At 45.9% G+C, this 118,161-nt stretch overlaps 3 protein-coding genes across 13 annotated transcripts; all 3 read right to left on the bottom strand.

Annotated features, from left to right (window-relative positions):
* Positions 1 to 2,141: 2,141 nt before the first annotated feature.
* TARS2 (threonyl-tRNA synthetase 2, mitochondrial) lies at positions 2,142 to 35,243 on the bottom strand. 3 transcript variants are annotated; one of them, XM_030542449.1, is made up of 20 exons: positions 35,076 to 35,242; positions 34,774 to 34,882; positions 33,826 to 33,912; positions 32,537 to 32,727; positions 31,604 to 31,727; positions 28,402 to 28,523; positions 25,895 to 26,012; positions 24,712 to 24,776; positions 23,430 to 23,508; positions 22,679 to 22,825; positions 22,041 to 22,139; positions 16,520 to 16,686; positions 15,335 to 15,497; positions 15,027 to 15,164; positions 13,924 to 14,001; positions 12,645 to 12,745; positions 9,414 to 9,518; positions 8,832 to 8,904; positions 8,642 to 8,756; positions 2,142 to 2,846 (listed from the first exon to the last, which is right to left on the bottom strand). In XM_030542449.1, the coding sequence occupies exons 2-20, from the start codon at positions 34,780 to 34,782 to the stop codon at positions 2,698 to 2,700; spliced, it is 2,130 nt and encodes a 709-aa protein (XP_030398309.1). In that variant the 5' UTR covers positions 34,783 to 34,882; positions 35,076 to 35,242; the 3' UTR covers positions 2,142 to 2,697. The 3 variants fall into 3 exon arrangements, with proteins under 3 accessions (XP_030398309.1, XP_030398310.1, XP_030398311.1); XM_030542450.1 differs by lacking the exons at positions 33,826 to 33,912; positions 34,774 to 34,882; positions 35,076 to 35,242 and adding an exon at positions 33,451 to 33,597; XM_030542451.1 differs by lacking the exons at positions 2,142 to 2,846; positions 8,642 to 8,756; positions 8,832 to 8,904 and adding an exon at positions 8,994 to 9,085 and having other exon boundaries at positions 35,076 to 35,243.
* Positions 35,244 to 46,731: 11,488 nt separating this feature from the next.
* Positions 46,732 to 87,476, bottom strand: RPRD2 (regulation of nuclear pre-mRNA domain containing 2). 2 transcript variants are annotated; one of them, XM_030541953.1, is made up of 11 exons: positions 86,571 to 87,476; positions 69,931 to 70,060; positions 62,501 to 62,601; positions 60,976 to 61,053; positions 59,562 to 59,614; positions 58,532 to 58,658; positions 56,665 to 56,840; positions 55,529 to 55,814; positions 54,854 to 55,114; positions 54,006 to 54,209; positions 46,732 to 53,061 (listed from the first exon to the last, which is right to left on the bottom strand). In XM_030541953.1, the coding sequence occupies exons 1-11, from the start codon at positions 86,770 to 86,772 to the stop codon at positions 50,339 to 50,341; spliced, it is 4,341 nt and encodes a 1,446-aa protein (XP_030397813.1). In that variant the 5' UTR covers positions 86,773 to 87,476; the 3' UTR covers positions 46,732 to 50,338. The 2 variants fall into 2 exon arrangements, with proteins under 2 accessions (XP_030397813.1, XP_030397814.1); XM_030541954.1 differs by lacking the exon at positions 60,976 to 61,053.
* Positions 87,477 to 91,712: 4,236 nt separating this feature from the next.
* PRPF3 (pre-mRNA processing factor 3) lies at positions 91,713 to 116,759 on the bottom strand. 8 transcript variants are annotated; one of them, XM_030541811.1, is made up of 19 exons: positions 116,618 to 116,759; positions 115,157 to 115,237; positions 113,596 to 113,725; positions 113,283 to 113,354; positions 111,111 to 111,293; positions 109,956 to 110,086; positions 105,887 to 106,033; positions 103,773 to 103,856; positions 103,424 to 103,644; positions 102,110 to 102,416; positions 101,085 to 101,251; positions 100,259 to 100,341; positions 99,122 to 99,265; positions 98,186 to 98,285; positions 96,886 to 96,999; positions 96,003 to 96,121; positions 95,190 to 95,273; positions 93,566 to 93,627; positions 91,713 to 92,388 (listed from the first exon to the last, which is right to left on the bottom strand). In XM_030541811.1, exons 4-19 carry the CDS (start codon positions 113,299 to 113,301, stop codon positions 92,242 to 92,244), a joined length of 2,112 nt encoding a protein of 703 aa, XP_030397671.1. In that variant the 5' UTR covers positions 113,302 to 113,354; positions 113,596 to 113,725; positions 115,157 to 115,237; positions 116,618 to 116,759; the 3' UTR covers positions 91,713 to 92,241. The 8 variants fall into 8 exon arrangements, with proteins under 8 accessions (XP_030397671.1, XP_030397673.1, XP_030397670.1 ...); XM_030541813.1 differs by having other exon boundaries at positions 113,596 to 113,708; XM_030541810.1 differs by lacking the exon at positions 115,157 to 115,237.
* Positions 116,760 to 118,161: the final 1,402 nt, after the last annotated feature.

Below are 118,161 nucleotides of genomic sequence, written 5' to 3'. Positions count from 1 at the left end.
GTGCTAGAACAGATGCAAAATCTGCAGACATCTCCATGGCTACCGTGATCAATCAATACCCCCACAACACACCTGTCAAGAGCCGTGGGTCCCACACGTGCCTATCACAACATGTAGTGGTCCTCACCCAGTGCACTAAATGCCCCAATAACAGTTATCGGGGTGTAACCAGTCACATGGCTCTCGAATGAACTCCCCTGGGAAAATGATAAAAGACAAAAAACACCCGTGAGTGAACAGCTGTCACAAAATGATCATTCTAAATCCGACCGCTCAGTCTCCATCCTCAAAGGAAACCTGCACAACTAGTTCAAAAGATGAGCCCAGGAGCTTAAATTCATTACTCTGCTAGTCACTACAAATCATGGACTGGACAGACACTGAATTTATGGCTTATTATAACAGTCTGTAACCCACTAACCCCTCTCTTTGTCCTATGACTACAGAGGTGTTAACTGGCCACTCTACCTTGGATGATCCTTTAGGATATGTGCTAACTACCTATGCTAAACTATCCCTTCCATCTTGCATTTAGCTATGACACTAAGTACCTTCCCCAGACCGGAAGAAGAGAACTGTGTCACTCTTAAGTGTCTCTCCCCCACCAACAGGAGTTGGTCCAGTAAAGGACATTCCCCTCCTCCACCTTGTCTCCCCTTGGGCGGCAGGTTGGATATAGCATCCCACGTTCCACCCCAGAACTGGCTGCATCGGTGGTTTGTGAAGTGACTTAAAGCTCCTGTTGGGATGGACGATGTGTTAGGATGATGATTTATTTGTATTATTGTAGAGTCTCCATGCCCCTGGTGCCAGGTGCTGTACAAACACAATGAAGGGACTGTACCTGCCCCATGATTTCCTGAGAGGTCTCCCCTCCAAGTCCCACCCTAACTCTGCTTAGTTCAAGAGACCCATACACCAATCAATCAGCCTGGAGAACTAAAGCTGTCGCTCCCCCCACTTCCAGCTCCATTACACATTCGGCCACCCTGGCTCTGCTGGCGTTTGGGAAGGCCCCATTGTTTGCTAGCTCCCAGACCACACGTTATTTGGGGCTCAATGGAACCGTGCACGTTCGCAAACATTGAAGTGCACCATCAGCAGCCACAGATGGGGGAAGGCATCACCCTACCACGGGCAGCGTTGTGCAACCGTTACTCACGTCAGTGTGCAGCTACTGAGAACAGTCGGGCGAGGAAGTATTCACCATGACCCAGGGTTGCACAATCCAGCCTTCGATGGGTGGCATGTGCAGGAGAGCTCGTTTCTCTCCCCACCCAGTAAATCCAAAGGTCCCGCTCTGCAGGACCCCACGTTCGAAACGAGAGGGCAAGGTAGGGGGCACTGCCCACTGGTTAGCAGAGGAGCAAGGGGTTATCGCGGAGCCTGGGATTCTGTTCCCGACTTGGCACAGGCTCCCGTGCTCTCATCAAATGGGCGTTGTGGGGGCAAAAAGCTGTTGTTTAACTCTGTGCCTCGGTTTCCCCATCTATTATTGCTCAGGCCCCCGCTGCACCAGGTGTTGCTAACGTACCTCGTAAGAAAGCCCCAGCTCTGAAGGGCTCATGCATGGCAGGGAAAGGCAGGAAGAGAGAGAAGAGAAGCAACTCATCCAGTCACCCAGCAACAAAGCTGGGAAGAGAACCCAGGTGTCCTGCCTCCCAGTTCATTGGAGCACACGAATCGCCAGGCTGGAAGAGAACTGAGGCCCCTCTACCAAGCATTCTGCCTTGGGACAGTGGCCAGCGCCAGATGCTGCAGAAGGAGGGGCAGAACCTCCCCCCAGTAGCAGATGTGGGGGACTCCGCTCCCCACAGCGATTTCATCCTGAGCCCTAATAGTTCTAGCACCTCCCACTAGACAGCACAGCCTCCCGGGGGAACAGGGATGCTGCTACGGACCTACCGCAGGGGGGCAACTGACTGTGCGTGAGGTGTGTGGAGATCCTCCAATGAAAAGTTGCTAGCTGCTCCCACCCTCACATAACAGGGACCTCAGAGCTTCAGCTGCAGGGAGAGCCAGCCACCAGCTGCTGCACTCGCCCCCGGGGGGGGGCACCGTTCACCAGCGGCTCAGCACCGTGCCCAGGGCTAGAGCCCAGGGTATGATTGGTGCCGGTATGCACCACTAGTGATGCTGCCTTGACTTGAAAACACATTTTAATCAGGCCCAGGGACCCATCTGCGAGAGTGAGGCTGAGTGAGCGAGGCCAGGCCTGCAGGTTCCAGGGACCATCTTACTCCGGACAGGGGAGTCCAGCCCCTGCCATGCTACAGAATCAGCGTGCATTTCTTCTCCCCCTCTCGCCTGGGGGTGGGTGGGGGGCCTCTCAATAGCCACCAGCCCCTAAAGTGGCTCCTGCCCTTGGTCTGTGGGTGCGGATGCAGCTCCAGTACATGTCAGGAGTGTCTAGGGTCTGCACCGACCCTGCTGGGAAGCCGCACACTTGGGGACGTCATAGGGTGACGAACATCTGGAAAGCAGCTGGTGTAGCCTCCCTGTGCCAGGAGTGGCACCGAACCAGTGCAAAGGGCAAGTCACAGAGTGCTGATGCCCGTTGGCAACCCCAGCCCAATCCTACGCACCAGGCCACCGGCGCCTGGCTTGCCTGCTCCATCACAGACTCGGACAGGTGGCCGCTCATCACCGCCTGCTTCCCCTGGAGAAGCAAGCCCACGACATGCTGTGGGGACCGGCTCAGAACAGCTCCTCGGCGTTCCTGAGCCGGGCATCCCGCAGCTCCCGCAGCTTGAGCAGCACCTCCTGCAGGCCGTGTTCCCCATGCTGCTTGGCGTCGCGGGTGCGGACGTTCACCGTGCGGCTGGACAGCTCCTTCCTGCCAACCACTGCAAGACAGAGATGGCGCGGCTGAAGTGGGGCAGACTACGAAGGGGAAGAACCGGAGCCAGCAGCAGGGGACAGCACTTCCTCCCCAGCCCAGCGCACCCCTTGGAAAACTTCCCTGCATGCAGAGCCCCACACAAGACCCTACAGTGGGTGGCAGGGGCATGAAGGCACCCAGCGAGATCCAGCAGCAGAGATCAGGGGAGGGCAGGGACCCAGCCCCCTGTGCATTGGGTCTGCTCCAGCTCTGCTCCAGCGTCCGCCAGGAAGGAGGGCTCTGGCCATCAGCGCAGGCTACGTGGCGGAACGGCGCCCAAGAGCCATGCTACAGCCTGCCCATGAGCACAAGGAATGGGGGCGGGTGCATTCAAAGGCCATCAATTACATGGCCTCTCGCCCCCACCTTAGCTCAGCAGCTCCAGCAGAGAGTCCAAGACGGATCCCCACCCTCCCCTTTGCCCTAGGGGGGTCCCTGCAGGGCAGGGCTGAGGCATGTGGACAGGAGAGCATGTGTGGGTAGGGGGGACAATTGCTGCACCCCATTGGTGGCCAGTGGATCCCAAGCACCAGGGCTGTCGTGGGAGCACTTTCGGGACCTGGAAGCCCTGCGGGAAGCAGCTCCAGGGCAATGGGAGGCGTCCCACGCTCCCCAGGGCTGCAGCCAGGTCCTTGTTGCCTTGGCCGTTGCTAATCAGCCCATGACAGATGGAGGAAGCAGTGAGCTGAGCCAGCGTTACCTGGAGCTCACCCCCGGACACAGAGCAGCCGAAGCAGCAAGGGAGCCCAGCGCGTTATCTCTTCCCGCCAGGCTCTGCGGAAGGCTGCAGCTGCCGAGTGCGGTGTGACCAGGAGAAGCCTGGGTTTCCTGGACTCGAGTGCAACCCGAGCCCAGCCCCAGCAGCATCAGCTGGGACATGGAGCAGTTTGGGTTAGTTTAGACAGTGAGAGGGATGCTGAGCTCCGAGGAAGAAAGAACTGCTGTCACAGACTACAGCCATGAGTCATCCCAACCCCCCCCACAAATCCAGGGCTGGGAAAAGTCACCCCCAACACACCGCACAAAGGGTTTGCAAATCCTAACCAAGCCCAGACACTGAGCTCAGCCTAACTTCCCCAAAACACCAGGCTAACAGACGGGCTGAATCACAAGCTTTTGGGACAGGAAGCCTGGCTGATCCCAGTCCACCACCAAGCCAGCACTGGACCCTTTCCCACACAGCGTTTGCGTGGGCTTTTGTCACACGGCCCAGACCTCGCTGCTTCCATCCCTGCCCTCGGAACTCTGTTCCACCGGCAATTAGCAGCACCCAAGAGCTTGCTTGGCCCTTTACAAACCGGGGAGAGAAAGTTCTGCCCTGGACACTTCCAGGCCAAGCCATTTTCCATCTCCTTCAGCCTCTTCTGAGGTCCCTCTCCTCGACCACAGAGGCAGACCCTTGATGCTAGGACAGTGTGCACTGTCCAAAGGCAGAATTAAGATCCCCTTTCGACAGAAGATCCCCTTAGGTGGATAGAAAGGTGGCCAGATCATTGGGCTCAACGGGTAATGATCAATGGCTCCATGTCTAGTTGGCAGCCAGTTTCAAGAGGAGACCGAGCGGCTAGGCAGCAGTTCTGCAGAAAAGGACCTAGTGGTTACAGGGGACAAGAAGCTGGATATGAGTCAACAGTGTACTCTTGTTGCCAAGAAGGCTAACAGCATTTTGGGCTGTATAAATAGGGGCATTGCCAGCAGATCAAGGGATGTGATCATTCCCCTCTATTAGACATCGGTGAGGCCTCATCTGGAGTACTGTGTCCAGTTTTGGGCCCCACACTACAAGAAGGATGTGGAAAAATTGGAAAGAGTCCAGCAGAGGGCAACAAAAATGATCAGGGGGCTGGAGCACATGACTTATGAGGAGAGGCTGAGGGAACTGGGATTGTTTAGTCTGCAGAAGAGAAGAACGAGGGGGGATTTGACAGCTGCTTTCAACTACCTGAAAGGGGGTTCCAAAGAGGATGGAGCTAGACTGTTCTCAGTGGTACCTGATGACAGAACAAGGAGTAATGGTCTCAAGTTGCAGTGGGGGAGGTTTAGGTTGGATATTAGGAAAAACTCTTTCACTCAGAGGGTGGTGAAGCACTGGAATGGGTTACCTAGGGAGGTGGTGGAATCTCCTTCCTTAGAGGTTTTTAAGGTCAGGCTTGACAAAGCCCTGGCTGGGATGATTTAGTTGGGGATTGGTCCTGCTTTGAGCAGGGGGTTGGACTAGATACATCCTGAGGTCCCTTCCAACCCTGATATTCTATGATTCCCCTGACTGAGGCTGGTTGCAGGGCTGCTCGGTCTCCCTCCAGTTGCTAACACCCTTAGGGGCGGAGGTGGACGAGACCCCAGCCAGAGATCCACACGGTGCATCCTAGCCATTCTCCCACTCTTCTTGCTGCCTGATGAATCCTCCTATCTGAGGGCGATTGTCCACAGGCTGCACCCCCTGGCTGTGCCGTGGCAAAGATGCCCCAACCAGACAGCCTGGGCCTCAGGAGTTTCTACCTTTCAAGCATTAGCTGAGCTGGACAGAGTTCGCTGAGTCACTAACATGGGGCAGGGAAAAGCAGAGCTGTCTACTTTTAATGGGATCGCGACCAGTCACAAGCAGCTCAACCGGCTCTGACTAAGCAAAAGGTTCCCCATTTTTTTTTGTCCTTCAGGGCCGGGATGGTGCATTTGGATCCATTCAGAGCAAAGGGCTGAATCTGAAACATTCCCCTTCCCCGCAACCCAAGCACTGCAGCCCTGACGGAGTGAAACTGATTAGAAACCAAAGAGAAACTGCCCTGTCAGCCTGTCTCACCCCAGCTGAGTGAAGGGCAATGGGGAAACCAGCAGTATCAGGAGTGAACTAGACAGAGATGAAGATTTAAAAAGCCACCAGAGGGCTTTGCACACTCAGCTCCCATTGGCTGGGTGTTCAAATCCCTTAGACAGCTCAGACAGTACCAATCTAAAGGTCCTGGGGGTTGGAGTCTAAGCGGTGTAGTGGAGAGAGCACAGGGCTCGAGATAGGTCTACACGTCACACACTGCACAAGTGTAGCTGTGGCACTTTAATGAAGATGCTCTAAACAGACGGGACAGAGCTCTCCCATCGGTGTACTTAACCCACCTCCCCGAGAAGCAGTAGCTGTGTTAACGGGAGAAGCTTCCCACCAACAGAGGGCTGTCTACACGGGGGGCAAGATGGGATACCGACGTCGCTATTGGGTGTGGACCCTGAGTGAGTACTTATACTGATATAGGCCTGTAGTGTGACCAGACCTCAGGAGAGCTGGGTTCCAGCCCAGCTCTGCCACTGGCCTGTTGAGTGACCTTAAGCAAGTCACTCCCCCCTCCCGGCCCCAGTTTCCCCATCTGTAAAACAGGCTAATGATACGACCTCCTTTGTAAAGCATGTTGCACACTCTCCAGATGATAAGAGCTAGGGATTATCATAAACCAGACACCAACCTCAATCCCTCCAGCCTCTCACTATCTGAATTCCCCTACTATTCGGAGTCACAGACCGGGACGGGACAAGTCAGGACTCCTGGGATCTATTCTCATCTCTGCCAAACTCATTACAGGAGACAAATACGTTACATGGGCAGGGTGCGGAGAGCTGGAACGGGGCTTCCTGCAAGCATTTTGGCCAGCTCCCAGCCACCCCAGCCTGTGCCAAGCAAAGCATGCCAGCATCCCACATCTCGCCACAAGCACTTCTACACACGCTAGGAGAGAGCTCTGTGTGCCAGCAGAGAACTGGCTGAGTTAACAGCCGGGGCTCTGACAGCTGGCCACTCACGGCTGAGCAAGGGAGCAGACCCTGAGAAACTTTACAGTCACTGACCGCTGAGGTCACGGTGGGTTTAGGGTTCCACCAGAGCTGTGTGAGGGGGCCTTAATGGGGGTGGAAATACCCCCAGAATCCTCCCTGGTGTGGACCTGGTGTAAGGGCTTGGCATCCATCCTGCTTCCATATAGGGGCCAGATCAGAAACATGGCTGGAGCACGCTAGACTACAACCAGGGCCCTGCTTCCCAAGGGTGATGGGCAGCAGCGCATGAGTTAGAGCAGCCTCAGGGTCACGGCTTGTAGGCCCTACCATAATACACCTAGCTCAAGATCACTATTAGTCCCTTTACCTGCACCTGTTGGAGCCAGAGTAACAGACTGGGACTGAAAGAGCGTAAAGGGGTTGGATGAGCAGGGAAGGGCTGGAGAGTCCAGCCAGCGCAGAGGAAGGGCATAGATGTGTATTATATACGTGAAGCACTCGTTTAGGGATGGAAGAGACTGCACAGACATAACGAGGCGCCATTCCTGACACCCATGGGATGAGTACTTCCAAAACCCGTCACGACACAGACTGGCCAAGAGGGTCCCAACATCTCTTCCGCATCCGGGTTCATTTTAACCCCAGCTTTCTAGGCTCCACACAGTGGCAGCGAACAAAAAGCCTTCGAGCGATTTACATGGGAGGAAGGGAGGGAATTGGGGTGGCAGTTGCCCCGGTGACAGATTTGGGAGGCTAGGGGGCTGGCAGAGGAAAGGCCCGTAACCAGGTGACACCAGAGAGCCAGGCTCAATAACTGAACCTGAACTAAGCACTGTCCCCACTGGCTGAAGGCAGAGCCAGCCTGGGCAGCCTCCCTAAGTATCCTGTGCCATTCCACACACTGCAAGCCCCGGTACAGCAGATGCAGCTGGAATGCAAGTGTGGCCTGCTGGCTAAAACACTGGTTTGAGAGTCAGGAGTTCAAATCCCAGCTCTGCCACAGATGCCCCTAATCTCTCCAGGCCTCATTTCCCTCCTTTCTAAAACAGGGAGAATCATCCTTCCTTTATCTAGTAAGGCTATGAGCTCTTTGGGGCAGGGACTATGTCTGTCCTTATGAGCTGCGCCCAACATGGTGGAACCTTGATCTGAGTTTGAGCAGCCGAGGGGTTGCTCTGAGTTGCGGCCTCTAGGCGCTACCGTAATATACCTAGCCCAAGGTCTGTGGGAAATCCTATAACTCACCCCACCTGTGCTAGTCGCTGCCTCTGTGGAACTAGGGGGAGGTTGGTTTAGGAGCCTTTGCCGCTCTCCCCATTCCCCAAGGGATGTTGGGAAGGCAAGGAAGGGACCCTCGGGGCAGAGTACAGAGCACGGCCCTGCCCCTTTCCTCACAGCTCCTTCTGAGGGCAGGGCTGTGCACCTGCAGCCTGTGTGCCGGGCATTCCCACGAAGTCGACATATCCAGCCCAGGGAGACGCTACGGATGAGAGAACCCAGCCCAGAGCTGTTACTCCTCTGGCGGATTCGCCATGGGGCTGAGAGGAGGGGGAAGGTCGAGAGCTCCCTGCCCCGCAGCCCCCGTCTCCACTTCCTCCAGCCCGGATCCTGGAAGCACGGGAGTGCATTCTGGGGGAGCACGAGTGACAGATGTTGCCATGGAAATGGCTGCATCCCCCTCCACCGCCCCATGAGGGAAGGATCTGGGGCACAAGAGCCCCTCTACCCCAGCTCAAACAGGCAACAGCGGGAGGAGCACCCCGTGGCCCAGTGTTCCCAGTCCTGCCGTTAGCAGCAGTGCATTAGCGAGAGGGCTGATGAGGGACGGAAATCATCTCCTGTGACAAGCACCTGTTGCACCAGGGAGCGGGTGTTCAGGGGAAGTGCAATCCAGCCTTCCTACGCCCCGAGCGCGGCTGTCTGGCTGTGGCCGGGCGCGCCTCCTGGGACAGGTGGGACGTGATTGCTTTAGGAAGCCATGCCTCACACCCTCGCTCTTACCCAGCTGGAAGTTGTATTGAGCCAGCTGAGCCTTCCGGATTTTCCGGTTCAGCGTGGCACTCCAGTCAGCATCGATGTCCGCCATGAACCCCGCCTGGTGGAACGTCTCGCGGACCTGAGACACAGAGAGAAACACATCAGAGATCCCAGCCATGGACGGCGCAGGTCGGGCCTGTATTTCGCCACTCACCTCGTGGGCATAAGCCTCCACGTCGGGTCCGACTGGGATCACCATGACTTGGAATGGGGACAGCCACAGAGGCCTGCAAAGCAAGGGAGAGGCTGAGTTCCCTTTGCTTAGTTACACCAGAGCCCTCTTCTCCTCTTCCCCCGGCAGGGCGTTCCCACTCACCCGAGCTTTGTCCATGTTCCGAGGCCAACGCAGGATGGATCTGGCAGCCCTGGCCAGCTTGTCTGCAGAGACTGCGCCCAACACCAGTGCATCTAAAAGCACAGGCCTCTAATGCTTAAGCGACTTGCCCAAAGTCACATTGGGAGCAGAACCACATTGGGAGCAGCCCGCTGCTCTGTGCACAAGGTCATGCTGCAGCCCTGAGGGCGAGCCCTGGGCATCTGGCTACCTGGCTTCTCTTTCTGACTCTGACTCTTTCTGACTGCAGTTTCTTAACAGTAAACGCCCACCCAGAACCACGCATCCGCCCCCCAGGGCAGAGCTTCACTGGATAGTCACAGCGGAAGGGGACACCAGGGAAGGAACCGTAGGGCGAGAGATCCCCAATGCAGGGTTAGGAGCCAGTGCATCTGTCCTCACCACTTCCGGCCGTAGTTTTCAGCCAGGACGGCCAGTATCCTCTCCATGGAGCCCAGCACCGCCCGGTGGATCATCACCGGCCTCTCGGACGTGCTGCCATCTTTGCTGTGGGTGAAAAGGATCATGGGAAGCAGTCAATGGGCACTGAAGGTATAGAGAGACAAGCAGACCCCTTCCCCGTGCTCCTGTCCCGGGGTCTGACGTGACTGAAAAGGAGGAGAAGGAAGTAAGAGTTTGGGGGCTGATTCTGGCTGCAATGTGTTTACATTTGATGGAGATGCCACTCAAAGTTGCTATAGCAATGAAGTGGCTCCAGACACGGATGAGGTTCCTGTTACCCCTCAGGTTTTCGCAGGCGCAGTTCCCTTTGACGTGAGCAGGAGCTGTGCCTCTAAACACTCTAAAGGCCATGGAAACGTGAGATCACCCACTTGCCCACCGCGGAAATGCAGCCACCTCTAGGGCGAGACAGTTACACCACAATTTGCCAAATATCGTTTTGTTCCTCGTTCGAAAGAGGAAGTGAATTTATTTCCAGCAAATGTGAAACATGAAGTTCTGAGGCAGGTCTAATGTGTCAGCTATTCTGGCACGTGGCCAGGAGACCAGGGTCAACACTTCAGCTCTTGCAAAATGTCCCAGGTGCAGTCAGATCTTCAGTTAAGGGCTCAAGGTGTCTGGAGTGGGATTCTCCTAAATTCCCAGTGCTGGCTGAGCTCTGCTCCTGGAGGCGTCAGCAGGAATTTTCTCACTAACGTCAATAGGAGCAGGGTGAGGCCAATACTGAGTCTTTATGAAAACCGCATGGCCTAATTTCCCCTCTCTGCTAACTACCCCGGACACGTTCCCTGGAATTACAGGAAGAGAAAACCGATATTTATAGGGTGCTTTTCACCCCAAGGACCCCACAGCACCGTATCCACTTGCCTTTATATATCCACGGTACGCCATACAGGGCTACTGAAATGCGGCCATCTCTGGGGCGGAACATGTCAGCTGTTGCACAGCACATGGCAACAGAGTGTTAGATGGGAAGTGAAGAAAGAATGGGGACAAAACTAGCCAGGAATAAAGTGAAGCTGGAAATGAGGGGAAGGTTTCTAGCCTTGAGAGAGAGGGAGGGACTGGACCAGTCTCCCACAAGAGGCAGGGGTGCGGGGGGGACAAAGAGCCAGCTAGTTGGAAGCTAGAGCTTGACCTGTTTGTGAATAGGGTGATAGGAGGGGGTTGCCTGCGACAGCAGAGGACTGGACTCGATGACCCAGAAGGTGCCTTCCAGTCCTATGTTTCTAACAACAACAGAACCAGAGGAAAACGCAAGGGGGATTCAGAATGTACCTTCTATTGGCAAGATTTGGCCAGGACTAAGGTTCTATCATCCACTGGTGGTTATTAAAACTCTCAGGCTGGACTCATTGATGGGTGCTCAGGGAGACTGGGAGCCCAACAAATATCTTCCCATCTCCTTTAGGCCCCTGGGAAATCCAGAGTTCATTGCTTGTTTTGCTAAGGTGATGGCCAGGGCTGACACACCAGGGATTGAACTGGGACCTCCGGATGTTCAGAAAGACTTTGACAAAGTCCTTTACCAAGGGCTCTGATGCAAAGCAAACTGTCATGGGATAAGGGGGCAAGGTCCTCTCGTGGATCAGTAACTGGTTAAAAATTAGGAAACAGAGGGTAGGAATAAAGGGCCAGTTTTTACCGTGGAGAGAAGTAAATAGCAGGGTCCCCCAGGGACCTGTACTGGACCAGTTCTGTTCAACATATTCATAAATGACGTGGAAAAAGGGCTAAACAGTGAGGTGGCAAAATTTGCAGACTAGACAAAACAACTTAAGATAGTTACGTCCAAAGCAGACTGAAGAGTTACAAAGGGATCTCACAAAACCGAGTGACAAAACAGCAGATGAAATTCAATGTTGATAAATGCAAAGCTAACGCACATTAGAAAAACATAATCCCAACTCTACCTACAAAATGATGGTGTCTAAATTAGCTGTTACCACTCAAGAAAGAGATCTTGGAGCTTAGTTTTCTGAAAACATCCACTCCATGTGCACCGGCAGTCAAGAAAGACTGGGACTGTTCATCTTAGAAAAGAGATGACTGAGGGGGGATATGACAGAGGTCTATACAATCATGACTGGTGTGGAGAAAGTGAATAAGGAAATGTTATTTACTCCTCCTCCTAACATAAGAGCCAGGGGTCATCAAATGAAATTGATAGGCAGTAGGTTTAAAAACAAACAAAAGAAAGTACATCTCTACCTCGATATAACATGACCCACTACAACATGAATTTGGATATAACGCAGTAAAGCAGTGCTCCGGAGGGGGCGAGGCTGCACGCTCCAGTGGATCAAAGCAAGTTCGATATAACGCGGTTTCACCTATAAGGCAGTACGATTTTCTGGCTCCCGAGGACAGCGTTCTATCGAGGCAGAGGTGTATTTCTTCACACAACACACTGTCAACCTGGGGAAGTCATTGCCAGAGGATGCTGTGAAGGCCAAAAGTATATAAGAACTAGGTAAGTTCCTGGAGACTAGGTCCATCAATGGCTATTAGCCAAGATGGTCACAGATGCAACCCCACGATCTGGGTGTCCCTAAACCTCTGACTGCAGGAAGCTAGGACAGGATAACAGGGGATGGCTCACTAGATAACTGCCCTATTCTTTTCATTCCCTCTGAAGCACCTGGCATTGGCCACTGTTGAAAAACAGGATACCGGGCTAGATAGACCATTGGTCTGAGCCAGTACGGCCGTTCTTACGTTCTTAAAAGCATGAGCTGCTACAGCTCGATCTGATGAGCCAAGGCACCCCTGACTCTCATCCTCTAGGGATCAGGCACTGAGGGGGAGCCATAACACACGTTCATCATGGGGCTACATCAAGACCCCAACCCTTTCAAAAGCTACCCCCAACCATATGATCCTTACTGGCCAAGATGCTGGGTTTAAGGGCTTGTCTACACAACACTTAGCTTGCGGCAAACTGGGAGAGTAAATCTACCTTGGGCCAGTCTGTCCATGCAGCCACTGCTACCGTCCACTACAAGTTTCCTACTGTGCTTTGACATACCTGGTTTTGAAAGTTTTGAGTGCACGGCAGCACCATCTACACGGACGGCTAGCGAGCAGCAGGCTAGCCTGGGATAGGTTTACCCCCAGCTCACTACAAACACACCGTTTGTACAGACAAGCAGCACCCAGATCTTGCTATACCTGATGTATGTCAGGTCGAACCTCACGGGCATTTGGAAGTCCAGCTGAATGGTAGCACATTGATGGTATCGGCCCAGGGCGTCCTTGAGCTGAATGTCGATCTGAAACAGCAGGTGGAGACGGGTGAGTCACTCATTTCCCAACAGACCCTGGAGGGGCCAGCACTGTAAACAGAACCCTGTCTCCGTGGTGATACAACTTAGCTTATCAAGGCAGGAAAAAAGTCATTACGCATTATCCCCTCCACGCTATGTATGGCTACAGCAGCAGCAATGATCTCTGGGGGGAGCAAGGGATAAGCCCAGACAAAAACTCCAGGCTACAGTCTCGGCTCCAGCTGCCGATTAAGTCCCAGGAAACACCTAGCACATGGCTGTTTGTTAGGACACCTGTACCCTGCAACACTGCACATCGGAGAGCCATGTCTGCAGAGACTCATGGAGGAGTCTTGCCCAGCAATGAGCTGATCCTGGGGGGGGACAGAGATCAAGGTCTCTTTCAAGGGTGGAAAGTCCAAAAGTCACGGTGTTTGCATGCTGGAAATCATGGCTGAGGCAGAAGTCACCCGAGGGCCCAATCCTGCAGCTCCTTGCACATTCCATAGATAACTACTCCCGTGAGTAAATCCAGTCCCAGGGGCCAATAGATTCCTGCACAGGTGAGTTACCCGGACAGCTGACATGAGCAGTAAAGTCAGTCACACCAATCACATGAGTAAAGTTACTCACGTGTGTCTGCGTTTGCAGGACCAAGGTCTTAGTCATCCTTGATTAAAACCCGCAGTTTGCTGATCCCAGAACTCGGAGTGGGGGGAATGGGTATAAACAAGATGGGTTCAATTCCGGGCCCTGCATTAGCTTCTACTAATTGAGCTGTTTTGTAAATTAATCAAAATTAGAGCCCATATGTTTTAAGACACTCGTGTAGCCTCCTAAAACAACTGTGCCGAGCTAGTCCCAGTGCTTTCCATCCCTAGCTCGCTGTGCCTCACGAGGGAGGGCAAGGATCACCGATGCGCTATGCTCGGCCGCAAGTGTTGGGGCTGACACAAGAATCACTGGGTGAGTTCTCTGGCCTGTGCGAGGCAGCAAGTCAGACTAGAGAATCAAAATGGCCCCTCCTGCTCTTCACAGCCGAGTCACTACTCTCACGCCATAAGTGAGGAAACTGAGGCAGAAAGCAGGGACACGACTGGCCCAAGAAGGCAAAGCAAGTGTGGCAGGCTCGGGACCCAGGAGTTCTGGCTCCAACAACTGATGGTCATCGAGCGGTCACTAACCTTTGGCCCATAAAATGCCCCGTCGCCTGGGCTGAGCTCCCAAGGCTGCCCAAAATCATTGAGGCTTTTCTCCAGTTGCTGGAAGACAAAGGGGTTAAGTGAGTAGATGCCTTTTGCCCCAGGTCGCTCCTTTTGCCCCATGGCCGCTGTCAGCTAGTCACAGGGTTGATTCAATATTGAAAGTCACTGCAGGAGACAAGAAGCCGACCAGCATCTACCCTGCCAACCAGCTGCGACGGCCGCGTGAGCAGCATCTTCTGTACGGTAAGTGGACCCTGCCTCGGGGGATGATGCTATAGCAGACGGGTCTATTCAGTGTCACTGTACTGCGAGAGGTGGCATGGGGATCCAATCACGAGGGTCTGTACCAGGCAACTCCCCCAAGTGCTGCTCTGTGCCACAGAAAACAGAGCTGTCAAATCACTCAGACCCAACCACATCAGCCTCTCGCCCCCTGCCAGGGTAAGTAAGCAACAGTCACGGGGCACCAGCACCAGCAACCTGACTGGAGGGCGGGGGAGCAAACACCACACCCAAATGAACAGGCAGAGGGATTTATTACAGCAGTGCCTAGAGATCTGAAACTGAAATCAGGGCCCTTGCTGCATTGGGCGGGTACAGGCCCTGGCTGACATATGGGCCCCATCATGCCAGATGCCTAGCCAAGCCCAGCCCAGGGCCCCCACCGTGCCAGGCGCCACGCCAACACAGAATGAGAGAGTCTCTAAATAGCTCAGGCAGACAAAGGAAGTGTTGTTATCCCCATCTTACAGACAGGGAGAACTGAGGCACACAGAGATGAAGTGACTTGACCAAAGTCACAAGGAAAGGTCAGTGGCAGAGCTGGGAACTGAGCCCAGGTCTCCTGAACCCCAGTCCAGGACCTTAGCCACAAGGCCGCCCTTCTGCTCAGCGCTTAGCTCAGAGTGCCAGAATGCAGGCTGGAGTTTTGCCAGGACACTCGGGTTCTAAAACCCCTACCAAGGGGTGGACGGCGATTGACCCTGCTCAGCGTGGGACACCCACATCTCAGGGTGCGGGAGGTGCATGGGGCACTGCTAGACACATGCTGCATTTGCTGGAAAGGGGGGAGTGTTCCCCACCTGCTCGGCCTGCTCCCACACATGAGCGTCGCCCAGGAATCCTGCCGGGCGTGTGGAGAGGTAGAAGCGGAAGGAGAAGCCGAAGACTGAGTACACGGCCTGCAGGAATTCCAGGCATCCGCCGATCTCGCCTTCCAGCTGCGAAAGGAACACACCACACAAGGAGTTTTGGGGGATGGGACGAGACGGAAGGCAGCGCCCATCCCCAAAGAGACGGTGATCCCAAGGAGGGAGGGCATTTAGGAAGGGATGGTTTGTTAATTACTCCCTACCCCACCCCCTCGGGGTACCCAGCTCTGCACGCTCACCTGGCCCAGGGTGCAGAAGATGTGAGCGTCGTCCTGCTGGAAACGCCGCACCCGGGTCAGGCCGGTCAGGGTCCCCGAGGACTCGTTCCGGTGCAGCACCCCGAAGTCGGCCAGGCGGAGGGGCAGCTCCCGCCAGGAGCGGGGCCGGTAAGCAAACATCAGGCTGATGGGGCAGAATGGAGGAAGAAGGGAAATCAGAGCCTGCCCAAGCCCTGCTGAGAAGCACACCGAGGACCCTTTGAGACAGCAGCAGGCCCTAACAGGGAAGGGAGCTGCTGGGCTGCCCTTGATCCAGCCCCTGCTGCTGCTTCTCTGGCAGGAAAGCCAGGACCCCGGTGGGAAGAGGGTCACTCCCACCCAGCAGCAAGTCAGGGGCCACAGAGCAGAGTGAGTGGCTGGGGTACAACGAGACACCTCCATGGCAGCCTGGACGAAGAAGCCAAGGCCTAAACGTGCCATGGATACAAAGCTGCAAGAGGGGTCCCTCCGGGTACTGTCCACGCTGAACATGGGCTGTTGGGTATCAATGCGACACCAAACTGGACCTCTGGTCCAGACCCCAGGGCTAGCAGGCTGTTGATTTATCTGAAATACATAGTTTTAAGAAGTATCACCTCCCCCTCCCACCTGAATGGCGTTACGAGAGTTTAACGATAGGTAACTATTATACAGCGCTAAGCAAAAACCAAGGGCAATCCCCAGTCAGCCCCACTCTACCCACTAGATCCCACTCCCCTCCCAGGGCTGGGAATAGAACCCAGGGGTCCTGATTCCCAGCACCCCTCACTCTACCCACTAGACCCCACTCCTCTCCCAGAGCTGGGAATAGAACCCAGGGGTCCTGATTCCCAGCACCCCTCACTCTACTCACTAGACCCCCCTCCCAGAGCTGGGAATAGAACCCAGGAGTCCTGACTCCCAGCCCGACCCCACCCCTCTACCCACTAGACGGCCCCCTCCCCAGCCTCTATCACAGATCCCCCTAGTCCAGTGGTTCTCAAGCTATTTACCGCTGTGGGCTGCATACGTGGCCCATAATGAGTTATGTGGGCAGCATCCAATGCTGCCTGTATGGCTCTGAGGAGGTCACATGGGCCGCAGCTCTCTGCTGACTGGGCCGCAGGTTGAGAACCACTGCCCTAGCCGAACAGCCAGCCTGCAGCAGACCTCGGGTGCCTCACTCACCAGTGACCAGGGCAGTTCATTGGCTTGAGGGCAAAGGTCTCGTTCTCGACTGGGAAGCAGAACATGTGGTCGCTGTAGTGCTGCCAGTGGCCAGACAGCTCCCACAGCTTGGCGTTATAGATGTTAGGGGTGACCACCTCCGAGAACCCACGTTTCCGATACTCGCTCTGCAGTGGGGGCAGAAAACACAAGATGTGACCTCTTCACGGGAGCACAGACCTGAGAGACACTGGGCCCTTTGCAATGAGAATGCTACTTAGTAACGACACAGAGTGTCACATCTGCAGAGCACCACCCACACTCACAGCTCATCCTCCTTTCCCATGGGAAACCAAGGCAAAGAGGCAGAAATGATGTGCCTAAGGGTCACAGAGAATGATGGTGTGAGAAGTGGGATTAAAGGAAATTACTTGCCTTACGACTCAGTGTGTGTGCGCGCGCGCACACACACATTCCACTCTTGGTGTACCTATACCAAGTGCACTCCAGTTTAGATTTGTCCAGCGAGCAGTGTCTGTTGGGGGCTGTGCCTCTACCTCAAATGTCCTCATGCTTCCAACTGAGGACATGGGGGGCGGCCCCAACCACCCCTTAGTTCCTTCGCTAATATGGAATCCATCTGAAAGCAAACTCTGTGGTAGCGAGGAAGGATCACGGACTATATATGGACAACACATCTGCAAGTACCACAGTTACCAGAAGGTAGAACTACTGCAGATTCAATGTCTTGTGTACACACACACACACAGTTTTGCTGACTCACAACCAGCACCTTAGATCACAGTAGTCTACCTACACAGTGGCTGCACAATAGCCCGAGCAAAGTTAGCATCATATCGAGTCTTCCCCTACGTTGTAACACCAGATCAGCACACCCACCGAAGCCCAGGCAGCTGTCCTACATATCTCCAGTACAGGAACATTTCCCAAAGAAGCACCAGACCCTTTTTGTGCTCCCGGAGAGCGAGCTGGTGCACTCACTGGAGGGTCTACACTGGACAATTCAGAGCACAGCTTGATACAAGGAAAGATCAAGATAGAAAGTCTCCATGCAGAAACGGCCTGACCTGCCACTCGTCCCCATAAACTATGAACAGCCTAGAGGACACCCTCAATGACTTGGTTCTATGTATGTAGGAGGAGAGTGTCCTGAGAACATCAAGGGCGTGGGAGCTTAGCCTTCCCTTGGCTACAGTGTGGTTTTGGGGAAAAAAACCCCACAGGTAGGTGGATAACCCGATTTAAAGGAATGTCAGATATCACTGTCAGTCAGATTTCAAAGACACTCAGTCTATGAAAAATTGTGTGCAGGGGCCCTGCCATCTGCCGTTGTATCTTGCCTCCCCTTCCAGCCACAGTTATTGCCACCAGAAAGGCGGGTTTGATGTAATGATGAAACGTGGAGCTGATGGCTTGAAAGGGGGACACATCAACCTTGCAATGTATGGTGCATCACGATTTGACGAGTCAGACCTTTTAGGAGCAGGAGACAAGCTGCGCCTGCGAGACGCATGGTTCTTAGCTCCAGGATTTGCGTGAAGTCTTCCACACCCCTCACATCTGGAGGTCGTCCAACCCATTGTGGAGGCATCTGTCACCAAGGGTGGGAGGAGGGTCTTTCAGAGGGTCTTTCTACCGGTTTAATTACAGGACTTCTGGGGGGGGAATATGCACTGACAGAACCTGGGGGTGCCTGCTTGGCTGACACAGACTTAAGCTGTCCCTGCACACAATGAGGATGAAGTTTAGCATGCTGAGCTACGTATGTGCAGGAGGCCGGGGGACCCAGCATCCTAAGCCGAGTTCCCAGGGACGCCTTGGGACGACAGGCCTAGCATGGCTTGAAATCTCTCCTGCAGTAGATAAGCCACTGCTGTTGTGAAGTAGCTCCTATAAACTGTCCTTTGGGTCAGAGGCAACAGTGACTTTTCTTTGTTGAGCTACGGAGAGGAAAAGCTGAATGGAGACGGTCACTTGTCTGTCCATGAATGAGCCGGTCGTCTAAATATGGGAAAAACTGGTCTGTCCTTGTTTCTTGAAATAAGCTGCATTTTGAGAATCTTCTTGGGGCTGCAGAAGGGCCGAATAGCAGCTCCCTGTGCTGGTAATGGGACTCGTCCACTTGAAATCTCAGATACCTTCTGTGGGCAGCACCAATCGCTATCTAGAAAAAGGCATCTTCGAGGTGCCAGTCATATGGATCTAGGGTTGGGGTGGCAGAGGCCAGACGCACCATCCTGAATTTGAGCTTTTGAACTAAAGACGTTCAACTGCCTCTGGCCCAGCCTCCTTTCTTTCTGGCAATCAGAAAATAATGAGAGTAAAATGTCGTCACTTGTGCTGCTGGGGGACCTCAGGCAAGTCATGTCCCACCCCCGTGCCTCAGTTTCCCCACCTGTAAAATGGTGATAATGATACTGCCCTCTTTTGTAAAGTACTTTGAGAAGTACTGATGAAGAGAGCTAGATAGGAACTAGGGAAGATTATTAAAGCCCCTTGAGGTACTTCTCCCACTAGACAAGAGGTTCACAGGTGCTTGCAGCTCCCAGCGTTACTCTTCTTTCTTCTCGCAGGAGTGTTGTGGCACCTCCAAGACTAACCAATTTATTTGGGCATAAGCTTTCATGGGCTAAAACCCACTTCATCAGATGCATGCAGTGGAAAATACAGTAGGGAGATAGATATATATATAGAGAGAGAGAGAACATGAAAAACTGGGTGTTGCCAGACCAACTCTAACGACAGTAATTAAGATGAGCTATTATCATTAGGAGAAGAAAACTTTTGTAGTGATAATCAGGATGGCCCATTCCCAACAGTTGACAAAGTGTGAGTAACAGGAGGGAAAAAATTAGCATGGGGAAACAGTTTTTACTTTGTGTGATGACCCATCCATGTCTAGGCTTGAATAAAGACTGGGAGTGGATGGGTCATTATACAAAGTAAAAACTGTTTCCTCATGATAACTTTTCCCCTCCTGTTACTCAGACTTTCTTGTCAACTGTTGGAAATGGGCCATCCTGATTATCACTACAAAAAAGTTTTTTTCCTCCTAATGATAATAGCTCACCTTAATCAATTACTCTCCTTAGAGTTGGTATGGCAACACCCAGTTTTTCATGTTCTCTCTCTCTCTATATATATATCTATATCTATCTTCCTATTGTATTTTCCACTGCATGCATCTGATGAAGTGGGTTTTAGCCCACGAAAGCTTATGCCCAAATACATTTGTTAGTCTCTAAGGTGCCACAAGTACTTCTCATTCTTTTTGCTGACACAGACTAACACGGTTACCACTCTGATTCCTGCGAGAGGGGCTGAGAAAACGGTCAGGGAAAGCAAAGGGGAGGGAGAGAGAGTCTGGAACTGGATGGAACAACCCCTTCTATGACCTCCAGCGGTCCCTTCAGTTCCCAGATGGAGGGGATCTATGGTGAGAGACGATTTGGGAATCTGTCTACTTACAATTTAGGAATTCTGGTTGATCTTATGCGATTACTGTCTGCTGGACTGCCGCGCAGTAGGCGTAGTCAGCTCACGTGTCACCCACACCAGGAACAACGGAGGGCTGGTTAACCTGGAAGGCTCCCATTCATAGGGGGGACACCTTAGGACAATGGGACAGCTGAAGCTTGGGAAAAATCAGTCTGCCTGCGTTTATGGGCCAGGCTGGGGTTTGGAGCAGTTGAATTTGTCCACAAACAGGACAAAGAGCCAAGGTGTTGAGTGAGGTTAAGTCTTTAAAACCACAGAGACTGGGTGAGGCAAGGAGGGAGCAAACGGGAGATTGGGCAAGAAAGAGGAAGACAAGAAACCAGCTGCATAGGAGAGAGAAAGTCTCCATGAGCCATAGGAGAATCCACGTGTAGGAGAGGGATTCTGCACTCCTTAAAGAACAGTGAGAAAACCGAGGCAGGGAAACGCGTACAGGGGTGTTCCCAGATTGGTCTGAGCTGTACAGTTCCCGTGGGCGCTAGAGGGTGATCAGGCTCTGGATCCTTTATGGAGAACTGTGCGCCCGTTTGCTTTGTTATCCCGTGTCCCAGCAGAGGCCAAGTGTACATGTGGGAGGGGCCGTGCTTAAGCTACAGAGGAGGTTAAGGGGTCAGCATTGGTCCTGGGAGAGTAGGGAAGCCCCATTTCCACGATGGGGTAACAGATAGCGAGCCTGTGCCCAGGATATGAGCGCTGCAGCATGCACAGCCCAAACACAGTAGCCAAAATGGGCTTTGGCAAGACCCAACAAATCTGCAAACTGCTCCTGACCAAGGAGCCACATCTGCTGCCATGAGGACGAGGAGGTCGGACGAGGGGCAGATGCAGAGGGCTTCCTTCTGGGGCGACTTTGGCCGTTTCTAGGTTGTCCAGGTTGCTGATATCACGTGTTAGAAGATTCTGTCTCCTGGACAGCAGAGACAAAGTGCTTACAAAGCACGACCCCCAACAGATTCTCCCGGCCAAAGGAATCTGGACTCGAGTCGCTGGGCAGGTGCCGCCGAGAGTGGCTTGTACGCAGACAAGCACTGAAAGGAAGAGTCCTCCATGAATTCGAGGCTTCTGCTCACAGCCCCAGTCCAACGGGCCAGATTGCACAGTCTCTTGGGAACAGCCATGGGAGGGGATGTCTATGCACCTGTCTGTATCCCACGGGTTCCCCACTGAGGAGCAGGGTTTGCTCATAGCTTTCAGGGGAGTTATGTCCCCCCCTTTTTCTTTTTGGCTAGGTAGGGGAGGAGAGGAAGGGTGGCCCAGAGGTTAGGGCACCAGCCTAGGAAATGGGATACCTGGGGTTCAATTCCTGCTCTGCCACCAACTCCCCATGGGCAAGGCACTTAGCTGCTCTGTGCCTCAGTTTCTCCATCTGTACAATGGGACAATAGCACTACCCTGCCTCACAGGGATGGGTGAGGATAAATACATTCACTGGTCTGCAGTGCTCAGACACTACAGTGCTGGCACTAGATAAGGACCTACAATAGACAGGCCCAATGTTTTTTTCCAGCATGTTTTTTCCAGATGGGAGCAGGGTGTGGATGCCCCCTGGGAAGCCTGTGCAACTGGGACCCAGAGACAGACACCTCCAAGATAACCTACCTCACTGGGAATTGGGGACCCAACCTCACCCGGCTAGCTAGATGCAGCCATGCTCCTGGCCGGCCTCTAGCACAGCTCCCTGACCCAGGTAGCTAGGAACCTGTACTCCGCCCTCTCCCCAAGGAAATCTATAGCAGACCCAGGTTAAAACACCTCTGGCCACGCTGACCAGGGAGCCAGTGCTGGAGCTCTGCACACAATGACTGTGCTGAGGGGGCTGGCGTGAGTCTGCTCCCAGGATGCACAGAGCCTGGGCTGACAGTCACAGCTGCACAGAGGTATTTGGGACAGGAAGATCTACAGGATATCACATGGAGAAGAAGCCACAGCAACACAGAAATGCAGCAGCTGGATGGGACCTCGAAGTCACCGAGTCCAGCCCCCTACGCAACCAAGCGAACCCCGAAACAATGGCTGCCCGTACCTTGATGAAGTCGATCAGGGTGTTGTAGATGTGAGCTCCTCTGGGCAGGAAAAAGCAGCTCCCAGGACTCAGCTCATGGAAGAAAAACAATTCCTGCTCCTGGGGAGGGAATAAGAGAAGGTCCCCTGAGCGCCGCACCGAGGGGGAGGCAGGATACGGGATGACTACACGCAATGAACCCCTACATGGGGGACTGGATCCAGGGCCGGCGCCAGGATTTGGGAGGGCGGCAGGTGGCTCCGGTGGACCTCCCGCAGGCGTGCTGGTTAGAGCCGGCCCTGCGCCTAGGGTGCCAAAAACCGTGGCGCTGCTCCTGACTGGATCCATGCTCTAAGGACTAAGCCCGGCAGCTGGAAACAGCAGCAGGTGCAGAAGCCTCTTATGGGATCCATAAGGTGGAGACAGAGACTCGGGCTTCACTGAGGCGGGAGACATGGCATGGTAACGGAAGACAATGGCTTGCCTGAGCGGGGTCTTGCAGGGCACCTCTCCAACCCAAGAGGTCTCCAATCAGCAGGGCAGGTACTGATCACTCCAGGCCTGTTCAGAACTGGGGACAGTTTAGCCAGCGGGTTGGATTGTACAAACACAGATGTAGCTGCAGCGACTCAGCCGGGGGTGATCACACTGACTCCTACCTTGCCAATCCTCCGGTGGTCCCGGCTAGCTGCCGCCTCCTGAAGCTGCTCCCACTCCTCCAGCTGTACGGGGCTGGGGAAGGAGATCCCGTACACCCGCTGCAGAGACTCCAGAGAGGGGTCTCCTTTCCAGAAGGCGGAGGAGCTCTGTCGAGAAGTGGGAAAGAGAGCTATCACCAGAGGAAAGGGCTGAGCTCCATACTGGCTGGGACAGGGTAATCTGGGATCAACACGCAGCTCTACTGCCTACTCCTCCAACTGCTCCAGAAAGCCAAAAGCTTCTGCATCTCTTGGAACAGCACGGTCTAGCACTTAGGGCTGGGGGTCAGGACTCCTGGGTTAGGTGCTATGGTGATGGGCTTCATATAAAACACAAGGAGCCAGAGTCAAGAACAGAATCTGAAACGGACTCACTGGGTGACCTTGGGTAGCCACGCACCTGCTCTGTGCCTCGATTTCCCCACCTGTAAAACAGGGATGGTACCTACTCCTTTTCCAAAGCACTTAGAGATCCTCTGACAAAGCACAGCCCATGTTCTGTGCAGAGCATGACCATATCAGGCATTTAATATCGAAGTGTGCCACCCTCCTGCTGGAATTTTTACAGCTGGGGGGAAACTGAGGCACTGGCTCCCCTAAATTCAAGCAGCTTGCCCAGTGGCAGAGCGATACCCCCAGCACACCACGCTCATTAGACCAGGCTCCCTCCCACCGATGCCAGCAGCTGAGCTTGGTTGGGGTTAGCACTGACCTTCAGGATCTTCAGCGCTTGGATCTTCCCTGTGTGCCTGACGTGGGGACCTCGGCAAAGGTCGATTAAACCCCCGCACCTGGGGAAAGGAGAGGACAAGGTTCAGAGCACAGACAGAGAGCCAGGAGCAGACAACAGGTGGGTCACAGACAGGTTGGCAGCTTCGGGTCTAGGGGCGAGGTGAGAAATGCCAGGCTGGAATGAGAGAGCAGAGGGGAAAGTCAGAAGATGCCCCAGGTGGTCCGAAGGGGCCGATGACTTAGCATGCAAGCTCCACTTGTACAGCACCTAACACGACGGGGTCACGGTCTGTGACTCAGGCTCTTAGGCACGACCACAATGCAACTGGCTCACGTGAAGGGAACTTGGACGTCACTTCCACGGGTGCAGGATCAGAACCTGGGACAACGCCTGCAAGTGGATTCACGCCTCCCGCTCCCACCCAGCTGTGCAATCAGCCATGAGGGCAGGATCAGGCCCTTAGCACTTTGTGCCAGTTCTGTCGCACTCCCTCCCATCATGGTACCCGGATCCGCAGCCCAGCCCAGGGAGGTAGGGCCCAAGCCCTTGCAACATTCTAGCTTTCCAGCAGTTATTGTCGCCCCCGCCCCTGAATATGCCTTTCACAGGGAACGCCTGTACCAGCCGGCGCTGTGTTAGTTGCTGGGATTTTCCCAGCCACGCAGTGGGCACCAAGAAGTCATGGTGCCACCTAGATCTGGGTCTGAGCGCAACTCAACTGCAGCGAAGTGTCCGGACGTGGCCGTGTTTAACGAGCGGAGCTGCAAAGGGTCACAGCCACGGCATGGGGAAAAAAAGTGCTCCATGGAGCTGGGGCACTGAGGGGCACCCTACAAGCACCATCTTGCCTTTCTGGGGGGGTTGGAAGTTGGTGTGCTAAGTTACGTTGGACAATCGCTACTGGTGGCAAAGGACGGTACGTGATGTTACAAACCAATCTACTCTGGTGGAAGTGCTGCTGCAGAACGGCTCGTTCGAAAACCACCACCGGAAATCAGTACAAATAGTTCCATGCACTAAAGGCTGACGGCAACGGTCATGCAATCAATATACACACAGCATGGCCAGTTGTCTGTATGAAGTGGGATTCAGATGGACACACACGTTTTCCTGACCATGTGAAGCACTGGGACACGGCTGGGGAACAGGGCACTTTCACCTCAGGGCCACAAGTCTGGAGGAACAGGGGTCACAGACCTCTCCCTGCTCAGCACCCTGGGTGCGCCAGGACCGTCCCACAAACTGCAGGGCCTTTGCTCACCTGTACACCGTGGCAGTCGGTGACTTCACTTTCTCCTCGATCACCTGCAGCTTAAACTTGTTGTACTAGGGAAAGGAAAAGAGAAGCGCACAGGGCCAGTGATAATGATACAGCCCACAGACAACTAGCAGCTAATCTGCTCTGAGCTGTTGCTATTCATGGTTGTTATGTCAGTGCCCAAGAATGCGGCCCTCTTGTGCCAGGTGCTGTACAGAGAGAGTACCGGACAGCCCCTGTCCCAAAGAGCTTCCAATCTAAATGCCACTTACAGGAGCCCACAATTCTAGCACGTACATGCCCCCTGCCCTCTCCCTACAGCAAGCTGCCTGGCCCGTCAATGCAGCCAGTACGCCCCTTAGGTCAGAGACTGGCTCTTCACTTCCTATGCAGTGTGCCAGGCAGGCATGTGGGCGAGGCTAGACACAGGAGCTGGAGGCAAGAGGGCCCAGTGGTTAGTGCTAGCCTGGAACTCAGGAGTACCTGCTCTGCCACAGACTCCCTGGGTGACCTTGGGCAAGACACTTGTGGCCAGATTTTAAAAGGTCTTTTTGGCTCCTAAGCGCAGCTGAAATCAATCAGAGTTAAGTGCCCAAATACTGTTAAAAATCTAGGCCTCAGTCTCCGTGCCTCAGTTTCCCCATCAATAAAATGGGGATAGCACTGTCCTGCCTCAGAGGGGTGAGGATAAGCGTAGCGAAGATGGCGAGGTGCTCAGGCACTGCAATCCCAGACAGGTTAGACATACAGCTAACACCAGCTCTCACAAGAGGGCAGGGCTGGCTGGACTGAGAAGAGCTGGAAAGGATGACAGACATACCCTGAACTGAGCGGGGGCAGGCAGCAGGAAGGCAGGTTATTAGCCCCTGGGTGGCTCTGGAAACCATGCAAGCCCCCCTGTGTGCTCCAGAGGGGACAGACCTACCCCAGGGGAATGAAGGACGGCTGCTTCCTGGCCATGCATTCGCCAGGGCCATGTCTAGTCCCAAGGGATGTGGGCTCCCATCGCTTCTCACAGGAGCTGATGGGACTCCTGCAGGAGCTAGTAAGCGAAGCTATTTGCACGACTGTTTACTTGGCCCTGGGGTTCTCTGTGACTCCCACTTCTGCCCCAAAGCTGATTCTGGGGCCCTGGAGGGAGTGGGGACTGCTGAGAGCAATGACATAGACAAACACGTCCGTCCACCTTAAACAGCTCCAGCAGGTCCTCTCGGGACACTTCCAGCCTCTCGAAGGGATGCTTCTCCCGGACAATGGACTTGCACGCCTCCTCCAAGGCTGGGAGCTCGCTGCCCAGCACGGTTCTGCAGAGAGACCGAGACATTTTTAAAAGCCCCAGTTACAGAACTGAGCCCTGACTGCAGATTCTGGCAGGTGGCCAGAGCGAGTGGCTTTAGCAATGGGTCTTCACCCCCCCGTTTGCACCCGTTCCCCATGCACTGCCAACTCAACACTAACTGCTGGAGGAAAGGGACAGACATTGGTGTAACGGCCAGGGGGTTCCAGGGAAGCAGAGGCAGGTACGGTGCTGCCGACACAGCCTAGCGGCGTGGAGCACTTCATGCTAGTTTATCCCAGGATGCCACCTAGCGGAAGGGAAAACAAACAAGCCCACGTGACAACTGCAACTCGGCTTCATAGTTTAAGGCCAGATGGGACCATCAGACCTAGGGATGTAAATATTGTTTAAAAAAGTACCCGTTTCAACTATTCAAATGATATTGGTTCACCGCTGAATCGGTAACCAGTTCAGCCAGCAGAAGGGGGCACAGCGCCGTTCGTAACCGGAGAAGACTGGCTGCACGCGAGTGGGGCGTGCGTGAGGTCCTGGGAGCCACAGGAGGGGGGGGGGAGAGGAGGGCAGAACTCACCCAGGCTCTTCTGCCCAGTCTCATGCTCCCCACCCTCCCTTCGGTCTGCAGCGCCCTGCGCAATGAGCCCACTGCGGGCAGAAGCCACCACCAAGTGGGGAGAAGGCAGCAAGGATTTGGGGGCCCAGCAGCAACTGGAGCAGACTCGACGAGAGCAGGAACCTCCCAGCTGTGGCTCCCCCCTACCTGGCTGGGCATGTGCTGGCCGGCATGCGTCCCAGCAGTGACCACCACCACCTCCACCAGGTACCTGCTGTCCGGAGCAGCAGCAGCAGCCGCTGGCGGCGGGGGCTGCCAGGCAGCACCTGATTTACCAGTCTGTTGTAAACGTTAACTGCATTATATTGATGGTAAGACTAACACCCGTCGGTTACCAGTTTCATGTTTTACATCTCTAATCAGATCACCTAGTCTCATCTGCACAGCACCAGCCAGGGCCTTCACCCACAGGCCCTGCACCAAGCCCGGTTAAAGCGTTTCAGGCCACAGGAGCCTCAGCGGAGCCACCGGGAGAGAACAGAAGGGGCAGATGCACCAGAGGCCCCTGCTATGGCAGGGAATGGATAAGGTGAGATCATAAGCGCTGACTTTTGGTTTTGCCGGCAGGGGCCCCCCACGGCTCTGCCCCTCCCCCGAGGGCCTATCCCCACTCCGCCTCTCTCTGCTCCCCCTTCCTGGTGACTCTGTCTAGCCTCCGCCCCCACCCATTCACTCAAAGCAGCAGAGGAGGTTCCCCCTCCTCAGCAGGGCTTTGGAGCAGAGCCCGGAGCTGAAGCAGCTCCGAAGCAGTGGAGCTGCAGGTTTTTGCCTGGAGCTTGCCCCGGAGCCAGAGCACAGCTCCAAAGCCCTGCTCCTCATGGTAGGAAGGGTTGCCTAGTGGTTAAGGCACAGGCCTGGGGCTCAGCTGTTCTAGGTTTGATTCCCTGATCTGCCACAGATTCCCTGCTTAGCCTCGGGAAAGTCACTTCACCTCTGGGTGCCCTAGATCCCACCTTCCAAATAGGGCTAATATTTCCCTGTCTCTTAGGCTAAATCTATTCATGACTGTGTGGTGATGGGGGCAAGGAGGTATTAAAGTTCTGACATTCGCAGCATCCCCTGGCAATGAGTTCCACAGATTGACTGCGCTGCGTGAAGAAATACTTCCTTTTGTTTGTTTCCTATCAGCTCTAAGCTTATTACGGTCTATTTCCAGTAGATAGAATGTGATCACCTTTTTCCAGTGGCAGTGTGCTTTCCGTTCCCATTAAGTTACTCAGTAATTAGAAATAAAGTCTTAAATATTGTTATCTATTTATATAATGCATTTGATACGTCTCCAGCACAAATGAAAACACACTCCAGTTCAAGTATCAGAGGGGTAGCCGTGTTAGTCTGGATCTGTAAAAGCAGCAAAGAATCCTGTGGCACCTTATAGACTAACAGACGTTTTGGAGCATGAGTTTTCGTGGGTGAATACCCACTTCCTCAGGTGCATCTGAGGAAGTGGGTATTCACCCACGACAGCTCATGCTCCAAAACGTCTGTTAGTCTATAAGGTGCCACAGGATTCTTTACTCCAGTTCAAGGTATTAAAGATGTAAAGATTCAAAACATAAAAACAAATTTAAAAATTGAACTTGCATTTACAAATGACTGATTTAAAAGCCTGTTTTAGTTCTGGAAACAGTTCAGTTTTATAATGTAATACAGAAATCCCGAGTGTGTATCTACAGTCACCCAGCTGGAAGATTCTTAACTGTGATTAATGAAAATATGATATGATGCTATCCAGACGCCACCAGGCCTTCCACTGGGATGCCCAGCTAGGTTCCCCTCTTACCGGCCCGCCAGGTACATGTCATAGAAGAAGCCACTCTCTGTGCTGGGCCCGTGACACAGCAGGGCTCCGTAGAATCGCTCCGCTGCCACTCCAAGGATGTGGGCACTGGAGTGCCAGAAAACCTGGGGAGGGAAGAGACCTGGGGTCACGTGATGGCCCGCTGTGTCCCACATGGCTCTGGCCCATTGGGATCCCAGCTCCAATGAAGACTCAGAGCACTGGCTTAACCCAGACATCCTGCAGCCTCTCACATATGGAGTGCCTGCTTGTTCAGAGAGGGAGGCCAAAGTCCCTTGTTAGCTGTCTTTAGGGGGCCCGCCTGTTCCGAGAAGATAGTGTTATCTAATGGATAGAGCACTGGACTGGGGACTGGACTCGTGTGTTCTATTCCCGCTCTGTGCCTCAGTTTCCCCATCTGTAAAATGAGGACAATGATACTGATGGCTTTTGTAAACTGTTTTGAGATTAAGGATGAAAAATGCTACAGATGAGCTAGGGACTATTATATTCATTATACACGCTGTACCTTCCCTTTTGGTTAGCTTAGCCACTCTTTGCATTTCTCCTCTGCCCAAATCCTTGCCCTTATCCCTGGCCTGCTTGACTCCTGTCAACCAAAACTGATTTTTCAGCCTTTTTCATCTGTGCTTTTGCCAGTGCAGTTTATGCTAGTCAGATACCAAAGTGCAGGAGACATTGGCTAGTCCGGCATCTCAGCGACAATCCTCTGCAATTGCAATGCATAAGATGGGCCAGCCGGGCCACCGCTTCCCGCAGCTCCCATTGGCCGGGAACGGCGAACCGCGGCCGCTGCGAGCAGCCGTACCCGCGGACACTCAGATAAATAAAGCATCTCGCGGCTCACCAGGGGCTTACCAAGTCTGGGAACCACTGTTTTAGAGTATGGTTGGGAGAGATGGTATTGCAAAGGACAGTTAAGATCATCTATCAAAGCCCGCTTCCTTGGTGACCCCCACACTCCAGCAGGCACATTAATGCAGTGGTTCTCAACCAGGGGTACATGTATCCCTTGGGGTACGCAGAGGGGGGTACATCAGCTCATCTTGATATTTGCCTAGTTTTACAAACAGGCCACATAAAAACCACTAGCGAAGTCATTAGAAACTAAAATTTCATACAATGACTTTATATATTATGCACTGAAATGGAAGTAAAATATTTATATTCCAATTGATTTATTTTATAATTACATGGCAACAATGATGAAAGTCAGCAATTTGTCAGTAATAGTGTGATGTGACACTTTTATATTTTTCTGTCTGACTGGGAAGCAAGTAGTTTTTAAGTGAGGTGAAACGTGGGGGTCTGCAAGACAAAGGAGACTCTTGAAAGGGGTACAGTAGGCTGGAAAGGTTGAGAACCATGGCATTAAAGAGACAGAAACTAGAAGCCACAGAAACAGCCCAGATTAGCCACTGTCCAGGCTCCCTTTTCCTACCACCAGGGGGCTCCTTCCCCACAACTGAACACCAATTTAGCCACTTTGTCACTAGATTTAGGAGGTTTTGGTTTCCCTAGCCAGAAAATAAGTGTCAAAGTGACCAGTGACAAACCTAGCAACTTTTACTGCCAATGACAGTGACATTCAGAGAAAGAAACCACCACTATGAACAGTCACAAAATCATTCACAAACAGCTCAATAATGTCAATAAAATCCATGCCGGGCTCTTCTTGGTACATTCTGTTGGACACCAAGTCAATGTCACGATGTCTCAACTGATCATGTCCTTGGAAGGAATCGCATTCCAGGGCTGCTTGGGCTGAGATCCCTGCAACCTGCAGGCGAGGAAAAGAAGTTTGTGGAGGCTAATTAAATGCTTTGCTAAAGCCAGGTGCACTTTGGAGACAGCAGCACGTTAGCCAAGGTGTGTTTCTACCCAAATGTGTTTTTTCTCACCACTCCGTAGTAGGTAGCACAGCCTGTGCTGCAGGGTATGGTAGCTAATGAAGTGGACAGAGCAGGGGAGGTAGGTTAGCCAGCGAGGAGAGCCGCACGGATGGAAGGTGGGGTGGGATGAGACAGGGCCATGTGCCCCATTGGGGCAGGGGGAGGAAGGGCACCGTGCCTCCAGCGAGGAAGCCCTCACTACAGGATCAAGGGTGGCGCTAGCTTGATTTTGGCTCCCCTGTATTCCTTCCCCTGGCGTGGCCTGGGGTTAGCTGCCCAGCTCTTCTCAAAAATCAAACTCTGGGAGCGGGGGAGGGGGGGAAGGGATCTGGCTAGCAGATTTTTGTTTTTAAATCTACTTTCTTGGCTCCCTGCAGAGCCGAGCTCAGGTCAGGCGAATGCCCTCTTCCCCCTGGCTCTGGGTCCTCCCTTTCACTAACCTGTCGGCTCAAATCCAGGCTGGCAAGGCCGAGGCTGGGCTGAAATTCACCGACCTGGGCTGCAGTGTACAGAGCACCCTTCCCAATGAGCAGAGGGCACTGGCTCACATATAAACCTTAAGCCCTCTGCTGAATAGGCTTGGAGAAGAGGAGAGCATTTAATCAGGGCCACGGGAAGTTCTGCCATCACAGGCCAAGCCCCCTTAAACGGGCGGAGATTGGACTCTCAATGACACAAACAGCAAAGTCCATATGGCTGCGGTTTGTAAATAAATCCTCCTCTGCTTCCCCTCGGGATCAAACTGTTGTAATTAAAAGCCCAGCAAAACAACCCCCTGCTCCCCAATTGCACTAACGTGGTGTTGCTTTATAAATGAAACTCACAGGATTAAAGGGGAAATATTCATGAGCCCCAAAGCAGAGGGTCCTTCCTACCAATCGGACACATTTGGCAGATCATAACCCCAGCACCTCTGGGAAGTGCTTAATTTGTGCTGGGGCTTGCCAGGACTGAGGGCAGCTGAGCCCTGGCCCCCCTTTCATCACAAAATAAGGACATGCTCAGCTGAGATGCAATATTGACTTGGTGTCCAACAGAACGTAGTAAGAAGAGCCCAGAATGGATTTTATTAACACTGTTGAGCTCCTTGTGAAGGATTTTGTGACTATACTCGCCTGGGCACGCGCACTTGTGTGTGTATATCATTCTCTGTCGACTTCCCTGGAAATTTTGTTTAGTGACAATTTTGACTCCTTCTGAGTGCTTAAACACTGCACTGAGTGACTTTTCAAGGTCTGGCTGGTGACTTCCTGCTATGGGGAGTTGGCAACACTGTGCCAGGTATCACTCACCGCCTGCCCCTCTGGAGAATCAAAGCCCAAGAATTCCAAGGTGGCGCTGCTTTCCAGAGGGCGATCCAGGTCGTACAGAGCCCCGTTCACCCTGGCGGCCACTGCCCCCTCAGGCAGGCCCTGGCTGGGAAGGAGGGAGGTGACAGAACACACTTCAGGACAGGACATGTGACTGGCCAGTCAGACGGGGGATCTAGCATCGGGGAAGGGGCCCTGGAGCCAGGCCTCTGGCCCAATTACAGCCCAGGGCGAATAAGGGTAACTGCGCAGTGAGTTCTCCCCCTGCACTCCCCTCACCCAGAGCTAGAGGGATCATGTCTCCCAGACCCACTCACACCTGGACCCTCTCTGCTGAGGCTACCAGCAAGGAGCCGGTTAGCACCAGCCTGGACACCCGCCAGCTACAGCTGGCAAACCCATTTCTCATCGAGCCGCTACTCCTCAATGAGGTGCTCTGCCTGCCCACGCCTAGTGGGGGCTGCTGGGGCCAAAGCAGAGGCTGCACACTCACCCCAGCAGGGAGAAGTCCCCCCAGCTTATGGGCCATCACTCGCACAGTTCCCCAGGCGAGTCACGAGCAGTAGCGGATTGCACCTGGGCCCTCTGGTTTTAGAAGCACGAGCTGCCTCTACCCAGGAGCCAGGAGACCCAGCTCCATTAGCCACGGTGTTGGGGGCTCCATGTGGGCCAGCCATCACTGGAGGGGGACAGAGGGCCACACTGAGCAGGTGTGAGTTACAGTAACAACGTTCTGGGTGTGGGAGGTGGGTTCGAAGGAGGAAGTCAGGTGCCTAAATCCCAATGAACAGAGTCCAACTGAGCGTAGCCAAACCAGACCCCTAGGGACAATGGACTCAACACGAACTCAGAGGTTTAAAAGGTTTTGAAAGCAGACAACTTCATAGGAAGAAAACGTGCAATGGCACCCAGTACCCGATTTGTGACGCCACATGATACGGTGTGGTTCTTAGGGACTCTCCTTCCACCTGTTGGCCATCGGGTAGGGAGATTCGGATTGGCCCACCTGCCTTCTGCGCCCGGTCCACACATTGCTCATCGTAGGCAGCCTTTAGCTTCTCGTACAAACAGAGCCGCTCAGCGAGGTGGGGTAAGAGAGCGCCTGCCTGGAAAAGAGGGACTGGAGGAAGTTAATGATGAGAGTGGGGTCTAGCGGGTAGAGGATGGGCGTGGGAGTCAGAACTCCTGGGTTCTCTTTTCCCAGCTCCAGCAAGGAAACAAGACAGAGTGGGTTGAGCTGGAGGGGGCTGGGAGTCAGGACTCCCAGGGTTCCTCTCCCAGCTCTTGTTGGAGGAGCGCTGTTTAGTGGTTAGAGCAGGGTGTGCACAGAATCATAGGATTGAAAGGGATCTCGAGAGTCTTCTGGTCCAGTTCCCTAAACTCATGGCAGAACTAAATATTGTGCATTGGGAGGGGGGTGAGAGGGATGTAGGGGCTGGGGCATTGTGTACAGCTCCGAGCACAATGTGCCCCCAGTGCCGCTGGAGCCTCTTGGTGCCCCTAAGATACCCACAGCCCCATAGGGGACACTTGTGGGGACAACACGCTCACGGTTCACTGGCCCAGGCCACCCCCTGCCAGCCACGTCTGCGGGGGCTCACCACAGCAAAAAGCTAAACGACACCCAGCCGGCTTGGCCTAGCCCCATGGAGCTCCCTGGGGAGGGGGCACTTCCCCTGCCTGCCCCAGAGCCCAGTCCCTCGCCCGACCCGGATCCCCTGCTAGCCCCCACCGCTGGCGCAGGGCCAACCCCAGGCGCAGCAGGGAGAAGTGGGCCAGGGCGGGGGGCAGCAGGGAGGCTGCACGCTGCAATGCAAAGCCGGACGGACCTGGTACCACCTGCGGCTCCAGGCAGGGCCCCTCCCGGCCAGGACCTTCCCCCAGGGCGCGAGGAGCCGCATGGCCCCCCCGGCGCACAGCCCGGCTTCCTGCAGCAAGCGGGGGATTCACCCCGCCTCCCTCGCCCGCTGGCTGGGCAGGGCCCCCCCCGGCCGAGCTGCTCCTTGCGGCCAATGACCGCGCCCCGGGGCTTCCCGAGCGGCCGGTCCTGCAACAGGCGCGCGGCGAGGGCCCTCCCCGGGGGCGGAGATGCGCCCGCGCGCTGCGCCGGCCGCTTGCGTCTGCGCCACGGCGCGGCCCCGCGCTGCAAGTTGCGCCCGCCTCCCGTGGCGCGCGCCCGCGGAGAGCCGGCCACGGTCACTCACCAGCTGCAAGGCTCCAAGGCCCCGCGTGGCTCCAGTCGCTGTCTCGCACCCACTGGCCCAGGGTGCCGGGCGAAGGAGCTTTGCAATCTGGAAAGAAATCAACAGGCATGTTCAAAGCCACACACTGTACTTGGACAACCCAAGCGGTGGCTTAATTTTTAAAAGGTTCATCGCTCCCTCCGGCATCATCAACGTGTAATCAGCACTAATAAATCCCCCTACTTCCTCGCATTTGCGCTCTGTAAAAAATGGTTAAAATAATCTACATAAAACATTCTACATACAAATAATCACCTTGGAACATACATTTTGCCTACTGTTGTTCGAACAACAAAGATCAACCTGTGGAACTCCTTGCCAGAGGGTGTTGTGAAGGCCACGACACTAAGTATTTGGTCCTGCCATGAGGGCGGGGGACTGGACTCGATGACCTCTCGAGGTCCCTTCCGCTCCCAGAGTCTATGAATCTATGAAACAGGGTTTAGAAAAGAACTAGATAAATTGATGGGGGATAAGGTCCATCAATGGCTATTAGGGATGGGGTCCCTAGCCTCTGTTTGCCAGAAGCTGGGAATGGGCGACGGGGGATGGATCACTTGATGATCACCTGTTCTGTTCATTCCTCCTGAAGCACCTGGCATTGACCACTTTCAGAAGACAGGATACTGGGCTAGATGGACCTTTGGTCTCATCCAGTGTGGCTGTTCTTATATTCATAAGAGATTAATTCAATAAAGGGAAAGATTAGAGGGAGACCCTCCCCCAGCAGTTTCCTTTGTGTATTTATTCTTTGGAAGGATAAACCAGGATTAAAAAAACACCTGTATGGAACACATTACAGTCTGTTCTGCTATGCTCTACTCTGACACATACTTCAAAATACAGCAAAGCACAGAAAGGTACCAAGCCCTACACCATACTGAATAATCAAACACAGAAATAAACCACCTTTCCCATTTTTCTTTAAGTATCCCTTTGCAGCAATTCTTGCATCTTCAGCAGCTCTCTTGAGAAGACATGACAGCACTTGTCTAGTCAGTTCCCTTGGTTTGTGGGTCTTCCACAGCAATGTAAGAGAAAGAAAACATAAAAGGGAAATGTGGTTATTATATCACAAAAATGGGCAGGGAATATGGGGTGGGGGTTCCCTACCAGTACTGTCTACCCTAAGAATTCAAAAATTGTGACTCAGTTCCCCCTTTCCCCAAATAACACATTATTGTCTTGTAAAAGTTATGCTTTTTATTCACCTTTGGGTTTTTGAATCTTTACGAGCCATGTTTTCAAGTTTTTCTCCACGACCTTGGAGGCTAGATTCCATTTTTTTTAAATTCTTCTTCAAACCAAAGCTGAGATTCTGACACAATCACATGAATCCAGGAGCTGTGGCATTAAGAAAAGACACCAAATATCATTAAAAATGACAAAAATTGTCAATTGGCAACACTGTAAGCTACTGGAAATTACTCATACTATTACTTGTAGATTGGCTAGATTTCAAATGAACAGCGTTCCTTTAAGCTTCAAGCCTGAAATTTCAATACTGCCATTTCATCCAACTGGGCACCCAAATCTTTCAGTTTTGTCCAAATTTCTCATATAAGATTACATATAGAGTAACCTCAGAAACTAACCAGGGATCTACATGGCTCTGTGGCCTATTACAGTGACTGGCAATTTCCCACTGAAACTTTTTGCAACAGAAAATGGCCTTTTTTGTGCAAAGTTTTCATTTAGTTCAAAGTTCTATGGGTTTTTCAAGGGAAAATCAAGTCTCAAAGCACTTTTTGATTTTGAAAAATGGCAGTATTTTGGTTTACTATTAAAAAAGTTCTACCCATAAAATATGAACATCAACAACAACCAAAAAAACCCCCAAACATGCACACAAAGCCCAAACCGTATGCACAATTGTGTTTGTTTGTTTCACTGGCTCTATGGCATTACTAATAAAAAGGATGAGTGAGACTGAAGAAATTCCAGTAGCCAGTGAAAGCAAGCGGGGTTCGGAGGAGTTTTTAGCAGAAGCAGGTTCTAAGAATAAATAAGATCTTTCAGTTCATCAACACTAGATCACCTCTGCTAGCCTGATCCTGCCATGAGCAACACATAGGTCTGCTCATTGTGAGCCCATGGCGCAATCAGGGCCTACTTCTTATTATCTATAATTCAAGCCTCTTTCTACTTTGTGCAAATCTAATCAAGGCTCCGGCTGCCTGTGTTATAAAGTACAAAAACAAACTCAAGTTAGACAGGCAGCAGAACACAAAAACTCTCTTCCCTCTGCAGACCTAACCTTCAGACTCCACTCTGTGCAGCAGCATGTGCAAATAGTTGCCATCCAGCATGGCCTGAAGATCAACAGACCAGGGCTATTTGGGGGTCATAGATTGGGGGTAGCATGTTCCATATCCCCTTAGACAGAACACTCTATTGCTAGCCCCTCCTCTTTTAAAGTATGGCCCTTTACTTTGGTCCCCTGATTGCAACTGTGGCAACAGGTCATCAGGAGCAGGCCCTGATTCAGCAAGACACTTAAATGTGCTCACAGTTAAGCAAGTGCTTGAGTCCCATTGACTACAGTGTTTTCCTGCATTAGGGCCTCCAGGAGAAAGGTCCAAACCCCTGTTGGGCTTTTCAGGTTAAAACCCACCCAGATTAGCAATATTTATTTCTAAAGATAATTTTGACGCGTCAAGCTCAAGTTTCTACCTAAACTTCTTTGTCGCCCTTTAGTTAAAAGGTTCCATTTACAAGAGGTGTCGTAGACCTCTTACAGATGTTAGCTGAACGCTTTATGGATGGTTTTAGGTACATGGGCAGAGGGGGTCAGCAATGGTTATAACCAAGCTACTGACCTGTTGGACTCAATAACAAACTATAAGAATTAACTATTTATTAAAATATCAGTAATGGATTAACCTTTTATACACTATTCAGCAATTATAACATGTGACCAGCTATCCCTTGTCCTTATCTGGCTCCCCTTCACCATAGCCTCTGAGCACTTCACAATCCTTACAACACACCTGGAAAATGCTATGACCCCATTGCACAGATGGGGAACTGAGGCCAAGATCTGCGAAGGTATTTAGGCTCCTAATTTCCAGGATACTAAATACACTTGTGGGTCTGGGTCAGAAAGACTCACAGGTAGGTTTACACAGCAAAAAACAAGTGAGTTATTAATTCTGGTTAAAGTAGCTGTGAAGATACAGCAACTCTGCCTTTAATTCAGGTTAACCACTCAAGTTAAAGCCTAGAGAGCAGATGGGGTTGAACTCAAGTTGCTGTGTCTTCAGTGCTATTTTAACCCAAGCTGGCTAATCTGAGTTAAGGCCACACCTTGCTTTGCAGAGCAGACACACCTAGAGTGACTTGGCCACAGTCACACAGGACGTCTATGATAGACCGAAGAATCAAACCCTAGTCTCCCAAATCCTAAGCTAGTCCCCAACCCCACTGGACCATCATTTCTCTCTGAGCAGATGCAGCTCAAATGCTACCTTTGCTTCCCCTCCTTCTCCTCCCCCTTTGCACCTTCTCACTACAGCTAGTGCAAGAGTCTTCTTCCCTGCAGCTCCTCTATCTCATCAACTCTCTATCGCACTTCAGCTATCAGCTGAAAACATCTCGACCTTCCTCTCGTCTTTGTTATACATTTTCAAATGCCGACTTGCTGCACTGGAGGATCCAAAATTGTATTCAACATAAGGGCCCAGGACACCCCAGCGCCCCCAGGTCAGCCCAAACATCAGCCACCCTCTAACTGTTTTGAGCAAATGGAAATACACATAGGTGTTGTCAATGATTAACCAGATCTTCTAAAAGCTCTATCGTTCAGACTCTCTGCTTTAGGCAGGTTACGACGTGAGTGGTAAAGATTTCATACAAAAGCACAAACCAGCCTGTACATGGAAAAATAAAAACTTTCGGCCAACTTTTACAAGTGGGAAGCTGAAGGAACATAACCCAAAATACCCAACATGTTCTTTTGTGTACGGACTTCCGAGGGAGAGAGATTGCACTTCGAAGTGGATGACACACATTCTTCATGCAGCTGTAGTAACACTAAAGCACAACCTGGGTTATCCTAGCATCATTGAATGTTGAATACATTTGGATAACAAGGAGATTTGGGATGCATTCACCAAATGTCAAGGGATATGACCCCTCTTGTGTTAGGAGGGTCCTGGATAAAGGAGGGGTGGAGAACTGAAGTTGTATTTGACGTATAGGACTTTAAAACAATCCTGTGCTGCCCCTCTCCCCCCTTGTCTGTCACATTTAGGTCCCCAAGCCTGCAACAATCAGAGCCACTAAAACGAATCCCCATGCTCATGTGGGGGCACACTGAAGTCAATAGGGCTCTGTATCGGTGTGGAGTTCTCGTAAACGGACATGATTGCAGGATTAGGGCCTATCAAACCAACCCTACACACATTTATGGGACTACTCACACAAGTCAATTTACACACTTAAAAGTGTTTGCAGGACCAAGACAAGCCTAAAAGGCCAAGAGACTCAAGCAAGAGCCCAACTTTATTCATTCATCCGTAGGACCCTACCAAATTGAGTCCGTTTTGGTCGATTTCACGACCGTAGGATAAATTTCATGATTTCAGCTATCTAAATCTGAAATTTCATGGTGCTGTACTTGTAGGGGTCCTGACTCAAAAAGGACTTGTGGGGGAGGGGGTGTCTCAAGGTTATTGTAGAGGGGGTTATGGTACTGCTACCCTTCTGTGCTGCTGCTGGCAGCGGCTGCAGGCCTGGAGTCCATCTCTGAGTGCTGAGCTGCCGCCCGCAGCAGAGCAGAAGTAAGGAGGGCCTGGTATGGTATTGCCACCCTTACTCCTGCGCTGCTGGCCACAGAGCTGAGCCCTCAGTCAATAGTTGCCAAGCTCTGAAGGCAGCAGTGCAGAAGTAAGGGTGGCAATGCCATACCATGCCAGGCCATCCCTACTTCTGCACTGCTGCTGGGCTCCTGGCCTGCAGCCGCTGCTCTCCGGCCGCTCAGCTCTGAAGTCAGCACAGATGTGAGGGTGGCGATACCGCAACCCCACTAAAATAACCTTGTGACCCCCTCTGCAACTCTCTTTTGGGTCAGGATCCCCAATTTGAGAAATGCTGGTCTCCCCCAATGAAATCTTTATAGTATGGGGAAAAGTACACAAAAGACCAGAGTTCACGGTCCGTGATGTGTTTTTCATGGCTGTGAATTTGGTAGGTCTCTACTCATCCAGATTTAAACATGCATTCAGAAAGAAGCACAGCTACCCTTTGCTCCAGGCACTCTTTGATATATTTTAAAAATACAATGATACAAAACAGACTCTTCCAGCCCCCACATCCTACCTCTTTGACCAATAATTAACATATAAGCATTGGCACCTCACAGCTCCCATTAACCTTAATGCTCACCACATCCTGTGCTTATAGACCTAGGAGCCTAATATTTTTTAATTCCTTATTCCATGGAGCTGTTACCGTCTCTCCTGCTGAATACAGTATATTTTTGTTCTAAAAAGTGTATTTGGAATTAAGGGCTAAAGCCCTGATTGAGCAAAACATTTCAGTTGCGTGCGCATCCCATTGATTCAAGGCCTATCTTAAGTGCTTTAACAGAACTTTGGCCCTGACTCAACAATGTTACACTGGAGTAAATCCAGCCATGCCATGGCAATTAGTGGAGTGACTCCATTACTCTTGGGAGCAGAATCCAGCCCTAAGTTTGAACATACATTCTGCAAATGATTTTATTATTTAGTATTTCACTGCGATAGCACCTAAGACCTAGGATGCTAGATACCACACAAAAAAACAGAACAAAAGAGGGGGTTTCATTGTTTGGGTCAGTTCACTCTGTTTTGATTCACCTGTTTTAATACCATGCAACTTTAAAAAAAAATTAATTTAGGCCCAGCGCCTCAAAGGTATTTAGGCATCTAACTTCCATTGATTTCAGTGGGATTCAGGTGCTTAGGAAGTGAATTTTTGGAAAAGGACAGATATTGACAGTGTTAGACTTAAATTCTAGTAGTTGTCTTGCCTCCAGCGTGATCAACACAAAAAGTTGACCTGGGTGTTACAGTAGATAAGTCAATGTGCAGCTACAGTCAAAAGAGCTAACAAGATGGTAGGATGTATAAGAAATGGGATGAATAATAGAGTTATGTTTTATACAAATCGTGTGCTCTCATCCACATCTGTGGCCACCTCATCTCACGAGGATATTGCAGAACTAGAGAGGGTTCAGAGAAGAGTAATGAGAATGACCCAAGGGTACAGAAGAGACTGAAAAGAGACTGAAAAGACTGGCATTGTAACCTTGGAAAAGGGGATGGATGAGAAGCGACAGATTAAAAGTATATAAATACTGAATGGTCTAGAGGAGATCGACTGTTTTCCCTGTCTTGTAACACAAGAGCAAGCAGACAGCCACAGAAAAATAAAAATGAGAAATTCAAAGATGATACAATTATTTTTCCCCACAGAATGTGTAACTGAACTGCAGAATTCACTGCCACAGCATGGCAGCGAGGCCAAGAACTTAAGGTTCAAGCAGGGACTGGACATTTATACAGCTAGCAAGAAATTCCAGAATTATCATTGATGACAAGAGTTTTTGTAAGAGATATTAAAACTCATGTCTCAGGGTTTAAACCAATCTAAGTCTTAGAGATCAGGCTGAGACCTTCATGGGGCAGGGAGGAGAGATGATCCTAGATAGGATACTGGACAAAACAGGCCTCAGGTCTGGCACTTCTTAGGGGAGTGTATGCTCCCACTGTGAATGCCTGTCAGCCCTGTCCCAGATGACTCTTCTTGAGGGTAGAGAGCAGAGTTAAGTCTCCACAGCCTATTCTATCCTTAGTGGCTCTGCTAAGGCTGCCAATTAAGTGTTGTCAATGAAGGATTGAGGTGTTTTTGGAGATGGACACATTCTTTGGGGACCAAACACACCGATTCTTGTCACACAGGCAAACAAAACAGCCCACCATCAGACCATTCCGTTTCCCAGTGGCTAGTGACTGGGATTGGTATTACTGGGATCGGATGGTAGCTTGTGTTTCAACTAGACATCGTAATTCAGTGACTTCCCGTTTCCACACACCCACTTTGTCACCCACAGAAAATGTTACTTGTTTGTTTCTTCTCTTATACAACAAAACTTCACAAATGAGACGGACAGACATTAAGCATTTCTTGTATTTTGTTCACTCGTAATTGGCAGAAGTATTCCTTTAAAAAGAAAAAAAAAGGTCTGCACCCCTCCTCCAAGAATAACATTTTCTAGATTACCAAATCCCATGTAAATTTCACCTATTGCCTTGACAAGAGAGGTAGATTGGTCCAGTGGTTAGGGTATTCCACAGGAATTGAACAGATGTGTGCATCTCTGGCCTACTGCATGATTTTAGGCACATCACTTCCCCCCCTATGCCTGTTTCTCCTCCCATTCATTGCCTGGTCTTATTTACTTTGTATAACACCTAGCACACTGAGGCCTTGACCTAGCTTAGGATCTCTATGCATTATGGTAACACCACCACCAATACACTTCAACTAAAGATACAGCCAGGGTCCTACACTTAATGCACCATCGCTGGTCAATCTGCTCCTCTAGTGAGAACAAACCTCAAGAACTACAAGCAGGAGCTTTAGAAGAATTCAGCAGCGGCCTAACTCTGCTCCCATTGACTTCAATGTGTCAGAGCCAGGTCAGGGGTGGGTGCTTTGGAGAAATCTCACCTTCAGTATTTTCCATTAAAAAACAACTCTCCTTGCTTATTCGTATTGGTGCTTTGGTGCCTGTTGCCTGTTAATTCAGCAGCAGAAAGAGAGCTGCCATTTAATTACCATGAGGCTGAAGATATAAATTGTGGTGGAAAAGCAAGCTTTGGGGCTAGACCAAGACGGGAATGAAAGACAACTACAACTAAAAGCTGTTTTATTCAGCTATGGGTGTTACAACTGCTACTTGTGCTCTGGAGAAACAAAAGCAGTTGCTTATTCTCCTCGCTTTGATGGGAATAAGACAGGAGGCAAACAGCGGCACTATTGTTCCATACGTCAAGTCCTACTAGCGAGATACCCTAAAACTCCCATTAAAGGCAGGAGGGCCTCAACCTCTTACAGGATCTTCTAACCTCATGCCCACAAGCAAAAGATTGTGAAAAGTTGTTGGTTTATTATAGAAGTTATACATCGTCTCTTTCAATCAAGATTGGACGCTTTTCCAAACCATCAGCTGTAGCTTAACCATAAGAGCACTTGGCCTGGGTGACACAGGAGTTCCAACTGGATGATCCTAGTGACCCTAGTTTCTGGCCTTACAAAAAACCCAACAACCCTATGATTCCATGAAGGGTACAAACCTTTGCAACTCCCCAGCAAGAGACCATGAAGGCATGATCAGAACTGGCCACCTGCTGCATGTGCTATTAGCTGCCAGATTGGAGGGCCAGGGTTGTCCCAGTTCTTGACCAGAGAGCTTAATATATAAAGTATTTGAATAGCTGATATCAGATAAACTTGGACCAAGAAACAAATCCAGTACAGCATAGCAGGGATGGGGAGGAGAGAGTAGAAGTGGAGGAGAAAGGCCTCAAAGCGACAATTAGGCCCCATCAGTGCTACAGAATGCAATTATTTTGGGACGCGCTACTCCAGCAGGGTTGTTTGAAACACAGTCTTTTTACACCTAGGCCAGTCTTAAAAAAAATGGGACTTTCGACACTTCTGAAAAATTTATCCAAGATCTAAAGCTTCTATAACGTAAGATGCTGCTCCCCAAGCCAACCATTTGTTACCTGTGCAAACTTGAGGGGAAAGAGGATAAATGAACAATGTAAGGCTAGGAGTCTAAGAGAATTAGGTGCCAAACTCATTAATTTCAAATGGGATTTGGGCATCTAACTCCCTTGGGCTCCTTTGCAAATCCCAGCCTTAAACCCGCACTGTCAGTCTGGGAGCCCAGACACCAAAGTCCTGTCCCTGATAGCACTTTTAAAACACTTTAGACGTTTATCACAGTTCAAGTGGTAGGTGTGATATTAAGTCATATAGAAACCCTAGCCAAGGCCTGTGGGGGAAGGAAAAGGGAGAGGTGGTAGCTAGTCAAACCACAGGTCAACACGACTGGCTTGTTAACTAGTAGTACAATGAAAACTAAACCAATGTAGAGCTTTAGCGTGTACAGGCCTTGGTACCTAAATGCAAAGCAGTCAGGTCTGCAAAGGTAAGACCCTGCTGAATGACAGATTTTGCAAATGTTTGAATTATTTACTTTTAAAAAAAACACCCAAATAAGCTATTAATTCCTGCCAGCCTCTGTGGAACAGAAACCAAGATTTTCATTAGAGACACTGCCCATGTGGGAAGCACAGCCCAGGCTGTTAACAATGGCTGACAGGGGAAAAGAGGGTTGAGCCAAAGAATTGGCATTCTCCACACACTATGGCGGCACAGTGCCATTTCTCAAGGGCATGGCTTTGGATCAACGGCTGTGCTTGGCACTGCTACCCAGGACAAGGGCATGACTACCAGGTCTAGTTTCTTGTCCTATGGCCTCTGAATTGTAGGAGCAAATTACATATTGCTGTACAGCAGCCATTGTCAGCTGATTTCAAAGTGGCACCATCAGCGTCCAAACTAAGCGCTGCACAACTCCACCAGAGCGAGGGGCCCCTTTGCTTTGCAAGGTCCAAAGTGGGCAACGGAATGATGGGCATTAGAGTTGCTAGATGAGTGGCTGTTCTCCTGACCGCCACTAATTTAGCAGGAGGGATACACCACACCTGTGCCATGTTCCATGCCCAAAGCTCAGCTAGCTACACCACTAATTTTCAGCACATTCTAACAAGGGTGAGACAGGGCAGTCACTGCCCTACCACATCATATCTTGGGACATGCCACGGTCACCTCAAAATGGCAAGCTCCCGCCATTTATTGTGGCTCAGCAGCCGACGCAGGAAGGGTGAGGTTTTTCAAATCACTTAAATTCTTTATAGTCCCATTTGAACACAGTAAAGATAAGTGCCAAGCCCATGGGACAAATGCATTCTCGACATTCTACAGTGCAGTCTTCAGTATGGCGGCTCAGCACATGGTCTTGGCACACACAAATGAAGGTAGAGAATTGCACATAACCAGCAATCCCCAGGGTTTGCACTGATGTAAAGAGGGAGGAGGCGGGAAGTACCTGCATCATTTTCAGCAAGTTAAGAGTGCAGTTCTCAAGCTCCTGCCAAGTTGCTAAAACAGCCCTTTGGCTGGCATAGGTTTGGATGCCCTGGCATAGGCTAAGCAGCACCTCACTGCACGAGCAGACTGAAATAGAGCTGGAAATAAAATCTCTATTTTGCAAGTTTGCAACAGGGGGTGGCCATGTTGGTGGAAAATGGTATTACTTCTGATGCTAACTTGCCAAGCTATGCGTAAATAAGGTGAATGGAAGCTCACAGAAGAAAATCTTTCAGGTTTAAAAATTTAATCACAATTGGTTGATCCAAATGGGATTAAAGAGGATGGAGAATTTTGTGGCACTTCTGGGCTGAGCTGAAGGGATCATATCCCCTTGGAAGACTCTGATGCTGCATTCTCCAAAATAGTGCCTAATGTTAAAGCAATCTGCATCAGACACACTCAACACATGGGCCTCCAGTTATAGATTCTACAGGTCTGCCTGCATCAGGGATAAGTAACAGTACAGAAGAGGAATGCAGTGTCGGTGATACTTCAAACTGCAGCTAAGTGGGCATATTTATGGAACAGGTCTGCCCACCCCCCATATTCAGCACTAGGCATCATCTTAGTGACCTTGCAGAGCACAAACGGCTATAGGAGTGAGCTACTGGACTTTATTCTTATTTATAAACTCATGCAGCAACTGTGAGAAGATAACAATTCAGGACAAGACTTTTACACTTGTGCCTCCTATAGAATTTGGCCATCCATGGTTCTGATGCAGCAGTCCAGCAGAAACCAGCCTTTCAGATCCAAGATGATGTTCTCGGGGCTGCCCACCTTCACTTGAAAATAAGACAGACCTTGAAGTCACTGAAGTGCAGATATGGAACCCTACTAAAGTCAGTCTGAGGAAGGTCAGATTAGAGGGAAGAGAAATAGAAAATATGGCAGGACTCCTCTCAAGAGCAGGGAGAGAGATTCAGAACACCCACTGAGCAGGGGAGGAACCAAAACCCCTCATGCTAGAGGAGGGTAGCAGGTGACCTGCTCTATATTAGTACATCCATAGCGTGACCTCTCTTGAAAACCTTGGAAAAGACTTTGTGAAATCCTCTCCTGATGAGAAATAGTATCAAAAGCAATGAGATGAAGAGGGAGGGGAAATGGGTAATTTGAGACTGACAAGGAGAGTAATTGCCCTTGGTTGCATGCTAAAGGGTGAGTGGAAGAAACATCACAATAAAATGACAAATTATACTCCCACTAAGCCTGGCGGGTACAGAGTGTTGTGCAGGATATGACATTTTTAATCTGACCAAGTTTTGCATGACACCTGAGCTAATGAGAAGAATTTTTACATTTCAGACACATGGGGGGATTTAAGTTAAGAGTTTGTCTACTACGTTAGAGCTATATTGAAAAAGCTATAGGCTTACTGAATTCGGCAGTATTCTCCCTCAGTCACAAAAAGCTTGAAAGGCTTGGAGTTCCACAGGAATGACAGAACTAAACAGTTACCAGCATGTTCCCCAAAACAGGGCTGAGTATTCATTAGATTCAGAGATGCTGGATTAGAAGGGGCATCTTGGCTTATTTTTGTATTGATTCCTAGAGGCCCATGAGTTCCTCGTTTAATAGTGCCTTGCTCTTGAGATATTTCATAATGTTCTCTGAATAGTTATTCTACTATCTAAATGATCTTTAACAAAATGACATGTGGACATAAGTTTAGATACAAAAATTGTAGCTTGGAAAATGAAATAGGTTTCCTATTCTAGAAACAATTTTGAGTAAGAATTCTTTGTTTATGTATGACTTTGAAGCACCTGGAAGCCAAATTACTACTACATTCTATTACTGTACCAGAATGCAGAACTTAGTAGGCTATTCTCATTGTCCACGTTAAGTGAAATGCAAAAAGTAGCCAATCAGCATAAATGGCACAAAGTAAATTCATTGTTTAAAATTATTTCCATTTTGATAAGCTAAGTTAGCCCAGTTAAAGAAATTCATTAAAAATTAATGACCATGCACCTCTGAAGTTATTAAAAGGACAGGAAGCCAAGACAACCCTGAAAATTAACATCATCACCCTTCAAAATTACATGACAGAACAGAAGAGTATGTACAAGAGGCCAGAAGCCAGTAAACTGGTGCAAAGATCTTAGTCTTTTGAAAGGAAACCACACCAAGTAAAGTACACTTTATTAATATGCAATACAAAAATAAATGGGGGCAGGGGGAAGTAACTGTTTCAGCCCACAAGTATAGGTAAAATATTCCATTTTCTGTGTTTTGCTCTGCAAGTTAACAGTAATTTCAGATTTGCCTCCAAACACCACTTCTATGTAAAATTAAAAGAAACAGAGCCATCTTCTAACAATAGTTTTAAATTTCTTTCAGTCTTCTTCAAAATGGTCACGGAGTCTGAGCTGCAGGCAGATTCTTCCTTGTGTGTGTGTGGGGGGGTGTTTTTGGTTTTTTTTTTTAAAGAAGAGTAAAAAAAAAAAGAAGAAAAAAAAGGGTTAGGCCACACTAACCCTAAACTTGTAATTCAGCAAAAATGAAATGAAGCCTGGCTGTTGTTCTAGACTGCAAATGTTGAGCAGAAAACGGATGTTCTCTCTTCAGCCCAATATTCTGGTCATTTTCATGGATCAGGCAATCTTACACCCCCTGTACACTTAAATAGAGGTTCCAGTTAAAAAAGAATATCAAAACATTAGAACTAGTTATTTTATTAAATGTATTAATACACATTTCAAAATGATCTGCAGTTTTATTGTCGCTTCCTCTAATGCATGTTGCTTTCTCCACACGGAACACTCGAGAATATAAATTCAACATATCCAATTAATCTTAACAGGCACACAAAAAAAGAAGCCAATATTTACAGCAGTTTTGAAATAACAGCACTGCAGCTTATTTTTGAATAATTAATTCCAGGATATGATCATTTATTCTGCACGGTTTTTTAAAAAATTACCATTATTCACATTATCTAAACAGATTTCTCACACCTGAACAAATGTTTTACAGGTAAAGAGTCTCTAAAATTTAGATCACAAAGTCAGCCACAGCTGTAGACCCTCCTCCTCTGATATACAGCGCACACCATAGCATATGTTGAATTCTTCCAAAGAGGCAGGTATGCGTACTGTGTATCTGAGGGGACAGTAGAAATGGAAATGGTGCGTACTCCTAAGTCTGGTGACAAGAATAGCCGTACTATACTAGCAGAGGTCTAGAACAGGAATACATTTTAAGTGTTTATAACCTCTAGTAAATGTTAATTCTATTGACAGTCGTTAAGCTGCACCAGTGTTAATGTTTGGTTTGTCCTCTCTGTTTCTAGAACAGCTGGAGTGAACACTGAAGGCTGTCTGCAATTTGATTTTCTTCTTTATGAAGTTATGTCCTTCATGAGACACACTGTTACATGCTTTATTTAAAAAATACATGTTTATTTCTTTCTCTTATAAGGTGAAATACAAAAGTTCAAGAACGGTTAGGGAGTTTAAATCACAGACACAGGAAAAAAATGCCTTCATGTCCAGAAATAAGTTGTGTGGTTTCTACATATGTACACGTGTCTTCAGTTACTGTAGACATTTTGTTTAAAGTAACAAGCACAGAATAAAATGAAAAACCTCAAACAAAAAACATGGAGCTTTCATCATTAAAAGTCTTTTTTTTTTTTTTTTTTTACAATAAGTTTTTGTGTGTGTGTGTTTTTTTTTAATCAGTCATTTTACTTTTCAAGTTACCCCAAAAAACACTTCCAAGAGCAATGAAGCCACTCGCCAGGCATGTCAGATGGCATGGAGAGCAGTTCTTAGATGGTCACCATCTGATTTTAATAATTCTTTACCTCAAAATAACTAAGTAAGAGCAGCAGAAATAATTCACATTCTTTTAGTCTAGAGGGAAATTTTTTTCTAGTCAATATTGGTTCCATTCTGACATCAGAACATCCTGCATTTTTTCACCCCCTTGGTTTCCTCCAACAAAGTATCTTTAAGCTATGACTTCTCTGAAACTGTCCCTTCAAGCCAGGATAGATATTAAAGCAATGGGATTGTGTAGTTTAGGTTTCAGGTAAATGGAATGCCACGCTGTTACTGAAAGCTTCATTTCAAATGTTCCAGTAGAGCAAAGAAGTTGGGCTAAGCTATGCATCATTTCCAATATATATCAAAAGCTGTGAAATGTTTTCAGTTTTCGTGCTGGACATTAACATTAGATATTAAGATATAACCATGTCCTACAAGTCCTAAACTTTAAGAGCTGTATGGCTAGACTAAAGAAATATGAGCAGACATTCTGACTGCTGGTGTACAGGGAACTGAGTTATATCATATTACTTCATATAATAGGATAAGTGAATTCTCACATCTTCTTACGTAGTTTTCTTGCTTTATATCTATACTGCTTTGTTTTCACCTTCTGAACATTTTGCTTAACTTACATGAGCTACCCTCACAGTAGTACTTTGGTGTGTTACCCACTCAATAATCATATTGGAGGTTCACTGAAAGGAGCTGCGGTGTCCAAAGAGAACAGAACTCGGAAGAAACAGAAAAGGAATAAATACTGTTTAAATTTAACCCAAAAGTTTAAACACTCAATGTTTGCATGAATTACACATGCAGTTACTTTTTCAGGAATTCTGTTTAACTGAAACAGTGCACACAACAAGGTGCACCATTCCATGATTCTGCCTAAATACAGCTCCCGTATAGACCAGCGACATCTGCTGCTGACTGCAAAATGAAGTGGAACACACATTTTTATCCTACGATTAGAAAACAGAGAAGGTTTTTATGCACTGGCACTATAACATCAGTCTTTCTGTAAACCCAGGGCAGTTCAATAAAATACACCCATACAACCTTCTGATCACTTACTTCTGTATGCAAATATTATACATATTATATATATTAAATAAAACACATAGCCCAAGCACAAACAAATGCTCTGCCATTTTCTCATTTTGTAGTTATTTTTATAGATATTTTCCCATACCTTTATCAAACACTAGTATGTTGTATTCTACTCACTTTAAAAAAAAAAAATCAAATAAAGTAATTCCAACTCCACACAAAGTCCTCTATGCACATGGCAGCAGAAATGAGTTTATGAAAACATGTGGGAAGAGAGTTTAGGTATTGTTTTCACATTGCTGATGCAGTTTCTCTCTCATCTTACATGGGACTATGTACTTTAAACAAAGCACATGGAAAGGTGTGATTACAAAAAGTGAAGAATACATGTATGTCAACAATGCTCCCAGGAAAAAATAAAGATAGTTTACTAGATCTGGCCTAGTTCTGTGATACAAGACAAGAAAGAAAAAAAAAATGATGCCGCTTGTACATGTGTATGCAGGCACATGTTTCAGATATACACTGTGTACATTAAATGTGTGCGTAAGCACAGATTTGAGTTTTACCACTAGCTACCTCCCTGCATTCACTTATTTTAAATGCATTACTTGATTTATATTCAGCAAAATATAACCCTCTTAGCATGTTGAGGAAGGAAGCTAAGTTGGAGATAGGAAGTGCACATACTTAAGAGGCTGTTTTCTGAAACCCAACTTAGGAGAAAAGTTCAAGATCCTCAGCGGCAAAGCGGTCAACTGTGAAAAGCGGGGGGAGGAGGAGGTGTTTGGGTTCCCTCTGCATTTTGAAAAAGGCAGAAAAAGCAAACAGAAGGGGTGAAAAACTGACCATGTTAATTGCCTACCCTCTCCCTTTTCCTATCAGCAAGATGGAAAACAGCAAGCAGCAAGACGTTCCAAGGCTTCATAGCAAGGGACCAACTAAGCAGACACCAGTGAAAAAAGTGACTGATTAACCTAAAGAAAAAAGGCACAAGGAAGGGTTACTATTTCTATTGCCACAGGGAAGGATTTGAAAGCTTGGACCCTTTATCTTCCTTAATCAATAGTAGCAACAGAGTTCCTTCCCCCACCTCTATTTTTTGACATGGGTTCGGAGGACTCATGAAGCAAAACAATTTGGTAATCAGCTAAAAATAACATCCCAACATCGCACATTCAATCATTTTTTACGACTAGAAGTTTTATTTCAACGGCAATATTCTTCGGAAAATTCTTATTTTTTGTTAAAACATTTTGCTAGATTTACGCCAACTGGTTGGCTTAAAAAAATAAACCACCAAAAAAAGTACCAGAACATATTTAATTTAGAAAAATGTTATGGGGCTCTTTAAGGAAAAACAAAAGTGAAAGCGCTATTTCCACTGCTCTCTAGAATATTCAAAATACCTTCACTTACAGAGACGCACGTCTGTTTCAGTACCTGGGAGGAAAGAATGGGCGTTTTGGTGCAAAGAATGGAGGGCCCCTTCCAAAAGGTGGCCGAGGCCTTTTTAAGCTGTGAAATGGATCTCTGTTTATGAAAGATTCCCTAGGCCTAAAGTCTGGTCGTGGGTTCCTAATCATCATTCCACTCCGGTTTACATTGTCTCTATGAGATGGGCCAATGGGAGGAACGCTATGAGATGGCCCAAGCTGATCTCTCGAAAGGGAAGTTAGGCCTATGTTTTCTCGAACCCGACCAAGGGGTGGACCACTGTGGTCTCGCTGAGGTGGGGCCACATGGTCCCTTGGTCCTGAATGCACAGTAAAATGCTCTTTTATAGTTCCTTGATGAATAGTACCGTGATCCTTGGAAAACGTGGCACCACCATGTTCCACGGTCAGGGGAGGGGCAGGAAATGGAATGCCACCGTGTTCCCCAGAAGGTGGCGGCGGGGTAGGGAATGGAACGCCACCATGTTCCACGGAGTGAGGTGGAGGGGGAGGAGTAGGAAATGGAACCCCGCTATGTTCCACAGAAGGAGGAGGAGGGGCAGTATGAGGCAATGAGAGTGGAGAGGATTTTTCTTTTGAAAAAGGATTAGTGTGATCCACTGACGACATGTGTGAAGGAACTGAGTGATCCCTAGGAAACAGGCTTCCATGATCCTTGGGCGGAGCAGATGGGGGGCCAGCAGGTGCACCAACTTGTTCCCTCTGAAAAGGAGTTCCATGCTCTATGGAAGGAGGTGGTATGTGACGCTCAAAGGCAGTGCTGAAATTATTTGTTCTGAAACTGTTTACACTCTCCTGAAATTGTGGCACATGTTCTTTGTACTGTGTTTGAAAGCTGGCAATGCCACTGCCAGTACCCATGGTGGGCAGGTCAGTAGCACTTGAGGGCCCATTATCAAAAGCACTACCTGTATTACTTAGCTCAAACCAGCCTACTCTAGTTGCCTCTCGCCCGCGTCCTCTATTTCCTTTCCCAAGAACTCTTACAGATTCTACTGTCTGAATTGGTTCTCCTGACATTCCCCTATTGGATGCATTATGGTAACCCAGAGTTTCTATGGGGGCTCCTTTTTCTTCAGTGCTATCAGGCAAGTCTAAACAAGATGACGACACCCTAGTTTCTATACGATAGTGCTCCTCTTGCTGCTGCTGCTCTCCTGTAGAAGTTCCAGCTTGGCTGACACTAGACAGGCTAACCCCTTCATGGGAGCTACCTTTAGGAACCTGGCTAAAATGCTTTTCCTCGGAAGGCTTGCGAGATGCATTTTTAAGCATGTTCTTAAACTCAATTGTTGAAGTGGCAGAAATGGAAGAACCTAACGATTTCTCCACACTGGATGTGGGTGGTCTACCAGCAGGATTTGAAAGAGTGTTTTGAGGAGAGAAGAGGGATCTGTGAGGAAGTGAATGGGGAGAGTCTGGATACTGTTTCTGTGACAGGCCAGAATGTATCACAGATTTTGATAAATTATTATGATTGGAGTCTGGTGTGAAAAACACATCGTTCTTACTGGGTGAAGGGGAACCATCGGATCCAGAGTCATTTGCTCGTAGGCTGTAACCTCCATACATTCCAGAAGATGACGACAGAGGATCACAGCTCTCATTCTGATCAAGAATAGACCTCATAGACTGAGGAAAAGATGACTTCACACTAAACTCTTGTGCTCTTTGACTGTAACTAGAGAGAACTGGCTGGTACTCTGCAGCATCGGCAAGCTTACTTGCTTTCAAAATGGATTTTGAAGGCTTCTTCTCCAGGTTCATGATGGCAGATGGTGGTGGCCCAGAATATTCAAAGTCACGATAATCTTCATCTTCTTGAAAAGATGTGTCTGGGTAAAACTTCTCCTGAGGGGAATCCATTAAAGAAGAAGGTATTTCCATATTATCAGACGACTGCTTGTACATGCTGGCTGGAGAATCCCTGCCGAGACCGAAAGGCCTATAGGCAGGCACAGAATTAGACAGTTCTTGGGGATATCCATCATCTCTGCTCTGAGGAGGGGACCGTGTGCTACTGGGAGTAGACGATCCAGGGCTTATAATCTTTGATAATAAAGACATAGTGTCAACATTGCTTGATGTTGGTTTATCCATCATCTCATCTTGGGTTGGCGTTCCACTTCGTTCATCACGGACTGGCGTCCCATCCACATTGTCCATAGAAGTGCTAGTAGGACCACGCTGAAAGTCAGATGAATGGCTCTCTGATGTGATGTTGGATCCTAAACTGCTTAAAATTGGAATATTCAAGTTTAGACCACTGAAACCAGGGTTTCCCTTTAAAAAATTGTGTATCTTCATTTCCAGGCTTGGAGAGGTCGGTTCTGACTCCAGCTTTGTTTTTGAAATCTCAGAGGACTGACTCAATGAGGTTTCTGTTTGTAAAAGGGAAGGACTAGTAGGATGGGTACTGGCAAATCCAAGGGTATTTGCTGGTGGTTTAAAACTAGAACTTGAAAGCCCTGGGCTATGTCCAACGGGAGCCTTGTTAACCGAAGTTGAAGAAACCTCAGCAGTAGAAGAATTTGGAGAATAACCAACATTTTTGGACATAAAAGACTGAGTATTGGAAGGAACATTCCTCCCTTTCATGCAAGAAACAGTTGTATTGGCTGGTGATGCTGAAGTGCTCTGAGATGCCGTTTCACTCGATTGGGCTGTATTTCCAGCAACACTTTGAAGTAAGGATGATAAACCTGGACAAAAAACAAAACAAAACATTTTAATTACATATTTTAAGAGGCAGAGTAACCTACAACCATTTCAACAGAAAACTCATGCTAAGCCATCATCGCGATTGGTTTTGTAGGCAGAGAAGCTACAAACTTACATTTTTTAAACTAGCTGACATCTGAGCCAACAAAATGGTTAGACTTTGCCATCTCTACGTACTATTAAATACTAAATACTTTGCATTTCCATAGTGCATTTGATCTCAAATTGTTTTAGCAATATAAATTATAACACATCTAAAATCACATCAGTATTATGTCCATGTTACAGCTAGTTAAGCAGAGGCATGGAAGTGATGTTATTAACCAACATCATACGAGCAAGTAGTAGAGGGAACCTCCCCCCAGAATCCTAGAGTCCTTCGCTCCTAACCCCCTGCTCAAAGCACTAGAACAAACCCCATCCCAGAGCTAGGAACAGAATCCAAGAGGTACTCACTTATGGGTCCTCTGCTCTGCAACATAAGGTTTTAGTAAACACATACAGTATAATGACTTGGCTAACTGGAAAGCCAGGGTGAAGTCCAGCAATTAAACATATTAACACTAATTCCTTACTGTGCAACAACAACAAGATTTAGCCATAAAAGTTACAACTAATAAAGCAAATATAAAATGTTCTGGGATGGTATCCAACACCATCAGATTTTAAAAGGATTTTTAAAAGATTAACCATAGAGGGAAACACTCCCTGAATCTGTTGCAAAATTGACTTGCCCACGCCGAATATGCTACCTTGCAAAATGTAACTTACATTTGGAAAAAAAGTGTCACATACTACAAGCTAATTTCCTCCCAGATAAAGTCTTGTTTCAGGAGCAAACAATAGGATGCTTTAGTATTGATGCTGCCATCCAAATATAGATGCTATTTATATTGTGCAAAAGGAGTGGATTTTAAATACTTACCTTGCAATGCTGGTGCAGTCTGGGTCTGGGTTTTGGAGAGAACTGACAAAATGCTTTCAGGAGTTATTTCAACTTTGGAAAGAATATTTGCTAATGGATTTGGAGGACCAGATGGAGTCCCCACAATAGGAGTCTTCAGGCCACTAGTAAGAGTCGTGGGGCTCGTTGGGGTTCCTGGGGAAGGTCTTGATGCAGGACTGACCCCTGAGGTGAAAACATTTGCTGCTCAGAAACACAAAATGCTACTTTCCAAGAGCAATGAAAACAGTCAATAAATACACTGCTCATACATACTGCTTTGTTAAGTTAGGGTTTTCCGGCTGCTTTCTCACTAATTTCAATTATTACTAATACCAGTAGAGTTGCAGTAAGGAGCTAGTGTAGACAAGGCTCCTGAGGCAACCAGCATTCAACAGCATTGCACAGACCTACGTGACACTGTTAAAAATGTCAGCAGCTGTGGAAGCCTTGTCTACAACTAGCATGGCCACCTTCACTACTGCAGTGTGGAGTCAACAACAGTAGGAACCCTAACGACAGACACACCCTAAGATCACTATGGTGCACAGACTTAGGTAGCACCGTGTCCTACTTTGAAACTCTATACTACGGATGCTCTTAAATCATTTAAAAGGAAGCATGTTTAAAACTGATATTGAGAGGGTGTTTAGTACCAATATGTCACAGCTCTCCTGAAGTACAGAGTGAATTACAAATCAATGTTTTAGTTCTAAAATGTTACAGAAGCAAAAAAAGATCTGATCAACAAAGTTATTGCTTGTACAGTGCAGAATTCTGTCTCTGCTGAGCAGCACCACTCAGTCACAACCGGCAATTTAGACACTCACCTGTATTCTTCATAACGGAAGTTAAGCTGCTAAGAATGGAGCTGATCTTTGCTAGGTCAACATTGGCAAGGTTTGGCAGACCAAGTGCCGGCGATGGAGGGACAGGCACTGTGCTCACTGTCTTGGGAGTTGGAGGAGTCAGAGCAGGAGTTGTTACTGCTGGTGTAGCAGCAACCACTGTGGAGGGTGTTGCTTTTGGGACACTTTCAGTCTTTGCAGGTGCTGAAGACGGAACAACCTGTTTCTCCTTTCTCTCCTCCACTAATTTAAATAAAGAGAGAAAACATGGAATGTTCAATCTGCCTCACAGAATTTTTTTGGCCTAAGAGCTGCAGGCTTCTCAATGTGTCCTAGGTTTAAAACAAACTATTGTAACGGCTCAGAGGAAAAGCAATTGTTCATGCCCTTTACTGAACTGTTAGGGTGTGTAAGGACAGCCTCATGAAGAGAGGTTTTTTTATGCTTGTTTTTGAAGTTAGAAATATCTGGATCTAACTCCCCTGTTTTTCGCTGGAGGACTGGCATAGCACCTGAGCTGCAGTATTCCCAGAACAAGGAAAGTTTCTCAACACCCTCTTGATTCTGAATGAGGTCTGGAAAAACTGTTTGCCTAGATGGTTTTGTGGAGAGTATAAAACTATTAGCCCATTTTACTGCTACTTCAACAGAACGTACCAATAATTTTAGATGTGTCATCTTCCACATCAGACAGTTCCATGTCCTCCACATCCCGATTATCTGCCACAGGTTCAGGAGATACAGACTTCTCGCTTTCCACTGCTGGAGACTGGATGTCGTCCTCTTCCCCCATTCCCTGGAAAGGGGACTCAGAACCAGTCGGAGATGGAGCATCCATACTTGGAGAAGGGACAGGAGACTCTTCTGGATCAGGAAGAGTTGCTTTCAATTGATCTAATTTTTTCTTTAGATTGCTCACTCTATTGGCAAATGTTTTATAAGCCTAAAACACAAAAAAAGGATATTCAGCTTAGTGTCCTTTATAAAGAAGGAAAAATAACGTACCTTTGAACCATTTCTATAGTATTAATAGCAGCATATTCAACTTCCCAATCATCTCTGCCCCTGCATTAAGTATTTTGCTTTTCAATATGGCTTACAGAGCAAGAACCTCAGAAGGGATATTCACATGACTACTTTTTCCATTTAGTAAATGCTTTTTTTGGAAGAATCTTTTCAAATCCATAAACTATCATGTTTGATACAATGTATCAAGAAATGAGGAAAAACTTCAGTACCCAAAGGTCACTTTCAGATCTAGATTACACATAAAGGTGTTCAGCGTCTCGAAGTTAACTTTACACTCAGCATAACAAATGAATCTTTTCTTTTTTCACATGCAGAGAATTTGCAAAACATATGAGAAAAATAGTAGGTCAAATTATCATCTCCTACCACCTTAACACCATCTAATTATCTCATTAGTTGACCTTCTCCTCATCTCTGCTCTCATTTTAAACCATTTGCGTTATAATCGCTCACAATTTCTACTTCATTCATTAGTACATACTGAGATTTTATCACTCATTTTACTAGTAAAGAGTTTAACAAATGCAGATAAACCTTGATAATCTGCATGACTCAGACATTTTGGAAATCTGGACTACATAATCTGAGAGTTTATCTTCATTAATATAAATCCCCAAATATTAGCTGAATTACAACATTAAAATGGCTCAATGATTTAATAGACTTCTATACAACCGTATCAGTTTGTATTCTGCATGATGTCCTCTGATTAGTAATGCTGTATCAATAATGATATTTGCTATCGGGGAAAACTTTGCACTTACATTTGCTACCACTTTGACTTCCTTATATTGTGCTTCATAAAAGATACCAGCATTCTCAAGCACTTCAATTAGTGATGGGCCATTTTTCACCTGCTTGTCTAAACCATTTACAAATTCTTCTAACTTTGAACTTGCTTCTTCAAATTCCTTGGAGAACTTTTTTCCTCCTGTTTTGTCTGAAGGAGATAATATTAAAGACAAATTACATTAGGCACATTACCTCCCCTGGAATAACCTGAGCGCTCTCTCTCTCTCTCTCTCTCTCTCACACACACACACACACACACACACACACACACACACACACACACACACACACACACACACACTCTAATTGGTAAGTTGGTATGTGCACTTCATGGTTTTTAGCAGATAATTAGTTTAATAACTGGTAATTAAGTCATTGTAAAGGCAAGGCAACTAGCCATCTGTATTCTGTGTTTTCAAACCAGTGATTAGTAATAACATCTAATGTGTTTTTTGTTGTGTGTTTTGTTTTTTTTGTTTAGAACAAAACCACATTCTATATGCACGTGGGGCCATGAGAGTTAGCTTTTTGAAATTCTGCTCTTCCAATCACCTGGGGTCAGTAGTTTTGATCTGTTTAGGGGGCAAGAAAACACTATTCAGTTTTCTTTCACCATTACACTGGTAGCACTATGTTTTCGGGCAGCTACATTTTTATGACAAATGATGGTATACAGCTGCAGTAACTGGATATCAGGTACTTTTAAAGCAATTCAATTTTACAGTGAAACTTCCTATTCATTTGGGCAATGAAACTAAATTTGTTTACTCCCTTGTAACATTATTTCCAATCAAGTTTATATAGCTTCCTAAATCTTAAAATTATTATAGCTTTATTGAAGAACTAAGCAGCTAATTATTAAATCCGTAATGTTATGTTACGGACTACTGAACACATTAAGAAATCCATGCATTCTGAAACACATACAAGGCTATCCTCAGAACAGAGTAACAACCAAATCCTGGTCATTTATGGTTTGTACTTTGTACTTGCCAGCAGCTGTTGTACACATAGGGACAGATTTACATAGGTATTAGGTATCTAGAGGTGCAGATGGGCACTTTTGAAAATCTCGCTAAGCACCTGTCTGCAACTTTGGACACTTAAATAAATACCTTTGTAAATCTGGCTCATGGCTCTTATCTCCATGCAAGCTATGTACTAAACTCCCATTCTCCTAGCCAGACTACAAAGATTGGCAGCCTACTTCGGGGATCTGCCGTTACTTCTTTAGCTCAATCAGCAGAGATGTGCTTTTGGTACTCAAGCTCCCAGGTTCAATCTCACAGCTGAAGTTGTTACTACATCTTGAGGACAAGTGCTCTGAAGTTCTGTACTTCAGACTGAAAGGGCACAATGTGCATTTTTAAGTTATTTGAAAAATAAAAACATTCAATACAAGCATTGGGAGAACTACATTTTTAATTAAAAAACTGTAGAAGGATCACAAGATCTACTAGATAACAAAACAAGATATTGAGAGACTATGTACATTAGGAGGCAGCTGATGTGCTCATGACTGAAATCAGAAACATTTCTGTCTTGTGATTTATGAAATATTACAGTGAGCTAAACATGTTGCAGTATCAATATTGCTGTAATGTACTGGATCACTAAAGTAGAATACTGCAGTACCATATTTTTTAAATAAACGGAGCTGATACCTATGAAAATGTGTTAATTGTGCTTTGACATCATTTAGCATTCTACAATCTGAAATTAATTAGAGAATAAGGCAGAAATCTAACGTATGATGTAAAAGAACCCACGAATTACTAAAACTACTGATATATTATCAAAGGAAACAAAAATGTGCCTGCCAGAATACACAACTTGTACCTTTTAAGCATTTAAGTGTTTCAGTGCTGCATACATCCACCCTCATGGTGGAAAGCTGCTTCTCTTTCAGTTCGATCTGGTCCTCTGAACGCTTATATAACAACAATTCATCAACAAGGGATTGTGGCTGAAAAACAAGAACAGCATCCTCATCACATTCTGCAGAAGAGAAGCCCTAACTTTGCAATGATAACATCATGGACCTGTTTGTAAGTAACAGAAATAAACATTCCATTGAAAAACTGTCTCTGTATCAAAGCAGATGCTCTTTCACTGATGCTGGAATAAATTAATTCAGAGAAACATATGGCTTAAATTAACAACAAATGGAAGAGAAATGAACAAGGTGATGATCAGAACTCTATGTCTGGTAAACAGGGGAAAGATTTGCCAGCAGAGGTATGTCAGTTAGGAGTGTGGGGAAAAAAATTATACCCTCAACTGACAGAGCTTAGTGCAAATCCAGTTATACTGGCAAAAAATCCATTTGTCGGTGTAGCTCATTTCATTCATGGAACTGTTTTAAGCAATAGCAGCAAAATAAATTTTGCTGGTATAAGCTGCATCTCCCCTACGGGAGCTGCAAATATAACTCTACCAATAAACGCTTAAGTGTACAAGGCCCTAGTAAGTGTTCCCATATTTAAACACACATTAAAACAATGGGAAACCACATAATCACACTCATTGGCTACAAAAGCTACAGCAGTTCACTCTTAGCAAGAAGGCAAACTGCTTTCTTGCAGCAGATAATTCTAAATGGCGTGAAAGAATTAATTGCCTTTACTAACTACCTCCAGTCTCCAGCTCTATTTCCATGCCCTATTTTTAAACAGAACCAGCCTACATGATGCTTTACAGTGCAGCCTCAGGGCACTGTGGGAACTATACAATAATGAACAAATCAACACTGAGGGCCACAGCTTCAACACAAGCCCCAATGATTCTTGGATATGAACAAACTAGCCAACATAACTACAGTCCAAGGACAGAGGTTAATGCAAAAGATGTTTTCACTTGCTAAACTTACTCTGAATTCAGCAACAATCTTCGACTTCAGAGCAACTTTTGGATTTGTGGATGCTGTTGGTATAAAAATGTGTAAAGAAATTAAGATATCAATTACAAAGATTAAGTACAAAAAACACTTAGTACTGACTGCAATCAAAATTCAGAAGAGACTGTTCTATTTCAAAAACCTTTAAACACGTTTCTATGCAAAACACACAGGATGCCATTTTATTATATTTCTCCCTCCACACAGATGTCACTCAATGTTCTATCTGACTTTCAGACACGTTAGAAAGCAGAGAGCTATGATTCAGAAGCCAACAAGTTAGACTATAGAGTTCCTGTATTACATATGCACTACATAAACAGTTACTGTGAAAACCTTTTCCAGATCTATTGTATATAAATGTTCTTGTAATGGTTCATCCACTAACCTTGAGTGCTAGTTCATAATTCTCTGAAAAGTTCTTGAACTCTAGACACAGAGAACTGACCCTCTGAGTTTAGTATTTCCTTGGGATGATAGATCACCTACTCCTTTACTTGGACTAACCCATCTCCCTCCTAAAGATTTCCCTGCCCTTATAATTATGTTCTAATATCTCATTTAGATTGAGAAACTGAGGAGAAAAAAATATGGAATCATACTTCATGAGATCTAAATCAATCTGTTGCTAAAAAATAGCAAAGAAATGTACAATAAGATGATCACATAAAAAATGCTAACTCCCTTGTCCAATTTTGTTCTAGAAAATGGTTTTCCATACATATCTTGTGGGCGAATTCTTTCTGGTAATCTAAGATTCCAACCCTCCTGCCCCCTTTTATTGTCCTAGTCCCAGTAGTCACACAGAGTGGCATTGCCAAGTTTTACATCTAATGTTCCATCATCTTGTTTTCTTGCCACCTCAAAGATTTTCCATATTACAGTTATTGCAAGGTTAGAGACTGACACGTTATAAATATGGTTCCAGCTAGCAAGCTGTACTCCTGATAGCTTTGAATGATGATTCATTAACTGCACTGTCTCACTAAGTATTCCATTTCTCCTATAATCTAGTTTGCTGTCGAAGATGTATTCCTGAACTTGAAGGGAATGTCCATGTTTCACTGTTGCCAATGTACATGGTTATCATGTCTGTCTTCTCTTCATCTCTAATGCCAGTTTCCAAGAAGTTCCACCAGATCTTTTCTTTACTGTTCATAACTTTTGCTCTTAAAATTTTATTCAAATTTCATTCCTTAAAAAGTGATTTTCTAGCAGCAACTCCTTGGGGTTTTACAAATGTCAGTAATGAACTTCACAAGTCTGGAAGACACACGCTTGTTCATACTTTAGGACAGGTACTTTGCCAGTTTTGCACTAGTCTTTCTTCTGTTCCTCAAGAAGGCATTTTTAATATTAGTTCAGATAGTTCATATTGTTTCCTTACTTTGAGATTTCTTCCACTGCTTATTCGGTTGTTTGTTCAGAGTTTCTTTCAGCTGCTTCTGAGTTTTGAAAGTGGTACCTGGAAAACATTTCATTTTTTGCAGTCTGGCATTATGGGATTCCTTTAAAGTTCTCTGGTTTTGGAGTCATATGGTTGCATGGTAAAAGTTTAACAGAAATTTGTTTTAAAATCCACAAACCAGCTTTCTTAGATGAGCTGTTGAATGCCCAAGACAAACTAAGTTTACTCAGGAATACAGCAACTTCTATGGCGGTCATTCTATTTTTAAAGCAAGTTTCTGTTCGCCTTTAAAAGAACAGAGGATTCAACAATCACAGAGATTGACATAATTTGCTCTTTAAACTCTTAGACAATGACTTATTTATGACTCCCCCTCCCAAAAACAAAACAAAACAAAACACACAACACATTTCAGGAGAAATAGTAAGGTATGTTGTTTGGTAGTTTAAATGAGCATTTACTTACCTAAAGTCTAAATTAAAAAGATATGCATCCAACTAAAAAGTTTCTTGCGAAACAGTGTAATAAAAAACATTTACTAAATCAAATTTAGAAGCTGAATTTTTTTTTAATTACAAAACCTGTATGAGATTCCAAATAATTAACAGAACACATATATAGATTTCACTTTTATAGATTTGTAATGTTTAACTGAAAGTCTTTTCATTCGCCAAGCAGCACGCACAGTGTTTTATATTTCTCAAGTAACAATTACTGACCCAGAATCACATAAAGCCATCTCTAAACCAGCAACGGAAAAGCACTTTTAAATGTCAATAATGCAATCAGGGAAAATAGAATCATGCACTCATCTCCTTCACAATCAGAAAGAATAGATTTTCCATTATTGAGTTTTAAGGTGCATGCTGCTTTCAGTTAATATTTGGAATCTCGGGATTCTTTAAAAATATATTTACATGGAGTGTCTGAGGACTTTTAAACTATTCCACATTCTAATTGGTGTGCCCATATGTTTTTTTCAAAATATGGTAGATATTTTACCAATAACACTCAACCTTATTACTATAATCCACAGAGAGAAAATGGGAGAGATTATTTTTACTCTGCCCTGTTTTTCCCAGATGGACTCTTAGGATCAACCGAAGTTGTAGATGTAAAGTCGGAATGCCCCAAAACCTCAAGATAAAGGGAAAAGGTTTAGGCATGATGCTCAGAACTCCTTTAAGATGAAGAGTCACCTTAAACATAATATATATTTTCTACCAACTAGTACAATTGCAATTTACACTATAGCTAAAAATTAAATGATTTAATACTGGCTTTATTTAAATGGAAGAATTGTCCAACAAATAATTATTGCAAAGCTCAATCATATTAATCTACTAGCTTTCCTTTTTATTAATTTCTGCAAATGCAGGAAGAGCAATGAATGCATTTAAACAGTGATTAATGAATGTTTTATTTTATTGACTTCAGACTAACTACTATAAGCACATACTAAATTAGCTTATATGTTAAGAAAGGCAAAAGATAAAGGACTTACTTAAAGCTTCTTTTAGTGCCACAATGGTTTCTTCAGGGTATACATTTCTGTCTTCCCAAATTTTAAAGATTCTTTCTATAGATTTAGAGACTGATGGATCCCTGAAAAGAAGGGCATAAAATATTACTGTGTTTTAAATACCAAATACTCAAATACCAAAATAAAAATCAATAAATGTTCTGTGGGAGCTTGAAGCCATGTGAAAGGTATAAAATTGCTCTCACAAACAATACTGAGATTATTTTCTGCAAATTCTCTACAGCAGAGAGAAAAATAGGAATTTCCTTTAAATGGCTTTTCAAGATCCATCCTGAAGCTGTGGTGTGGGCTGGGACTAGACAGCACTCTCTAGGGCTATATACAGACAAACTTGAAACAACACAGCCAGAAATAAAAATCCCTCTCCACATCCCACGATTCCTTGAATCAATACAAAAATGCAGGATAAACAAAGAGTTCCAGAAACAATATGGGGAAAAGAAAAACAAGTAGTAGCACCTAGTCATCAGTAATTAGCCACTATAGGGAGTACTATTCCTTTCAAAGTAATCTTAATTAAGATCACGTACACAGGCTCCAATGACAAAACAGTAAGAAACCTCAAGTGGAGGCATACAAACCTAGGGCCTGCTCAGCACCTACGTAAAAGCAATTACCCTAGAGAATTTGAGAGATGAGAATAATAAACTATCTAATTGGAAGTACAAACTAATATCAAAGGAACCTTAGAGACACTTTGCACCACAGCATCTCTCAAAGCTCACTGTAAGCGGCTTAAATCCTACATTAATAACAGAAGTCAACGCACCTCATATTTTAAGATATTCTGCCAGGAGCACAGGACACAGTCTATTCAGCTCAACAGGAGTAAAAGTTAATTTACCGCCCTTGGCCATTGTAACTTAGTGATAGTGGGAAGTTCCTCAGGTAATGCGATGATGCATTTTCAGTATCTTTTGATGGGTATTAAACTGACAGAGAGAAGCTGGTTGGAAACAGGCTCAGTTTGAGAAAGGTAGTGCTGGTTTACAGTTTGAGAGGTTATGATGGGATTGTGCTTGGGGGCTTGGAAGTCTAAAGAAACCTTTGTAGAGTGATATGTTGAATCTCATCACTCATCAAACCTAGAAAGACAGAATTGCATTCTTCCAAATACAAGAGATGGAGGAAAGGTCTCCAAGGGTATGTCAACACAGCAAAGATAAACCTGTGGCTGGCCTGTGCCAACAAACTAGCGGGGTTGTTTCACTGCTGTGTAGTCTTCCAAGCTCAGGCTTCCATGGTCCCAGAGCTTTGTCTCCAGTCCGAACCCAGAAGTCTGCACACCAGTAAAAGAGCCACACAGCTCAAATCAGCTGGCACAGGCCAGCCACAGGTTTTTCTTTGCTGTGTAGACATCCCCAAGTATACATCTACACTGCAATAAAAAAACGCAGCATGAAGTCTCAGAGCACACTTCAACAGACTACAGCAGTGCAGACTTTCAGGCTCGGGCTGAATCCTGGACTGAGACTCTCCCCCCTTATGGGGTCTCATAGCCCAGGCTCCAGCCCAGGAATCTGCACAGTAATTTTTAGATCTGCAACCTGAGGCCCACAAGTTTGAGTCAGCTGACTCAGGTCTTTTACTGCAGTATAGACATACTCCAAGATAGGTAAATTAAGGAGTGGACAAACCAGGTTATCCTGACATATGGCACTGGAAGAGGATGGAAGCAGTGAGGGGTGAATTCATTTCCCTAATTTAGATACTGCCTTTGTAGATGGTTTTATGGGTCTTTTCCCCCATCATCGTTTATTAATTTCCATATACGTTTTTCCTCATTTTCTTATGTAATTAATGTTCCTGGAAGTTCAATATTTTCCTTAGCGTTGATGTATATGAATATTTTTGTTAGTTTCAGCTTTCCCTTGTGGCCAGCTACATTCAGCTATAAGAGAATGAGTAGCCTAACTATGATCTGTCCCCAAACTCATGTTGTGCTTAATGATTAGCCATTTGGTAGTTTCCATTCTGCCCTGAAGACCTACATAATAGCTTATGGTGCTACTATTTTTATAACCAACCTCCTTAAGAACTACTTTGTTACATGTAGATTCTTCAGCTGACATGTCTAAAAGGTGCTACACCTAACTGAGTACAAGATTATTTGAAGGGTAAATAGGGTGGGGTTAAGCTTGCACCATCAGGTGAAGTGCCAATTTTTAATGTCTGAGAGTTTCACGCTATCAACAAACACAACCTATATTACTAAAAGTGTTTAATACAGATACATTTTATGATGTAGAAGTTAAATAGCATCTATTTTATTGCATTTTCATTTCTCTTTGGGGCTCTTCTGCTATACAACATACATTAAAGCTGTAAAATCGGACTTTTTAGAGTTAAACACGGCATTATTGAAATATGAAATTAGTTTACTATTTTTGATCACAGGAAACTAACATTCAGAGCCAACAGAATTGTAGGAACAGCATAAATGAAAGGGACACAGACATACTATGCCACTGCTACAATGATCAGAACCCCCTACAGGACACCTTTGAAGATCCATGGATCCTACACATGTCCATCACAGGCCCCAGTAAAAATTATGTGGGTGTGACCAGACATTCATTATGCTCTTGAATGAATTCACATAGGAAGATGATAAAAGACAAAAACACTATCACCTGTGGGTGAACACTTGTTCAGGGGTGTGAAAAATTCACACACCCCAAGATACACAGTTAAGATAACCTAAGCTCTGATACAGACACTGCTAGATTTAAGGAAGAATTCTTCCATCAATTTAGCTGCCACCTCGAGGGGGTGGATTAACTAGAATGATGGAAAAACCCCTTCTGTACCAAGTGTCTCCACTACAGCGCAGCATCTGTACTGTAGACATACCCAAAACTAGGCTGCATTATAGTGGATGGAGAATACCCTAACTTTATACTTCCTGATTTTCAGAGGTTTAAATTTAGCCACTTTCCACATAAGGCATCTTTTATATTTCCTTGGGTTTTGTTTTTCAACAGCATCTCTGTCGTGTGTCCCCCCTCCCCATGTACAAGAGCTCACCTCTCTCCATCCACTGCCTCTGGCTCCTTGGTAATGATTACTCCATTGACAAAATGGTGAATATATGGAGATGAATACATCTTGAAACAATAGCTCAGAGAAGTGGGAGTTACCCCATTCATCTCAGTGGATGTTCTTATCCCCTCTCCTTTGGGCATGTAGTATCCAGGTTCACAACATAGGGGGCAGGAAGAGGGGTTAAGACCTTGCCAGGAGAGGAAGGACTCCGGATAAACTGACTCTCATAGTGGGCATGGTCCCCCGATACCAGATCCACACACAGGGAGGCAAGGACCCCGCTCCCCAGATCCCAGCTTATCTTCAGACCCGGAGGAGGGCTCAGACCTCCCCAGGAAACAGGACCCTTCTGAGATCATTGCTCACACAAAGGGGGGAGGGGGGCTATCCGCCTGAGGGTTGGGGGTCCCTGCTACCCCATCCCTCACTTTTGTTTGAGGCACATCTCCCTCCAGCCCCCAACCACAGAGAGATGGGGCTATGAATCTCCCACCACCACTCAACCCAGCCTGGGGGGGGGGAGGGGGCAGGGTAGCTTCAAATGGAATGGGGAAAATGTGGGGCTGACAGTCCCGACTTCTACAGTGATCCACCCCCATGTTTCCCCCCCTCAGCCTCCCACCTCTCCCCTCCCACATCCCAAGCATCCCCCAACTCCCATTTATCCTCCTCCCCTTGCCACAGCTCCAAATGTCCCATCTTCATCCCCTAGTTCCCCTTATCCTCTCCGTGCACACACAATCCACACACCCCTTGCACTGCTCTAACCCCCCACCCGCCCGGAAACATTAATCTGACCACCCTCCCATATTCCCCAGCAGCCCATGCTGGAGGCGCTGTGTTCAGAAACTCCTTAACCAAATGATGCAGCAACTAGCTTTCCTCTGATCTCACGCAGGCCTATTGTTCAGGAAACAAGATCACATTATCCTAAATGCTTTCCAGAGTCTAGCTTCCCTCTATTTGATGCTAATTTCCTTGCCAACACTTATAAATTAATATCCTCTTGCAAGCAGAGATATTAGAGCATTTTAAAATATCACTCAAACCAGAATCTTTGATCTCAAGACAAAAATGTACAAAAAGTTGCCCCTGCAGAATGCAGGCAGAGAGCAAAGAATGTGTACAAGACACTCTCTGAAAACTGCCCACGGTAGAATTTATGCTCCTAACGCAGTGGTACAGCTCAGGTTTGGTAACCACAGCATGTCACTTTTACAACAGGCGGCCCGGAAATCCTTTTTCTTCAACAGACCCCTAATCTTGCTAAACATACTAATTTCACTCTTTTAGGCATGTGCTGACCTGGCGTACCTAACTTAACCCTGAATAACCGCTTCAATATTTCTAAGGGATAGTGAGAGCCATGCACTAGCTGATATAAATCCTGAGCAACTCAGATCAGTTTGAAGATTAGAGCCACACACACGTTTGAACAAGATGATTTTGTAAAATGCTATATTGGGGAGGGCGGGGGGGGGAAGCGCTGTATCTTGAAAACCTTGCTTGGATGACTTCAAATTTGGATCACTAACACTACCAAACTCTTCTGACGCATTACAAATTTCAAGATAATTCAAGTCAGCATATGGATTTTAGAACATTTAGGATAGTCATTCTAAGTAGAAAGCTAGTGCTCTGCTATAATAGAAAAAAATACATTCCCCAAAGTGAACGCACTGCAAGTATATCCTCAAAAGCTTGGTCATGTTTTTTAAATCATAAAATCGTAGCATCTGAGTTTATAACATAACTGAAAGGCACTCTGGAGAAAGTATAGTCTTGTGGTTAAGGCACAGGATTGGCAGCACAGAGGTCAAGTTTTATTCTTGCCTCTACAACAGACATCTGGTATGATCTTGGCATTCAAGTCACTTAAGCTCACTTTACTTCTTTTCACATCTGTAAAAATGAGGACAGCTCTTCTTTGCTTCTTCACAGAGAGAGTACCATTACATAAAACACTAAATGAAAAGATGCAATTAAAAGCAAGATGGAAACTCCCCAATAAAAGTTAAAACAACTCTAAAACAAGGAGGAGTCCAATGGCACCTTAAAGACTAACAGTTTTATTTGGACATACGTTTTCATAGGTAAAAAACCCACCTCTTCGTGGTTTTTTACACCCACGAAAGCTCATGCCCAAATAAATCTGCTAGTCTTTAAAGTGCCACCAGACTCCTCATTGTTTTTGGGGATACAGACTAACACAGTTAGCCCTCTGATAGATACAAAACAACTCTAAAGGCTCTATCTTTCTGTGAAAATTATTAAGCTGCCACAAAACGGTTAGAACTTCACTTGGGGAATGAGCAGCAGGAGTACATCCACTCTCAAGAAACAAAAGATCCTTTCACATTAGTATTTATGAATGAATAGGCATTGCCTGCTTCACAGACCTTCTGCATGATCATAAAGTAAAATTACAGTCCAGCCCAGCAATTAGGGTGTCAAGTAACAAATAAAAATATGATCAGAAGCTTTAGAAAGTTTTCATCTTGTACAGATGAAGTAGGTGCACAACTGGTTGAAAAAAACATACTCAAAGAGTAACTCTCAATGATTTACTGTCAAACTGGGACAACATATCTAGTGGGGTCTGTCTTGGGGTCGGTACTATTATATATTTTCATTAAAGACATGGATTGGACAGTATGCTTATAAAACATGTGGACAACACCAAGATGGGAGGGATTGCAAACACTTTGGAGAAGAGGATTAGAATTCAAAAAACGACCTTGACAAATTGGTCAGAAGTCAACAAGATGAAATTCTAAAAAGACAAATGCAAAGAATTATACTTAGGAAGGAAAAAAAAATCAAATGTGCAAATATAACATGAGGAATAACTGGCTAGGCAGCAATACTACGGAAAAATCTGGGGTTATAGTGGATCAAAAACTGAATATGAATCAATAATACGATGCAGTTGTGAAAAAGACTTACATTCTGAGGTGCATTAACAGCAATGGGTAAGATACAGGAGATAATTGTTCTACTCAGCACTGGTGAAACCTTAGCTGGAGTACTGTGTCCTGCTTTGGGCACCCCACTTTAAGAAAGATGTGAACATGCTGGAGAGAGTCCAGAGGAGAGCAACAAAATGATGGAAAGTTTAGAAAACCTGATTTTTTGAGGAAAGGTTAAAAAACCTGGGCATATTTAGTCCTGAGGAAAGAAGACTGGGGGAGGAGGAGGGGGGCTGTTACGAAGAGGATAGTGATTAATTGTTCCCCATGTCCACTGAAGGTAAAACAGGAAGTCATGTACTTAATCTCCAGCAAGGAAGATTTAGAAAAATCTTTCTAACTGTAAGGATAGTTCAATACTGGAACAGGTTACCAAGGGAGGTTATGGATAGAGCCCTGCACAGAAACAAAATTTGAATCTGCATCGAATGTGCAAAAATGGTCCATGGATTTAAAGCGGATAACCAGAGACTTGCAGGATTCTAGTTTTGGAATCGCTCACACTGGAAGTTTATCAGAACAGACTAAGCAAACATCTGTCACTGATGGTCTAGGTATCCATGATCCTGCCTCAACATGAGGGGGTAAACTAAACTGACCTCTTGAGGTCCCTTCCAGGCCTACATTTCTAAGATTCTATGAGAGACTTTTAAACCCTTCAGAACACTTTAAGTACCACAGCATATACAGATTAAGATAAATGTGAAAATAAGGAGGTGAAGAGCAGGATGAAAGCACAGAAATCAAGGAGATAGAAGGCAAATTAAGAGAAAGTGTTGTAATGAATATGACTCTAGTAAAAAAAAAACCCATCAGTCTTCCTTCACACATTGTTGGTTTTTTTAGAAAGCATGTTCTTTGAAACAGGGAAGGGAGCATAAAAAAGTAACCTGAATGGAGAAATCAAAGCCCTCCAATTATACCTTATTTACATAGCACGTACAGAATATTAGGTACTTTACAGATAATTTCTTCATGTTTCACTTCATCATGTCTCCAGTCAGACACTTCATAAATTAAAAAATATTTCACACAGTTTAAGAACTTCCATAAAGCCAAATATACACTCCCTTCTATTCCTGTCCCACATCAAGATCCTCAATTGGCATAGTTTTGTTTACATCCCCTCCAGCAGAAGATTTTTTTTTTAATCAATAAAAACAATGTTCTAAATCAAGAGTTTGGTGATTTCACATTTGCAAAAAACAGAATGTGTGCATTAATAATCTTAAAAAGTGGGACAATTTATTGAGTAAATAAGAAAACACTTTTGAAATATTTCTAACAGTTTTATATAGCTAGATCTGTTAGGGCTATCACAAGTTAATTCACATTTTTAAGCTATTAGCCCACAAATAAACAAAACATATCACTTACTTAACCAAAGCAGCTGCTTCAGGAAGCACTTCTGCAAATGTATCCCGAAATACAATTGCGTTTTTCCTTTTACAGTTCTGTATGACATCATTGGCCAGGTAAAACAGATTCAATCGATGAGGAAAAGCAGCTAAAGACAAAATGAAAAGAAATTCAGTTTTACTGCAAAGCAAAGAGTACTATTAGCATTTCTGATGAAATTTTATAAATATGTGATTTTTTTCAGCAATATTTCTATTAATAGCGCAACGGTAACAAGACAGGACTAGGAGTTAACACACGAGACTGGAAGTCAGGACACCCAAATTCTGTGCATCGCTCTGACAAAGATTTGCTGTGTGACTTTGGGCAATCACTTCACTGCCTCCATTTCCTCATCTGAAAATTACGTACAATACTAATTTAGCACAGGTATGTTGTGAAACTTCATTTTGGGAACTGGTTCAAAATCCTTGAATGAAAGGTGCAACTAAGCCCTGGTCTACACTGGAGGTGTGGGGGTGGGCGAGGCCATCTAAGTTATGTAACTTCAGCTACATCAATAACGTAGCGGAAGTTGACGTACTAAGATTGACTTACCGTAGTCTCTTCACTGCGATGAGTCGACTGCTGCCGCTTCCCCGTCGACTCTGCCTGCACCTCTCGCAGAGCTGGAGTACAGGAGTCGACAGGAGAGCGCTCAGGGGGGCGATTTATCGTGCCTAGACTAGACGCAATAAATCGATTCCCGCTGGATCGATCACTGCCCACCGATCCAGTAGTGAAGACATACCCTAAGCGAAAGCATTCTTCCTACAAGTACTAAGTCTCTAGTCTAAAGTTGGCCATATAAGGAAACTAAATTAATAGCAAAGGGTCACTGACTTCTTGTAAATTTTGTAATCTTTACTCAGCTCATGGGATCATATGACTAGAAAGACTACTGACATCAAGAGGTGGTAAAAGGTCAAAATAAATACTATATGGCGATCTTAGAAGGAGAAAAGGTCAGTTTGGTCCAAAAAATCTGCATGGTATGCGGCCATTACAACTTTTGAAGAAGCACCGTAGTTGCAGTTTTTGGCTGCACTGTTACGAAAAATATTTTTACAGAAATTTAATAATTAAGAAGCCTGCTATATCTAAAAAATAATCACTCGTGTAGGGTCTCTTTGGCTGGGCAGCTAGCCTACAGCCACATGGAGTGCAGTGACTGGAATAACATTACCAAGGAAAGTAACAAATAATTGACAGATTTTAACCTGAAGAGCAATTGGATTACACTAGCAAATGGGAAGCAGTTACAATACAGGATCAATGACAATTTGGAAAGCTTGTTTATCTGAAAGTTTTGCACCCAAAATAGCTACAAACACCACCTACAATTATTTAAATTGTTGAGATTTATTCTTCCTCATTTTTCAGTTTGCTCACTTTGTGGTTGAGAGTGCTTTGTGTATAATCACTTTACTTGCTTTCCCCTGTATAGCATTCTCCCTTGAAGAAAAGATCCTTATAACCAACAGAAAGCAGTGAAAAGTCAAAAAAATGTTATTAAAAGATTTTTTTCAGTCTTCAGTAAATATTTGAAGAGGGCTTTAACAGATATGGGATTTAAAAATGGAATTTTTAATTGAATCAAGCTGACACACTACAGTACCCATTTTAGTACAGAGTAGTATAAACTAATCTAATTTCGAACTTTATACTTCAGCCCATCACCACAGAATGAGAGCACTTTCCACATATTCAATACCAGAGTTATTGCATAAGATCCAAATTTACCATTGTCTATTGCTCTAGCCCCACTCTCCGTTTCACACCGTTTCTTTCCCGGGGGCTTCCAGAAACTCCCCATCTTCCTTTCCCATTCACTCCCTCCACAAAAGGTCACACAACAAAGCACTTCTCTGGTTGTGGAGGGATGGACAGGGCACCCTCTGGAAACTATTACCTTCATTCAACTCAGAGTGGTTATGGCAAAGAAAAGCTCAGCCTTACCAAAGCAGTAAAGTGTACTGCTTCCCAGCTCCTCCTCACAAAGAACAAGCTGACAGACCCAAGCAGGCCAGTCCTCTGATGCTTTGCTTCTGTGTGCCTAGTCCATTTACTACTGCCTCACTTCTCTCCCTCTTCCCCAAGGAATATACATGCATTGCTGCTTGTGCACAAAGCACTTTCCCAGCAACAGAACTGCAGTGATACACTGGCCTAGATCCTGCTGCTCCTGTTGGGCCATGGGAAAAGCAAGGTGTTGAAACAGAACAGGTGTAAATCCTCTGCTACTTCTGAAAAGCAAAATGATTATGCCTTTGGTGCACCTATATAAAGCTCCTTTCCCTACAGTGCGGCCAAAGCAATACAATTCCAACTAGGTCTTCCCTAATTTTACTATGCTCCTACCAGCACCACTGAGGGAAGGAACATGCATCAGAGCAGTAGCACAGGTGCTACCCTCTCCTGCAGGAAAAGCAAACATCTTCCAGAGGGAAGCAGGATATACCCCATTAAAAGTCACTGGACCACCACTACAGCAGCCTCAAGGAACCTTTCCTTCAGTTGTTGATGCTCTTTCAACAAGGTATCGTACATGGTCATATACAATGGTACTCTAACATGCACACAAAATGTTGGTTCTTTAAAATTCCCCATTTGTAAACTTCTTTCAGACTATTGTTCTGAGCATGATTTTTCATATAACCATAACTCCACTAAACCTGTTTTAGCAAAATTACTGCTACTCCAAACATGAACTCAATTCAGGAAGCATATTAAAAGAACTGCATAATGACACTTCTACAATGCATTTCTTTAGCAGAGGCAGAATGGTTCATATAGTGTTCAGTTAAAACATTTCTATCATCATAATGGGAAAAGCTATGAGAAGGAAAAATGTTGCCCATAATTTTCTAGCTTCAATTATAAAGCATATGCAAAGAGGCCTATCCTGTATTGTGTTCTAATCAGAGCAGAGCCCTAGCTATCACATATCAACATTTAGATATTATGGTTATTAGCAATACAGAAAATACTAAGATAAATCTCCTGATACATTAAATTCTCTTCCGCCCCTCACTCCGCAGCTGTTGTGTTGTTCCCTGCTGTGTCACTATTTTTGGCTATACAGGAAGTGCTAGATGCAGCTTATTTTATTTTGCTGCCCTGCAACTGGCCTGTACAAGTCATGACCCAGTAGCTAAATATTTTAACTTTCAAAAGTAAGAGTGTTAGGAGAAATGTACAGATTTTCATTTGATGGCATTGCTCACTGAGATGAGAGGAGATATAACTCAACATTTACTGCATTGCTCTCATTCCATACCATGTAAACAGTCAAATAATAGTAACAAAAAAAGTTTATGGGAAGTAAGTCAGGACACTTCCTGCTTGAACAGATGACAAATGAGATTCCCTTGGAGCCATGTCATCTATGTTCTGATTTTTCTAGCTGTTACAGTAGAACCTCAGAATTACAAATACCTCAGCAATGGAGGCTGTTCATAACTCTGAAATGTTCGTAATTCTGAACAAAACATTATAGATTCATAGACTTTAAGGTCAGAAGGGACCATTATGATTATCTAGTCTGATCTCCTGCACAATGCAGGCCACAGAAGCTCACCCACCCACTCCTGTTCTTTCAAAAGTTTACAACTGAACATTGACTTAATACAGCTTTGGAACTTTACAGAAGAAAAATACTGCTTTCCCTTTATATTTTTAGTAGACCGTTTAACACAGTACTGTACTCGCTTCTGTGTTTGCTGCTGCCTGATTGCGCATTTCTGGTTCCAAATGAGGCACGTGGTTGACTGATCAGTTCATAACTCTGATGTTCATAACTCGGAGGTTCTATTGTACCTCTAATCTACCTATTGTGAATTCAGAGGTATTCACTTACAGTGTCTCTTTGACATGTTGGATAACATGATCTAGACCAGGCAATAGGTCTCTATGGATATGGATATAAAACACTCATCGCTGGCCCATGTCAGCTGGCTTGGGCTCCGGGACTTTAAAACTGCTGTGTAGATGCTTGGGCTGGAGCCTGAGCTCTTGGACTCCATGAGGTGGAGGGTCCCTGAGACTGAACATCTCCACCTCAATTTTACAATCCCGCAGCCCAAGTAAGCAGACACGAACCAGTTGTGGGTGTTATATTGCAGTGTAGATATTTCCTACAGAACCCAGGACCTTGTCTACATGGGGAAGTTTTATCAATTAACTCTATACTGGTATAATCACCCCCCCCCCATACACACACTTTTATTCAGGCAAAAGACTGAATTTTAGATTTCATTTAAGATTACACTCCTTCCCAAACAACAAGCTAAATGAAAAATGGCACTCCTGTACTAGAAAAAATGACCACACAGGCGTTATACCAGTATAACCATATTGGTTTAAATCCACGCCTTGGATTATACCGAAAAATCATTCCCATGTATACTAGACTTATAGTTCAGGCAGGAAACATACACTAGAGAGACTATGTTGCAGACATGTGAGAAATGTGATCACTCACATGCTGCAAATTTAAACACTTAGTGGCCAAGTTTCTTATATATTTGCTGCTCCTCATTTATTGAGCCACCATTGGCCACACCCTATATTTCTTCCAAGGAATGAAGTTAAGGATGCTTAATGCAAACACTTGTGGGCTGTTACTGAACCTCTGGAAAAGAGATGTAGCTAAATGAATCAAGCACCTCTCTGTTTGCCTGCATGGAAACATCTAGAGAGGGGAATCTACTTATGGGTCTCAAAGGATATGCTGTTTGGTGACAAGAGGATGGCCTCAGTGAAGTGAAAATACAGTGAGAAGTTTTATTTGTCAAAATGAGCTCGCCCTCAACCCCCGCTAAAATAAGTTTGTACAAAGCTGGAAAAAATTTCAATTAATTTCACAAGTCTGTGTTTGATGACTGGCAAGCTGTAGCACATGGCAACATCACAGTTGCTCTACTAGAATCAGAGTGTAAGGCGAGAAGGGACCACCAGATCATCCAGGCTTCCTGAATATCACTTGCCACTGAATACCACCCGACCACCCCCACACATCAAGCCAAGAACAAGGATTAGACCAAAACAGAACTGCCTTCAGGAGACTAAGCTACTGTATGCCACAGGCTCAGAGCAAAAGGGACTGAGGCGAACTGAGCAATGGCAGGAGTTGATTAATCGAGATATAGACAGATGATCTTAGAGAATGATGTGAACCCCATGGTGCACAGGAAGATGAAAAAACCCAAGGTCACTGCCACTCTGAGTTGAGGGAAAATTCCTTTCCAAACTTGGTTTAGAAGAGTAAGTTCTAGGTGTGCAAAATGTTAGCTATAATCTCTACCATCCTATTATGGCATGAGCCCTGACTAACTAGCAGCCTAGGTCTCTTTCTATGAGCCACAATGTGATAGACTGGGGTATGTCTGTGTCAAATTATGAACTCAATCATGTTTAGTAACCACCATTTCTTTTCAGGGGCTACATTGTATTGCAACCTCCATTATGGATTAGAGCATCCATTCTGTAGTAGGGGGTTTATATTTAGTTGAATTACTAAGTGAGAGAAGCTGGCACAGATCAAACTAGGGTCAATAGCTCTCACCCCTCCACTACCAGCCTGTCCACAAAAACAATGAAGTCTTTACACCGAAGTCTAGTCTGGGGAGGAGGCTGGAGTTCCTGAGCCTGGATACATTCCCTAGAGGAGTCAGAAACTACATTTAAGGGATAATGGTCTGTGAGGAGAGGCCATCCAAGACCTCATGCCAGAAGGCCAGAGTAAGGAGAGGGAAGTCAGGAAGCCCTCTAGCCCAGCAGTTCTCAAACTGTGGGACATGACCCCATAGTGGATTGAAAGCCCATTTTAATGGGGTTGCCAGGGCTGGTGTTAAACTTGCTGGGGCCTGTTGCCGAAGCCTGAGCCCCACTGCCTGGGACTGGAGCCTCAGGCTTTGGCCCCGGGCGGCAGGGCTCAGGCTTCGGCTTCAGCCCCAGGAAGTGGGTCTGAAGCCCTTGGGCTTTAGTTTGAGTCAGGTGGTCTCAGGCTCCGCCCCCTCTCCTGGGGTCATGTAGTAATTTTTGCTGTCAGGAGGAGGTCACCATGCAATGAAGTTTGAGAACCCCTGAGCTTATGGACACGGACCAAACCCAGAACTCGCAGGAGGGTGAAATGAGACACAAGAGGGAGCATTCAGGACTGTGATATTTTCCAAAGATCTGCATCTCTCCAGCACCGTTTAACAGTAAAGTACCTGTGATTAAAAAATTCCTTTGCTAAGCCTGTATTCCTTGCTTGCCTGCCACATGGCTGTTGAAGGGATTCATTTAGAAGATCAGAGCACCCACAATGAGGGAAACTCTAAGGGATCATGTACAAGAGCTCCAAGAAGAATGGAGGGCTGAGGCCAGATGGTACAGTCCCACTGCCCAAGATGTCAGACATGGAGACTGCATCTGGAAGTATGCCTAAGACACCCACAGCTAGGAGGGACAGTGACCAGTTACCACTCAGAGCCAGGAGGCTTAAAAGTACATGGGATCCAGCAACTGAGTCCAAGCAGAACAAACTGATGTCCATCCACAGAGGGGGAACTGAGCCAGGCTGCGACATACCAACAGCTGAGGAGCTTGATGTGCCTAGATTTGAATTTTGGAGGACTAAAGGCAGGTGTTTTCCTGAGGAGGACGGTCTTGGACTCTGGAACTTTTGACCCTTACCAGTCTACCAAAACTCAAAGCCAAGGTTCTCCTTGAGGAGAGGTAAACGGGTAGTGTTTTCTTTACAATCAGTTCTGGTAGTGACGTATTCCTATTATATCAGCTGTTGTAAGCAGTAGTTGCACCTGTGCTTTTAATCCACTCTGTAAATGTGCCCATGCCATACAGTGGTTAATTCTCACAGTGGTAAAGTCTACAATTTCATCTCTACATCTTTTATCTTCAGAAAGCAAAAATTAAAAATAAAGCTGTTACGACAACATCTTTTCAGCACTTAGCCATAAAATTATCAAATGAAAAAAGCTACAGGACGAGTTAGTCAAAGCTAGTTTAGCGCTGTTGGCACGACCTGTGGCAAGTGCCCATGGTGAACTTATTTTAAAGGCGTGTGTGTGAGATCATGAGATGCAAAGAATTTGCATCTAGTGTGCGAATGTATGCAATGATTACTTATTAATGTGTTTTCCGAAGCATTAAGTCACATCTGCTTCAAGACACTGACTATACATAGTCATTTAGGAAGATATCCACCGGAGAGCTAACTTTATGACCTGAACATTTTACTGGACTCTAACAGGCCAGTGCCCAGTTTAATTAAAAAAAAAAAAAAGATTACACCTCCCAGCTCAAGTTGTGTCCAAGAAGTCCCAAGGCAGTGATCTAAGCTGCTATTGCCCATCCACCTCTAGTCTTTTGTATTAGCTTTGGCTAGCAGATGATGGGGAAGTGCTATGTTCAGTACACAATCAGGAGGAAGTCTCTTCTCCCCATCCCTGTCATTTCTGGTGCTGAGGATGAGGGAGAGAAAAGACAAGAGTAGATAGGTGTGTTGGGGGAGAATATAAATGTGCACAAATGTCGCTTCTTTGCCCTTCCTTTCTCAATCCTGTTCTACTTAGATTTTCTGATGCTTTTCCTCTCCATTTGTGAGAGCATGCCCACCTACACGCCTCCTTTTGGGAAAGGCGGGTGAGGTTTCCCTGCAGGATGAGGCCCTCCAGCTGCTGTGTCAGTGAAGTGAAACTGATTATAATCTTGTAAATTTCCCTCTGCTGCTTCTCTTGCAGACCCGCAACATGCAGAAGCCACAGACACAGGCCTGCTGCTTCTGCAATCTCTTAGGAGAAGGAAGAAGCTCTTTATTCTTCATTCCCAGCCCATCCCAAATAGCAGTAGAAGTTCATATGAGATTCTTTTCTACTGCTACACATTGCACATCCCCAAGTATAAGACCAGAAGCAGCAAAGGCTACTAATGGGATGGTGGGGCTAGACACATTTATCTTCCTCCTTCTCCAAGAGCAATCCAGCAGCAACAGAATACAGTCCACTGTCTCTACTACTCCTGCCCACAGGAGGGCCCCAGCAGAAGTAGCCAAGTGAAATTTACAAGGCTCACTTTTCAGTTCCCAGATGGAAGTCTTTTCACTCATTACTGACTAGCAGAAAAGTACATTTTTCAGATATTTAGGGACAATTATTGTTGCTATTATTTAACACAGATTTCTTGCCGTTTTCATTATGCTGTGTTAACTATGCTAACAGTTATGAAATAGGACACTCAAGTAGTTTAGGCCCCAAATTTATGTTTAATAGAAAACCCGATATGAAAAAAGTTAAGATTTGTTATCTAATAAGAAAAATAATTCTCAGCTCTTTAGTGCTTTTCATCCATAGATCTTAACATGTTTTTACAATGATCAGTATCTTTCTCTTCATTTTACAGATGAGGAACCTGAGACAGAGAGGAAATGACTTCTCCAAGGTCATCCAACAGGCCGGTGGCAGAGCTGGGATATAGTGCTCCATCCACCAGGCCACTGACTCCCCCAAAACATATTTTGAATTTAAACCTTCCTCTACAGTGCCGTGGAACACAAACAGCAGAACTGTGCTAATACATGACTGATATCTAAGATGAGTCAATTACAAAAAAAAATTAAATCAAGCAGCCAAAATGGTGAAGAGCAGGTCAAACTTTAAAATACAGTTGTATTAATCTAGACAACTATTCTGCCAAATTAAGAAGGTTTACCATAATGTTATTAAAAATTCTGTACAACTTTGTTAAATCCATCCGTTGGTCACTCCATGCATTTTTGTCATAGTTGTATTGTCTACACAGACTGACAGAAATCTTCTATACAATGCCAAAAAGTTAGACCTCAAGAAAATTATAATAATTTAAGGATTTATTTTAAATCAATTTGTTTTGGTTTTGCCAGGGCCCCTTTAAATCAAGTTTTAGGCTTCTTTAAATCAACCATCCTATAGATTTCTTCAAGTGGCAAGTCAGTCAGTTAGTTTTAACAGCTAAATTAAATTAATTATGCCACAATCCAGCACTTGAAACCTCACAGTAGTTTTCATGATGTTGAACTTTAACATATGCACCAAGGCAGAAAGATTTTTTTTTTCCCCAATTAGGCTCAATTGGTTCTTCTAACCCTTTCAAATTACAAACTACAAAAAAGTAATTCTCAAATAAATCAGAACTGATAAGGCTATATCTATAGTTATACACAAGTCTTAATATGCAGTGTTTTAGTGATTAAAAACAATATTAAAATAAGAACACACTAACTGCATACTGCTTTTATGAAACAGAATCATATGCAAAGAAGAATCAAATTTCAATCATATCATTGCATTATGCAACTGGAAAGCTGGGAATGCATGCAGTTAACATACTTGGAGGTACCTGAATAAATCCTTATTATACATCAATGAATGAAGAGACCTTTTATTCGATCATGATGTCTCAATAAACTGTAAAGGAGACATCAGTTCTTCTCATGAAATAGTAAACTGCATTATTGATCTCACACTGCCAACAGCCAAATGTTTTTCAAATTCTTCAAGTGCACTTCCTGTACTTTTAAAAAAGTGATGTGATATTTAATTTGTGGCTAAATACTATTTATGCAAACGAACTGAATAAATTAGATAGCCCTGTAGAAAGTCTTTTATAATATAGATTTACAGTAGTGAGTTTTGGAGAAAAAGTGATTCACAGCATGAAATACTTTATACTTCTATAGAGCAAATATTGTCTATTTTAGTGAAACTTTCAGTTTTCACATAAGCAAGTGGTCATTGTCTTTATGATTATACTACTAGAACAAAAAACTGGTGAAGAGGTAATTCAATCATGTGCTGATAGAGATATCTAAATGTCAGTGCTAATTCTGCATTAAAAAAGGAATGGTTCCATTCTAATAGCATCACATCTTTTGTATAAGAATTAGACAGTACCTTATCTGTTAAGAGACAAAGTAGAAAAACGCAGAGGGAAAAAAATCTAACAGGATTTGACAACACATACATACTATATGATATAAACAGAGGAAAAAACTTTGGAATTAAAGAAAACAACTCAAATACCAAAATAAAAATCAATAAATGTTCTGTCTCAAGCAGTATCCAGAGGATGGTAGAAACCATTAGATGAGAACCTAGCTAAGTGTGCAAGGCTGACTATATGATGGTGGGTGTAAGTGGGGAGATTTCTTCCTGACCACAGTTTGCATGAAAATCAATGATCTTTTTAACAGTGCTGCTAATGTCACTACAGATGATAGAATTAGAAATTTTTCTATGAATTAGACTCTTATTCACATGTTTAATGAATTTATAAACCAGAAGAAAATACTGTGTAAGGCAAGACTCATTTCAGAAATACCACCTATAACTGCTCAATTTAATTTTTGTACAATGCTTTCTTTAACAGTGTCACCCTACTAAGAGATGTAAACACCAAGCTATTTTTTTCAGTTCAATATAAGTACAAGCAGTAGAGGTCTGCAGTGGGACTGGGATCCTGCAGGTCCCACAGGATTTGCTGTCTTAATAGCAGGATAACAATTCAACAAAAAATGCAGGAGCGAATGGGAATTGTGAGGTGGGATTAAAAAATTGTCCTACACAGGGATCTAACAAGGAGAACCCCATTTATCCAATCTAACTGGGACTCGGGCTGGCAGATAGCTCCCTCCCACACACCCGACAGTGGCCCCCACCGATTAACTCCTCCCCCTCCCTCCCAGAGCCTCCTGCACACTGCGGAACAGCTGTTTCACAGTGTGCAGGAGGCGCTGGGAGGGTGGAAGGGGACAGGGCACGCTTAGAGTAGGAGGTGGAAAGAGGCGGGGTGGGGGTGGACCGGGGAGGAAAAGCGGTGGGGCAGGAGTGAGGTGTTAGGGGAAGGGGTGAGGTGGGTGTGGGAAGAAGCGGAGTGAGGGCTTAGGGGAAGAGGTGGAGTGGAGGTAGGGCCTGGGACTGAGGAGAGGCTGAGCACCCCCAGGGAAAATCAGAAACCGGCATCTGTGACTCAGGCCAGATCGGATAACCAAAAATTCGGATAACCTAGAGAATGGGAAAGTGCAAGGCTGCAGTGCCATCTAGAGGTCATAGGAGAGATTGCCCTCTTTTGGACCTGTGTGCGCTGGTTGTTTGGTTAATAAGGAGAACCAGTTAATGGAGGGTCAGACAACTGGATTCTACTGTACCTTCATCTTATAAAAACTCTTAAGAATTCTGGGACAAAAAGCCACTCATCTTATTAATTCTACCCTTTGCAATTGGCTCTCAGGAAATAACAGCTATTAGAAATAAAAGCAAGTCATATTTTCTTAATTATTACCAGCTATTATTTGTATTATCATGGACCATTACTATTCATGGATCAGGACTCCTCTGTGCTAGATGCTGTACAAATGGAACAAAAAGACAGTCCATGCCCCAAACTGCTCACAACCTAAAGGCAGGGTTTAAACTAAGGAGTTAAGTCGACTTAAGTTATGCAACTCCAGCTACGTGAATAACGTAGCTTAGTTCGATTTACTGAGGTGTCTACAATGCATCGGGTTGACAGGAGAAACTCTCCTGTCGACTTAGCTTATGCTTCTCATTCTGGTGGAGAACCCCAGAGTTGACAGGAGCACAATCTGTGGTCGATTTAGTGGGTCTTCACTAGACCCGCTAAATCGATCCCCAATGGATAGATCGCTGCATCAATCCCTGGTAAGTGTAGACATACCCTAAGTATAAAGCAATGAACAACAGGTGGATACAAAGACAGGTAAGAGTATGAGGAAATTATGAAATAAATTGGCTCAGCATGATAGGTGGTGGACTCAGTATAACGGTCACCTAACTATTGTCAAGTTTTTGTAGGGATGATAGAAAAGGAGAGTTTTAAAGTGGAATCTGAAGGAGAATAATTAGTTTTGTGCTCTTTATAGGGAATTCCTCTCAAGCATAAGGGGCAGCACAGAAGAAAGCATGAAGGTGTTGGAAAACATATCAAGTGGGTGATGGAAGCTGTATCATTACGGCCTTACAAATTCATGGATCATTTTGGTCAATTTCATGGACATAAGATTTTAAAAATAATAAATTTCAGTTTCAGATATTTAAATCTGAAATTTAATGGTATTGTAACTGTGGGTTCCCAACCCACAACAGGGTAAGTGTGGGGTCACAAGGCTATTGTGGGGGTGGCAGTGATACTGCCAACCTTACATCTGTGCTGCTGCTTTCAGAGCTGGGCAGCCGGTAGGCAGCTGCTGGTTGGGTGCCCAGCTCTGAAGGCAGCACCACCGCCAACAGCAGCACAGAAGTAAGGGTGGCAGTAACATAAGACTGGCTATACTAGGTCAGACCAAAGGTCTATATTTAGCCCTGTATCCTGTCTTCTGACAATGACCAGTGCCAGGTGCTTCAAAGGGAATGAACAGAACAGGTAATCATCAATACCATGGCATGCCACCCTCATGTCTATGCTGCTGCTGGCGATGGCACTGCCTTCAGAGCTGGGCTCCTAGCCAGCAGCTACCACACTCTGGCTGCCCAATTCAGTGAAATCTGGTCTCCCCTACACGTCCCATGACGTGTTTTTCATGTCTGTGAATTTGGTAGGGCCCTATGCATTCTGGGCTGATGGGAAGGCAGGAAGTCAGTGTCTCAATGGTGCATAAGTAAGAATATGATTTAGTCGCAGAGGTCATGGAAGTCACAGATTCTGTGACTTTACTGCATTTTTGTGACTTCTTCGGCTTCAGCTATTAGTGGCAGATGTGTGCCCCTCTGCCCTCCCGTAGCTGTGCGCCCCAACCCCTGCAGTGGGGCTCAGGCTGCCAGTCCCCACACAGTGGGGCTTGGGCTGTGATTTCCTTCTCTCCCCCCACACCCCCTGTTATTTTTTGTACAAGTCACACGCAGGTCACAGGCTCCCATTAATTTTTGTTTACTGCCTGCGACCTGTTCATGACTTACTAAAAATAAAAGACAAAATCTTAACCTTAAGAGATAATAGGTAGGGAGCAGACAGGCCATGAGGCTCCTTCAAACTGAAAGTAAACAGCCTGTTTGATGTGATAGAGAAGGGGGAGCCAAAGGAGGGATGCAAAGAGAGGGATGACATGGTCTAAGAAAATGATCTTTGTGACATTCTGAATGGATGTGAGTGGGGTAAAACTGCATTTGTCAAGGATTTGTTGCAGTAATCAAGATGTGAGAGGGCAGCCAGGACAAGTTTTAGAAGTGGATGAACAAGAAAGGCCCGATGTGGAAAATTAAATATAGCCTAAATGTGAGGATTTAGAGAGAGATCTGAGTCAAAGATGATGCTTGATTAGAGGCCTGAATGACAAGCAAGATGGTGGTGTTGTCCACAGTGAACGGGAATGGAGGTAACAGGGAAGTTTGTGGGGGACGGGGATTAAGAGCTCTCTTTTATCCATGTTGAGACGGAGCTGATGGCTAGGCATTCACAAGAAGATATCAGAAAGAACGAGATTTTAGTTTCGATAGAAGATAGGTCTGGAGTAGAGAGATCGATCTGTGAGTCCTTAGCAGAGAGAAACGCTAGCTAAATTTTCTTTGCAGGTGAGATTACCCAGAGGTAAGATATAGAGAAAGAAGGGGCCCAAGGACAGAGATCTGTGGAAACTGCACAGAAATGTGAGGATGATGAAGAGGATGATCCAAAGACACATTGAAGGAGCAATTAAGAGAGGTGAGAGGAGAAACAGGAGAGGACACAATCATGGAAGCCGTGACAGGATAGGATATAAAGAAGAGCATGATCAATGGTGTCAAAGGCAGATGCCAGATTGAGGATGAGAATAGAGTACCAGTTCTGAGCTTTATAAAAGAGGTCATTAGAGGTTTTGACAAAAGCAGTTTCTTAAGAGTTAATATTCTGATTCTTACATAATATCATTAAAAAAACCAACTCAACTACTTGTCACGCTAGCAAAACAAAAGAAAATTATGAACTACTCTATTTTGCTCTGCCCAGCAATCTCAGCCCTAGAAGTAAGATTCACTTCTCACTAAGATATTAATTTGAGTTCACATATCTGAAAATAAAGTTTAAATTACAACCTTTGATATTAACAGTTTAAAATTTTAGTAAGTCAGACAACTGTACTGTTGAAAATTTCAACAATGAAGTGTTTTTTATGCTAATTAAAAGGCAAGGAAAATAGCTTAATTTTATATTTGAACCCGCATACTAGCTGAGTTGCAAATGTCTCACTCTCACAAAATGTCCCCTTTACTTTCAGACTGCTCCAAAACCTTAATTTTCATTGACATTTGTTGCAAAAAACATCTCTGTTTATTCCAAATGACAAGCAAGTCTTGTTTTTGAGACTTTCAGACTGCTAGGAAGAATTGATATGTGCAAACAAAGTATGCTAACTGAAGCAGTGTATAATAGTTACCCACCACCATCTCTGCATCTAGATAAATACCTGCAATTCAAGCCTTAATAACTGTACTTCACAAGTATCAAGATTCATAACAATTTACAATCTATTCTGCCAATTAATTTACAGCATTTATCAGCCTGCACACATTAGAATAAGCTATGTAAGTGCAGGACACAAATCCTGAATGAGGACTCAATTGTGCTTTCCTCCTGTGGAGAGCCCTCAAATACAACCAAAGTAAACCGGCACTCAACAACTTAGAGAATCATCTCTTAATATGGAAAATGAACTATTTCAAACATTTTTAAGCATAACAAAGACTTATAATGCCACTTTAATGTTACCTTCTTGCTCCTGCAAAACTTACTTTAGCTCATACAGAGACATACAAGATTTGAATGTTTTAAGGACATATGAAAGAGCAATTCCAGGAATGACGATCAAACCATGCTTAGACTAGTGAAAAAGATTAATCTCTCCACTGTTAAATCCGCAATACAACTACGGCCAATGTTCTCTAGATTTGATTTTAATATCCAATACTCTTCCTCCTATTCACATCTAAAAAGACTACTATTTTGGGAGTGGGGAAAGATGACTGTGGCTAGCACCCAAAAATGAGAGCTGATGTTTCAAGTGGTTAATTTACATCCTTATTTTTTTCTTGGATACAAAAATCTTTCAGATGCAAGTAGAAATAAGTGCAGACCTGAGACTCCGGAGAGGATTCCTCAACTACTGGTTAACACTGTACAGCAATGATAACGCCATATGATAAAACTGTGAAGATTAGAATGGCTTGACCAGAAGTTATGTGCTCCAAAACTTTCTTCTCTGGATAATTATGCCCAGAGAGCCTTAACTTCAATAAGTTAACTAAAGCTGGAAGGCGACTAGCTATCAATTACTAAATATATGTTTGAAACCTGTGGTACAAAAAGGTAGTTATCTCCCCTTCATCCTCTCAAGACACTCCCTCTCTCCCAACCACAAATGTTCTGTTGATTCCCACTACAGTTTTCGGACTTTTGTGAAGTTGTGTTAGAATGTCTATTACCGTAAATGATATACACTCACATGCACTTCAAAATGAACACTTTCAATTGTGAATTAAATACCACACATACAAAAATTCTAAGCAATGCAACAGATTTCCCAGACTTGTCCTGAACTATAAAGAAAGATCTCAAACAATTTATAAATTCACATCACTGAGTCCCCAAATTCTTAAGATTCTTTAAATTCTGAAACAGATCTATTTTAAAGAGGTACAATGCAACAGGTAATAGGCATTCCTATTATTTTGTATTAACACCACAAATAATCTATCAATAAATGAAAGAAATGGCATATTTCAAGCTAAGAAAACCAATGATTTTGAAACATCTCTGACTGTACCAGCTATATACAGACTGAGTTTTGTTTATAGACTCCAAAGTATTTAAAACACAATAAAGGAACCATTTGGGTGGGAATGGAGATGGTTTAAATAACGAGAGGAACCCACTGAGAACCTGATGCACAGTGAGGGAAAATAAATGAGATGCAGATCAAAGAGCCTGTAGGGTGGGAATCATAGGATAAGTGACATGGCAACATGGATATCTCAGTAGGGTTTGGATAACTGCGGGGGAGAAAGGGATTCATATCAGGGGATATGTCTGGATTAACAGGGTTTGGAAAATGGGAAGAAGGGACTAGACAGGGAAGGCAAGTGAAAGGAAGAAAGGGGTTATTTCCCCAGAGTCCCTCACAGCCCCTAATGCCTCCATCCTAACCTCACTCTCCCAATTCATAGAGTCCAAGTCAAGACGGGACCACTGTGATCATCTAGCTTGACCTCTTGCATAATGCTGGCCAGAGAACTTCCCCCAAAATAATTCCCAGAGCATACCTTTTAGGAAAATACCCAATCTTGACTTAAAAATGGCTAGCAACCGAGAATCCACCATGACCCTGGGTAACCTATTTCAGTGGTTGAATAGGGAGTTATTACATTTGCCTCCCTCTCTCTCTCTCTTCCTCCAATGAAAAATTATGGGGTTGTGGTGCTGCTTTCCTAGGTGCCCCGCCCCCCACATCTCCCTCCTGGTGCCCCCTTCGCTCATCGAGGAACAAATGAGGCGGTTTTTTTCTCAAGAGCCCCCCAGCCCCCCGATCTCCGCCTCCCGCCATGGTGCACCTCCCCCCCCCGCGTCCTGCTCCCATCCCCCCTACTCACATCTCCTCAGCCACTTCATCCAGTGATACACGATAGTGTTGTGGTGCCTCTTGTTCTCCAGGCACCAGGACGACAGGCCCTGGATGGATTCCATGGTGTTGGTGACCGACTGGAACTTCCTGTCCAGCGACGCCTCCAGGGCCCCCGCCGAGGAGGAGGACGACGAGGAGGCCTTGCTGCTGCCTCCGCCGCCGGCCGCCATCTTCCTCCCCTGGTCGCACAAGCAGCAGCGCCGCTACCCTCCGCCGCGGCCGGGAGCGCGTGCCCCGCTCAGCCGTCCTCCCCTCCCCCTTCGCCCGGGGGGGGAGCGTGCCTCCTGTGCGCGCGCCCGGGCGGAGATGGGCGGGGCTTGCTGCCGCAGGGGTATGCTATATTTGACCAGGGCAGCTTCCAGAGACGGATGCATGTAACAATGCACCCGCTGCAACCCTTTGCTCCTTGTGCTAGGGCTTCGCGGGCCGGCTAAGGGGGTGCAATGCGGCAATGCAACCCCCGTGTGCTGGGGGTTCCCTGTCTCCCTAAGGTACACACCGCAATGAACAGCAATGCACCTGTGCTCTAGGCTCCCTCCGCTGCCTCCATCCCGTGACGTACAGTCCGACGAAACACTCGTTCAACTCTAGCCCCCCCCGGCCTGCACGCGGTCCACGCGCGCAACCCTCCCTACGGCGCGCGCGAGGGTCTCATCCCCCCCCCCGCAACCGCATGCAATGCAACAGCAAGCAATGCAAAGACGCAAGCCGCCCCCCTGCAATGGAGCGGCTCTATCCCCGCCCCCGAGAGCGGGCGCAAGGCACAGAGCTGAAACCCCGTCACGCTGAACGGGGCCGGAGCGCGGGAGGCCGCTACACCCTCCTCTATGGCACCCAGGGGTCGCGCTGCCACAGCCCACAGCCCGGCCTCTCTCACGGGCACGCGCCCCCTAGTCCCGAGATACACTGGCCGGGCAGTGCGCGCACTCGCGCGAACCGGTGGGCGCGTCGCGCGGCCGCCAATGGTCGCGGGAGCGCGCGCCTCACTCTCCCTCCCTGGGTACGCGCCGCAGCCCCGCCCCCTCGCTTTCTACGGGGCTTTTAACGGCCCCCTTCCCCTGAAGGGCCCCTCCTGCGCTCGCTGAGCCGCTAACCCAGTTAGGCGGCTGCTAGGGGCTGGTTACGCTCCATCCCCAAAACAGCTCGGAGCCCGCCCATCTGCCGCCATTTTGTACTAGGTTTCTCAAGTTACCCTCAGAACCACAGCCCTCTAGTACGCATGCGCCAACCCCTCTCGGGAAGCTACCACCTACGCACGCGCCGAGCTCCTCCAGGCGCGAGGTGTTCACGACGCACGCGCCACAGAGTGGTTGCGCATGTGCCAAACTTCTCGTCAACGTCGAGGAGCATACTGGGCGTGCGCGAACGTGACCGCGCAAACGCTGCCTCTTTCCCAATGGATTGTGCGCAAGCCTGAGGAAATCACGTTCCTGCGCATGCGGGCTGCTCTGGGCGTGCGCCGTGAACTGAGGCGCTCTTTCCAGTCCCTGCGCATGTGCGAAGTGGAGGGGCCAGACCTGAGGCGGAAGGGAGGGCGAACAAATGACCCGAGGCCTTTCCCCGCTCTGGGGTGAAAGGTCAAAGGTGTCAGTCCAAGCTGGGCGCCCCAGCGCGAACTGGGGAGAGAGGGCGCTGCCTTGGGGCTGTACAATGAAGGGCAGGGTCATGCTCCCTCCCAGCAGCCTTTGCGCTTCTCCCCCAGCTCACCTTGACCATGCTCCCAGCATCCTTTGTGCTCCTCTCCCACACACACTCCTCGCTGATGCTGCCAGCATTCATTGTGGTTCTTCCTTCCCCGCTGCCCCATTAGTCACACTCCTAGTATCCTTTGTGCTTCCCCTACACTATTGCTGTGGTCCCAGCCTCCTTTGGGCTTGCCTCCCAGCCTCATGTTTTTTCTCCCAGCAGCCTTTGCACTCCCTCCACTGCACTGACTAGAGTTGTATGAGCAGCAAAGAATCTTGTGGCACCTTATAGACTAACAGACGTTTTGGAGCATGAGCTTCCACTTTGTCAGATGCATGTAGTGGAAATTTCCAGCAGGAGAGGGATGGGTGGGTGTGTATTTTTATATATGCAAGCAAGAAGCAAGCTAGAGATAACGAGGTTAGTTCAGTCAGGGATGCTGAGGCCCTGTCCTAGCAGTTGTGTGAAAACCAAGGAAGGAGAAACTGGTTTTGTAGTTGGCAACCTAAAGTCTTTGTTTAATCCTGAGCTGATGGTGTCAAATTTGCAGATGAATTGAAGCTCAGCAGTTTCTCTTTGAAGTCTGGTCCTGAAGGTTTTTTTGCTGCAGGATGGCCACCCTAAGATCTGCTATTGTGTGGCCAGGGAGGTTGAAGTGTTCTCCTACAGGTTTTTGTATATTGCCATACCTAATATTCCTAATATAGAGTTGTACTGTGCACATAGCCACTGGCCCTGCCAGTCCAAGTCATGGAAGAATGCTTACATTTTTATTCTCCCCACCACCTTTTTAACCTGCAAACCTGGCACCCTCCCTTCTTCTGTCCAAAAGAGCAGCATCACAAACAGAACTGGCCCAGCCCATTCAGCACCAGTGCCATTTTGCAAAGGCACCCCACACCAATGGTAGAACCTGTACCAGGTGGTTTGTGGAAGAGAGCAACAGGCTATTTTACTCAGCAGAGCCTGCCATAAAAGAGATTGAAGAAAAAAAAAAAAAAAAAAAAAAAAAAAAAAAAAAAAAAAAAAAAAAAAAAAAAAAAAAAAAAGAGGATGGACATAGAGAAACAATTACCACCTGATGAAGTGGATATTCACCCACGAAAGCTCATGCTCCAACACATCTGTTAGTCTATAAGGTGCCACAGGATTCTTTGCTGCTTTTACAGATCCAGACTAACACAGCTATCCCTCTGATACTACACACTTTTAAAGGAGCAGTAGTGAGTAACTACCTAAACTTGAAGGGAAAATAAAAGCAAGCTCTTACAAGAGATAAGCCCTCTCAATTGCTTCATTACAGTACATTTTAAAAAAACCCCAACAATTAACAGACAATATTAAGTGATTTACAACCAAACTAGTAGAGCCTTAGCCAAAGCAGAAAAGGATCCTAATACTGTATTGTCCTCTACCAAAATAAAAAAACAAGCAGCACAATTAAATGTTAACATTTTGTTATTAAGATGGCTCAAGAAACAATATTTGGTTTTTTAAAAATGTGAATAAGATTGTCTTTTTACAATGAAGAGGCATATTTTAAAGCTAACAAGATAAACGTGGAAGTGGTATTTCACACCAGCTTCTGCAGAAGGCAGGCAGATGGAAGAGAGGTTGGTTCCTGGGCTTTAGCTCACGGGGGGTAAGATGATTTTTGGGAAGTTACAGGAAGCTGTCTCTTTACTACCAGCCATCCCCTAGTTCCCATCATACAATATTTTGCTCCTGTGGTAGACATTCTAAGATCATGCCTTGGATCCTGTTCCTCTATAATTGAGCAAATGGGCTTATTCTGAGAATTGACAGTGCACAATTAAAGAAAATCTAGAATTAGATGTTAATACAATTGAGTCTTTCCTACATTCAGGACCCAATATACAAAGTCCCTTTCATTGTTTAGAATGAGCTACAGCAGGAAGTAGCGTCGACATCAGAGTATAAATAGTAGAGTTAATAAACAGAAGCACTGTTGTGCCAAAGACAGCCAAAAAATGACTAATCCTACTAGAAACCTGGAGCCATACTGATTAGCAACAAACATTTATTATGGCATTTTCTACCTATCTCCAACTTTCTACCCCAGCCTCCAGCCACTAGGTGAGCTGCTTATTCCTCCCTTAAAGTCCTGACTCTTGAGTTCATTCTCAGAAGTAGTTTGACTCCAGCTATGGAATGAAGCAATGGGACCAGATTAAAACAGATCCTGCATTCATAAACACTGTTTAATTCTCCATTGTCCAGCACAGTCATTTCTACCACTATAAAATGAGTGTAAAAGGCTACCATGCTGGTCTGACAGCATTTGACATCCACTTTGCACTGATGTAGTTGTCTGCACAAGATGAAAGGACAGGATTAGACCTAGTGTTCCAACTTTGAAAAATATTCTATATTTCCCGTGATGCGTCGACCTGTTTAAAAGCTGTTAACCTAATTAGGGATGAGTGAAAAACAACAAAATGTGCTTATAGGAATCCTTTCCCACTTCATTTAAAAAAAAAAAAGACACTGGACAGCTGCTATTTATTTTTCATCTCTGCAGGAGCTGGGATAAGCATCCAACTGAAATAAGTGGGATGACACCGAAACATTTCCATGAATTTAAAAGCAGATTCAAAGCTTGTCACATAGTGAGGGAAGTTACTTGCCTGAAATACAAGACAAACCAGCTCTGGCTGTAGAAGCTCATGCTAATGTTAATTGAAGAAACCTACTCAACATATTTTCCTTCTAATAACCAATTTAACTGAGACAATAACTGCTTCAGTAACCATAATACAATGTGCAGTACAGTTCCAAGTGCTGATCATACTGCTGCAATTTATAATGCTGCACAGAATATTACAGAGTTCCACGTTTTCCTAACTATTAAAGTTCAAGCTTCACAACTCTACCTCTTCATTCTTGTCTGCTCGTCTCTCCAAACATCAGCCCTCAACTGCTGCTACTCATATCAGCTTCACAACAAAACAATTTTGACACTTCCTCCACTTTGTTTCTTAGGCATGGAATATCCTCCCTTGACTCATCAGTAGGGCCAGTCCATTTTTCTCATTAAGTACATCTTCAAGATCCACCCTGTGTTATGCGTTTAAGAGATCAGCCAATTAATGATGGCTAGCTGAGCTGGCATCTTTTGTTTACCATTAGAGAACTGCCTGGGTCTATAAAAACATGTATTTGGTTGTATCCTTCTCCCCATTAACTTTGTTACTTCTCTTAGATTTTAAAACTGAGAGCAAGGCCCGTCTTCCCTCCATGTTTGTAGCAGAGTGGGCCCCTGACTGAGGCTACTGTCAAACAATCCTTCCAAACATACCCAAGCTATCAAGACTGATGCAAGAGCCAAGTACAGAAGAATGTGGTTTGCAGTGAGTAACAGCAGGCTAATTGAAACTCCCATGTAAAGAAACACATCTTTGACTTTCTTTTAAAAAAGTTTATTATGTAAATATAGGATGTGGGCTAAGTCCCCATCTCCTACTCTGCTTTACAAATTCAAATACTCCATACTGCATCCTCAGACCATTCGGGGCTGCTCCAAAACTGCCTCCCTGCCCACCAAAGGAACAATCTCAGATTGTATGCACCATATAGTTTGTCCAATGTCAGATCTCATCTACGGAACAGCTGACAAAGCAAGGAAATGTTTGCACCTCCATTTGGGACAGCTGTATGCGAAGGACTAAAGAGACTACTGAAAATTTTCTCCATCCCTCCCATCTCAAAACTGAATTCTCTGGCAGATACCACTTTACAGTGGTTTTGCACCACAATTTCCAAGAGTTGGGTTTAATCTAGAAAACAGTGTAGCTGTGATTGTTGTTTTAAAAATATTTCTTTAATCATATGCAACGTACTGTGGGGATTTGAGGGGAGGAAGGGAATTCTGTCCAAGTTTTCAGCCAGGTATTGTTCTCAAATTAACAATGGGAACACTGGGGGCAGCACCCTCAGTCTGTGGATTCCAACACAGACTCGCTCAGAGCCAGGTCCCAGTAGTGCTCAGCTCCGTGTTTTTTAAAGTGCTCCCGTGCCATGTTTTCAGTGGGGCACTGCTTAAATTTCATTTCACCAAAGCTGCGATCCTTCGCTGTACCCTGGAATAGACAGAAAGAGTAAGTTTTCTGGTGCATCTTGCTGGCAGGAAAAACTACCAAGCAAATGCATCAACAAGCAAATGCAACCACAATTACAAGAGGAATCAAGAATAAACCTCTTTAGAATTGAAAAAGTAATTTCTCAGGTTTCTAAACAAGTGTTCAGAGAGGAACTATGATTTGCATAATTAAATTACTGCTATTTTTATTTGTGCAGAGGTGAAAAGTTGTGTAGAAACATGCTTAAATAAGGGCAATTTCCACTGTCACTTAGTAATGTTTTCTTTTAAACGAACTGCCAGGAAAAGAGACTTTCCTTTGATACGTCTGCAACAAACTGAAGTGTTTAAGAGCACTTCAGTGGCTTTAACTGAAGTTACATGTTTTATTCCAGTCTGTGTCCATCTTTGTTTGGCATACCCAGTGTCCTTTATTATGCCATGCAAGATTATCTCCAAAGACTGTGGAGATGCCAATATTTTTATATAGCATCTCAAAGGATGTGATCATGAAAACTGAAGGGTGCGGGCCCCAACCTCAAGACACTTGGAACACAAGGGAGCCATATAGCCACAATACTTCTGGCCAGGACACCTCTTGAAAGCCACCAGCCACCAACTTGCTTCCTGTCACTAGTTAGCCATAGAAAGCATTGACTGCTTTCTCCACCGCAAGGACTGAGTATATTGCCTCCCTCCACCAGAGCAAGAGAGTCTGAAACCCAGCTCTCCTGCATTGCAAAAAGCAGCCAATAAGTTAGCTCTGGGAAGCTTCCTTTGAATAGCAATTAGATATTTGAATAGGATCATGCATCCTCTGCATTTCTCAGCATTATACCTTTCCAAATGCAAAAATATTCCTGTGTGCACTAGACAGAGAAAGTCACCACATTGTTTTCTCCATCTGAATGAGGTTTAAAAAGATAAACCCGAACATTTCATATTGAAACCCCATGGCCAACCTAATTTAATCAAAACAAAAATCAAGTGCCATCAAGTTGGTAGTAAAATACTTTGTGCCTAGTGATTTGCAAACAGAAGGGTGCAGCAAGTAACAAGGCTTCATAGCTTGCATGCATGTTTTAATACTGGCAGTACTGAAAAGCCAAGTGACCCAGAAATTAAGCACTTGAGCCTAAGGCCTCCAAATGCTCCTTTAATTCAAGATCATAACTTACCTCCCAAACCAGAGAGCACTTGTTTGTCTTTTTAACAGATTCCTCATCAGATTCATCATCATCTGAAAAAAAAAAATAAAGCAGATTTTAGATCTACAGCCAATAAGGAATTCCAGGCAGTCACTAAGAAAGCACCAGCATTAAAAACACAAGTCTTTCCTACCCTAGAGCTCTAAGCAGGGGCAGTCCTGACCATATTTCTATTCTCATTTCACTCAGAGAACTTCTCCCCTCTAAATCCAAATTACATATCTGCTATTTAGACTAAGACTTTTACATTTCCCTCATTCTGGGCATGCACACGCCTTCACCTTGCTCTACTTGTGTTTGGGGGGAAAGAGAGTCCTACATAGCTATTAGTAGTTATGTTATACCTAACTTCATAATCTGACATTTCAAGCACAAAATCGAATTCAAATACTGTGGAAGATCTAACTTACTTGCACAGAAGATTCAGCAGTGAGTAGATCTCTCTGTCACATTTTTATTCCCATTTCAGGCTCAGTCATGTGCCTAGAGCAGTGATACTCAGATCTCTGGTTCAGGAGCCAAATTAGCAACCAATATTACCCAAAAGAGCCACAGTAGTAGCTGGCTACAGTACCATGTATTCATATTTAAACAGTATGACGGGGAAATAATAAGTTTTTATATATATTATTCGCACAGCAAATAAAACAACTTAGTGAAAGTTGATAACTTAATTGGTTAATAACACAGCAAAAGCATCCTGATTGGGTAATTAAATCAGTGCTTTAATATCATGTGCTGCAAAGAGCCACAGGGTACAGATTAAAGAGCCACTTGTGGCTCCTGACCATCAGTCTGAGTATCACTGCCCCAGGGCAACAGTTACAGCCATGGACTGGTCTCTCACATTACACGTTACACAATTACAAAATATCTATTACAGGAGTACCCAGGGGTCATCCAGTCAGGATCAGCTCCCCGATTGGGCTGAGCATGCACAGAGCATGTACGAAAGCACAGGCCTTGCCTGGAAAGCTGACCCATATAGGAAAACTGTTGGCCAATGGCATTTACACAGGCACTACATTTATAAAGCAGTGGTTCCCAGCACTGTCTGTGTACCAGCATTAGCCAAGGGCTATGTGATTTGGACTCTGGGCTCCCACTTCCTGTCTCACGGACACATACCTGTATTGGGTTCTAGATGACCACCCTGAGTGCCTCACAGAATTAAGACCCTGAGAGTATTTGCCTCTCCAGTCTGCAAGGACTGGGCTTCATTCAGCAGTACACACACATTCCCATACTCGAGTTTGTGTTTTTTCAAACCTTGAGTCTTGCAAATGCAAAGCCAGCTCAAGCACTACTGTATGTTAGAAAACATACAGCTGAATAGGAGAGGCTGACACAGTAGAAGGCAGTCTGGAAAACTGATGTAAACAATAGTAAGGCGCATAAGCCAGCACTGAAGTTCTTGGCTTTGTATCATCTATATCACAGTCCCAGTGTTGGTTTGATCAGATCGATTATGTTCTGCAGAAGGATTTGCATAGTAATGGCTTCTCTGCCAGGCTGCAACAAAATGATCCTATTGCCACTTCTGTACAGTCACACTAGCCATGTTTCATATACATCCACATGTGTCTATGCTTACCATCTCCCTTTGTGCTCGATGTCTGCTCATCCCACTTTATTCGATGGAGCATAAGACGTTTGAATTTCTTCTGTGCTTTTGGGCCTGGAGAGAGAGACGATGATAGTCATTTTCTCTCAGTTCTTGCTCAATGACAACTTCAATTTAAAAGTCCTTATAGGGCTGCATTCTGCCTCCAAAAAGCAGTGAAAGCTAATGACACCTGAAACCATGGAGGAAAAACTAAACACTCAAACACACACTCAATTCCAGCTAAAAGCCCTTGGCAAAGAGAATACTGTAGATCAATGACAAAGAAGTATAGTCTCTAACCTAAGCACAGGGCTTGGGGACAGGAACTCTCCTGTGGCCTTTGGCAAGTCACTTCACCTCTGTGCCATCTCAGCTTCCCTTGCTGTAAAATGGGGATAGTATCTCACAAAACGTGCTCTGAGACTGTTTATAAAGCACCGTGCAAATTGGAGGCATCGTAGCAGACGCAACCAGGGCTGGCAGAGTTTTTCCTGAGAAGCTATCACCGTCAAAGCACTGTGACTTCAAATCTAGCAAATTTAACAATGCTGTTTCTTAAACATATAGGCTACAGTTTTAATATTTAGAGGATTATTTGAAATACTTAAGTAGCTAACATACTTGACTACCCAAGGGCTGGTGCGGAGTAAATCTAAGAAGCATCCTGAGTAGAACAGCTTAGTATCTCCCTTTACTTCCATAAATCCCAGCAATTGGCAATTTAAATATTTGGTATCCTGGTTGGAAACAAGCTTTTGAAGGTCTAATGTTCTAACCAGAAAGTTCACCCCCGAGCCTTACCTCCTTCTACTACCACCACGTTGACATCTTTGTGTAAAACCACCACTCCTGTTAAGTACAGTTGCCCAGCATTTGCTTCAATTTTGAATTTTTTTGCAGGGTTCCCCAGATTTCTGACTCTGAGGATAGAAAAGCAAAAGGTTTATCTATTTGAAAAAGGAACTATGAACAACAGAGAAAAAGGGTTCCCTTACTCTCCTCCAATTCAGTCCAGTAATTATTCTCACTTTAAACTCTCCGGCACTGTGGGGGTATACAAAAAACCTGATGCTCAACAGGGTTTTATTCAGTGTGGAGCAGGGACTATATCTACCTTTCTACAGCACCTAGGAGAACAGGGTCCCATCCTTAGTTTAGAATACATTATTACATATATTACATCATAATAGCAGCTTTCATCTGACTTTTGAATGATGTTTTTATCACATGTCCGGAATTTGGTTCCATTTCCAGCTTTGCTTGTGACACTGGACATTCCATCTCCCAGTGTCTCAGGTTCCCTGTCATTAGGATTAAAAAAGTCATAAAGTGCTTTGTGATCCTTGGATGGAAAGTGCTATAGAAGCACTAAAGTATTAAGAGACTTTCTGCATTCACCTTGAATGCTCACGCAGAATGAGTGAAGAATGGAGCTACCTTTTCATTTATTTACTTTTGAGAAAATGGGGCTCTCTCTCTCTCTACCGTAAAATAATTTGAACAGCATTCAGTGTTTCTAATGGAGTTCAGGGAGCCAGATGACAATAGCCTTGCATGAAAGGAACACTCCATATTAGCACTAATTTATAGACAGGCATCTGTCATCTGTATTTATAAAAAGTCACATGGGAAAAACATCTGTTGAGACAAAACACCTCTAGGGTCTGTGGGAGAAGGCACTCACCTGTACACAGATATATGCACTCCCTGTGAAATATCTTCTTTAAGTTTTTTAACCTTCTTTGCTTTTCTCTGTTCTGCTGTTAGTTTTCGTGCAGCATTTGCCTCTTCATGAGCTCTGGGTGGAAGGAAAGAGACAACAGGTAAGCAGAAATGCAGCTTGTTGGTTGTCTGTTCAGAAAACTGGAAGGGGAGTGAGCCTTGGAGTGTGCCTTGTAGACCCAGAGTTAGGAACGGTGACCCAGGCTCTGCCCAGACCTGGCTGGCTTAGAAGCATGTGAGTGGTCCCAACCCATTAGATCACAAGAGACTGGTTTCCATCCAGGGGGAAACTGGACCAGGTTGTAACAAGTATGAATAGTGGTACTGAAGCTTCCTGCAACATGACCCTTCGATTTGCTTTCAATGCCTCTAGTGATGAGAGATCAATCCATTTAGTCCTTGGCCTCTGCTGAAAGAGAGCAATTAGCTGTAATGGTGGAAATTTGTGGTGTGAACTGGATCAAAACCCACCAACTAATTTTAAATAGGTCACTAAACCACCATCAGATGGTACAAACTTTCAGTCAATACTGCTAGAGGCTGCATTTGATCTAGTGGTGATGATGCATAAGGCCCTATATCATTACCATAGACTGAAAAATCCAGCCATCTGGTTATTTGTACTTTCAGACTGCACATATGAACTTTTAATTCATGTACTTTGCTTTTGATTAGTTTCTTAAAGCGCCTACTCAGTTCACCTTTATTATAGTGAAACCTTTGCATTTCCCAGATGACTTCCTTCGAGAATGAATGTGTGCATACTCCACCTAACATTACTGTGGAAACGTTGCTGTCTGGATCAGTCAATTGCTTAGTATTAAACCAGAAGATACTCAGTGTAAGTGACTGAACATAGTGAGCTCAGGAGGACCATGCTTCAAAGTCATTACTCCACAAGCAGTTGTTGAAGGGTCTGTGAAGTAAGTCAGGGTCTCAGTCCAACTCCCAGCAGATAGCTGTCCCTACTCAAAAGCCACCACAGCAATTGGGCCTCTTGCTGACAGTTTCAGGACAAGGGGCCAAGAACGGACAGCTCAAGAATACTCAACCCTCTTCTAGCTTTCAGAGAAGAGCCTTTGAAGACTCAGTTGAAATAAGTTGTAGGGTCATCATCTGAGCAAAATTTGTCATTCTTTCTCCCTTTGCTGCATCTGATATGTGCTTCAGCTGAGGACTTTAGTCTCCAGGGCCGTCAGGACACCACCACCACCAAATCTACTTTAAAATAAAGTTTGCTTATTCTAGAACATGCAACCTACTTCTGTCTTTTTGCCATCTGTGCTCTAACATGAGCTTCCACTTTTGTTGGATCCTGAACAGCTTCTGTCCCCAGTACTCGCATCAGGTTAGAAATTCTTACTGCAAGGGAAATGGAGAAACGAACATTTTAAAGGGATCTATCAAGCACCAACATGTCATAATTTGTGTCAAAAATGCAAAAGGCATCTGTTACTTCCTGTAAGTATAATCAGAATAGAAGTTTTATTTTAAATAAAACTGAGCAAAGATTGTAAGAGTTAAACAACCTTGGGGGAAACCATCTGAAAGAAAGGTACAAGTTAATTTGTAGAGGAGACCAGATATCCCCTCAAAGGCTTGCTTCAAAAGGCTCCCCAGCATTATTTAAAAACAGCCTTCTGTAGCATCTTTTGTCAGGCTCAAAATGCATTACAGAATTACTAGCTACAAACACACATCACTTGTCTCTGAAATGCAGGTATTTCCAGGCGCAGCGTGGCAACTGACTGACAAGACACAGCAACAACACATGAAATTTAGTAAAGAGCGGTTCCTCCGTCTGAGCATTCCATGTAGTATGTACATTTGTTGTACCACGTTCTGCCTCTGTGCAACCCTAATGAAGTCAGAGGGGTTGGATGGGGTATAAATCACCCCAGAATGCTGTCCTATGCACAAGGGGGAAATTACTCAGTGAAATTCTATGGCCTGCGTTATGCAGGTCACACCAGATGATCATAACAGCCCTTTCTGGACTTAATTCTATTAATATACATGCATGAATGTAAATTCATGAACAAAGTAGATCCACAGGGTTTCTCCCACACAACTCCTTTGTCTACTGCAATTTACCAAAACGGTGTTTTTAACTAGCCAATGTGTCACCATTTAAAGATAGAGTATGTTTTAATGCAGCATTTTGCATTCAGCCTGTTCTCCACAAGGTAGTCACCTACCTTTTGGTTCAGGAGGCGGCATTAGGCCCAGCCTGACTTTCTCCTGCAGTTCCTTCTGTGCTTCTCTCCGCGTCTGACGTCGTAACTTCTTCTGCTCTTTTTTAGTTAGATAAACGCCCAGAGTCACTGGTGTGTCACTGTCCACTAGGAAGGTAAACCAATGAACAGTCACTTTACATTTCCCCATTCCACCAGGGCAGGACCAAATACCGTTTATAGTCATTACTGGGAAAAGGAAAGGGAAATAGCTGCAGTCTAAGAGTTATAACCAATTCCTCATGCTCAAGGCTAAGGCAGCCCAACGCCACCATTTTTGTCCTTCAGTCTGCTTGTAACCTATAACCCCCTCATTTTTGGCACGTATGTCTGCCTCTTCGCTATCCCATATTAGATCATAGTTTCTCTCTGCTACAATCTGTGATCCTTGACTTACTCCAGACTGTTTACATCAATGCTGAACTAGAAAACAGAGGTTACAATACGGTTTATGTTAAACAGATTAACCACTAATTATCTAAACCTTTCTTTACTATCCTATGTCCCTTGTCTGGGTCTGTGTTACCATGTGGATCACAGGAGGAATTTGGGGTATGTCTACACTGCAACTAAACACCTGTGGCTAGCCTGCATCAGCTGAATCAGGCTCACAGGGCTTGGGCTGTTTAATTGTGGCATAAACATTCAGGCTCGGGCCCACCCCAAACCCAACCATCTATACAGCAATTAGACAGCCCTGCAGTTTGAGCCCGACTCAGCTGACACGGCTGTGCAGATACCCATAATGTCCAAGTAGCAATAGCCATCCCCTGTGCCACATGGGAGTCTATTAGTTTCCAATATCTAACTGGTCACTATACTTTTAAATGTGATTGCCTCCACTCTTTTTGCAGACTCACCTTCCTAGTCTTAGCTGTCTCACAACCCTAGCAGAGCTCTACGTTCTATCATAGCAGGATTTCTTTCATGGTGAGAAATGAAGTCAGTGGTATTACAAATGGGGAGGGTCATAGCCTAGTTCAGGTCTCATGTTGTCACTGGTTTGGAGCACTTGAAGGGTCTTGCTACAAAACTCCCTGTATACCATGAATTGCTCAAGACTACAAAGAGGCCTCTAACTAGACTGCTACATAATAGTACCTGGTGGGCTTAGCTGTGCTGGGTGTTCCACAAGGTTTGTGATCCCAAAGTAGTTGTCTCTTTTAGAGTAGACTCCAGCTGTTCTAAAAAGAGGAGAGAATTTGTGTATCACTATTTGTCATCTTAGCGCTGGCTTCCCTCACTTCCTTCAATGTTCCACAAGCCACAGCATTTGGCAAACAAAGCAATTTGCCCCCCTCCCCCCAACCACCACAATACTAACTATTAAACTTACACAAGCTGCTGAGAGGTACTCTAAAGCCAAGAGTTCAGGGGAAGCAGGGAGATGCATGGGTCCTACATAAATATTAATATCCCTCCCATTGCCCCAAATATTCTAAATATTGATCTTACATTTGGACATTAGATGCAGAACTTTCAAAAATGCTTAACTGACAGTCAATGGGGCTTGTGCTCCAAAGTCATTTAGCTGCTTTTGAAAACCCCACAATGGCTTTTAGCCAAAATCACTCTGCACACAGGAATTATTCTCTCAGTCATTGGAATAAGACAGCTCTGGAATGGAATATGGCAGCTGTTTGGCACCACACCACACACTGGAGCAGGGAGCGAACACAAAATACAACTGACCCTCGCCCGGGAATTTAGGGGGGCAGAATGCAATTACTCATGCGGATGCATTTGCTTCTGTAAAAGATGCAGGAAAGGCTTAGGGCCCAATTTTCAAAAGCACTGAGCACTTCAGCTACCAGCAGCTCCCAAAAAATTTCAATGGAACCAGGGGTTGGTCAGCAATTCTCAAAAGCCAGGCCATTAGTTTCTTCTCTACAATAAAATTACCAAAGCCCACCAAGTAATAGCTTACAGGTCAAAGCCATTAGGGATGATATACGAATCCCACCACTCTATCTCAGGGATCTCTCCTTCTTTCAGCTCCTTTTTCGGGGTAATAAGAGCTAGTTTGGTAGAGGTGTGAATCCCAGTCTTTCTGGCAGCTTGAGAGATCTCTGCCTGTAATTTTTCTAGTTGAGCCTGAGGACAAGAGGAGAGAGATGGTACAAGCAGGTCACTTACATGGGCACACAGAGAAATAGTGTAGCCTTTGAAAAAGCAATGCATACTGGATATATTCTTTTACAAGCTGATCAGGGCATGTCACAGAGGAAGCACAGAATGAAGCCTGGGACTGATGGGTTGTTTTGTGGAGGTTTGTGGGTGTTACACCTGCGCAACCCTAACACACAATTGTTTTCCTAGATGATACTTTAAAACTAGGCTGGGCAACGTACTGGGAAATGTCTTAGCGATACTACTACCTAGCTCTTACATAGCACTTTCCATCAGAAGATCTCAAAGCGCTTCACTATTTCTTTGGGGGAAATCTCTTCCATGGTGTAACAGACCTCAGGATCAGAAAGGGTTTTCCCAATATCCAGCCTAAATCAGCTCTTCATTCCAAGAGTCCTCATTATACCTTACAACTGCACTAAATAGTTACTGCTATGTACACTTATGGTTTTGCACATGGTTAAAATGTAGGCAAGTTCTCTTCCTTTCAGTTCTTCCAGACCCCAAATCATTTGTTTCTATTAAAAGTAGGTCAAAAAGTGCATTTTTCCATGGAAAATTTCAGCTCTTCACAAGAGAGCTAAGTTCTTTGTGTTTTCAACAAAAAGTCAAAAATGCATGTAGAAAGACTTTCCACAAAAACTGAAAACCAATTTTCCACTGAAACACAGTTTTGATGGAAAATTTTCAACCATCTGTAGTGGAAATCTTTCTTGTCCCGAAGCCTCCATCGTTCTTGAATGGGACACGAGTTCAGTTCCCATGCCACCCCCTGTTTCTAGTGCTGTTCATTAACACCAGCACTCAAAAACTAGACAATACCTTTGTTCGTAACCTCTGAGCAATTTTTTCAAATTTGCCTTTGTCATGGAACTTAAAGGTGCGTTTCTGACGTTGGGATGAGGCTATGGAGACTCGGGGGTCAAAGTAAGTGTTGGATTCCATGTCTTCAGAAGGTTTCTCTTTGAGCTGCTGTTTAAACTGCTCCCTCTTCACAGCCCTGATGTTTGCTTTTAGGGTCGGCATACGGTGAGTCAACTCAATCTCTTTACCAGTCGCATCAACGGTTCGGCCTTGTTCGTCCAGGATCAATGGGGTAGGCTTTGTCTGGTCCTTTAGCTCTACTTTCCTGATGCAAGAAACATTTTGTTAAAATGCAGTCATACGGCATTAAACTCAGAGGAAATAGAGTGTATTGTGACCACCACCAAACAGGTCTTGAAAAGAGCATGGTCTGCTCTTTGGTGGTTTTCGCTAAGCCTTGTTAGTCAATATCTTAAAGGAAACAGATGTGAAGCCATTTTAGTGCAACGGTAATCAAAAAGCAGGTGCCAGAATTATGATCCAGAGCCTAGAGCAACTTCAACTATTATAAGTTTGACCAAAGCATAAGCACAGAGGTTTCCAAATTTTGATCACTCATAGAACATCAATAATCTAAACACTTCTCTCTTCTTGATACTTCGGGGAACAGAGGTAAGTGTCACACACCATGAATGATATGGGTACGCTTACACTAGGGGTCCAATTCTCATTTACATCAAGATCTCCTTACACCTCTTTGGCAGTGTAAAGTGGTCCTAAAGCACATGTAAATGTTAGACAATGAAAATGTTATGCTGCCAGAATGGCATCGTGTAACAATGTCAGCCATGAGGCATTGCCCCCGGTAATATTTCCCACTGTTGCTATCATTTGTTTACTACATTGATGGCTGCAATGATGCAAGCACCAGTACAGTTAAGGTGATGGCGAGCGGTCTTGCATTCTAACCATTGTGCAATCTAGAAAACCCTTAGTGTAGACAAGGCCACAAGGACCTGATGTAGTTTAGACTACTCTTAGTTGACCCTGAAATGGACTGAACATTCAAAGGACAACTACAAATGTTACAGTAGAGGTGAACAGCAGCAGACAGACAACATCCAGAAGGGCAATGCCTGTCCAACATCACTCTCTGGTGCGTCTATATTAACACAGAGCGGCCAATTATCCAGTTTATGAATCCACGCCAATACACAAGAATTTTGGTGGAAAGGCAATGATGAAGGCTGACAATATGCACGCCTAACATTTGTCTTGTTCCTATAGGAAGTTACCGGGGTGCAGTGTACTTGGCAAGCTGATCGTACTCACGGAGGTGCAATTCCCATTGCATGCAGGTTGGCCAATCCCACCATGTTGGCATTGCCAATGAGCCCAGGTTTCAAGGCCAGCTGAGCCTGGATTCGGGCCTGCAGTTCAGCAGCTTTCCTGGCTTTCTCAATAGCATCATTCATGAATGTGGCTGCCTGTGAGGGCTGGATGGTATTGCCAATGGGGAGACGCTCTGGCTGGGATGAAGAGGGAGTTTTTGGCTGGGGAGAGACATACACTGTTAGATACATGTCAGAACAACCATGCAAGTCACTGTTTAAGGAGAAAGGCATTGCATCCATTTGAATCCTGTGACAAAGGATCTGCCCTTTTGCTTTCTAGGCTGTACCTGGGGTGCAGGAGGACTGATGAAACTCAGTTGCTTTTTCCTCTCCTCAATCTGACGTGTTGCTGCCTCCATCATTTGTTTGATCTGCAGAAATAAAAGTTGGAAAGTTAGGTTTCCTCCTCCTCACAAGAAGCCAGAAGGGCTAAAGCACTCTTCAGAGGCTCCTCACATAGCGGCAAATAAGTGCAAACCCAGCTACTAACCGAGACAATTCTAACCAATGACCTCCAATTCAGCAGCAGCAACCCTGGGTAATCAGTGCTCACTGCCATGACTCGTTCCTTCCTATTCAGCTCACCCTACAGAAAAGGAGCCTTGTTTGCCTGTTTCATTTGTGAAGAGGGTTTTCCCCTCTCAAACTGTTTTCTTGGCTGAGTTCAAGTGTTACCAAGTGCTTTGCATATTCAAAGAGTGAAAGGACCTGCAAAATGATTTCCTGGACTGTTCTTAATCAATTCAGTCTGCTCACTGACACTGCAAACTGTAAGAACTGAATTGCCTTTTCCTGGTGGAAATCACTGTTTCAAGATGATATACAGGAGAATCTCGCTAATTCTAGAACACCTCTTCCACTAAATCAGGGACATTAATCCACGAACTAAAAATCTGCAGTGCTTTGAGGTTAAGCCATTACTGGTAAACTATTTCATGTGTCTGAACTGTTTGATCAGTCTAATTTAGACTAAGAGCTTTAGTCCAAGCATGTTTTCTGAATCTGCAAAATTCCATGTACATTTATTGTACTGTATAATTTAAAAAAATAATGAAATGTGCCAGATCATACAGATGGCATTCAGCTAATAAAGTTTATAGTACACAACTGATTGTGAACACATTTCAGTGTAAGTCAACACTTCTCCAAACAAATGAAGGATACTGCATAACAAATATATTTTCTCCATTTATTCACGGTATAGTTTAGTTGTATTCATTAACATTTCATAGTATTTCATCAAACGTAGATTCTGTATGAGTAGCAAGTTTTAGCAACACAAGACATCAACATAGCACTCTCTCTGCCACTCCGTTTTTGAGAAATGGCAAAGAGGACTGTAGTGGGTTGGACTGCCTCACTCCTTGGGAGGATGGGCTGCGGCAGGCCAGGGAGCCTGCGCAGCCCAGGAGCCAATCAGAAAAGGGCTTATGGGGAGCCAGTCAGGGCCAGGCTCACCCATATATAAAGACTGCCCAGAGCAGGAGCAGTGAGTCTGTCCCAGGCCTTCCACAGAGGAAGGTCAGTCTCCAAGGGGGACACTAGCACTGCTGACAGCGCAGTGCTGGGCAGGCTCAGGGAGGCTAGAAGCCTCTAGCCCACAGCTGCCAGGCTGCAGGCCCTGAAGGGAAGGGCCTAGCAGGTGCAAGGGGCCACAGGGGAAGCGGCCCAGGGAGCAGACAGAGGAGGGGAAAGAAAGAGGACAGCAAGGCTGACACCAGAGGGTCCCTGGGCCAGGACCCAGTGTAGAGGGCGGGCCTGGGTCCCCCCACTTCCTCCTTGCCGTACACCCAGCCATTGGCTGTAGGGAGCGGCCGTTACAGCCTACGCCAGATCCTTGACAAGAGGGATTAGACTTTGGGGGGTGTGGTTGCACATGGTGGCTGGAGTGGAGGACTGCTGATCACCGATCCCCGGAAGGGGGTCCAGATGGACTAAGGGACACTGTCGGAGGGCAGTGGAATCGAAGAGGACGCCACCGAGCAGGGAGCAACGCAGGTCCAGCGACAGCAACAGAGAGCAGAGGGCAGAACAACGGATGGGACACCACCAGGAGGGGGCGCTCCACTGGAATCGAGCTAATTCCTGAAATCACTAGCAGGAGGTGCCGCGGGTGGTGAGTCCCAACCCGTTTACAAGGACTATTAGACTTACGAATTTGGGAACTTCTATTGAAACTGGCCAATAGTAGCAGCAAGCTCTGAAAAGGACACAACGGAAAGCACTTGCCATTAGTTTTCAAAAGAAGGATGCGCTAGGCCCCGACATTCAAATTTCTAATCATGATATGAAGTATGATACCTGAAACTTTTGTTATTCTCTCACACAGAAACTAAATATTAAGATCCAAGATCTCTGTTTCTTGGGAGGTGGCAGAGGAGAACAGCCTGATAGGACAAACCTGTAACTTGGTCAGCATTCCAGGACTCTCTGAAGGCGGGCCTGGGATAACTTCCGGCTCCTCCTCTACCTCCTCAAAACGTGGAATACGCCGCTTTTTAACGCCGGAAGACTCCTTGGAGATCTCAGAGTCATCACCAAACACATCCTAACAGAACAGGAACAAGACAAGATAGCTTACGATCAATGATAAAACAAAGCTACTCAAGGCTACTGATGAAGACAAGCAACCACCACTTGAGTCCAGCAACTTAGAATTTGAAAAACATTTTGGTCAAGCGGTCACAGCAAAGGGCTTGAACCCAAAACTCCTATGTTGGATTCTTAGCCCTGCCCTTTACCCACTGTGGGATCATGGGCAAATTTAATCTGTCTCTCGTTATCTCACCTGTACAACAGTAAGTGAGATCCATCTAAATGGATAGTGGTGATGTGGAGGTTAACTATTGTTTGCAAAGCACCCAGATCCTTGTGTGAAAGGTGCTACCATCCTTCTGCTTGGGTTAAAGAGTTCCTAGATCCATCACTCTTCCCAGTAAGCCTGTGTGTTCTCTCACACACCTATCCAGACATAGATATGATGTACAAACTGAACTGATTTAACTAAATTGGTTTCTAAATCTCAAACTGATTGAATAGTCACTACAGAAAGTAATTTTTCCCCTGCTGAGACTCACACCTTCTTGTCAAATGTTTGAAATGGGCCACCCTGATTGCACTGGCCTCATTAGCATTACAAAAGTAATTTCCCCTCCCTTGGTATTCACCCCTTCTTGTCAACTATTGAGAAAAGACCACTTCCACCTTAATTGAATTGGCTTGTTAGCCCTGATCCCCCCACTTGGTAAGGCAACTCCCACCTTTTCATGTGCTGATATATATTCTGCTTACTGTATTTTTCACTCCATGCATCTGATGAAGTGGATTTTAGTCCACAAAAGGTTATGACCAAATAAATGTTAGTCTCTAAAGTACACTAGGACTTGTTTTTGCTGATACAGACTAACACAGCAATCATTCTGAAACCTGATTTAAGAGCGTGTCTACAAGGAGATTGCACTGATTTAACTAAACTGATTTAGTTAAATGGGTGCCATTTGTGTGAAGCAGCAAGCCCTTAATCTACCATACAATAGATATACTGTATAATAAGTGAATATTATTTGAAAAGAAGATATACAAACCGGTTGTAAGCGTTAGTTGAAATCCCCTCTTCACTATTATGGTTCATATTCTACAAGGACACTTCCTCAGCCAGACACAGGTACTTCCTGGAATACCTACAAGTTCAAGAGAAAGGACTTGCCCATAGTATAAAGTGTGTAGACCATTACGTTTTAGTTCCTGAAACTTCCCAAGCAGTGATCTACCCCATGAAATGGTACAAGGGAGAGAGGAGAAAAGAGGGCCAGACAGAATGCTGAAAGACAGCTAACATGAGTATTATCTAATGTTTTTAATCATTCCTCTGTCCACCACTACAATTCTAATTCTGTGAGCATATGTAAAAGCAGGGCTAATATTTTCAAGGGAAAAGCCAGAAAGGAAAAGTTACCCTAGTTATACCACCTTGGGCTGCAATTCCAGTAGATCCCCTGCTAAGCAGGGCCAGGGCAGATCAGTGTCTGGATGTGACACTTCTAAGGAAGTTAACTCCAGGAAGAGGAGCTGGTGATTCAGTAGTTTACACTCTTCTCCTTGAGTCAGTGCCCCACCAGTATGTGTTTGGGCTTACTGTGCTACTGGGAGGGCTGAATTTCAGATTAGATACAAAACTGAGGGCCTGGAACGCTTTTGGTCATTCAAGATCCCAGAGCACTTTTCACTAGAGATGGGGCATTAGCCCCAGTGCCCAGTCCAAATCCCAGCTTGGGTATCTAACCTACCTCCATAAGATTCCCCATAGCGTTTCAACAGAGTGTAACGGTCTTTCCTTCCTGTCCTATGACGTTGTACAGTGTTCCTATTTGATGCTAAGTAGCATTTTCACATGATGTGGAAGCATGTTCCAGTTGAGTAAAGCACTGTCTTACAAATGATTTGTAACGAAGAGCTCTGGGATCCATTTACATCGGAAGTGCTACAGAAGAAGAAGATAATCAAAGTGTAGACTGCAATCCATCTGCCGAAAGATTCATCTGCTGAACCATCTGCTTTACAATGGGATGTCAAGTGGCTGCATGGCATAGTTCAGATATTCCAGTTTCTTGTCTCCCCAGTATACCAGAGGAAAGAGACTTGAGATCTGGCCGGGACAAAATATGATGGCTTACTGGCTTTCAATCTGAGGACAGCTTGGCGGCTTATGTGAAATGAGTTAGTGAATTTCAGTCTAGTTCCTAATTAAATGTGCCCACAGCACAAAGATGCCACCACGTAACACTAGTTGACTCCCTTCTTGACAGTCTCTGAGGTGCCAATGACTGAAAGCACATTGGCACTGAAGGCACTGCATTGCTTTAATGAAAACACTCTACACCAACAGAGGAGAGTTCTCCTGTCAGCACAGTTAATTCACCCCCCTGAGAGGAGGCAGGTCCATAGCAGAAGCCCTCCTTCCGACATAGCACTGTCCACCTGGGTAGCTAATTTGGTACAACTATGTTGCTTGGGGTGTGGATTTTTCATACCTCAGAACAAAAATTATACCAATATAAGTCTGTAGTGTAGACCCAAGCTATGGAAGATTGAACTTCCCACCTCTCTCCCCTGGGAAGGATGGGGCTTACTCCAGCACATTGGCAGGGAGGCTTGCATTGCTGCCACTTAGGCTGTACCTGTTCTGGGGATAAATACCTTTTTTACACATGACTATTTAACCAGTGAATGTAACTGAAACCTGGAAGAGGAAAGGTAAGTAGACCCTTCTCTAGCACGTTTTAAAGCCTCAGCCAGGCAGAGAAGAAAAGTAACAGTTTCATACAAAAAATATTAAGTGCAGGCAGTCCCTCTCCTACTACAAAGCACTTTCCCACAGACACCTGGAAAGGCACAGCTGAGAGCCCTATAAGGGAATATACTAGGTACCTGGAACTGTAAAAAGCGACAGAGTCCTGTGGCACCTTATAGACTAACAGACATGGAGCACAAGCTTGCATGGGTGAATACCCACTTTGTCAGACACATGTGGTGGAAATTTCCAGAGGCAGGTAAGTAACTGATGAATCAGGAACTGATACAATGCAAAACTTCAAAAAGAGAAATATAAAATGCCATGAAATAGGAACCTCAGGAAAAAAGTGAAAGGAAATTTACTTTAAGACCAGGGAACAGCTTGTCGAGTAGCCATTTTTTAATTCTGTATGCAAATGATGAAAAAAATTGTAATTTCACGGTCAAAAGCAAAATCATCAAGATAGTGGGGAGAAGTAAAAGACAACTGTGGATGCATGAGACCTTCCACCATACCAGTCAAATGTTAGATGGGAAAACCACCAGAACACTAGAAAACCCTTGCTGTATTTCAGGACCTTGAACTTTGGTGGGGAAGAGGTTGCCAGAAAAGTTGCATATTGTGGATGCCAGATGAGCTTCAGAGCATAGACAGAAGGTGAAAATCCACAAGGTAACCCACCAACATTCATTCACTGACAGTTGTGAAATCATCAGTTTAGATTTTATGATGACACGTCTGAGTAAGGAAGAGCAATGGAAAGTTACTACAAGCTGTGACTGACCAATCCAGACTCCTAACCTCTAGTTAATGAAGACTCGGCAGTATGGCAAAAATGCAGTGCGAGAGTATGAAAAACAGCAGAGAGCCACAAATTCTGCTATTTAAGCTCTTCTGTTCCATTAAACCTACTAGGGGATTGTTAAAGAAACCAGATGCTCAGGCTTCCAAGTCAGGACATGGTCAGGGAAAGTATTTTGGTGCCTCCTGGCACCTCAGAAGAAAGTAAAAAGAACTGAAATGTAAAGGCTCACACACTTCATTGTAGAGAAGAGTCTTTTCTCTTGAACTTTAAGCATTATAAGATGTGCCTTTCTGGAAGAGGAGAATGTGGTAAAGTAACAGCACTGCATTCATGGCCTTTAACAAACAATACAACAATTAGTCCTTAGCTTACCTTCAATTCTCTCTTTCGGTTCCGGTCACTGTTGGATTTTGAGTGCCTGGAGCTTCGTCCTTCCTCTACAGCTTCAAAGAGCTTGTCGACAAACCGCAGAGTGGAATCATCAAGAAAAGGCTTCAGATGGTCTGGCAAGGAAGAGAAATTTGTGTGACCAGACCATGAATGTTATTGGAGACAGGAATAAGTGGATGAAAATTATACTTCAGCCTCTCAGTTCAGACTGCCAATCCCCCCGACATCTAGAATACATGACCTGTGGGTTTTCAGATTCCATGCAAGCCTCTTTTTAAGGTAGTCTCTAATACTGACTACAGCAAATTTCTTCAGTTTCTTTAACAATGGAACCTTTCAACTGCATTTCCTGTCTTGTCAGTTTCTGTAACACCCTTTAGGTGGTTTGGAAGCATCTTAGCCAATGCCACCTTCTGCCAGGAGGAAAAGGGGAATACAAGAAAATCTGTCCAAACTAAGTTTCTATTACTACATACAGCTAGTGAAGTAAGTCTGAAAATATTAAGTAAATAAAAATTGGCTCTGAGCTAAGAATTAGCAAGGACATTCTCAGCTCAAAAGGGATGTCACATCCATGAAAAAGGGGGTTCATCTAACAGAAACAGTGTAACAACCTTAACTAGCGATGAAGAAAAAATTTGCCACATACAGTTCAGCACCACTAAAGTCAGGTGAAAAAGTGCCCAAGAATAAGGACGATAAATTCAAATCTAACTTAAAGACCATTTCAAATGCAGTGCAGCTCTTCCAGTTCCATTTGTAAAGCTCACAGCTACTCATAGGAACAAATACTCATTTATTTCAGATACAAATTTGAAAGCCTCACTTGGTTGCTTTCTAGACCAAGACACAGTGTCTATATCGTTAGTTTCATTTTCCGGAGTGATGCTTCTATTCCTTTCCCTGCTTTGCTCCCATTTAGCTTGAAGGCATGGTAGGATACAGTTTATATGAAACACTTCCCAAAAAAATGGATTGTATTGCTAAATAGAAATCCTGAGAGATTCAAGAGGTTGTCGTTTTTAGCTCCTATTTCATACACCTCCCTCTCTTTTTCTCAAGGACCTTTAATACTCCTAAACACACAGCAACGGATGTGGGTGTTGAGAGCATTGTAATGAAAAGCCGAGGACATACCAGCTGCTTTCTTTTTGTCCATGCCCTTCCCAACACAGTTCAATGCTGCAGTGACCACAGTGGGTTCTGAGAAACCCAGGACCCGCTTCACTGTCTTCTCGATCCATGGCTTCAGCTCATCCAATTCCCGTTTAGACAGCGACATCTTCACCAGCAGGCTGACTTCAATTATTTGAATTTTACCTATAAGAAAAATGAAGAGTGGGAAAAGCATCACTTAGTTGAGAGACTGGTGGAAGGCGCAAAGCATTTTTTTTTAAATGTATTTCTTCCTAGAGACCCCAATCAATGTTGATGTGCTATTGTTCTAAGCGCTGTATAAAACAAGGAATAGTCCCTGCCCTCATGACTTTACAATCTAACTAGACAAGACAAAGGAAGTATTAGACCCTTATTAGAGATAATCTCTCTGTGCGTTACTTCCCTGAGCAGCTTTCTCAAAGTTACACAGGAAATTGATGGCAGAACCAGGAACTGACTCGAGATCTCCTGAACCCTAGTCCAGTGCCACGACTACAAGGCCAATCTTTCTCTTGCGGAGGGTGTCAAAATGACACTCTTGGAGACTATGCAGTGTTGTTATGGTGAGTGAGGTACTGTCCTATTTATCCATAGGGCAGGTAACAGGTACCAGCAACACAGTTTCCAACTCCTACAGACTTAAAGCCTCATAAATGCCCCCAGGAAAGAGGGGAGGGGTTCCATCTTCGTGGCTCATTCAATCTTTGGCTTGTGCCAAAGGGAGCCAATTAGCGAGAATCAGGGTGGTAGATTTGTGATGCGAACCCTTGTCCATTAGTCACTAGACTGAGACCTATCCAAACTTATTGCACGTACACCACTTGCACTTGATACATTAGAATAGTTTTTACAATATTTTGAGAGGGGACAAGTCCCTCTTAGGCAATGTGGAAGAAATAGACTGAAGATCTCAAATCATGTTACAGACGTTAAGCCTCACAACATCTACACGAGGTAAGCATGTGCAGCCTTCCACATTAGAGGAAATTAAGGCTGACTTGGCTAAGGTCACACAGCAAGGGGACATCTCCCAGGTCTCCTGACTCGCAACCTCACTATAGATTCAGACTTTAAGGCCAGGAGGGACCATCATGATCAACTAGTGTGACCTCATGCACATTGCAGGCCACAGAACCTCACCCACTCTGGCTGAGTTACTTAAGTCCTCAACTCTTGATTTAAAGACTTTGAGTTAGAGAAAATCCTCCATTTACTCTAGCTCAAATCAGCAAGCGACCTGTGACCCATGCTGCAGAGGAAGGCCAAAAAAACCCTGCGTCTCTGCCAATCTGACCTGGGGGAAAATTCCTTCTAACCCAGATAGGATGATCTTAGTCTAAAAGATCATCCTGCCTCACCAGGCATAAGCACACATACATGTATCACTGTGCACATGGCCCACACCCTGGAAATATTCACAGGCATGCTTAAGCCTGAGAACCCCTTCTGCAAACTACAGGCCCATATTCCCCATCCCTACCATTCTGAATCTAATGGTGAGCTACAGATTTTGGAGACAAGCTCTCTCTCCACTATCTGTTTGAAATAGAAGCTACTATGTCAAGAGGATTACACTCTACAAATGAAATAATGTTTAATTATGCACCTAGACACTGATTTGATTTGGAAATCAAGCTCCCTTTACCTAGAAAGAGGCAGTCTTCTTAAGGAAATATGCTCGGCCTAAGACATTTCTTCCCTACAAGAAAAAATCTGTAGGTAATTCTGTACTGTATAATTACAAAGTGTTACAACTGGTCCATAAAATCAGAAAGTGAGTGTCAATGTTTTAAAATAAAGTTGTTCTCCAAAAAATGACTATATATGAAAATAAGAATCAAGATTTTCCGTTTGTACAGTCAAGATATTTTCTAAACTTCAAAGAGCAAGGAAACAAAGCAACAGTAGAGGATGCCTGTGGGCTACATATAGCTACATTTCAGTTATAGCTGCTTGTTGAGTCAGACAATATCATTTCAGATGATGACTGTTAAATGTTAACATTTGATACTCATGATCATTAGTTCAGCTAGGTTAAGAGCCATTATTACATTTCTTAAAAACATGTTGCCATGTTAGTATCCTCATTTATATATTGTAAAAACAGGTTAATATTGCTATAAGAACGAGTTGTGCCTTGATAGATTTTACCTTCAATTATGTAATTCATTAAGACCTACTAGAATACTCAGCCTCAGGCAGGGTAGCATGATATTTCAGTATCTGAAGAACAAAGAGTATGTATGAGTATTCTCCATTATGTACCACCGACAGAATGAGAACACTATCTTTCAGCCGTGCAAGTATTCTACAGACAGTTAAACCTTGCATATAAGGTCAAATATGTGTCTTATAATGTCTAAGAAAGTTGACAGCCAAAATATAATAGAAGATTTCTACCAAGTGGTCCAATAGTGAAACTGCACAACACCTGTATCTTATGTTAAGGTATACACCCACTAACCTTCTTCACTATGTTATTCCTCAGTAAACGGATAATCTGAAATTGATGTTCTCACAAAGCTGTTGTCAAAGCAACTGTGGCTCCTTCAGATAAGCAACATATTTAGCTTCATTCTGTAAAACATGTATGCCTAAAATTAAGTAAAAATTCTAATTATAATTAGTTTCCAAAGGCACAGTGAGATGTACAATGCCTCCTTTCAATAGAAACCCTTTTGCTCACAGCACTGCCCCAATAAGGCTACTATTTTAAAGGTCTGAGTACTAGCTATGTTAAGGCTAGAAATCTAGATGCCTTGAATCGGACAAATTTAACTCTAGTAGGATAAGAGTGCTCTTATATCTGCGGACAATTTTACCAAATTCTGCAAATGAAAATTGTGTACTTAGGAAGATCGGGTTGTCCTCCTCATTCCCAATTACTTCTTTCTGAGAAGCAACCTAGCACAAATGTAACATGCTTATGGCCAGACAATTCTAATCTTACTCATTTGCACTGGCAAAGGTTAAAACCCACACAGACATTTTTTTGGTTGTCGCTGCTGTTCCATTTTATTTTATTTAATAAAAATGCTTGTTTATCCAGAATGAAAATAAATGTGCCAATTCCCTCCCCACCCTTATGTGTGTACTTTGAATAAGTTAGCAAAGGAGGCAGTGTAGTCTAGTGGTTAGAGGCAACATGGGCGACAGGAGTCCTGAGTATTATGCATGGTTACCTGTGTGTTGTGTGAACAAGAAATTCTTTATTGTTTTACATCTGCTGCCTCTCAATTTTATTGGATGACCCATTGTTCTTGTGTACTCAAAGAACTATTATCCTCCCTAAAGAGGCACTGCTGCTACAAGTAGTATCAGGAAGACGGAAGTTTAGAATCACTATTAAAGAGGATGCTTTTTGCCTATGATGCATAGAGAACAGGAGATACAAGGGGCAAAAATTCCTCTTGACAAAACCATCACTGTAGCAGACTGATGGATTGCCCCCTCAAGTCACTTCTAGGCTAGATGTTAGAGAAAAATAACTGTTTATATAGCATGTTCTCTCCAAAGCACCACACTGATTTTTCTGTCACTATACTCTTGTAAGACAAGTTACTATTACTAATTTTCTAAGTGACACAGAAGAGGTAAGGGACTTGTCTCAAGACAAACAGCAAGTCAATAGCAAAGCTGACATCAGAACTCAGAAACCCTAACTCCCAGCTGCCTGCCCTAGTACCCAAATCACACACTTCTTGTGTGAAGGTGCGAACACTAAAAAATGGGAGTATGCAACAGTAATAGAGCGCAAATTGGAGCGCTACCCAATCCGGGCCAAAATGATATAGGCAGCATTTCTAGAGGAGTTTGAGATTGTTAGTTTTGAGGTAGATGCACAAAACTTGAGTCTGTTCAGAGACTTTCAAGACTCCCAGAATCATTTCACTAAGATGTTTTAACTTCAAACATTGAGCTAATAATTCACTTGCGCTTTATCAGTTATATTTATGAGCACAGAGGGACAAGGGACATGGTGATGAGACAGGGGTACCAGTGATAGGTCCAAGACAGCACAGTACCTCACACCCGAGGCACCAGAGTGTGTGTTGCTCACGCTCCTGAACAAGGGAGTCCTTTAGGATTGGGAAGATGTCTGAGGTCTAACAGATAATGGAAAAGAAGGGAGAGAGTGAAGACAGATGAGGAAGGTACCATGCCATCACCAAGACTGTCATTTATCAACTCTGGCACGCAGAGTGGAGACTCCCCACTGCACCAGGACATGGGGGTGACGGCCAGCCAGGACATGGGGGTCTCTATCAAATCCTCAGGAGTATGAAGGACAAGCTGGGGCCTTCCCTCTTCCCTGAGGCCGGGGGGGGGGGGGGCTGGGGACCTCTTCCCTTCCCCAGGTCCTGGGGGTGCAGCGGACGAGTAAACAGAGGTTCCTGTCACCGCATCAGTAATATGAGGGGCAGGCTGGGGGTTCCCCTCTTCCCCAGGACCTGGGGGGAACTGAGAGCTTCCCCCTCTCCCCAGGGCCTGGGGGGGGCAGCAATCCAGTAAATGGGGGTCCCTGTCACCGCCTCAGTAATATGAAAGGCAGACTGGGGATCCCCCCTTCGCCAGGGGGCGGCAGGTCACTAAATGGGGGTCCCTGTCACCACCTCAGTAATATGAAAGGCAGACTGGGGATCCCCCCTTCGCCAGGGGGCGGCAGGTTAGTAAGTGGGGGTCCCTGTCACTGCCTCAGTAATATGAAAGGTAGACTGGGGATCCCCCGTTCCTCAGGGCCGGGGGGGGGGGGCAGCTGGGGGCTCCCCCCTTCCTCAGGGGGCGGCAGATCAGTAAGTGGGGGTCTCTGTCACCACCTCAGTAATATGAAAGGCAGATGGGGATCCCCCGTTCGTCAGGGCCGGGGGGGGCAGCTGGGGGCTCCCCCCTTCCCCAGGGGGCGGCAGGTCAGTAAGTGGGGGTCTCTGTCACCACCTCAGTAATGTGAAAGGCAGACTGGGGATCCCCCTTCGCCAGGGCCGGGGGGGGCAGCTAAGGGGGCTCCCCTCTTCCCGAAGGCCTGGGGGGGCGGCAAACCAGTAATTGGGGGTCCCTGTCACCGCCTCAGTAACATGAAAGGCGGACTGGGGGATCCCCCCTTCGCCAGGGCCGGGGGGGGCAGCTAAGGGGGCTCCCCTCTTCCCGAAGGCCTGGGGGGGGGCGGCAAGCCAGTAATTGGGGGTCCCTGTCACCGCCTCAGTAACATGAAAGGCGGACTGGGGGATCCCCCCTTCGCCAGGGCCGAGGGTGCAGCGGGCGAGTAAACAGAGGTTCCTGTCAGCGCCTCAGTAATATGAGGGGCAGGCTGGGGGCTCCCCCCTTCCCCAGGGCCGGGGGGGGGCGGCTGGGGATCTCCCCTCCCCTGGTCAGCGCCCCGCGCGCACACCTGAGGCCTGCGCCGGCCTAGCTCAGCCCTCGAGCCCCGGGGGCCGGATCACGCGCCCGCGCCCGCCCCGCCCCACCCCGGGCTCCCGCGCGCGCCTCACCTCAGCGCCGCCCGGCTCTGCCCCAGCCCGAAACTTCCGCTCCCCGCCGCGGCGGCGGCCTCGACAGGACTCGCTGCGACTGACGGAGACGGAACGTTAGGGCGGAAGCGGAAACGGCCCGCGTGAGGCCGCCCCGCGCAGTCGCGGGAAGGAAATTAGGCGCCACCACGTGACGCAGGAGCCAGAACAGCAATGTGGTGGTGGGCGGGGGTATGGTCACGTGACGGAGGAGCGCCAGCCTGCTGCCCTATCACGGGAGGGTGACGAGGCCTACGCGTCTGGGTTAGTCACGTGACTGGCAGGGAGGGCGGAGCCCAGTGCCTCCTGTTGCATGTCAGGAGCTGCTGCAGGGCGCGCGGAAAGGGAGATTTGGGGCCAGGAGACCCGGGGCGGCTGGGGTCCTGGCCCCGCCACCGACAGGGGCAGGGGATCCAGAGGAGCTGGGGTCCTGGTTCCACCACCGACAGGGGCGGGGGATCCAGAGGAGCTGGGGTCCTGGTTCCACCACCGACAGGGGCAGGGGATCTAGAGGAGCTGGGGTCCTGGCCCCACCACCGACAGGGGCAGGGGATCTAGAGGAGCTGGGGTCCTGGTTCCACCACCGACAGGGCAGGGGATCTAGAGGAGCTGGGGTCCTGGTTCCACAACCGACAGGGGCAGGGGATCTAGAGGAGCTGGGGTCCTGGTTCCACCACCGACAGGGGCGGGGGATCCAGAGGAGCTGGGGTCCTGGTTCCACCACCGACAGGGGCAGGGGATCTAGAGGAGCTGGGGTCCTGGTTCCACCACCGACAGGGGCGGGGGATCCAGAGGAGCTGGGGTCCTGGTTCCACCACCGACAGGGGCGGGGGATCTAGAGGAGCTGGGGTCCTGGTTCCACCACCGACAGGGGCAGGGGATCTAGAGGAGCTGGGCTCCTGGTTCCACCACCGACAGGGGCGGGGGATCCAGAGGAGCTGGGGTCCTGGCCCCACCACCGACAGGGGCAGGGGATCTAGAGGAGCTGGGGTCCTGGTTCCACCACCGACAGGGGCAGGGGATCTGGAGGAGCTGGGGTCCTGGTTCCACAACCGACAGGGGCAGGGGATCTAGAGGAGCTGGGGTCCTGGTTCCACCACCGACAGGGGCGGGGGATCCAGAGGAGCTGGGGTCCTGGTTCCACCACCGACGGGCGCGGGGGATCTAGAGGAGCTGGGGTCCTGGTTCCACCACCGACAGGGGCAGGGGATCTAGAGGAGCTGGGGTCCTGGTTCCACCACCGACAGGGGCGGGGGATCCAGAGGAGCTGGGGTCCTGGCCCCACCACCGACAGGGGCAGGGGATCTAGAGGAGCTGGGGTCCTGGTTCCACCACCGACAGGGGCAGGGGATCTAGAGGAGCTGGGGTCCTGGTTCCACAACCGACAGGGGCAGGGGATCTAGAGGAGCTGGGGTCCTGGTTCCACCACCGACGGGCAGGGGATCTAGAGGAGCTGGGGTCCTGGTTCCACCACCGACAGGGGCGGGGGATCCAGAGGAGCTGGGGTCCTGGTTCCACCACCGACA

This window comes from Gopherus evgoodei, chromosome 24 (assembly GCF_007399415.2).
Source record: "Gopherus evgoodei ecotype Sinaloan lineage chromosome 24, rGopEvg1_v1.p, whole genome shotgun sequence".
In the NCBI taxonomy this organism is placed as follows: Eukaryota; Metazoa; Chordata; order Testudines; family Testudinidae; genus Gopherus; species Gopherus evgoodei.
The sequence above is the reverse complement of the archived record's forward strand: the minus strand, read 5'-3'. Positions and strand labels throughout refer to the sequence as shown.

Bases quoted from the DNA above. Each gene is read 5' to 3' on its own strand.
- TARS2 (XM_030542449.1), bottom strand. The intron at 32,728-33,825 runs GTGAGTGACCGT...CCTCTTTTCCAG, and splicing joins GCCTTGGAGCCTTGCAGCTG to GCAGGCGCTCTCTTACCCCA. The intron at 24,777-25,894 runs GTGGACGGACGT...TCCTTTCCCTAG, and splicing joins ACCTGCTGGAGCTGTTTAAG to TACAACAAGTTTAAGCTGCA.
- PRPF3 (XM_030541811.1), bottom strand. The intron at 98,286-99,121 runs GTAGGTGACTAC...TTTCCCTTGCAG, and splicing joins GCCGCCTCCTGAACCAAAAG to TAAGAATTTCTAACCTGATG. The intron at 97,000-98,185 runs GTAGGTTGCATG...CCTTCCACCCAG, and splicing joins CAGATGGCAAAAAGACAGAA to AGCTCATGAAGAGGCAAATG.
- RPRD2 (XM_030541953.1), bottom strand. From the start codon at position 86,772: ATGGCGGCCGGCGGCGGAGGCAGCAGCAAGGCCTCCTCGTCGTCCTCC. The intron at 62,602-69,930 runs GTAAGTGATATG...CCTTCTTTTCAG, and splicing joins GAAGCAGCTGCTTTGGTTAA to GGATCCATCAGTCTCTAAAT. The intron at 56,841-58,531 runs GTACAAGTTGTG...TATCTCCTTCAG, and splicing joins AACACTTAAATGCTTAAAAG to ACAAAACAGGAGGAAAAAAG.